The sequence below is a fragment of the Lygodium microphyllum genome, chromosome 5 (genome assembly GCF_053477565.2).
Source record: "Lygodium microphyllum isolate KBCC chromosome 5, Lygodium_microphyllum_v1.1.10, whole genome shotgun sequence".
Taxonomy (NCBI): Eukaryota; Viridiplantae; Streptophyta; class Polypodiopsida; order Schizaeales; family Lygodiaceae; genus Lygodium; species Lygodium microphyllum.
In genome coordinates, this window is record NC_141139.1 from 124,283,749 (window position 1) to 124,427,927 (window position 144,179).

Sequence of the window (144,179 nt, forward strand, 5' to 3'; positions counted from 1 at the left end):
GACAACATTCTTAGGCATACTGGCCTCTTGTAGCCCCTTCCTAATCCTAAGGGAAAATGGACACATATCACCATGGGCTTCATCATGGGCCTCCTTGTTACAAAATAAGGATGGAATAGTATATTAATGGTAGTTGATTGCCTCACCAAATTTGCCCACTTTATCCTTACTAGGACACAATACAATAACTTAGGTGGTCACTTAGTTTATGGATTATGTCTTCAAGTTGTATGACTTACCACCACAAGTCATAGCACACAATCGGGATGCTAAGTTTATGAGTAAATTTTGGCAGACAGTTTTCACATCTATGGGCACCAAGCTTACTCCATCTACTATATACTACCCCTAGATAGATGGCCAGATTGAAAGAGTAAATAAATGGCTTGAGACATACTTACGACACTTTTGCCATGATGTACAACATAATTGAGATACGTGGCTCCACTTGGTTGAGTTTGCCTATAAAAACTCCACCCACTCTAACATTAGAGTTTTTCCTTTTGAGGCATTATATGGGTATAAGATTTCCCTCCTACAGTCTTATTCAATGATAAGATCAATGAGGGTTGGTGGGTGGCCTCATGGCCATGATAATAACTACCCTTTCAGGATCAGTGGTGATGCCAGTTGCACTCACAACATGACCTACTAATCAACCATAGGGCACTCCTTGTTGTACAAATCTCATAATCAAACTCTTACAAAGATATTAACCACTTAGCTAGACAATTAGGGGGATTGAAGCTTGTTCAACAATAGGCATTGCCAAGCGTTTTTGTATAAATTGAAAACCTCTAGTGAAACATTAGACATGTAGTATTTTTGAGCTTAGTTGTTTTGCGATTGTTTGTTTTGTTGTTTTTTAGCTAGATTTTTTGTGTTTGATTAGACTAGGATTTGTCTTTTGTGATTTTTTAAAAAAATTGTGCATAAAAAATTGATTGCCATAGTCAAGATTAGTGTTTTTTGGACAAGTTAAAGTTGGATTTTGATTAAAGTTGTTGGACATCCTAAATTAGTTATATTTTCTTATTGAGATATTTGCACATCATTAAAAAAATGGGTTCACGAAACACTTCACATTGCACTTGTTGAATGCACTACACTCAAGGGTCGACATCTCCTTTTTGTTTTTCAATTACTTTTATTCCATGAGTTGGATTGATGCACTAATTGCACAATCATTGAGCACTAGCACGACATGATGCCTGCTAGAGCTATATGTAGTAAACCTTAGATGCACACATACTTGAGAGAATATATTTCATTATGCATGCACAATTCTTTGCATGCACGAGAGTTGGGATTTTCAGCACTATGGGTTGTTTATTTAGTCAACATTATGAAGACCATTTTTTTCATGAGTGATTGTGAGATTTGGGTGGGTGGAGCAGAGTGCAACGATTATTTTTCCACTAAGTGATGAGAGGCGAGTTTAAGGATTGTAATTTAACCAAGGATTTGTGTTTACATCTTATATGATATACGCCCTCATAGATCAGGATAGCCACAAATATTTTCAATGCATCCATATTTTAGTGTGTGGCATTGTTTGTATGATTGAATGGCATGGGTTTCAAAATTGGATTTCTCATCAATTCATGTGTGACTAGGCATAGAGTTTAATTTCAAAGCATGTCTTTAGCTATGACACATTTTATGGACTCAAGAAAATACATAAGGAAGAATCAATACTTTGATAGGACTCTAAAAGAGACCAGAAGATTCTTTGAAAAAGGTCTTGATAAACCAACAAAAATGTTTTTTTGTTTGGATGGTTATTGCCTACATGGATGGGACTTGGGTTTAGAAAATAAGAATTGTAGGGATTTATGGAATAATATCTTTAAGCTCAAACCCTCATGTGGAAAAAGATGGTGAAGGTTCTTACTCAACTTTGAGCCAATTATTTAGTCTTGTTTAAGGTATGGTTGGTACAATCAACATTTCTTTTTGGATTAGTATGAGAAATTTTAATATCATGAATTTGGATAAAGACCAAACTTGGACAAGTGGACTTGTAGCATGCTTCAAGATGAAAGGGTTGGTTCATGCATTGAAGTTGGTAGTGTTCTTTGCATGGAGAAGCAATAAATATGTTGGAGTAACATTAAAGAGGATTGAGCTCATGAACAAGAGCTCTGCTTAAAATAATTGCTTCTCATCATCTTCATAAACAAAAAAAAGGCACATTGTCATGGTGGATGTAGGCTATTATTAATACAAGGAATGGAATGGATGTAGAGAGAAGGGTATCATCAATTTGTAGCATGACAATCCAACACTAGATAATGTCATATAGAAGGGATTCATTGGTGGAAAGTGTAGAGGAGGGAAGCTACTTTCGAGAGTTGGCAAATCGTGGTGAGAGCAAGCATGAGGAGGAGAGAGAATATCAACAATGGCAGGAGTTGGAGGTATCAAAAAGTTGTGGGTATTGTAATGTGTCCACCTATTCACTCGCAAGACATGTATTAGCAGCCCATCGGGAAGAGAGTCCAGAAAGCGCCGCCCGGCACTCCCACGGAATGTCATGGGGTTTGTGATCTAGGTCTTCCCGAGTCTGCCACGAAGTGGAAGCATTCCGACCGTTCCCACTTAGGACCGACCTGAATCAGGGTTCTCCTAGTGGTCAAATTCCTAGAACGATAGCTAGCGTCAAACCCCATGCAAACTACTTTACGCAGAAACGTCATGGTCGAAGCGGATTCATGCTGCACTTGGTTCAAGGAGAATGGGAAATGAGAGGGATGCAAAGCTCGACCTCTCTTCTCATAAGGCATAGTCCCATTCAGTTCCCCTAAAATAGCATAAATCAGGATTCTAGTAACCTAAACTCTAGGTCAATGTTCCTTGATGTTCATTTCCTTCAAGAAAAGTTCCCTGCTATCCATTTCACTTGAGGAAAGTTCCCGGCCAACCGGGACCACCCATCCGTAGGACGGACCCATGGCCACATCCATCGCACTTTCCTCAGGGTTGCTTTAGTTGTCTAATTACCTACCACATTTAGTTGGACACGCATAAAACAACTTCCTTAATTAGCCAATTAGTCACTGGTTCCTTCACGTAATCTTAGCACTTGACATAGAAAAACAGTGTCAAACAAGTTCCTTTTCAACAGGTTATCTTATGATAACAGTCTTTGGAATACATCATAATAATCCAACCCCCCGTAGGCTAATCCATAATCCGCCCGAAGGCAATCTAGCAATCCAGAGGGATTACTAATCCAAGATTCCGCCCATAGACTAGTATGTGAACCTCGAGATCCAATGCCAGAGTCACATCGGCCTCTTGTGCAGGACCCAAAAGGAAAGGGATTTATGGCCAGAGCCCCCCTAGCACCCAAGCATCCTCCTGCTCCAAGTAGTGCCCAACGGAGAGACCTCTCGCGGCAGGTTTGGTCCACGTTCCCAGTGCGACTAACAACCCCCTTGGTTAGGGTCAAGTAGACACTTGGGGGTAACTAATGCTGCCTCTCCCTTCAGGCCTTCAACCTGAAGCATTAATTATCTTTCCATCCTTAGTTCATTGAGCAAGGCAATACAAACCATGCTCCTAACTTATACAAACACAAACAATCCAGTGGTCGTTTTTATTTGCCCAACTGCTAAGGTGTGAATCCTTCTTTCTGAACGCATCCAGCATTGAATCCAGGATCAATTGTGACTTGGCAAGATCCCCAAGGGTTGTTTGTTTACCCTCTTATCCTTGGGTTAGGGTCATACCCTGTCAAGCCAAATTAACCAACACCTTAGGCTTCTTAAGTTAAGACAGTAAATCCTGGCGACCATGTCGCTCTAACTTGATTGATACTTTGCTTACTAGGTAATACATAACTTCCCTTAACTTGGCAAATCAGCCCAAGAAAGGTGATGTAACATGATGTCTACTCATCCTCTTGCAAGTTAGACTTGTGCTAGGACCTGCCAACCTTATTCCAAGGAGTGGCAAATTTATCTTGTGGTTAAACCACAAAGCCATGCAACGTTGCAACTTATTACACAAGTGTCGCATCTAACTCATGGGATCATTTCACCCATCAACGGCGTTTCTTGTCAAGGAGTATGGTTAGTCAAGATGTAGGGTTTGGGGTGTCTTCTTACCCAACCCAAGACTAACCTTGCCATGCCAATAACGTTTGGGCCTAGGGTTTCTAGGCTCAATAGGATGTCGTTCGATCCTTAGGGTAAAAACCCTAGTTCATTACTACATGGGCGTTCACTTAACCCAACCATTTCGTGAATGTGGCTAGGATCCTTTAGGTTTGAGGGTCTCGACTTGGCGACCAAGTGTGATACTAGGTAGAATTTCTAACGTGCTAAACCCTAGTTAGCACTTGAGGTGTTCATCGTATCAACTAGTTATGCTTCTATGAATCCCTAGAGGGTTATAACATAACAAGTGATTTAGCTAAATTGGTCTACTTGTCTTGCGACAAGGAACGATGCTAAGCTTGTTCTAAAGTTGTAAATAATTGCAACATGTGATTCATTACTTTTAGGCAGCTAAAAGGTTTTGCAATAACTATTTCTTTTCTTGCTAAAGTCATGAGGAATGACAACTTGGGCATAAAACCTACAAAGGTTTACATCAAGGAACTATACCTACAAACATTCATTTAATGCAATTGAATTTCATGCTTTGATATGGCATGCAACCTTTTCTAAATGCAACTTCGATCAATGAAATTTAAGCATGACGAATATGTAACATGCAACCTTTTCTAGATACGACTTCGTTAATGAAGTTCATGCAAGACGAATATTATAGGACTAATGTTGACTTAATCCATTCCACAAGCATCTTCTCATGCAACTTGCAAGTCCATGGTTTCATTTCCATGCTGTGCAATTTTTCGGACAACATCTAACGGATGTTAATGATTTTTCCTTATGCGAATCACAACAAGGAAGTTATTGCCCAAATGCAATATACGCTTATTCTTTCCACGGCCAATCAAGGATGCACTCAACAATTTCCTCTTTTAACCCTAAGCAATATGCGTTTAGGCTTATCACTTTGGAAATGCACAAAAAGGGAAACATGAAACTAAGCTCGTAAGAGGGACAAGTAATTTATGTTCACAACTTTGGAAATGCAAGCAACCCAATTCCACGTCATGCACTAACTCTAGTAATTCGTTCGAGTAGACAATTTCCCAAATGCATTTTAACTAGGCTATGTGGATTAGGAACATGCGTAAATACTTTCTTCCATGAAATTTATCGTGCTTAATGCCTTTCTTTTACGTGGATTTAAACTCGTAGAACCTGGGCTTGTGGGATCGTGGGGATGTCCACGTGTATGCTCGGGGAAGAGACCTCCATAAGCTGTATTCCCTCTTGGATGGATTCAGCGGATATAACCAAGTCCAAATCGTAGAAAGATGACTAATCCAAAACAACCTTCACCCCACAGAACCGCGTGCACCTTGCGACTTTGGCTTTGGAGCCATCGTAGATGTAGAGGACTCCGGGGTTTGTCCTTGCCCTTTATGTGATCTCTAAATTCCATCCGAGCTTTGGCAACAACCTCAAAATCTGTTTACTTCTCCCTTACGCAGGAATACCCCTTTGCAGGGTGTGGGTTTTAAGACCCCGGGAAAGCTCGTGGAAACGGGGCTTATGGGAGCCCAACCTTTGAAGCTTCTAAGAGGCTTCTAAAAAGCTTTTGTTTCAATCAGAATCACATGGAGGGGGGGGTAATGATTGATGGAGATGATGGCGGGGAATATGGGCAGCAACCCGACGCTATAGGCGGACTGTGGCGCAGCAGGGCGGCGGAATCTGGCGACTGCAACACGACATCAGCACGGTGCTCCAAATCCTCTTCTCTCCCTTCGTTCGTCACAACACGGCAGCCTCTGGCTCCTCCTTCTTTCTCTGATCGTGCCTTCTTCCCCTCTACCCACACTTAAGGGTGGTTTTATAGTGCTAAGGGGGGGGAGAGACTCCACACACGTGGAACCCTCATGCCTTCACTCTTCTCCCCATGCCCTCCACCTCTATGCATTCTTCTCCCACTCCCTCTCCCCCTGCCATGCATCGGCTGAGGGGAGGGGTAATTAAATTTTTTTTCCTTAATTTTACCCATTTTCTATTTGCCCCTTTTTCCAAGAAGGGTGTTCTTGCGTGGCTTACGGTCTTCGTGCCCTGGCCTTATTTTGCATGACGCAGATGGGGATTATTATCGCACGCGCGGGGTAAACACTTAGCACCGTCGTTAATGGATGTGGGAGATGATTTTTCATGGTGGCTTTAGCGCGGGCGTGCGGTGATCAAAGGTCTTTAATATTTCAAGGGGAAATATTACAGGTATGAAGACAATGACTGATAGTGGCAACCAAGGAAAATCCCAGGCGCAACAACAGGAGGTGATGAGGAGGAGAGTGTGGCTGTATTATATTGCATGTAGGATAATAGTGTGGTCACAGGGGTGATTTTGAGGAGAAACAAGCCTCTACTACTGCAATCGGTGTGAGAATTGAATAGAGTCATGGACTAAGCATGAAGACATGGATCATGGAAAAATAGGCAACCTATGCTAAGGAAGTGATTGATGCTGTGTCGTAGTTGATGAAATTGTTGGTCTGAATCTAGCCTCATGCCTCAAGAATTGAAGAGGCATACACCCTTTCATATCATGCAATCAATTTTCCATTTATAGCACTTCTATGTACATCAATATCAATACAATATTAGCTTTACTTCTCTCTCTATTTTGCATCTAATATCTGATTCTCTCTATTCTCTCTTATGCTTCCTTTGCATGTCTCTAATAGTGGGAGGCCTCCTGGCCATCGCCTCCCACATGGTATCATTTGCCAAGTTCTGCCACCGTGGGACCTGTTGCCCACCATAGATCAAGAGGAAGAAGAAGAAAAGAAATTTGCACGAAGCTTTGCAATTGCACTCACACACTCTAGAAGGGCAACACCTTTGATGGCCACCCCTATGATGGCGGATTCCAACCATGATCTAATGGTTGAAGATGAATTGGGCCTCTTGTCTGATGTAGACAATGCTCGGTTTGCTCTCCAAGCACATGCAAAAAAAGAAGTTGATGAAGAAGACATTTGTGCTATTTGATGAAGACAATTTTATCATTAATACCTTCCTTGGATGTCTATATCGCATGCCCAACCTGTTGCAGCAACATATTTATTTGTTAGCGCAATAGCGCAAGTATAAGATGAAGAAGTTCTTGTTGCCCTGAAGCTTGACGCAGATAAATCCAATGATCCTATTGTTTATCCAAATAACAATACCTCTGCTCTAGGACATGAACCCATTCCTATAGAAGAATTTGTTCTTAATCATTTTGCACTTGGACAGGCTACCCATGATTTTATTGCTCCTCTTGATGTCTGCCCTACCATGATTGGCCATGGTGACTCTAATGTTGATCTCAAGGAAGATAATCCATATGATGCCGTTTGTGACGGGAATGCACCCAATTTTGATTTTGCACTTCATTCTCATTTTGATACCCATGTTAATCTCAAGGATCAGGTCCTCTATGATGCCAGCATGCCTCCAAAGACTGCAAATGAAGCTTTTCATGTAGCATACACATATTTCTCTGAGTTTCTACACCAATACGATGGCCTTTATGATTTCTGTCATTTTTTTTCTCAAATCTCAAAACCTACAGAAGCAAAAAATCCTACAATAATAATAAAGAGGTCACTCCTCTTATGTGGGAAAATGTAAAGGGTTCAATCCCCTTTCTAGAGGGTTCAATCCCCTCTATGAAGGCAATAACTTCCAAGGGTTCAATCCCCTCCTCCATGCCAACAAAGTTCGAGGGTTCAATCCCCTCTTCAAAGATAACAATGTCAAATGATTCAATCCCCTTAATTTGGATTTCCTAAGCAACTTTTGGATAGTCTAGTGGGCATGAATTTGAGCAACAACACATAGCTTCAGTTAATACCTATGAGTTCATGACTTCAAAATCAATTATTTTTTTGGATTCTTATGGTGCAATTCTTATAGCTTCTCCATGTTTGGCACCCAAGAAGCAACACTGGTATGATCATATTTCTAAAGTTCTTCAACTTATGGATGGAAAAATGCTTTTCATCATCAATATCATGCAAATTCTTCCCTTCAACTTGGGGGGAGATGCATTGGTTGTAGCTCAAATAGGGCAAGTTAAAGTGAAGATTTTTATTATTGGAGCATCTTGGAATGTTAACAGTGCAGGGATCTTGGAATGTTAACAATGCGCAGGGCATGAACCACAAGTGGAAGCTAAAGTAAATAAAAAACATTTTATTTGTATCTTCTTCATCAACCAATTTCAATTTGATCTAGGATAATTGATGTAATAGTCTGTAAGCTCAAACTATAAAGTTATAGATTGAAATCCTTTTCTATTTCAGCACTTCCATCACTTGATGGATAAAAAAAGAGAGCAAGTCTTATTCCATATATGCACAACCATGCACTTGTAATAAGCTCAATGTAATGAAATAAAATTCTCTCTCTACATTCAATTGGGGGGTGTTGGTCTAAATCCAGCCTCATGCCTCGAGAATTGAAGAGGCACACACCCCTTCGTATCCTGCAATCAATTTGCTATTTATAGCACTCCTATGTACATCAATATCAATCCAGTATTCACTTTACCTCTCTCTCTATGTTTTGCATCTAATCTCTAATCCTCTCTCTATCATGCTTTCTCTGCCTGTCTTTGATAGTGGGAGGCCTCTTGGCCATGGTCTCCCATAGAAACATCATGCAAGTTGACCGTGGTGCTAATTGAATGCCGATTGTTGTGTGCTTTGTTGGTCTCGTGTGCTCGCACCATATAGAGGGTGGTCATGGCTGTTTCAAAAAGATGGCCATGATCTTGTGAACATTTGGTTCAATTAGTAAAATCCAAGGAGGGAAATTTGTTGAATGATAATGGACCTTCTTCACTTAAACATGTAGTGTTATCACAAAGGGAATGATCAATCATAACTTGCTATGACAATCTTGAGAGTTGTTGGCTTACAACATGGACATGTCAAAAGTAATTAAAAATTTTTGAAGAATTTTGGAAGCCATAAATGTTCGAAAAGCTCAAAATATTTTAGATTTTAAGATTTGGGAAAAAAACCTATATAAAGGAGAAGAATAAAGAACTAGGGCCCTTCTCTTGTGATCAAAACTTTTTTTCCTTGTAAGAGAGGAGGGCACATTAAGACAAGTTGAAAAAAGAAGCTAAACACTTTTGACTAGCACTTGGTCCATTCAAAGTTCAAGCATTGAGGAAATAACAAGTTTTGTGGATTTGCAAATTTTTTTAAAAAAATTGAGGTATGATCTTTATTGCTTAGGTGTTTATTGCTGCTTTGTGTGTTTTGTATTCTATGGCTACATGAGGCATAAGTATTGGAAGTTTTCTCGTGCTTGAAAATTTTCTTGTTGAGTTTTGATCTTAAACAAAGTCTTTTTATTTACTACCACTCCTTTTTCTTTCTAGCTTTGGGTTGTTTATGAGGTTTGTCCTTCTCACTACTCATGAAACACCTTTTTTGGTGCCCCTTAAGGAGTGCCAATTTAACTTTCTTTGTGATTTGTGAATTATTTGCTTGAGACTGTTTTAATGGCCAGTTCCTTTCCTGAATTTCATGGTTCAAAAAGAGAGGATCCTTAGCAATTCCTTGAAAAACTAGAGCTCCGATGTGACTCGACCCTGAAACATCAAATTTTAAAAATTCAATTGTTGAATAAAGGTAGAACTTGGTTCAAGGATTATGAAAAAAGTTTAAGACTAAGAAATCCTTCAGTTCTTATAGAGTATGAAGCTACTAAATAGACATTCCTTGATCGATTTAAGAGACTCAAACTTCACAAGAACTTTGGTGAAAGATGAAACTTTGCAACCAAAAAAAGACTAGACTATATAAAATTTTTCCTTAGAATTCACTTGATTTTGGGTTCGTTGGGACACATCTCTAGCCATAGGAGAAAGAGCACCAAAAATGTTAAAAGTAAACCATTTTGTGAAAAATTACAGGGAGAGGTGAGAACTAAATTAGAAATTAAGGAGCCAAGCACATTTGAGGAAGTAATGATGATTGAAATTGCAAAATAAAGAAAAATTGAGAAAATAAAAAAGAGAGAACCATTTAGAATACTAAACATTGAGAATAGAGACCAAAGCTGGCAACAAGGGAATGGGAAAAATTTTATATATTAGCAAGACAAAATGCTCAATTAGCTCCAAAGGTTGAGAATCAATTGTCTGGGAAAATGCAAAACATGAGGTTAGGAGCATTGAGAGGAATGCCTTGGGGAAGAGATAGTGGAAGACTTATAGGACAAACTAGTCAAGAAAATTCAGGAGGAGAAAGAGCTGGACGAAATGAAATAGGATATTTCAAAAGTTCTCTAGTTTAGTATTCCCATGGGGAGATAGATCATATAAGCAAAAATTGTCCTTATCCATTGAGAGTAGGAGGGGATATGTATTATTTACCTCTAAATCTTTTGAATAGACAAAGTGGTTATAGAATTGAAATTAAAGACCAATATACTTCATCTGAAGCACCAACATCAACAAAATAAGAGAAAGGATAACCCAAAATATAATTGCATTCTTCTTGAAAATCAAGGTGAAGAAAACAAAAATAGTTGATGAGATGCTAGCTACTAAAAGGAGGAGAGATATAGAGAGAGGTGAGCTCGAGACTAGTAAGGCTAGGGAGGAAAGAAGAAGAAATGTAAAAAAAGGGAGAGAAGGAAGAGCAGAAAGAGGGAAATAAATCAAGAGCACCTAGGAAACATTATCATGCTTTTGACATTCCATTAGGGAAAGGGGAAAGTGACTATGACCTTAGAAGAGATATGATGGGTAGGAAATTTGATATATCTTTTGCATAGTTAATGGAGTTGTATCCTAGCATGAGAGGACAATGGAAAAAATCAGTGAATCCAAAATCCAAGGAAAGAAAGAGAGGAATAGTTAATGGAGTTGTGTCTTAGTATGAGAGGACAATGGAAAAAATTAGTGAATCTAAAATCCAAGGAGAGGAATAGTGAGAGTTTTGAGTGTAGAGGAGTTACTTGATATTTGTATTGTTGTGTTGATGCTTTTTTATAAGAATTAGAATATAGAAGAAGCATATATTGATAGAGGAGCACAAGCTAATGTGATTACTCAAACTTGTTTAGAGCAATTTGGACTTCGAATTATCAAGGAATCAAAGTTTCAAATCAGACTTGCTAATCATACTAAAGTGTGGTGCCTAGGCATAATTCAAAATTTGGAGGTCAAGGTTTATGGTGTAGCCATGAAAATAACTTGTCATGTTATGCCAATAGGGTTAGGGGATTTTTCACTTATCCTTGGTAGATGGTGGCTTAGGAAGGTAGGTGCAATCCAAGATTGGGGAAGAGGAACTAGAGTTGAGGAGGATTTTTTTAGATTTTTAGAAGAACATGATGGGGAGGGCTTGGAAATTGAAAGATCTAAGGATGAAGTTGAGGATTCAAAGTTGTTGCATGAAGAGATAAATGTGGTAGTGAGCTTCTAGTTGTAGCACTGATCCAGATAGTATAGATGTAATGGATTTTGACTCTTATGGTGATGTTATTGTTTTTGACTCTAGTGACTCTTGCTTGGTTTCTTGTGAGTTGTTTGATGATAGTGAGAGTAGCCTTGGAGAGGCTTCTATTTGTGATGAAGTTGATGTTTTTTTTAGTAGACCTAACCTCACACTTCTTGATGTTGATACGGTTGACTTATGATTGATTTGGGTAACAATGAAGAAGATAAAATTTTGTCTAATAGTATTGCAATCTCTTTAAGTTCTCCTAGAATTGTTGATGATGTTTGTGATGACCTTGAGTGGGGCAAGGATCCTAAGAGTGACACTGTAACATTCCGTTCTTTCCCCCCTCTACATGAGAATGACCTCCCCCCCCCCCCCCCCCCCTTTTTTAATAAAATGATTAAAAAAAAATTCCCCCCCTTGTTGGCGCCGCCAGTTGACAGAGGGAGGGGGAGCTATAGTGAGTCAGACAGCTAATGATAGTGCTTTGCTATTGTTATCTGCAAACGATAATGGAGATGCAATGATCGTCAAACACTAAGTAAGTGCGAGACAATGAAGAGCTCGAGGCGATAGAAGTGAGGGACGAGGATCATGAAAGACATCCATGAAGATGAGGATGACGACATTAATGCTGATAGGGGGAGGGGCACACATGTGCCCCCTCAACCTCCCCCTCCCCCCCAATTGCAATGTAGGAAAAAAGGAGGAGGCCTTAGGGAGAAGGCTTAGCGGCCTGAACATTGGGAGAAAGAGAGGGAGAGGAAGAGAGAGGGAGAGGAAGAGAGAGGGAGAGAGTGAGGAGAAGAGGAAGAGAAGAAGAAGAAGAAGGAGAGAAGAAGAAGAAGAAGAAGAGAGGGAGAGAGAGGAGAGAAGAAAAGAAGGAGAAGAAGAGGAGGAGAATAGGAGAAGAAGAAGAGAAGAAGAGAGGGAGAGAGAGAAGAGAAGAAGAGGAGGAGAAGAAGAGAAGGAGAAGAAGAAGAGGAAGAAGAAGTAGAAGAGGGAGAGAGGGAGAGAAGAAGGGAAGAAGAAGAGGAAGAAGAGGGAGAGAGAGAGAGAGAAGGAGAGAGATTCCTCCCTTTCCCCTCCTTAGAGGGTGACCACACGTGTTTTACCCCCTATCCACAAGCCTAACCCCCCATCGTGGTAGAAGGAGGTCACCCACACGCCATCTCTCCAACAAGGGAAGGGAAGAAAGAGATTTACAAGTTGAAGTATGGCCCCAAAATGGAGGATGGCATGCACCAATGGAAATCCCGCGTCCAGTAGTGGAGCCATCAGTCCAAGCAAATACCTTCAATTCGAATGCAATGTTGGGTATGGTTAAGCCATCTCCAAATACCCAAGTATTAATTGCCTTCTTCCCTATTCATGAGTCATAGGCTGTATCACTTCGGTATGCGCAAATGACTTGAACTTATTTCTAGCATTATAATTTGGCATTTTGATTGTTCCTTTTAACCCAACTTAGTTGCATGCAGCCTATTTGTTGATAGCGCAATCGCAAGGAGGAACTAGTCAAGGGTTATGAATTGTATAGTCGCTAAAGGAACAACACTAGAAGATTGTGCATACAAGTGTTAAGTTAAAGCATAGTCAAGGTTTACAACTAGCATAATTGACAAAAGAATATGACATTAACATTCAGGAAATAGAAGGTTCTAGTTTAAAGCTTGAGTACTTCGAAAGTACCTAGCCTAAGGGTCAAAATAACAAGGAATCCTAGATTCTAGTTCAATGCAAGGGCTATCAGAGTTCAGTTTACTTGAGATTATCTAACACTTATCTTATCAAGTATTTACACATTATGCCTATAACATGTTTGATATATGGGAATAATTTTCTATTGCTTCAGGGCTTGACTAGGGGCTACTACAAGAAATTAGCCATGAGGATTGGAACTGAGATGTTTTGAGATCCACTTGTTAACTACGACTCCCACCAACCCAATTCAGGGATTGGGTTATCGAACAATCCAAGTGACCTATAGAACTTATATATGCCTTAGCGAAAAGAAGGTTGTGCTAAGTAAATTTTATGTGAAACTACTCCTAATCCCAAAGGGGAGAGCAAATACATGATGAAAACGTTATCGTGACTATTCCTGCAATGCTTGGAAAAGGATACCATTGTTTTGTTGATTGATCAAATAATGTTCTATATGCTTTTGCATTAAACTGATTGTTGGAATGTGATTTGGATGATTATTCCAAGTGCTTGTGCTTGATGGTAAATGCATGGTAGGGGTCTGTGGACAGATGATTTTTGATGCCGAGAAGTGCTTAAAAATAGCCGAACCGAAAATTATGAATATCAGGGGAAAAATAGACTTCATCGAAGGCAGTGGTGGCAATCAATACGATTTTAAGTGGCAAGTCCCTAAAGCACTAATGCTAATTTTCATGGAAAATCAAACGGTGGCAGATGGCCGAGGTGGAGTTTTTCTAGATGCAAAATGACGTCAGGAATCCAATGCAATTCTCAGATCTCATTTCCGAGGTCGTTTGATCCCACATTTAATCCCCGCAAGGTTTGGGGTTGTGAAGCGGCTACTAGATCTGAAAGTCGAGAAGAGGGTAATGGGGCCTAGATTTGTAGATTTCGATGCCATGGAACCACCCGTCCAGACAGATCTCAAATCCGATATCGTTTGCCCCTCTAAAAGCGAAAAAACCACTTGCTAGACGTGTGAAAGCAAGAGTCACGAACTAGATACTTTGATTAAAAGCTTAAAAGCTCTTAACAAAGAGCTTAATAACCAAGAATGAAACGCCATTTGGGGGGGGGGGGGGGGGGGTCAGTTTTTCGATGCCTCCCAAATCCCCATTTTTTAAGGGATTTTTGACCGGTCTGAGGTAGGAGGAATCCTCTTGGCCCTGAGATGCTTCTATCCTTCGCTCTCCATCGCCATAAATGGATCAAGGAATGATGCACTAAGCAAAGAGATTAGAATCTAGTCTTTCTCTCTCCTCCATCTCTCTCCTCTAAGCTGTGGTTTGCATGCAAGAAATCAAGAAGAAGAGGGGATGAAGGATGCTTGTCCGACTGTGATCGAATTGCTTCAAGATGAAGAGGAGCCTAAGAAAAGAGGTTCAACACTGAAGAATGGTTGCTGGCTGGCCTGTGGGCCGCTCGGAATAATTATAAAAAAACTTGCAACATGCAAAACACGCGGTATGCTCCAATTTTACAAAGAAATTTGCTTGTTTTTTGTTGTTTCATGGTCCAAATGTTGTTCATATGAGATGAATGTTTGTTTGAATCTTGTTTACATCATATTCAACTACAAAAATGTAGAACCGGTAATGATTTAGAGCCGTTATTAATTTGTTAAAACCCGCAAAATGTCTTTTTTTAATAGAAATTAATAGTTTTTTTCGAATTTTGAGTTGGAAAAAAGGAGTGGAAATGGGATAAAATCAGAGAAAATGCTAAGTTTCAGTAAAAATAATAAGCAAACACAAATAAATAAAAAAATACCTATTTTTCATGAATCATAAATAGGAAAAAATAGCAAAAAAGAGAAAAATTGGGATTTTCGTGCTCAAAAAATATGAAAAAATAAGATTTATGTGCGTGAATGTTTGGCGAGGTTAAAGCATGAGGTGAAGCCTCAGTTTGGCCTTTTTCTTTGTGTTATAGTATGTGTTTATTATTTTTTACATACAAAAATGACACAAAACAACCATTTACATCTATGCAACACAGCAACACCTAAACAGTGAGGGGGGGAGGAAGTTTGTGCGACGATCTGATTGCTGAAAAGATACAAATTCTGATTTCCCTCTTTGTGCATAGCATTTAGGGATCGTTCCATAATTAAATATAGGCGACTAGTAGCATGGAAGTTCCGGTGCTAGTCCCTAAAGTAGCGCATCACGTAACGCTTAGTTAAAATTCATAAAAGGGATGTTTTTCGCACCTCACATGGCTGGTTTTTTTAAATCATAAAATGGTTGTGCACAATTGTCATACACCTTGCATCAAGCATGTCACGTGGTATCTCCTGGAATGCATTGCAATTGTTTGATAAACTTTGACCAACATAAGAGAATAGGAAACCTAAGTCGTCGGTTAGACGGGTGCTTCCGTGGGGGAAAGTTTTGTGAGGCAAATCAAAATCTCATGGAACGCTGAATTATGAAAGAGTGGAGTTTGTGCGTTATGTTTTATATGTTGGAGTGACCCATCGAGGGCTAATCCCCGAGGTGTAGGAGAGTCGCAGTGGAGCTGCAGCAATCAGTCAAGAGGTGCTTCCCTATGTGTGTATTACAAGGCATTATGCCTATATGTTATGGGATCTCCCTTTGAGGAGAAGGGAAGGTGAACGTTGGACTACATATTGGATACAAATGCAAAATTGTTATAAGCACTTAGTGCAAAGTGAGTTTTAGACGCTCCTAGCTTGCAAGGCCGTGTGGTGGGGTTGTTTGTCGTATGCATGAGGTCCGGCTAGTGCCATAGCCAGTGCTGGTCCATTTTAGGTCCCATTAGTGGTGCATTGAGAGCGGAGTTTTGTGCCCGGGATGTGCCTAAAATTTGCCAAAAAAATCAGAATTTAGGGAAAAAATATTTAACATCGAAGGCAACGACTGCATCTAGGACGATTTTAAGCACCAAGTGAAAGACGACTTTCAAAAGGCGCCCGAGCAACACTTGTGGATTTTTTATAAATTTTCAGACTGCCATGTGGGTTGTCAGGAGTTGCCAGTCAATGCGGGATGTCAAGCTAGACGCCCAAGATTTTTCAAAGCTCGAATCGGATGCTGGACGAGGAAGAAGCCAACAAACGGTCAAGATTCGAAGAGGTGGACTAGTTTTTGGCCAAATTGGGTAGTGCCTTTTGGAGTTGGGACCCCCCTAAAATTTTATGCACTTTGATGAAGAAAAACGTGATGAAGCGTGGGGAAGAAGACGTCTAAAAACGGCCGCATTTTGTGCCATGATCATGATGGATCAAGCATGTAGGCTGCAAACAACCTACAGAACAGATCTTGGGCCTTGATTTCCCCCTATGGGCTGAGCATATTGCCGCCCTTCACGCGAGCAATGGTGGACTGAATGAAGAAATCTGATTCTAGTATTTCTCTCTCCTCCCCCTCTCTCTCCCCTAAAGGGCTGTTCTTGCATGCAAGAGGAAATGAAGAACGGTGAAGGAAAGATTGTCCGGTTGGGACCGGATTGCTTCCGAGTCGATGTAGACATGAAGATTCCTAATTGTGAAGATGCTAGGCATTGAATGTGGGCTGACCCGCAGTCCCGCACCAAAATCGAGATCCCAAAACACGAAACCTAAGTGGTAATTCAAAATTTTATGAAGTAAAAATGAGTTTTTATGCTATTTGATTGATGAAACATTGTTCCCATGGGCTGAATATGCATTATGATGCTGTTTTCTATCAATTTCAATAGTTTATAATCAAAAAATCAGAAAATCGTAAGTGATATGGCTGAAATTAATGTTATAAAACCCGAAAAACACGCGTTTAAGGGATAAAAATGGGTTTTTGCAAAATAAATGGAAAATATGAGACATAATGCTTACAAAACCATGAAATTTTGCTGTCAAGGAACCTAAGGGCCACAGCCCACAATCAATCTTAATTTTTAGTCATTTTTATTGAAGAAAATAGAGGAAAAATATCAAAAAATGGTGAAAATGGGTTTTAAATGGGAAAAAATTAGGAAACGGTAAAAGAAAATTTCCAAAAAATTACATGTGTGTTTGTACAGCGTATAATGAAGGTAAAGCATGAGGTTGGCCTCAGTTTACCCTCGTTTCTATGTTTTTGTTCATGTTTATCGCTTTCTTTGTAAGGAAATACACATAAAATGACCCTTTCACCTATCAACAAATGCAAAACATTAAACGATAGGGTGAGAGGGGAGGTTGAGCGTCAAAATGTAAACTAAAATATGGTTTATGTGTTGCAGCATGCCTATAGGATGTTGTTTTAAAATAAAGGGAAAGGCAGCATGAGCGTAAGGCTCAATGTCTTTTCTCTTTTGATTACATAAATGCTAGCATGGAAATCATGAAAAGATTGGTTTTGCACGATGCACAATGCTGATTTTCTTCTGTTTGTGCACTAAACTGTTCACATTATGCACTATGCATAGTTCATGGTATCAACGGGAAAGCTCCTGGACTGGATAGCAATTGTTTTCTTAGGAATTTGACCCACGATTGAGAGCGTATAGGATAGAGGATCGGTTTCCTAAGGGACTGTTAAGTAAGGACACATGGTATATCTCCTGGATTACTTTTGAAAATGAAGAGTGGAGTTTGTTTGTTTGTTTTATATATTGAGCAGCACATCAAGGGGCCAATCCCTGCGATATAGGAGAGTTGCAGTGGGGCCGCGGTATACCGAGAGGTTGCCTCCATGTATGTGATTATCATGGCAGTGCCAATGTGTATGGGTTCTCCCTCTGTGGAGTTTATAGGAAGGAAAACGTTGGACTATAAACTATAAACACATTAGATAGACACTCTTGGTCTGTGAGGCCATGAGGGTGTGTTTGTCTATCATGAGCATGAGGTCCGGCTAGTGCCATAGCCAGTGCCGGCCCATTTCAGGTCCCATGAGTTGTGCATTTGCCAGGAGCTACCTATAAGTGGCGGCTTTCGAATCTAGAGTTTCAGGGGACCCTAAATTATCCATGAAATGGGGTTTGTTCAAGGATGGAAAAACTTGGCTTTCTCCATACAAAACTTGCTTATGGACTTAGTTAGTTATGTAGAGCATGAGTCCTTTGCAGAAGATAATTTATGTGATGAAAGGAGTAGCCAATTAGTGGTTACCCCATCCTCTAATACGATGGCTTGGGCCAAGGTTCACCTTGGTGTGGTCTCTACCCAAGAGAAATCATGTTTAACCATCCAGCGGCTTAGAGAGCATGGAACAAGCATGTTGGAAACTATGGTAGTCATGGCATCAACATGTCACCATGCTAAAGCCATAATGCCATGGGAGAGTGCTGATATACAATGGAATATGCTTGTGGTTGAAACATCCCGTGTAATGGGCCACCATGACGACATAGTAGGCATCACAAGGATGTTAGAAGCCCTAGCTGTCAAGGGAAAACCGTTGCTTAAAAGGCACGGTTCCCAAGTTTTAAGAAGTGGTAATGATAAATCTGCTTTAGATAAGGACCAAAAGCTCTTATATAAACCCGTTATGGACTTTCCTTTTAAAGGAAAAGGTATGGAAGATCCTCTAAGAGGGGATCAAAATGACATGTTGAAACTTATAGGACTCCCTAGACTACTCACTGAGTTGGCAGAAAGGGATGTCAATGAGGATATTAACCCCCCTACACCGAAAAGGGTGCGGATGGAAGAGGTTAAAGATCCTAAGAGGCTAGACCCAGATCATGATGAATATGAAGATTTTAATGACCTGGTGTTGATCCCAAAGGGGAGGACTAAATGTCCTCCTCTTTATAGCGATCTCCTAGTGTTTTATGGGTTGCCAAATGAGGATCCGACGATTCATTTAAGAGAATAAAGCCTAACTTGCATTGCAAGTGGGTTCGACGATATACATCGGATGCTCGTATTCCCAAGTACCCTAAAGGGAGGGGCAAGGAAATGGTACTGGAGCCTCCCAAGAGGGTCGATCAAATCATTTGAGGAGTCTTGTGATAGATTTCTAGATGAGTATGAAAAGAAGCTCCCTATGATTCAGGTCTTAGGGCAGCTTATGCAGTTTCGACAGGAGTCTTATCTTTCTGTCAAAGAGTATGCTAGAGCCTTTGATAGTACTCTTATGCTTTGGCCAAGAAGAGCGAGTGCACTACCAGATGATGTGCTATGTGAGCTCTTTCTGAATGACTTAGAGATTAATACGCAAATCCGAGTGGGACTACGGAATCCTAAGTTGTTAAGGGAAGCAAAAATGAATGCCATTGATTATGAGGGTCATATTCAGAGATGTTGGGAAAACTTTTGGAGTTTTCCCCACTCAGTACAAGTGCATCCTAGCTTCCAACCATTTCTGCAAGAAGACAGCTCACTTGTTGATACCAAGGCAACCTATGAGGGGAACCTTGGTGGCCAAAATCTCAAAGCAAAAAATGGCCATCCTATGAGTAGTAATGACATGCCTCTCAGTGAACAGGTTCCAAGCCATGTAAGTCCCATTAGGGCTTGCGACACTTCCAGGAGAGGTAGTTGTGATGGCAACATGGATAGAACCAATGGGCCTATGAGTGTTGATAAGCATTCTGTGTGTGGTTCTAATTTTGTTGCTAGTAAGGCTCTTGAGATACCTTTGGTGTCAGAATCATGCTTCCGGGTGGATGTTATTCCCTTTAGTGAAAGTGTGGTTCTTATGGGAAAAAATTTGTAGTATGGACGTAAACAAGTAAAGGCATCTTTTGTAAAGAGGATGCAAAATGCTAAAAGTCCACCTGTGCTTCATAAAGGCCATAAGGATGTGAGGCCATTTGGCCATGGGGATAAGTTTGCATTGAGTTCATTAGACCAGTGCAGCAAATTGAGGGAATGCAAGAATATTAAGGGAAATGTGAGATGGGTTTGGAGACCCAAAATCTCCAAGAGTATGGCAAGAGTGTCGGATGCAAGGCCAAGGATCCCATCTGGATATATTTTGTCCAACCCCCAAGAGGATAATACTAGACATACATTTGACAATATACACTGCCTTGGGATACACCCATGTGATGTGCCTAGGCTTGAAGCTCTACCTAGTTTGGGTCGCAGCACTGATTTATGTGAAAACCCAAATAGGGGAGGTTCGAATGAGTACAAAGCTATGATTATTTCTCCCAAAGGAGCCACTCAGCCGCTTGAATGACGAGTTTATTCGGATGACAATAAATGTGGGACATGCGAGCCCACTGAGGCCGTTCATTCAGCTCATAGTGCCCAAGAAGGGATCGGCTTTATTGATGAGTTATTGGTGAAAAGGCTTGGACTTGTAGCTCTACAAAAAAAACCTAAGATAAAAAAATACAAGATCAAGCTTTAGCTAACTTGCATGAGTAGCATGGGGCTAGTCGACCTCTGGTATGCTATCCTTGGCACTCTGGGTAGGCTGATAGGGTGTGATGTATATGCCAAGGACATCAGTATTACGTGGACTAAAATGACCTATCTAGTTTTAAGCTAGGAAGGCTAGTTGCTTTGGATATTACGTCTAGATTTCGTTAGCCTAAGAGGGCCGATCAGTTTTTGTAGAGAAATGCTTTATTTCATTAGGCCAAGAGGGCCACTTGTCTGTTGAGTGCAGGTGCGGTTAATGGTTTCTTGTTTTAGTTCTGTGCTAGACAGGTTTAAAGAAGAGCTTGGAAGGAGCCTTTTTGCACGAAAGCTTCTTGTGGCCCTATCCAGGTGATATCTCTCCTTTATGAGTACCGTGTTTTTATGCTATATGTGTCTGTGTGCTTGTAGGGGATTTTCTTTTCTTGTTGGGGACCGGAGTCCAAGGCATGAAGTCACAGGGTTAGGTTAGGTATGTCTGAGGGAGGTCTGAGTAGTCGTTGCCTCCTGTAAAGACATTGCCAGGCATTGAAAGACCTGTTTTTGGGGATTGTCCTAGTGACCCTGTTCTGCTAGCCTGCTAGGCAGCCGTTCTAGGAGTTCATGTAATACGACAAGATCCAAATGAGAAGGCATATTCCAAGAAACTAAAGTAAGTTCTTCGCAAACTTAACTCTTATATTCCCATTCCAGAAGCTGCACAGTTGCAATATTTCCTACATGAATTGGATTTTAATATCCAAGTGCAGCTGAGTAGTGTTGCTTTGGCCGATATTGACACTTCCATTACCCAAGTAGAAGGAGTAGAGTCGTGCTTGCAAGCGACTTATGCAGCAAGGATAAATTGAAATGGTAATAATTTGGCCTTGACCAATGGGAGTCAAGGGGACCCCATGTTAAATATGAGTGGCAGAGGGAGTATTATGTCAAATTTTCCTATGTTACTAGCTCCTCCTAGCATGACTATGCCTATGGCTAGTCAGGCGGTCTCACTAAATAGTGGTGGAAACCAAACAATGAATCCTAATCTTGTCCCAGTTGGTCAGCGACTAATTCCTCATCAAGTGGTTAGGCCCATGGGGCGATAGACTGACAATTGTGGCTATGAGTCGAGCGCTTCTAATGTCCTTGGTGAAGTTAAGGACATGATGAAGCACTACACCGATATGATCTCTGAACAATATTGACAAATAGCTATGGATATCAATTTTCTTAAGAAGCAACAGAATTTGATAGGGAGCCGACACCCTGAAGAGGGTGGCCCCTCAAGATTCACCTGTAAGTTGTGTGGGGGCCAACATTTCCCTAAGAGTTTGCCGAATGTCAAATGTGATATTTGTGGGAAGTCTGGCCACTTAGCTGCTACCTGTTGGAGTAAGATCAGTTCTCTCCAACAAGGGAGTAAACAACCAAGTCCAATTAACCATCGCGCACAAGGGAATAATCTCCAGTAAGACAATGGACCAAGGCAAATAATGCAAAGAGGAAAGGCTGTTGTAGAGGAGTTACATCATGGCAGTGGAGTCAGCCTTATTGAGGCTGTATGTATCAATGATACTAAAACTTCTAATCTACGAGTTGTAACAAGAGGTCAAAATATTAAAGAGGGTGACAAAGGAATTGTAAAACCTGTTGAGGGAAGTCCTAAGCAAGATGCTAGGGAAAAGCAAGTCCTAAATCCTGATAAGGAAGGTGGACCGTTAAGACCTGTTGGTCATAAAGCCGATCCCGAGGAGGATAAAGGATTTCCAAGAAAGAAGGTAAAGGCTAAAAAAAAGGTACCAAAGCTGATTGTAAGACCAAAGGAGAGAATGGTTTGGCGTGAGAAGAGAACTTTGGCTAATTACCACGACTTTGATCTAGGAAGTTCCCTTTGCAAAGTCAAACCAGACATGAATCTCTTGCAATTGATTAAACTTTCTCCAGGAGTACGCAAGGAATTCAAGAAAATCCTGCATATAGGGTATATAGTAGAACCTTTGGGCATAGCTAGAGTGAGGTAAGATTGGTTCTATCATGCTGAAAAGCATTGCCCTAGGGTTCCAGCATATGTGGATCGAATATTAGTGGAGAACGCTATCGTGGACACTAGATCCTCCGTCAATATCATAAGTTCAAACTTGATGGAGAGGTTAGGTCTAGAGATCCAAAAAGATGGCTCCACACTTCTTAGGACGGTTGATGATAGTCTAAGACAACCAAAAGGTTGCATTACTAAGGTCCACGTTACAGTTGCGAGCGTGGAATGCTATCTGGACTTTAGGATGATAAGGTTTGCAGGACGTCCTAGCTATTGGGTTTTGCTAGGCAGGCCATGGATTCTACGGACAGACTATCAAGTCGATATACCCGCTGGTCGAGTGATTCTAGGTCGAGGTGCCCATCGTGTAATAGTGGATCTTACCTTGAGTCTCCTTAGAGTGAGAGAGCTCCGCTATCCTCCACTAAACTAGAAATAGTAGATGATCCATCGGTAGTGAGACGTCATTGAGCGATGGATCTAAGGAAGGGTCCACTACAGAGGATATTTATCAGATAACCTTGAATGAGTCGATAGAGCCTCATGATCGAATAAGAGACATGGACGTTCTTGAGCTGGATCTTGGTACGCTAAATGATTCGCGACCAATTAAATTAGGGTTCATGCTCAGTTCGAAAGAAAGAGAGGATTATGTGTCCTTAATTCGAGAGTGCCGTGATATCTTTGCTTGGAGCTATGACGAGCTTCGAGGTATTCCTCCTAGTCTAGCTATGCATACTATTCCTATAAAGGAAGGTACCCACCCTGTATGTCAGAAAGTAAGGCATATGCCTTTTGAATTAAGGGACGAGTTGTACAAGGAACTACAGAAGTTGCGGAAAGTGGGTTTGATCTTCCATGTTCAGCATACTGAATGGTGCTCACCAGTTGTGATCAAGAAGAAGAAGAATAATCAAATACATCTTTGTGTAGATTTTAGAGAGTTGAATAAGTAGACTGTTAAATATTACTACCCGTTGCCATTTATTGACCAAATTTTGGATCAACTAGCAGGTAGGGAAATCTATTCGTTTATGGACTGCTTTGCAGGGTATAACCAAATGGCGATCTCTGAGCAAGACAAGCTAAAAATGAAGTTTATTATAGTCTTCAGTACCTTTGCATACCATGTGATGGCATTTGGGTTGTGTAATGCACCTGGTTCATGGCAAAGAATAGCTGATAAGACCTTTGGAGACATCTCCCTAGAGGAGCTAAAAGAATTCATTGATGATCTGGGGGTAGCCACCGTAAGGGATAGACAGTTGATCATTTTGCACAAGTGTTTTGAGCGTGCAGACAATTTTGCATAGCTCTTAACCCACGAAAGTACATCTTCAGAGTCCCTTATGGGCTCTTGTTAGGCCATGTATTCAGTTCCGTAGAGATTGTGACTGATCATGAAAAGATCAAGGCCATATTTGCCATGAGTCCGCCACGTACTCCAAAGGAAGTGCATATCTTTCTGTCATCAGTAGGGTATTATCGTAGGTTTATCAATGCCTTGGTAGAAAGAACGTTGCTGTTGACCAAGCTATTGTCCTTTAATTGTCAATTCTCATGGAGTGATGCTTGAAAAGTATCTTTTGAAGATGTGAAGTACGAGCTTGCCAAAGCACTTGTTTTAAAAGCACCAAAAAGGGGTGAAATGTTCTATATATTTTCAGCAGCAACCATGTATAGTATCAACTGCTGTTTGGCCCAAATTTGGAAGGAAAAGTGGTACCATCCGATAGCTTTTGCTAGTCGGAAGTTGGGCATATCGGAAATTAACTACATCTATATGGAGAAGTTGTGCCTTGCGATGGTATTTGTGACCAAAAAGTTTAGGCACTACATTCTTTATGAGAGGGTGGTTTTTTATACGAAGGCAGAAGGTATTCGATTGTTGTTGAATAAGTTACAGCCGCCTGACCGTTTAGCAAAGTGTTTAATCACTTTGCAGGAATTTGATTATGAGATTAAGAGCAAGCCATCGAAGCTTAGGGCATTGTAGAGTGCCTTGTGAATTTTGGAGAGCCAAAAGAGGTCTTGGTTGAAGGAACTGACATGGAGACTTTGTTCAAGATTGATACGTCATCTATTCCCTCCTGGTATGCTGCTATAACGCACTATCTTTCTACGGGAGAGATTGGAGCTACTGTATCAAAATCACAGAAGAGGAAGATTAAACAGCATGCATTAAAATTTTCCTTGATCGCAGGAATATTGTATCCGTGGGGTGTTGATGATATTTATCATCGATGTGTGATGCCTGACGAGGTTCCTTTCATCTTGGAAGAGTGCCATGACTCCGCTTGTGGAGGGCATTTTGCTGGGCGGTTAACCACACATAAAAATTTAAGAGCTGGATATTGGTGGCCGTCCATCTTCCAAGATTCCTTTGAGTACGTTAAGAGATGTGATACCTGTCAAAGGCATGACAACAAAGAGAATAGGAAACGCCCACTTATGCTTATCATGGCTATCCTTCCATTTGAGAAGTGGGGCATTGACTTTGTGGGTCCTATCACCCCGTCGTCTTCTACTCAGAAGAGGTACATTATAGTAGCAACTGGTTATTTTACAAAATGGTCAGAAGTATGGGTGATGAGGTAGGACAATGCAAAAGAGACTCCCAGTTTCCTACTTGAGCAAATCATCTGCTGATTTGGACTGCCAAAGGAAATAGTATTGGACCGTGGAAGCCATTTTTTAAATAAGGTAATTAGAAGCCCGATTGAAGCATGGAAAATCAAGCATAACAAGACAACCCCCTATAATCCACAAGCTAATGGACAAGTCGAAAGTACCAATAAGCAGCTTGTGGGTATTCTATCCAAGATAGTCTTTGAAAAGAAGCGGGACTGGGATACAAAATTACGTGTGGTGGTTTGGTCGTATAATACGACATTTAAATGAGCCACTGGCCATACCCCATTCAAATTAGTTTACGGGGAGGAGTGTGTCTTGCCCTTAGAAATTGAGTTTTCGACCAGTAGATTCACAATCAATCATTCTCTAGGTGATGAAGATTCCCTATTTGAGCGGTTTACGACTATAGCCCACTTGGATGAACTTAAACTGCAGAGTTTGTTGCACCAAGAGGTGGCTAAACGTCAGATGAAGTGGTTGCATGATCTAAAAGCGAAGAGGTATACCTTTAAGAAAGGGCAGCTAGTTCTATATTACAATACGCATAGGGAGCTATTTCCAGGAAAGTTGGAACCTCGATGGGATGGCCCTTACAAGATAGTTCGGATAGGTAAAAATAAATCCATAGTTCTATTAGCCGATCTACAAGGGGTGGAATTTAAGAATAAGATTAATCTTAATAAGATTAAACCTTATTATTTCTAAGTATGCTAACGCGGAAAAATGCATTGCAGGTCCATGCTGGGGTTGATAGGAGACCTGCAGGAGAGCTTAAATTGGTTGATGGGGCAGTGAATCCCTTATTTGGAGCACCCATATCTTGAGCAAAAATATCATCAGGGGAGGCTTATCTGGTGGAGCAAGGGATATAAAGTGATTGAGCAAGAAGACGGTACCTTTGTGTGGGAAATTAAAGTTTTCTGCCATCACGGCTTACAAATCTTGACAAGCATCCCTATTGAGTTTAATGAAGAAGGTGCGATGGAGCTGTCAGTTCATCCTCTAAATATATTGAACTTTGACTATCATAATTACAAATAGGGGAGTTCTTGATGGTTGACTGTGTAAACCCATTATGGATGTATACATTATACTTTGATGGAGTGTCCAGGGGCCCTAATAGAAAAGGAAGTGTTGGAGTAGTTATCCACGATCCCAGACGTAGAGTTACAATGAAATTAGCTGCTTATCTCGGGGTAGGATTCACTAACAACATGGCAGAGTATAAAGCCCTGATTATGGGATTGAATATTGCTAAAAAAGGTGGTATTAGGCAGTTTTTAATAAAAGGGGATTCCCAGCTGATCTTAAATCAACTCAATGGGACATATACAGTCCGGAATCCTCTCCTTTGTATGTATCATCGCACTGCTATAACCCTACTTGATGAATTTGAGAGCATATCTCTTCAGCTCATTCCACATTATTGGAATTAGTTTGCGGATTCCTTAGCTAATTTTGCTTATGAAGAGGACCTCTTTTTCAACTATGGTCCTAGTTCAGATGTTACTATTGATAATGAGACAGGACTTGGTCGATTGTGGGGAATGTTATCAGACCACGCGCTATATGGCAGGCGATGGTTGATATGGGTAATGAGAAGAGTAGCCGAGACCCATCTACCGTTGTTATCTTGGACCCATAGGTTGATCCGACAACATGTTATGCGTACTCCTCTTGTTATATATGCAGGAGGTATGGGCCATAACTTGATGCATTTAGTTTAGGGTTGAGAGCCCTATTTTTCCCCTTGGAATGGAGTGTATTTGCGTATATTTACCTTCTTTCAAGGAGGGATCTCTATGAGTTGGTTTGTTTGTTTTATTAGGCCAAGAGGGCCAATAGCTTTAAGTAGTTAATGTCTGATTTCTTTACGCCAGGAGGGCCAGTTGGGTTTTAATAATCTATCTCTTTAGGCCAAGTGGGCCAGTTAGTTTGCAGTGAAATGTGCTATTTCTTTAGGCCAAGAGGGCCCTATCTCTATTTGGTGCAGGTACGTTTAATGCTTTGTTGTTTTAGTGATTGCACCATATAGGTTGATGAAGATGCGAGAGGGAGGCTTTGCTATAAATGAGCTTCTTGTGGCCATTCCAGGTGGTTTTGTCCTCTTTTTGAGTTTTTCCCTTAAGCAATTAATGATACATGTGCGGGTGAGGGTTACTTTCTTTTGTTTGTTGGGGACCAGCACTTGAGGCATGAAGTCCCAAGTTTAGGTTCTGTATGTCTGGGGGAGGTCTGAGTAGTCATTGCCTCCTGCAAGGCATTGTTAGGCATTGAAAGACCTGTTTTAGATGGGAGTTCTAGTGACCTTATTCTGTGGACCTGCTAGGCGGCCGGTCTAGGAGTTCATGCTAGTTGTGAGGCAGTTAGAGAAGACAAAACCCTAAAGATATAAAAGACAATATATGAATATACGGAGGTGTGTAAAAAGGGGTTTTAACCCCTATAAAAATAGAAAATGAAAGAAAGAAAAATCCTTGAGCTGTTGTTTATCGCCTTGCAAAGGCCTGGTAGGTTCCTGGGGATGAGACAAGATTCAGGCCGATGCCTTGTCTTCCTAGGGGTGGCATCTAGCAGAAAAATAAAGAATATATGAAGGTTGGAGCAAAAATAAAAGTGAGTGTTAGAAAAGGATTCAGTGTCGCCTTGCGAGGGCTTGGGTAGGTTCTTGCGTACTGAGGCAAGACGTGAGGCCAATGCCCTGTTCTCCTTGGGTCACTACGCTCAGCTTCCTCCTTTTTACACTCCCAAGTATGGAAAATTAGAGGTTAAAAGAGTAATGTGCCAAAAGAAACTATTTCTTGATCAAGCTATAGGAGTCCTCTCCTAGTAGGAGCTCCTAGTTGAGTTGTCCTTAGTCAAGAAGGTAGGTCAGACCACCACTTAGGATGACCTGTTTGATCATTCTTTTTAGCTTGGCTGTGTTGGAGCAGTTGGTTAGCAATTGGCTTTGGACCTTCTATCAGATTATGCTAGGCCTACTCCTCGTGGATTTCATGCCTTGGTTTTGTCAGGGGGTAGGATATGAGCTGTGATGTGTTGTGTTGTGTATTTTTTGTATCAGCTTGGTGCTCCTTTTTATTGTTGATGTGCAGATTTGTTCATGGGATTCGACGAGTTGAGTCGCCCTATCCTATAGTCGCCAATGATAGATGATTTTTGATGCCGAGAAGTGCTTAAAAATAGCTAAAAATTACAAATATCAGGGAAAAAATAAACTTCATCGAAGGTGGTGGTGGCAAATAGTACGATTTTAAGCAGTAAGTCCCTAAAGCAATAATGTTAATTTTCATGGAAAATCAAACGGTGGCAGATGGCTAAGCTGGAGTTTTCCTAGATGCAAAATGACATTAGGAATCCAATGCAAGTCTCAGATCTCAATTCCAAGGTCGTTTGATCGCCCATTTAATCCCCGCAAGGTTTGGGGTTGTGAAGCAGCTACTAGATCCGAAAGCCAAGAAGAGGGTGACGGGGCCTAGCTTTGTAGATTTCGATGCCACGGAACCACCCGTCTAGATGGATCTCGAATCCGATATCGTTTGCCCCTCCAAAAGCGAAAAAAACACTTGTCGGAAGTGTGAAAGCAAGAGTCATGAACTAGATAATTTGATTAAAAGCTTAAAAGCTCTTAACAAAGAGCTTAATGACCAAGAATGAAATGCCATTGGGGGGGGGGGGGGGGGGGGCGTCAGTTTTTCGGCGCCTCCCAAATCCCTATTTTTTAAGGGATTTTTGATCGGTCTGAGGCAGAGGAATTCTCTTAGCCCTGCGATGCTTCTATCCTTCGCCCTCCATCGCCATAAACAGATCAAGGAATGATGCATTGAGCAAAGAGATCAAAATCTATTCTTTCTCTCTCCTCCATCTCTCTCCTCCATCTCTCTCCTTTAAGCGGTGGTTTGCATGCAAGAAATTAAGAAGAAGAGGGGCTGAAGGATGCTTGTTCGATCGGATTGCTTCAAGATGAAGAGGAGACTGAGAAAAGAGGTTTAGCACTGAAAAATGGTTGCTGGCCAGGTCTGTGGGCTACTCGGAATAATTATTAAAAAACCCATAACACGCAAAACATGCGGTATGCTCCAATTTTACAAAGAAATTTGCTTATTTTTCGTTGTTTCATGGTCTAAATGTTGTTTATATGAGATGAATGTTTTTTTGAATCTTGTTTACATCATGTTTGAGGGCTACAACTACAAAAATGCAGAACCGGTAATGATTTAGAGCTGTTATTAATTTGTTAAAACCTACAAAATGTCAAATTTTAAATGAAATTAATGGTTTTTCGGATTTTGAGTTGGAAAAAAGGAGTGGAAATGGGATAAAATCAGAGAAAATGTTAAGTTTCAGTCAAAATAATAAGCTAACACAAATAAATCAGAAAATACCTATTTTCATGAATAATAAATAGAAAAAAATAGTGAAAAAGAGAAAAAATTAGGGTTTTCGCACTCAAAAAATATGAAAATATAAGATTTATATGTGTGAATGTTTGGCGAGGTTAAAGCATGAGGTCAAGCCTCAGTTTGGCCTCACCCTTTGTATCATAGTATGTGTTTATTATTTTTTACATACAAAAATGACACAAAACAACCATTTACACCTATGCAACGCAGCAACACCTAAACAGTGAGGGGGGGAGGAAGTTTGTGCGATGATCTAATTGCTGAAAAGATACAAATTCTGATTTCCCTCTTTGTGCATAGCATTTAGGGATTGTTTGGAGCCCCGAAAGGAACGCCAAGGAAAAGGGAATTCTCTTGCAAGAAAATCTATCTTGTAACATCAACAAGCTTGTTTATCATGTTTCATATGATCACAATGAAGAAAGAAACACCAGGCACAACAAATCTTCATGCAGCATCATGTAAATCTCCCACGGTTTTTAATAGAATCAACCATATTCTTCAACATTTTCACAAAATCCATCAATATCACAAAGAAAACAAAGAAATACACCATCTTTGAATGGAAATACATCACATAGTATTCATCTTCAATATCTTCATAGTCTTCTCTCTCAATCTCTCATATACAATCACTCTGTTTCAATAGAATTGGCTATCTCTGACTCTCTCACACACACTCCATCAATAATACATCATATCCTCTCTACAATCTCTCTAAAATTACTCTCAATAATCACTCTTAGGTCGTGGATACCCCTCCCAAGAGGTATGTCTGATATGAAAGGTCACCAGAGCCACTACAGTGTCTCTTCATAGCTCACTACTGTCACTTCACTCTAGTCTTCTTTTGAGTCTTCAGCAGCTACTTCTTCCACTTCCTCCAGCTCTTTTGTACTTGTATTCACCTCTTTCCAAGGCTAGAAAACTTTCCCAAAATCACACATACATTCCACAGAACACTTACAGAACAGTCTACAGAACAGTACCAGAACAGTTACAGTACAGAAGCAGAACAGAAGCAGAACAGAAGCAGAACAGAAGACCTACAGAAGGTTACAGAAGGTCATCAAAACCACATAACTTATACTCAACCCATTCCAAACTCTCACAAACCATTCAATAAGCTTTCACAATATCTCATTCTTCATCAATCAATACTCCATCCCTCCTTACAGAAGACAATCAGAACAAAAACAGACCAAAACAGAACAAAACAGAAGGTATACAGAACCATTCAGAACCTATTAGAACATCACAGAACCATCACAAACATCATGATCTTCCAAAACACAATCAATATCATCCAAAACACTCTCAAACCACTTCCAAATCAATCAATCATCCCATAAAATCAATCATTCAGCTCTCAAAAACAACAAAAATCAGCCAAAAAACAAGTCATTTCAACACTCAACATATCCCCACACTTAATAAGGAAGCGTCCTCGCGACCCAGGAAAAAGGGAATACAAGTTCATTTCAAAGCTTCACTTGGATCTTCAATATCTTCTCACAAAGAATCCATCCACCACGACCCCAACTTATAACCTGTTTCTGATATAAAAATACAAAGAAAGGAAAACTCTTTTTACATATTAACACCTCTTATCAAACTAAAAATCACCACAAATTTGTAAAGGATATAAGAGTTTGCTTCTTCTTCTTCTGCATCAGCTTCAACTCTCCAACCACGACCCCATCTCGACAAATTTCCAAAATATAGCTCGTACACAAGATCCAATACGTGCGTTTGACATACATAAACTCACAACACTAATACACAACACAACCATCTGAATGACTTCTTCAAAAAGAAGAGTTTGGCATTAAAAAGCTTGCAGTATACATTGGAAAGGCATCAATGAAGATGATCCCTCTTAAAAGATTGATGTTGTCTGAATCGATCCATAGATAAGGATTCATCGACAAAGTTTTTAGGAGGATTTTGGAAAAATTGGAGACAACACATCCTTTCCAATAGGACCAAGTATCTGCTAGGCAAACAGAGGGCATGAAAATACAGTATCTCCAACTGTTGAGAATCAATGCTAACATTGACATTCATGCACAACTTTGGGATAGGCTTTGAATCAGTATGAGAGTGCCTATGCATATACGCCAGGTACCAAGCAAAGTGAGCAGTTAATCTCACTGAGGGATCTGCAGACTGTGAATATTGTTGGGCAAAATGAACATAGTTTTGATAAGCTTGACTTGAAACTGTCCATTCCCCTGGAATTACTGGCCAATTAATCTGCGGTCCTGTAAGGCAATCATCCGAACTCCATCCCCTTCTTCTGGAAATCTGAGTATCAAAACCGTCACAGTCACTAACCAACTGAGGTGGTTGAGATATGGAAGTGTTAGGAGAGGGTAATGGAATAAGAGAAAGTGGATGTAGGGAAGGATAAGAAAAATCATAAAAGGAAGAAAAGGTTAAAGAAGGAGTGGCAGAAATTTGTAAGGAATCACTAAGGAACGGTGTTAACTGATAAATAGGAAATGTGGAGGGTACATTTATGAGGGGTGAAGGACAGGGTGGAGAAGGGGAAAATACCCTATCCTCAATAAAGGAACAGTAAGTGAAAATAGGAATTTGAGGGAAATTGGAAGGTTGGAAAAGAAGTGGTAAAATTACTGTGGAATGAGTTTGACAAAGGGAAAAATATATAGCATAACGGTGAGCCAATTGTTGATAATAAAGGAGGGTAGGAACAGAAGGTCCTAAAAGAGATCGTCTCTGATAGGCATCAAAGAAAGTAGCATCAAATGGATTATGTTTGGAAAGATAAGTTAAAAGATCCATCCTCAGTTGGTTAGTACTCTGTACAAAGGTAGGAGCTGTGTTTTGTCTTTGATTGAGGACCACCGAATCAATCATAGGATGCCACGAATTATCCTGACAATCAGCTACTTTGGCGGAATAATTCTGAAACATATCAGCTATGCGCAACTCCAAATGTTTGACATATAGAACAGCCTGTAAGACCACATCCCCAACATACCATGCCATATCTACCTCATCTGGAATTAACAAATCTCCTCGGAGATACATGTATGACATCAGCATGGTGTCTGGCGTGACAGAATCTTCAAAGAGCATTCGGACTACCTCTGTCAACAACTCAGCAGACCAAGCCCCACTCCAGCCATCCTCTGGAAAAGGTAAATCCATCGTGGAAAGCTTCATATAGAAGACCAGCTTCTGTAAATGGTAGTGGACAAAGAAAGAATGGTCAGGTAAGACATATTCCTGAAACTGCTCAAAGGTAGACCATAACAAGTCCATTCGGGACTGCAATCTTTCCACTTTGTCTTGGAATAAAGGACACAAAGTAGCCTGTCTCTGTAATGCAGCCAAGTCCTGCTGTGAAAGATAAGGAATTATTGGAACAGGAGGGCTTGGAGGAACAGAGCGGGACTTCGCAAGCTGATCCTGCAACTGCTGGATTTGGGAGGCTTGGTTGGCCACTGTGTCATTAGCCATTTGTAAAGCTGAAAGCTTGTCATCTAATTGAACTTGGAATTCTTTCGCTTCACTGGACATCCTCTCCTTCTCTGCTGAAAGGCTAGTAACCTGTGACTGAGCCTCTAGTAACTGGGTCTTTAATGAAGAAATCTCATCACTTTGAGTGGCAACCAGTTGGGTTTGCTGTTCCATTTGCTTAAATAGATCTGCAAGGGTATCCTTAGCAGATGCTAACTCAGATGTTGCCTTATGCAACTGGTCTTTGGACTGCATGAGCTCCTCATAGAAAGATGCGTACAGCTGTTGAACACAGGCTGTCACTGACAACTCAATGGAACTTTGAATATCCTTGCAGAGGAAAGGAATGGCATCTCCTGAAACGAGACTGTTCAGGGAAGGAACGGAGATATCCAAGGATCCTTCTCTATGGGCCCTGAATAGGTTATTGCAAGTGAGAAACCCAGGGAGGTCACTGCCAGAAGTAGCAGGGATAGGCACTGAGGGAAGTACAGCAGGGGCTTTATCCGCTACCCTCTTCAAGCGTTTGCGCTGTATGACCAGGGGAGGCGGAGAATCATCATCCTCAATGTCAATAGGTGCTGACTCTTCTGAAGGTGGAGGAGGAGGTACGGGATCTGATGGAGGAGGCGGAGGTACAGTCTTCTGTAAACCTGAATAGGTCAAGAAGGCAGACAAATAGGATCCGTAGGTAACATTGGTAACAATACCCCTCGTAACTTTAACAAAATGCTGATCCATCTTAGTAAGGAGGTATGTGCTCCAATCAATGGCAACTCCTTTTAGCACCATCCTGGAAGCTGTGAAAAGCTCTTTGGACAAATAGTGTGACGGCGTTTTGGCAGGCATGAACCTGTCCTGAAGGAACTGGCACATCGTCTTCCAGACAGGATCAGTGATCATCGAAAACGAAACTCCTGAAGAGTTTATCACTTTCTTAACATCAAGGACTTCCCTTGTCTGCTTCTGCAACAGTTTGAGAATCTCTTCAGTAGAGAAGAGCTAACGAGTGGTCACAAAAGGTTCTCCTTTGAAGGGTAAAGACAGAGCCTTCCCTAAGCCTCGAGACGTCAATGTCATAGACATGCCTTGGACTACTCCTGTCTTCTTGCTGTAAGAGGCCAGGAACTCATCACATACGGACGGATCCTCTGGAAGTAATGGAAAAGGAGTGGCCACAAAAGCAGCAAGTCCTGCCTTCGTGAGGGGCTCAAAAGTAAGTAGGGACGAGTAATCCCTACTAACTAGTGGGACGTACTGGATAGGGGGAGGAGCATGAGAAGGCGCCATTCAGATGGTTACACACACACCACAAACACAGACAATCAAAGAGAATGCCTGCAAAGCAACAGACAAAAAACGAAGGATAAGAGAATTACCAATAAAACGTGACTTGACCGACTAACCCCAAGCAAACCACATCCTAGAAAAAAAATTTGACATGACCTCAAGACAAATGCGACCGAAAGCTTCATGCGATGCATCAAACAAACACCCTGAACCCCGTATCAGGCAATAAAAGAAAAAAACTACATACCGTACCCGTAACCGTAACCGTAACGAAAACAGGAAACCAAAACCATACCATATCCAACACATATCAATACGATATCTATGATAGAACCAAGACTGGACCATGGAAAACAGCACTAAGAACTGCGTATACCCATCCCACGAAACGCTTCATTAAAAAAGGGAATTAAGTGCAGTGAGGGGAGAATTATTTAATGAAGGGTTGATTTGAATCAATTATTAAAAATGGGTGAATTTTTATTAGGTGATAAACCTTAATAAGAAAACGGCGGTTCCTTATTACAAATTGATTTACCAATTATTAGGTTAAACCGGTGCAGTTATACGATTCCCGGACTTCGATTCCCGACTGGGTCTCTAAATGCAATTCATTAATTATAATTAAAGTGATGTGGAGCGCTTTCTTGCCAGCGCGTGCGCATGTGACGGCTGGTTGATTTTAATTTAAAATTTTAGAGTGCCTCTGTAGCGCACGTAGCGCGTGCAAAGTGAACGGCTGGTTTATTTTAATTTTTTAAAAAATATGTGTGTTTAGCGCGAATGCGCGTGCCATGGTGTGTGAATTAAAGAATTGATTTTAACAATTAATTGTGATTAAGGGGGAAAAATAAATAAATAAATAAATAACAGAAAATAAATACCTGGCAGGGTGTGTATGAAATGCAGGAATGCGCACGGAAGAGTCCCAGGAAAGGAAAAGCAAAAAGCACTGATGAAACAACAATGAACACCTTAGCAGATGTGTTAAGGTGAGTGATGTTGGGTTTTTATTTTTATTTTTTTGATTGTATTTTTAGTTGTAATTTTTTTATGTTTGAATAAATGGAAAATGAGTAAGGGAGGCGAGGGAAATTTTTTAGAAGGTTTTTAGAATTTGTTAGAATTTTTTACAATTTTTTAAATGATTTTTCCTATTTTTTTGGCAATTTAAGGGTAATTTTAGGAAAGATGGATTTTTCTAAAATTATAGGAAAGGCAATTCCTAGCAGACAAAGGTCCAAAAATTAACAAAAGACAGAAGGAATTTTTAGAAAATTTTTTTAAATTTTTTTATGAAAAAAAAAAGAATGTTGTGATTAAGGAAATCACATTGATCACATAAATCACATAAGTCACATTAGTCACAAGTTACCTTAATCACTTAAGTCACTTAAGTTACTTAAGTTAGGTTAGTCATGTTAGTCAGGGAAATCAACCTAGGTTAGTTCTGACTAACTAAGTTAGTTAATTAAGTTTTAACTAAGTTAGGTTAGTTAAGTGGTAACTAAGTTAGGTTAGTTACTAACTTAGGTTAGTGAGTTACTAACCTAGGTTAGTGGAAGGGTGGAGGTGGAGGGGCAGGAGAAGGGAGCGGTGGCGGTCGGGGCGGCGAGGTGGCGTGGCGCAGACGGCGGCGAATCTGCGGGCGGCGGCGATGACGGAGCTGGGCGACGGGGATGCTGCGGGCGGCGGCGACGACGGGGCCGGGCGTGGGCGGGAGAGGTGGCACGGGCGCTGCAGATGGAGCTGACGGCAGGGGGAGGCGCGGCGTCCAACGGCGGCCGAGGGTGACGAGCAACGAGGAGGTCGAGGCGGCGTTCGAAGGCGAGGAGGCGCGGCGGCGGAAGGAGGGGAAGAAGGGTAGGAGAGGTGGAGGAGATGGCGGACTGGGGGAAGGAGGGAGTGAGGGGAGGAGAAGGAGGAGGCGGCAGGAGAAACAGGGGGAGGAGGAAGTCGTGGAGGGAGGAGAGAAGGAGGGAGAGGGAGAGAGGAAGAGGATGGAGAGGGCGAAGAATGGGAGGAGAAGGAGGAGAGGGAAGGGAGATGGAGGAAGCGCAGAGACACACAGAGAGAGAGAGAGAGAGAGAGAGAGTGAAGCAAGAACAAGAGAGGGAAGAGAGAGAAAGAAAGAGAAAGAGAGGAGAGAAGAGGTGGTTGAGAGTCGGGGGGAAGGGAAGGGTGTCCGTTGGGTGGGTTTTTTTTTTAAATTAATTAATTAATTAATTATTAATTATTATTATTATTATTTTTTTAAAAATAAAAGGTGGGCAGGGGTAAGGGAGGATGGGCGGGGTCAAGAGGGGACGGATCCCTGTCCCGCGCACGTGCGCGGGGCGGGGTAAAAAAAATTTGCCGTGACGGGATTGAAATGACGTGGGGATGACAGTACGGGGTACGCGGACACGACCGGGGCGCGTGGAGACGCGTTAAGTCGAAAACGGGCGCGTTCACGCGCAAAACGGGCGCGAGAAAAAACGCAAAAATACAGAAAAATTAATAACTCCCAATCCGGATGTCAAAACGAAATGTCGTAAAAAGGAAAAGTGGGCAGGACGACAGGGAGGAAACAGGAAAAATACGGGACGGGGGTTCCGGGAGGGGTAAAGGGCGTTCACGTGCAAAAAACACAAAAAACGAACCAAAAACGCAATTTAAAAATTAATATCGAAAGATCAGTGCATCGGAATGAAGTGGAGCAAAAAGGAAAACGGTGCAGAAAGATGTGCCCAACAATCCGATCATGTCAAAACATAATTCCGACTGAGAGAAGACGCGTTCACATGGGAAAAACCCAAAAACAAAACCCGAAAATGGGATCGGAAATTAATATCGGACAAACCATTGACCGGAATGACATGCAGTAAGAAGGAAAAATGTCCGTAGGAAGGGGTGGCACAGGGTTATCATGTTAAAACGCAGTTCCGGCGGAAATAGGAGGAGTTCGCATGTGAAAAACTCCAAAAATACTCCCGAAAAGTCATTTAAAAATTAATAAGTAAAAATCCAAACGTCGAAAAAGGGTGGAGGAAAAAGGAAAAAGGTAGGGGAAGGCACGGGGACACGGATGTCAAATCAAATTGGAATTCCGATACAAATCGGGCAGGTTCACATGGAAAAATGTCGAAAATACGCACGAAAAAGTCTTAAAAAACCCGGAAAATTAATAACGGACAAACCATGTATCGGGATGATGTGGAATAAAACGAAAAAATGTCAGGGGAGAAGCGTTGGTCAGGGTTATGACGTCAAATCACGGTTTCGAAGCAAGAAAAGCGCATTCACATGGAAAACCGGCTAAATTGCGCAAAATGGTTCAAAAATTAATAACTCAAAAACCGTGCACCGAAACAGGGGTAGGTAAAAAGGAAAAATGGACCGTTCAATGGGAGGAACAGGGCTATAAGTTTGGATTTGGATTTAAGTAAACGTAGGGTGCATTCACATAGAAAAACCTCAAAATCAGGGAAGGAAGGAGAACTGCAAGGGAACAACCCCAAGGGTGGATGGAACATGACCGGGTGGGTGGGAAGGGACCCCATTAGGATAAAAGCAAGTCATGGTATACATGCATGAGCAAAATAAGGCATATGCAGATGAGTATGCAATGTAGACGCGCAGGGATGCGTCCCCACACTTAAGACCTTAACGGATAGGGTTAACCGAACATTAGGGACCTAGGACCATGCCACAGACCATCCACTAACTTCCCCACACTTAAAACATGAACATCACTAAGAAACAGAAGTTGTAGGGTTAGAAAAACTTGGCCCGTTTCGTCAAGAATCAAGGTTGAATATCGATGGCACGTCCAGTGTTGTTGTCGGCGCTGGAGGAACCAAGGCATCTTCTTGGCACACGTTCGTCATGGCAGGGACCACGCGGCAGCACCCAGGGAGGTAGCTGATGGAAAGAATCGCAAGAAATTTGTTGTCGATGAGGGATATTGCACTCAACTCATAGTCACTCAATTTGAAATGAAAGAACAGTCACTCGCCCCATGACTAATATCACTTGAGGAATAAGGATTAAGACCCATATCTCATACCCGGTTGAGGAATCAACAAGGGGGAATGGTGCAGAGAGGAGTATGCTAGGGTGCACAGTTGATGGTGCATTAGTGCGTCCAACCCGTCTGGCATAGGTGCAAGGAGGAAGGCAAGGGAGCCTTAGGGTGCAGTGTACAGAACAGGGTGATGTGTCTTGTGTTGACAGTAAAGACCCATCCCGTGGGTGCATAGGGAAACGGGAACATACCTGACTCCAAGTGTCGTAACGTCCCTCAATCTCACCTCTCAGTAATTGATTGAAGAAACTCCAGTCACACTCAGCCCACCCTCTGTCTCACTCTCTGTGGATAGATACAGGAGGGCAGCCTTTTCCTAAAATCCATTGATGTAATCCTCACAGTCACTTGTGCAAAAGTGTATGCCTTGTGCGCATTTGATGGTGCAACTGTGCATCCCGCCCTGTGCCGGCATACGGTGCGAGAAGGAAGGCCAGGGAGCCTTATGGTGCAGTGCACAGAAACAAATCGTGCTTTGTGCTTTGAGAGGCCCATCCCGTGCGTGCACACTTCATTCACACTTCTCACCTCTCATTTGATTGGAAGGGAAAAGACTGGTCTCTCGCCCCACCCTCTGTCTCACTCTCTGTTGATAGATACAGAGGGCAACCATACTCACGTCCCCATCCGGTTAGGATGAAAGCTCACATCACTCAATTGTTTGTCGATGAAGATAGCGTCACCAGTTGTTGAAGAGGCAAACCCAGGGAGGTAGCCATCAAATCGAACATTGTGTTGGATAGGAACATGTCGTCTGCTAGAGGACAGGTAGTCACTTTGCAGAAAGACCCAAGACACAGCGTACCAAGGGAGGCAGCTTCGGAATTGGATCCGAGGGATATCAATCAATGAATCCACTTTCTGGACTGCTGGGTGTTACCACCTTTTCCACAGCCAGCTTCTCGCCCAAGGGTGTTTATCACCTTTTCTTGGAACGAGGCCTGCTATGACAGGGAATTGCTTCCTTTTCTCTCATAACAGATTTGTTTTGTTTGTTTTTTTTTCTTCTTGGTTTTCTTTTTCTTTTTCTTCTTTTTCTTGTTTTCCCCTATTCTCGAGGGTGTTTCCACCTTTTCTCGAAGAATAGGTCGTCATGACAGGGACCTAAGTCCTTTTCTCCCATGACCGATATATTTTGTTTTGTTTTTTTTTTTGTTTTTTTTTTTGCTCTTTTTTTTTTTCAAATTGAACAAGGGAATGGTTGAAAGACCATGTGTCAGAACCCACCTCGCCACTGTCGCTGGTGGAAAATAGAGGATAAGAGATCAAGGCTGGAAGGGGGGTTTGAGGGGACAGAGGGTTGCATCCACTTCATCAGGAGTGATTGAAGAACGGCTATCAGAAGTAGCATTATAACAAGTACAGTGCCGCGCCAACGAGGGAAAAGATCAAGTGGCCGTAATTGTCAAGATCCCCAAGGAGAGAAGTACTTCTTCAGGCGATATCCATTGATAAGAAAGGGATCATCAGAGGCATCCAGGGTCTGTATTTGGACAGAGCCATTAGGGTTGACTGCAAGTACCTTATAGGGGCCCATCCATCGCTGTTGGAGCTTGCCAGGAAACTTGCCAAATCGTGAATCATAGGCTAGGACCAAATCACCTTCTTTGAACTCCTTGTGCTTGATGAAACTGTCATGGTAAGCCTTACGTCGAGCTTGCGTGGCTTCCATGCACTGTAGAGCCATCCTACGAATTTCGTCCAAACATTCCAAGTGCAGGAGACGGCATTGCAGTGAATCATCATCCCCCAAACGCTCTTTGATCGCTACTCGCAACGAGGGTAATTCTAGTTCAACAGGAAAAACTGCTTCTGTACCATACACCAACTGAAAAGGTGTCTGTCCTGTTGCTGCTTTATGAGAGGTTCTGTACGCCCAGAGGGCCTCTGTAAGTCGATCGTCCCAATCACGACGATGTGCGGCAATTGTCCTTGTCAGAATCGAGCAAAGGATGTGATTGGTGACTTCAACTTGGCCGTTGGCTCTGGGGTAATAGGGAGTGGACTTGCGATGGCGGATCTTATACAATTCTGTCAACTCTTCCATGACTTTGTTAAGGAAATGAGTGCCTCTGTCACTTACCAGCTCTAAGGGACTGCCAAAACGGGTGATGATATTCTCGTACATGAACAGGGCCACGCTGTTACCATCGTCCCGCTTGAGGGCTTTAGCTTCACACCACTTTGTGACATAATCCGTACATACGAGGATGTATCTGTTCTGTTTCCTTCTGGTAGGAGGGTCGATCGGACCTACAAAGTCAATGCCCCACTTCTCAAACGGCTTTAAAGGAAGGATAGGGTGCAGTGGCATGGCACTTGTCTTGGTGGGTTTCCCCATTCTTTGACAAGCATCACATCTTTTACAGTAATCATAGGAATCTTTGTGGATGGTACGCCACCAATATCCTGCTAGCAGAGCCTTCCTGGCTGTAGCTTCTCCTGCAAAGTGACCTCCACATGGCTCGTCGTGGCAAGCCTTCAAAACAATCCCAATCTCTTCTCCTGCAACACATCTTCTGAGTACTTCATCTTTGCCTTTCTTGTACAGTGCACCACCTAGCAGGGTGTATGGGGCTGATTCTAGCATGAGCTTCTTCCTTTCCCGACTAGAAATACCAGGAGGGTATTGTTGGGTTGCCAGCAGATTGGCAATGTCTGCATACCAGGGAGTTACAGTTTCTACCAAGAATAGGGAAGCATCAGGGAGATCTGGATCATCTCGTTCCTCGTCTGCAGTTTGTGGGATACGCGACAGATGATCAGCCAGAACATGGGAACGACCAGGCTTAGTAACCACCTCAAAGTCGAACTCCTGGAATAGAAGGAGCCATCTCATCATTCGTCCTTTCACATCTGCTTTGTTCATTAAGAAGGACAGGGCCTCATGATCCACATAAAATTTAAAGTGGGTAGATAGGAGGTAATGGCGAAACTTCTCCAGGGCAAACACCATTGCCAAGCACTCCAGCTCTGTCACTGTATAGTTTCGTTCCCTATCAGTGACTTTTCGGCTTGCATAATAGATCGGTTGATCCAACTTCGAGGAGCCCTTTTGGCAGAGGACAGCACCTAAGCCTTCAATTGATGCATCAGTGTGTACGTGGAACTCTTTCGTCCAATCAGGAGGTTGCAGGATGGGTGCCTCTATCAGACACTGCTTCAGAGTGTGGAAGGCTTTGTCACATTCTTCCGTCCAAGTAAACTCTGCATCTTTCCTCAAGAGCTTGTGCAAGGAAGTTGCCTTTGTCGCAAAATGGGCTATAAACCTTCTGTAGTAACCCACATGGCCTAGGAATCCCCTCAACTGTTTGAGGTTGGTGGGTGCTTGCAGAGCTGAGATTTTTTCTATCTTTGCAGGGTCTGTTGATATCCCTTATGCTGAGACAATGTGGCCCAACAGAACTCCAGAAGAGACCCCAAAGATGCATTTGTCGGGGTTGAGGGAAATCCCATACTCCCGGCATCGGTCAAAGCATTGTTCCAAATGTCCCCAATGTTCACTGATCAAACTATAGACACAGAAGTCATCCAAATATACCTCAATGAAGTCGTGCAGATGATTTTGAAATGCAGCCATCATGACTCGTTGGAAAGTAGCAGGGGCATTGCAGAGCCCAAATGGCATCACTCGGTAAGCGTAGGTCCCCCATTCTGTGGTGAAGGTTGTTTTGGATTGGTCTTCTTCTGCGATTTGGACTTGGTTGTATCCACTGAACCCATCCAAAAGAGAATAAAGTTCATGTCCTGCCACTGTGTCCAACAGTTGGTCTGTGAAAGGGATAGGAAAATGATCCTTCTTTGTCTTGAAATTAAGCTTTCGAAAATCCACACATATTCGCAATTTGCCATTCTTCTTGGGTACAACCACGATGGGTGAAACCCATTCACTATTTGCCACTGGATAAATGAACTCGGCCTCCAGAAGCTTCAGCAGCTCCGCTTTCACCAATGTGGAATAATTCGGGTTCATTCGCCTCTGTCGTTGCCGTACTGGCTTGGCATCAGGCTCCAAATCAATATGATGTTGACATATTGTGGGATCAATCCCCTTTAGGTCGTTGTAGGACCACGCAAACACATCCAAATTCTCTTTCAACAAGTTGTACAAAGTTGACAACTCCTCTTCTGGGAGACTGCTACCCACCTTCAAGTGGCGTTCAGTGCCTTCTGAATCCACAAAGGTTAACTGCCTTTCACCTTCTACTTCACGGATGAAGGTCCCGCGGACTGCTTCTGGATACAGATCCTACTCCTTCAAGGGAGTGGTATCCTCTTCTGATCTCCCACTAGAACCAACTTCTTCTTTCCGTGGAGACTTAGGTTGCTTCTTAAGACATTGAAATGGGATAAGCGCCGTTTCGGATTTGGTTTCAAGATTAATTACCTCGTGGCTTGAAGACTCATCTTCTGATGATACATCCAGGAACGTCACATAACAGGGACCCTCTAATTTTTGTTGGGTTTGTCGGACTGGTGCTTGTTGGCACGGTGCATCATCATCATCTTTCTTCGGCAAGGATGGGTTAGGACGGCATGAGCCACTGCTAAAAGACGGCTTGTTCTTCTTAATCCATTTCTTATAAAGGTTTTGCATAGAAGATCCATTTACCAGACCAAATGGTACCATTGCCATTCTGTCCCATAGCATGAGCTCATCGGCTTCTGATGCTGCTGGAACTTCTTCCTCAAATGTATCCTCTTCAGGTGGGATAGACTCTTCTGGCTCACTTTCATCATTCTCTTCGTCCATATCATATTCATCCTCTTCTGTCTCTGTCTCTGCTTCTGCGTCTGCTTCTGCTTCTGCTTCTGTTTCTGTTTCTGTAGGAGCTCTGTAACAGAAGAACAGATTCTCTGTTTCCTCTCCTGCCTCTGTCTCTGGTTTTGCTTCTGCTGTGACCATGTAACAGGGAGAGCAGTACATCCATGCTTCTATCTCACTGTCAGAAGTGATTTCAGAAGACATTCCTGGTTCAGGCAAGAAGTATTCACCCATTGATAATGGCTTTGCATCTTTTGGAAGTCGGCTTACAGTATCCACTGTTAAAGAATGTGCCATTGTTTTCTTAGGAAGGATCTGTTTGACAGCATCTTCGTCTGCTGACGTTCCATCTGTAGCCTCGTTAGGGGAATCAGAAGATAATTCCAAGGAGGTGGAGCCATGTCCTTTTTGAGAACCATACAGTTTCAGCACCACTTTGTTGGGTCCTCGACCCAAGGTCAAGGTTCCTTTGAACCAATCAGTCCTTGCTCGGGCTTCAAAAAGCCATGGTCTTCCTAGTAACAGAGGATAGGATGTACCATAAGAGTTTGGCTTCACCACCAAATAGGTCAGCCAATAATCTTTTCCAGCCACTGTAGTCTTCACATATGGAAGAATGCCCAAAGGCTTGATTCTACTCTGATCCGCCAATCTGATGAGCCATTGGGTTGGTTGCACACCTTGTAAGCCTAGATCCTTCATTGTCACATCTGTCATAATGTTTACTGATGAACCTCCATCAATCAGTGCATTTGCAATGAAGCAGCCTTCTATCCACACGCCAGTCTCTGGAGTACCCGGATCTAGAAGAGCATTAGCCACATCCACTTCTTTTACAGGCTCTGGAGCCTTGTTGGACTTTGTCACTGTGGAGGGAGCAATCCTTAAACCACGTCTTTTTGTCAGTATGCTTTTGAATCTTTTCCGGCAACTGGGAGACAACATCAATAATTGTCGGAATGTGAGGTTTGGTTTAAAGGTATCTAGATCTCTAACTAGATCGTATTCTTTAATAGGATCCACTAGCTTTTCTAATCGGTTAGGGAATGGGGCAACACCCATTTTCATTTTCCCTCTTCCTTCCATCAGAGGAATTACAGGAACTTCTTCTGCCACTTGTGGCACTTCCTCCTCTTCTGCCTTCTGGACCTCTGGTCCTGTCTCTGTAACTGTCTCTGTAACTCTCTGTGGCTCTGTAGGGCTCTGTACGGCACTGTTAGGCTCTATTCTGTTCTGTTCTTCTGGTGGAAGACTGAACTTCACTGTTCTGGCAGGAGGATTATTTTCTTTCTGGGTAGGTGGTTCCTTCTGCTTTGCACGCGTGATGGCAGCAACTTCCAATTCTACCAAATTGGAGGTAGGCTCTTGGGCCTTGGACGGACTATCAGTAGCACTGTTTTTCGCTGGGGCTGGGCTTGGACAGTCTTTTGCAGTGTGGCCTTCTCCTTTGCATCGACTGCATAAGGGCTTGTAATCCACTGACCTTCGAGGATTTGGACAATTTGGTGAGATATGGCCCTTTTCTCCACATCTGTAACACTCCACTTCTGATCTCTGACCACCGCCAGACTGTCTGCCTCTGTAACTTTGAGAAGGAAATCTTCTGGGTCCGAAATTAGGACCAAACTCTCTAGGCTTGGGTCCAATATCTTGTGTTGTCATTTTGGATTCCAGCAAGTTAAATCTTGCGTCTTCTTCCTTTCTTCTCCTATCATGCATCTCTTTCAGAGAGCAAATGTCCTCTGTATGGTTCTTCCGTAAACAGTAGGAACAGAAGGCTCCAGGGATTGTTGGTTTTTGTGTACATTCTGTGGCTAAATGACCTGCCTGATGACACTTACCACACCAAGTATTTGACCGCATCACATCTCTTCCTGCTCCTGCAACGTTGGATATGCTCGCTGTGTTTACTTTCAACGTCTGTAGTTGCTCTGTAATCACATCCATCAACTCCTTTTTGATGTTTGCAACTGAGTTGGATAAATAATCCTTCAAGCTTTCTCCTCCTGACGTACTGGCAGGAGGGTTTTGAGGAGTTTCTGTAATCACTGCATAAACTGGTTGGGCTGGTACAGAGGGGTCTCTGTTCTGGTTCTGATTCAGAGCTCCTGTTTGAACTGTTGGCTGTTGACCCCAGTTGGTAGGGTTCCACTGTTGCTGCTGATTTTGCATTGAGGAAATTGGTTGAGACCATGGTTGTTGTGGTTGAGCCATCATTTGAGGCATGGATTGTGGCCATTGTGGATTTGGTGCACTGTACTGTGATACCGGGGGCATCTGTTGGTAGGGATAGGGAATAGTCCCTGGAACTGCATTTGGTGGGTACATCATTCCTGGCACCAAAGGAGGTAGGACTCCTCTTCCTGTATTCATTGCTAATCTAGCTTCCACTTCATCATACAGTCTGGCACCTTCTGTTGCAGCTTGCAGGGTGGCTGGTCTTTGTAGCTCCACAAACTTACGAACTTCTGGTTGTAATCCTCTGAGAAACACTCCCTTCTGAATGCCATCATCTAGATTATGGTTAGTCCATCTCTTCAGGATGGATTCCATTCGTGAGACATAGGCTTCCACTCTTTCTCCAGAGGACTGACTTAGGTTCATAAATTCCTCTCTCATCCGCTCTTCAAAACCTTTACGCCTGAATTTAGTGAGGAAGGCCAACTTCAGGTCGTCCCATGTGCCAAAAGTTCCTGCTGCTTGTCTCTCATACCGCTGAAACGCCGCGCCCTTGAAAGTGGCGGGGAATATCGCTAACCAATGCTCAGGGGTTCTGGCATTGTTAGCCACACATGCTACCATAAACTCTGCTACATGAAGATCGGGGTCTTCATTGCACTCTCCCTTAAAAACTAGCAATGGGACTACATTCGCTGGTCTGTCATCAATATTTCCAGGACGGATCTGGCTTGGAAGTGGACCTCCAGCAGGAGGAGGAAGGGCTTGATGTGCCATTGGGACTTCTGTAAAGAGTTCCGCAAGGGCGTCCAAGGCAGCTTTTGCTGCGAGCTCGCTCTCAGCTTTGATTCTTGCTTTCTCTCTTCTTACGTACCTCTGGACTCGTTCTAACGCTTGCCTTTTTATTGCGTCATTCATCAGGGGGTTGACTCCACTATGTTGTTAGTGCTCCACAGAGGGTTAACAGAAGGCTTTAGTCTCTGGAGGACTCTCTTGCCAACATTTCTTCTACTTCTTTCCTCTCAACGTCCCTGAATTCTGCTTTCATGCCACTACACAGAGGAAGGTATTCGGTTCTGAAGGTGTCAAAATGCATACGTCTGAGCATTGTGGTGGTGCCATCATCATAGTAATGCCAGCTTCTGATGGTTTCAATAGTGTATGTTGTGAAAAACACTCTGTCTACCAACTTCCAGTGGGTTGCTAATTGAACAAACAGAAGATTATCAGTACACCAAGCATCCCATGTATCTTGCTGTTGAGCATCCACGAACAAATTCCAACTCTTTTCCTTCTTGTCTTTGTGAACCTCTACAGACCAAGACTCCTGAAGCTTCTTCACAATCTCCCACTTGATGTTGTCTGGAAACTTCTCAATGAATGCCAAATCTTCCATGGATGTTCATTCTCTCTGTTTCTGTTCTTCAGTTTGTTCCCAAACAGTTTGCCACCAAGATGCAAGTTTCTGCTGCTTTAATAGGAAGAGGAAACTGTCCACCACATAGAGCATGCATCAAGATGGTGATATGTTTCCGCCATTGTGGGATGAACTTCTTGTGAAAAGTGGCTTTGATTATGAGGAATTCCAACTCTTCAGTGGAAGAAGGAACTTTACAAACATCCATTGAATTCTTCTCTTCTTGGCAATGCCATTTCCTTCATTTTCAGCCTTTTTTGGTGCTTGTTGATGGCAAGTTTCCCCGGCTGCGCACCAAAAACATGGAGCCCCGAAAGGAACGCCAAGGAAAAGGGAATTCTCTTGCAAGAAAATCTATCTTGTAACATCAACAAGCTTGTTTATCATGTTTCATATGATCACAATGAAGAAAGAAACACCAGGCACAACAAATCTTCATGCAGCATCATGTAAATCTCCCACGGTTTTTAATAGAATCAACCATATTCTTCAACATCTTCACAAAATCCATCAATATCACAAAGAAAACAAAGAAATACACCATCTTTGAATGGAAATACATCACATAGTATTCATCTTCAATATCTTCATAGTCTTCTCTCTCAATCTCTCATATACAATCACTCTGTTTCAATAGAATTGGCTATCTCTGACTCTCTCACACACACTCCATCAATAATACATCATATCCTCTCTACAATCTCTCTAAAATTACTCTCAATAATCACTCTTAGGTCATGGATACCCCTCCCAAGAGGTATGTCTGATATGAAAGGTCACTAGAGCCACTACAGTGTCTCTTCATAGCTCACTACTGTCACTTCACTCTAGTCTTCTTTTGAGTCTTCAGCAGCTACTTCTTCCACTTCCTCCAGCTCTTTTGTACTTGTATTCACCTCTTTCCAAGGCTAGAAAACTTTCCCAAAATCACACATACATTCCACAGAACACTTACAGAACAGTCTACAGAACAGTACCAGAACAGTTACAGTACAGAAGCAGAACAGTTACAGTACAGAAGCAGAACTGTTACAGTACAGAAGCAGAACAGAAGACCTACAGAAGGTTACAGAAGGTCATCAAAACCACATAACTTATACTCAACCCATTCCAAACTCTCACAAACCATTCAATAAGCTTTCACAATATCTCATTCTTCATCAATCAATACTCCATCCCTCCTTACAGAAGACAATCAGAACAAAAACAGACCAAAACAGAACAAAACAGAAGGTATACAGAACCATTCAGAACCTATTAGAACATCACAGAACCATCACAAACATCATGATCTTCCAAAACACAATCAATATCATCCAAAACACTCTCAAACCACTTCCAAATCAATCAATCATCCCATAAAATCAATCATTCAGCTCTCAAAAACAACAAAAATCAGCCAAAAAACAAGTCATTTCAACACTCAACATTGTTCCATAATTAAATATAGGCGACTAGTAGCATGGAAGTTCCAGTGCTAGTCCCTAAAGCAGCACAACACGTAACGCTTAGTTAAAATTCATAAAAGGGCTGTTTTTCACACATGACATGGTTGGGTTTTTTAATCATAAAATGGTTGTGAACAATCGTCATACACCTTGCATCAAGCATGTCACGTGGTATCTCTCCTGGAATGCATTGCAATTGTTTGATAAACTTTGACCAACGTGAGAGGACAGGAAACCTAAGTCGTCGGTTAGACGGGTGCTTCCATGGGGGAATGTTTTGTGAGGCAAATCAAAATCTCCTGGAACGCTGAATTATGAAAGAGTGGAGTTTGTGCGTTATGTTTTATATGTTGCAGTGATGCATCGAGGGGCCAATCCCCGAGGTGTAGGAGAGTCGCAGTGGAGCCATGGCAATTAGTCGAGAGGTGCTTCCCTATGTGTGTATTACGAGGCATTATGCCTATATGTTATGGGATCTCCCTTTGAGGAGAAGGGAAGGTGAATATTGGACTACATATTGGATACAAACGCAAAATCGTCATAAGTATTTAGTGCAAAGTGAGTACGCTCGTGGCCCACGAGGCCGTGTGGTGGGGTTGTCTGTCATATGCATGAGGTCCGGCTAGTACCATAGCCAGTGTCGGCCCATTTTGGGTCCCATCAGTCTGTTATCACAAGTTGCCATGGGAATAAAGGAATGTTCTCTTGGAAGATGATATTAGGCTAAATGCCTTGATTGTGCTTGATTCTTAATTGGATTAATTAAGGAAGGATATTATGCACGGGTGGATCATCTCCAAGGTCATGTCCTGTTTCAAACCAGGAGGGCACTTCTCGATTCATGGGTCGAGTAGTGAAAAGGCCAACCACAAAAAGTGTCTCACTCCTAGGTTGCTTGGGGTTAGTGGAACTCTGGACACCCCTTGTCGAGTCCAGAACGAAGCTGCCAACATCTAGGGCATTGGAAGATCCTATTCTAGATAAAGGATAGAAATTATGGTGCCATGTGATTTGGACCAAGTACTTCTGTTGGACACTAAAGGGATACATAATTCTCCTGTATGGGCAGGAGATAAAGATTAACTTGAAGATAAGTTAAGGAACTTGTTTATAAAAAGGACTGCTTGTTTTGTTTTTGTGTCAGTGCTATAAATTACACGAACCAACCCTGTTTCCTAAAAGGCCTAATTAAGGAAGTTGATTTTGAATGTCACACGTAAATGTGATAGGACCTAATTAGAAAACTAAAGCTATCAAGGGAAGCAGGTGGGAAAAACCAGGGGAAAAACCCGGGCAGAACCCTAATGAGTCTGTCCTACCGTAGGGTGGTCCCAGAGAACTAGGAGGCTTCTCACAAGGTTTTACCGTCATTCAACCTTTAAGTATTGATAGGTTAGAACACGATTCATGCCTTTTTAGGGGACCGAAATGGGACTATGCCCTATGGGCAAAGAGGTTGAGCAGCATATCCCTCTCGTTTCCCATTCTGTTTGAACCAAGTGCGGTATAGATCTGCTTTGGATTGGGTATCTCTGTGTAAAGTAGGATGTCCAAAACCTGACGCTAGGATGTTGTTAGGAGATCTTGTCTACTAGGAATCCAAATTTCAGGTCGATCCTAGTGGGTTCGATCGTGGATATTCTGTTACGAGGTGGACGTTCCATTGCGAGGCGGACTCAAAAAACCCTAGGCGACAAAACCCGTAATATTCCATGGGAGTGCCGGGCGGCATCGCCTCCATTTCCCTCTAGATTGTATGCTGTGGTTAGAGCCAACTTGATTCCAAGTTGAGAGAAAAACTCCCTAGCTTCATCTGCATCCAATTCACCATGATCTGCAGTGATCTTACCAACACAGCCATACCTGCAGAAAATTTCTTCCAATAAGAACTTAGACACTGCACTAGTGGTCTTCGTTCTCAAAGGTCTGCCCTCAACATGATTGGTAAGATCCTCTCTAGCCAAAACAATACACCTCATCTACCATAGACCCATAGGCATAGTAACCAAGTCAACTACCCACTTATAATGAATGCATAGCAGATAGGTCAGATGAAGCTCATCTCGATGACGCACTACAAAATACATCTGACAATCTTTGCAAGTCTCTACAAAGTGAGAAACATCTCTGTACATGCCTTTCCACCAATATTTTTCCTTGATTTTCTCATAAGTAGACCAGCCCAAGGACTCTCATGAAACTCCCTCATCACCTGTAACTGGATCTCTTTATCGCAGACAACCCGGAAGGGTAATCCACCTCTCTTCTTCGGGTGCTTCCAAAGAAATTTGTCCTTGAGGAAATAACCATAGGATTTTCTTCTGATCTTCTTGAACTCTTCATTTTTCCATTCATCTCTTTTGCTTAGTGTACTAATATATTTTCCAATCTGCAACCAATCTCCAACATAGAGTTCTTCTATAAAAGCCACAATATCATAGACATGGCAAATATGATCAACCATAGTGGCTGAAATTTTTGCATCCTCCTCCTCTGCAAGTAGTGTATCCTCATCATCATATCTGGCTCTAGACAGCATATTTGCCACTGGATTATCCTTCCCTGCTATGTGTTTAAATTCTGGATTTAATGACTTGATGTATGCGATCCATCTCAACATAGCTATATTCGGAGTAGAGCAACTTGTAATCATACCTATCAATGGCAAGCAATCTGTCTCTACCACAACTGAGGCTCCAATAAAGTACTCCTTGTCACATTTGAGAGCCGTAACAATTCCAAGTAATTCCCTCTTGATTTGCGAATACCTCCTCAGTCTCTCGTTTAGGACTTTCGCCCCAAACCGAATAGCATACATGTTTTCATCTACATCATCTTGACCCACAGCCCAACCTATGCCAATTGGACTAGTGCCAACTGTCAATACAATAGGTCTTCCCCAATTATAATCTGATTTCCTGAGAGTAGGAGCAATCTGCAATAACTTCTTCAATTTCTGCATGGCTCTAGTGTGGCTCTCATCCCAATAAAATTTCTACCCCTTTCGAAGCAGGTGATATAAGCAATCTGCTATGTGTGCAAAATGGGGTATCCAAATAATGTAAAACACACAAGCTCCAATGAATCTCCGTACCTCTGAAGTGGTAGAACAATACTCCGTAATCTTGCCTATAGCATCTGCCTTCTCAGGTGAAGGTTTCCTACCATAATACCCATACATATGTCCAACAATGACAACCTCATTTACTCCAAAAATAGATTTTTTCCCTAATAGTGTCAAGTCCACTTCTTCTAACCTGGCCAAAATATTTTCACAAGCTGAAATATGATCAGCCACAAAGTATCTACATCCCTGCTCATTTAGACTCTCATTCTTCTCTTCTTCTGCACACCCCTTAATGGGCACATCATCCAAGAAAGGCATGGTGAGCTGAGGTATGTACTCAAGAAGGACCTTATGCATGGCATTCATCATATGCGCAACAAAATTAATGGCACCTTGAGGCAAGGTACACATCCTGACAAGACCAATAGGAGTTCTCATAGTGGTTATGTCTCTGCTTTTCAAAGGCAGCTGAAACTGATCATATCCCGAATACAAGTCACCTAAAGAATAGATGGCACGTCCAGCAAATGCTTTTACAAACTCATCCACAACTGGACCTATACCAACATTCCTGATAGTAACTCTGTTCACTGGCTACATGTCCTGTATTAATCAGAGAGTACCATTCTTCTTTGGAACCGTAGACCACCTATTTGAGTATGGTGCAGATGATGGCTCTAGGATTCCCATCGTGATTTTCTCATTCAACAAGTCAATTAACTTTGGCAGGTGTGCCTTAGGCACTAGAATAGGTCAGAGGTTCCATGGAATATGAGGAATAGTAAAGATCACCATAGGAGCAACAATATCTGGATTCACACATCCAATCTCATGCAAGAAAAAAGCAAACCCCCTTCCATGTCGCTCAAGCATATCCTGAAAGCATTTCTTCTCTGAGGGTAGCAAGAAATCACCATTTCCAATTTTTAATTCAGCAAGAGTCTCTGCTAAAAATTTATGGCCTATATGCTCTGGATTCCTCAAAATTGGCTGCTTGGCAGCCCTCTCTATTTACTGATCACTGTCAGGTGGAAGCGGTACAGCTATCGGCTTCACCTTATTATCCATAGTCTTGTATTTTGTGTCAACCCTGGCTTCATTATAATCCTCTGCATTACTCAAATCTTGCTGTAAATCAGCAATTCTGCACTCTGGTGGCGGCTGAATATCCTCAACCCTCTGCTCTATGGACTGCATAGGAACAGCCCTAAACATTGGATGCTGAAATATTTCAGCAGTAAACTCTGTTGACTGAAAGTTTTCAGCCCTCTGTGTCTCTGAAGGCTGATCATAATCAGCCGGAAACTCTATTTGCTGAATTTCTTCAACACTCAATACTTTTTGCTGAGTCACCTCAGCCTCTAACTCTATCTGTGACACAAAATCTGAAATTTCATGGAACATGTCCAGGGACTGCACTGATACATTACTGTGACAACTCTGCATATCAGTTTTCAGTATATTTTCCATCTTTGTCATCATATCTGCACAAACCATACTATCATACATCCCATCTATATGCTCATCATCCTCTAAAATACCTGCATTTTTCAAATTTTTCTCCTTCCTGCATATGTATTGCCTAGCAGCTCTAGGCAACTTAGAAATCTTCTGATAACTCATTGAACTGTTTGCTGAAATTCCAACAAAACTGGAGGAGAAAACACTGCTGCCAGGAGGCAAGAACTCCAATCTCCTCTGCTCTGTACCTGATGGGACCTAAAATGGGCCGGCACTGGCTCATGCACTAGTCGGACCTCTATCATACACTGAACAAGCCCCCCCAAAGGTCACTTACATTTGGCCACTCTAATGTCCACCTTTTCGTATCTTGCCCGGTTTCTTGGTTCCTTCCCCGTCCGGACTCCGAATTGAGATCTGAAAAATCCTGGGCATCCGGCTTGGCATCCCGCATTGGCCGGTAACTCTTGTCAACCTGCACGACATTCTGAAAAATTATGAAAAATCAACAAGTGTCGCTCGGGCGCCTTTTAAAGCACTTTGATGCTAAAAATCGTCCTAGATCGAGCCGCCACCTTCGATGTTGAATATTTTTCCCTTGATATTCGTAATTTTTAGCTATTTTTAAGCACTTCTCGGCATCAAAATTCCGCTCTCATTGGCGACCATAGGATAGGACAACTCAACCCGTCGAATCCCACAATAGATCTACACAAAACAACCAAAGGAAGCATCAAGCTGATACAAAATAGATACATACTAGACACATCACAATGCTCACCCTACCCCTTGACAAAACCAAGGCATGACATCCACAAGGAGTAGGCCTACCATAATCTGATAAAAGGTCCGAAGCTAGTCACTAACCAACTGCTCCAACACGGCCAAACTAAAAAGAACTATCAAAGAGGTTGCCCTAAGTGGTGGTCTGAACTACCTACCTAGCTAAAGACAACACGACTAGGAGCTCCTACTAGGCGAGGACTCCTATAGCTTGATTCAAAAAGTATTGTTGTGTAGCACATGTCTTCTTTTAGGGTTTTCATTTTCTATACTTGGGCATGTAAAAAGGAGGGAGCTGAGCGTAGTGACCCAAGGAGAACATGGCATCGGCCTCGGGACCTGTCTCGGTACCCAAGAACCTTCCAAGCCCTCGCAAGGCGACACTTAATCCTTTTTTTATGCTCACTTTTATTTTCTCTCCAACCTTCCTTAATTTCTTCTTTTCCAGCAAGATGCCACCCCTAAGAAGACAAGGCATCTGACTCGTCCCCAGGAACCTACCAGGCCTTCGCAAGGCAATGATCATCTGCTCATAGATTTTCATTTCTTTTCTTCTCTAGTTTTATAGGGGTTAGAACCCTTTTTACACACCTCCATATATATATTTATTGTCTTTAAGATATTCACGGTTTTTTTTTCTTTATCATCTTTATTTTTTTCTGGCAAGCTTCTCTAACTGCCTCACAACTAGCAAGAACTCCTAGAACGGCTGCCTAGCGGGCTAGCAGAACAGGGTCACTAGGACTTCTGTCTAAAACATGTCTTTCCATGCTTGACAATATCTTTATAGGAGGCAACGACTACTCACACCTTCCTCAAACACACTGAACCTAAACCTGGGACTTCATGCCTTGGACGCCGGTCCCTAATAAAACAAAATCCCCTACAAGTACACAAACACATATAGCATAAAAACCACAGTACTTATAAAGGAAAGATATCACCTGGATAGGGCCACAAGAAGCTCCCACGCAACAAAAGAATCCTTCCAAGCTCTGCTTCTGAACCTGTCTAGCACAAAAAATCATTAACTGCACCTGCACTAAACAGACAACTGGCCCTCTTGGCCTAATGAAATAAAGCACTTCACCACAAAAAAGAATCGGCCCTCTTGGCCTAACGAAATAACCCATTCAAAACCTCGCAAAACGGGCTCTCTTGGCCTAATGAGATCAAACAAAAATTGCACCTACACATCCTTCTCGGGAATAGCATAGATATACAATAATAGGCTCCCTCCCAAGGAGGAAAAACAGGCTCGTAACCCTAAACTAAATGCATAAGGTTATGACCCATCCCTCCTGCATAGCAAGAGGCGTACGCATAACATGTTGTCTAATTAACCTATGTGTCCAGGATAATAACGGTAGATTGGTCTCGGCTACTCTTTGCATCACCCGTATCAACCATCGTCTACCATATATCGCATGTTCTGATAACATACCCCACAAGCGACCGGGTCCTGTTTCATCATTGAAACTAGGACCACAATTAAAGAAGAGGTCTTCCTCATAAGCAAGATTTGCTAATGAATCCGCAAACTGATTCCAGTAACATGGAATCAGCTGAAGAGACACTCTCTCAAACTCCTTAAGTAGGGTCATCGCAATCCGATGATACTTACAAAGAATGGGATTCTGCACTGTGTATGTCCCATCTAGCTGATTCAGGATCAACTGGGAATCCCCTTTTACTAACAACCGACGAATACCACCTTGTTTGGCAATATGCAGCCCCATAATCAAGGCTTTATACTTTGCCATATTGTTAGTGAATCCTACCCCGAGGTAAGCAGCTAACTTCATCGTAACTCTACGTCGGGGATCTCGGATTACTACTCCAACACTCCCTTTTCTATTGGGGCCCCTGGACGCTCCATCAAAATATAATGTATACGTCCATAATGGGTTTACACAGCCTGCCATCACGAACTCCTCTATTCGTAGTTATGATAATCAAAGTTTAGCATGTTGAGAGGATGAACTAACGGCTCCATCCCACCTTCTTCATTGAACTCAACAGGGATACTCGTCAACAGTCGTAAGCAGTGATGGCAGAGGACTTTGATCTCCCACACAAAGGTTCCGTCTTCTTGCTCAATCACTTTGTATCCTTTACTCCACCAAATGAGTTTCCCCTGATGGTATCTCTGCTCCAGATATGGGTGCTCCAAATAAGGAATTAACCGCCCCATCAACCAGCTTTTAAGCTCTTTTGCAGGTCTCAAATTATTTCCAGCATGGACTTGCAATGCATTTCTCTATATTAGTATACTTAGCATACTTAGAAATAATAAGGTTTAATCTATATTAGCATTTCTCTATATTAGCATACTTAGAAATAATAAGGTTTAATCTTATTAAGATTAACATTATTCTTAAACTCTACTCCCTGTAGATCAGCTAATAGGGCCGTAGACCTATTTTTCCCTAGCCTGACAATCTTGTAGGGGCCATCCCATTTAGGTTCCAGCTTCCCTGGAAATAGCTCCCTACGCGCATCATAATAGAGGACTAACTGTCCTTTTTTAAAGGTATATTTCTTCGCTCTAAGGTCATGCAACTGCTTCATCCGATGCTTGGCTACCTCCTGGTGTAATAAGCTTTGCAACTTCACCTCATCGAGGTGGCCTAAGGTCGTGAAATGTTCAAAAAGGGAATCCTTGTCTCCCAAAGAATGGTTAATTGCAAACCGTATGGTCGGCAATTCGATTTCAAGGGGTAACACACACTCTTCCCCATAAACTGCCAGTAGCTCGCTTGAACATGGTATTGTACGCCCATACTGCCACATACAGCTTCTTGTCCCAGTCTCGTTTCTTCTCAAAGACTATCTTAGACAAGATACCCACAAATTGTTTATAAGTACTTTCAGCTTGCCCATTTGCTTGCGGATTATAAGGAGTTGTTTTGTTATGTTTGATTTGCCAAGAGCTTTTGATCACCTTATTTAGAAAATGGGTTCCACGATCCGACAATAATTCTCTCGGTGGACCAAAGCGGCAGATAATCTGCTCTAACAGGAAACTTGTAGTCTCTTTTGCATTGTCCTGCCTTGTCGCCCGTGCTTTTGACCATTTTGTGAAATAATCAGTGGCTACTATAATATACCTCTACTGAGTAGTAGACGACGGGGTAATAGGACCCACAAAATCAATGCCCCACTTCTCAAATGGAAGGATAGCCATGATAGGCGTAAGTGGGCATTTCCTATTTTCTCTACTGTCATGCCTCTGACAGGTATCACATTTCTTTACATACTCAAAAGATCTTGGCAAATGGATGGCCACCAATATCCAGATCTTAAAGCTTTCTGCACCGTCAACCATCCCGCGAAGTGCCCCCCACATGCAAAGTCATGGCACTCCTCCAAGATAAAAGGAACCTCGTCAAGCATCACACATCGGCAGTAGATATCATCAACACCCTGCCCTTATAGTGTCCCTGCGATCAAAGAAAACTTCAAAGCTTGCTGCTTAATTTTTCACTTTTTAGACTTTGACAAACCAACTCCCGTCTCTCCTATTGATAGATAATGCGTAATAGCAGCATACCAAGATGGGATAGAAGCTGTATCAATTTAAACATTTCCTCAATGTCACTTCCTTCAGCTAAGATCTCTTTCGGCTCCCCGAAATCCACAAGGCATTCCACAATACCCTGTAGCCTCGGTGGCTTACTCTTAATCTCATAATCGAACTCCTGCAAAGTGATTAACCGCTTTGCCAAACGATCAGGCGGCTGCAGCTTGTTCATAAGCAATGTAAGTCCTTCCACCTTCGTATAGAATACTACCTTTTCATAGAGGATGTAGTGCCTGAATTTCTTAGTCCCAAAGACCATCGCAAGACACAACTTCTCCATGTAGGTATAATTGATCTTTGAAATGCCCAATTTCCGACTAGCAAAAGCTATCGGGTGATACCACTCTTCCTCCCAGATTTGGGTTAAACAGTTGATACTATGCATGGTGGCTGCTGAAAATTAATGGAACACCTCTCCTCTTTTAGGTGCTTTTAAAACGGGTGCTTTAGTGAGCTCTTGCTTCACATCCTCAAATGATACTTTGCAAGCATCACTCCATGCAAATAGACAGTTATAGGATAATAAATTTGTTAGTGGCAAGGTTCTTTCTACCAAGGCATTTATAAATCTTTGATAGTACTACCCTATTGATGACAGAAAGCTATGAACCTCTTTTAGAGTGCGTGGTGGACTCATAGCAACTATGACCTTGATCTTTTCAGGGTCAGCTGCTATCCCTACTGAACTGACCACATGGCCCAGCAATAGCCCATAAGGCACTCCAAAGACACACTTCTGTGGGTTAAGAGCAATACAAAATTGTCTGCAATGCTCAAAGCACTTTCTTAAAATAATCAACATCCTTTCCCTCACAGTGGATGCCCCCAAGTCATCAATAAATACTTTTAACTCATCTGGGGATATGTCACCAAAGGTCTTGTCTGCTGTTCGTTGCCATGATCCAGGTGCATTGCATAAACCAAAGGCCATCACATGGTACGCAAAAGTACCAAAGACCGTGATAAAAGTTATTTTCAACTTGTCCTCTTCTGCAATTGCCATCTGGTTATATCCTAAAAAGCAATCCATAAACGAATATATCTCCCTACCCACTAACTGATCCAAAATCTGATCAATAAACGACAATGGGTAGTAATCCTTGACTGTTTGCTTATTCAGCTCTCTAAAATCTACACATAGTCGGATCTGGTTGTTTTTCTTCTTCCTGATAACAATGGGTGAACACCATTCTGTGTGTTGTATAGGGAAGATCAAACCAGCTTTCCTTAACTTTTGCAACTCTTAAAACAGCCCGTCCCTTAATTCAAAAGGCATACGCCTTACCTTCTGACGCACAGGACGACTGCCTTCTTTTACATGAATAGTATGAACAGCAAGGCTGGGAGGGATACCTCTCAACTCTTCATAACTCTAAGCAAAGATATCGCAGAATTCTTGGATCAAGGACACATAGTCCTCCCTTTCTGCTGAACTGAGCATAGAACCTAATTTAATTGGCCGCGAATCATTCAATGTGCCAAGGTCCAACTCAATTACATATGCATCTCTTATCCTATCTTGAGGCTCTATCGGCTCATTTAGAGCTATCTGATAGATATCCTTTGTAGTGGACCCCTCCTTAGATTCATCACTAGATGACGTCTCACTACCAGATGGATCGTCTGTTGTCTCTAATTCCCTAGAAGATAAAGGAGCTCTCTCACTTTGAGGAGACTCAGGATAAGCATCGACTATTACTCGATTAGCACCTCTACCTAGAACCACTCAACTGGCAGGTATATCGACTTGACAGTCTATTCGTAAGATCCAAGGCCTTCCTAGCAACACTCGATAGCTAGGGCGTCCTGCGAATCTTATCACCCTAAAGTCCAAGAAGCATTCTACACTTGCAACTGTAACATGGACCTTAGTAACGCAACCTTCTGGTTGTCTTAAACTATCATCAGCCATTCTCAAAAGGGTGGAGTTGTCTTTCTGAATGCCCAGACCCAAAACCTCCATCAATTCTGAACTCATGATATTGACAGAGGATCCAGTGTCTACAATGGCATGTTCTACTAATATTCCATCTACATAAGTTGGAACTCTAGGGCAGTTCTTTTCAGCATGGTCAAACAAATCTTCCCCTACTCGTGCTATGGCCAGAGGTTCCACAATATACCCAATACGCATGATCTTCTTAAATTCCTTCCGTACTCCTGGAGATAATTTGATCAATTGCAAGAGGTTCACATCTGGTTTAACTTTGCAAAGAGAACTCGCTAAATCGAAGTCGTGATAAGTAGCCAAAGCTCTCTTTTCTCGCCAAACCATCCTCTCTTTTGGTCTTTGGACCGGTTTTGGTGCTTCTTTCTTGGCATCTCCTCCTTCTGAGGGTCGCCTTTCTTGTCGATCGGCTTTAGCAGTCCCCCTTCTATGCTAGGACTCTGGACTTGCGTCCCCTTATCCCCTTGTTTAGGGTTTACCTCAATCGGCTTTTGTATTATCTTTGTCAACCTCTTTAGCCTTTTGGCCTCTTGTCACGGCTCTTAAGTTAGAGGTTTCAACATCATGGACTTGTACAGCCTCAATAAGGCTAATTCCATTGCCTTGTGGAAACTCTTCTATATTTGTTTTTCCCCTCTGTAATATTTGCCTAGGTGCATCATTCTACTGCAAGTTATTTCCTTGCGCTCTATGATTCACTGGGCCCGGTTGTTTACTCCCTTGTTGGAGAGAACTAATCTTACTCCAACAGCTAGCAGCTAGATGACCCAACTTCCCACAAATGTCACATTTCACATTTGGACAATTTCTAGGGAAGTGGTGTCCACAACACCATTTACAACTGAATCTAGAGGGTCCACCCTCTTCGAGCGTCGACTCCCTATCAAATTTTGTTGCTTCTTTAAGAAATTAACATCGACGGCTATTTGTCGATAGTGTTCGGAGATCATATCGGTATAATGCTTCATCATGTCCCTAACTTCGCCAAGGACATTATATGCACTCGACTCGTAGCCTCGATCGTCAACCCGTCGTTCCATTGGCCCAACAATCTGATTTGGCATTGGCTGTTGACCCACAGGAACAACATTAGAACTTGAAACTTGGCCTCCAACATTTGATGGAGCCAACTGACTTGCCATGGGCATAGTCACACTGGGAGGAGCCGGTAATAAAGGTACATTCGAAACCATACTCCCTCTCCCAACAAGGTTAGTCATAGGCATCCCTTGACTTCCATTCGTCAATGCTAGATTGCCACTAGGTACTAATCCCCCATTAACATTCATTCGAGAGGAGTAGGCCATTTGTAATCGTGCTTCTACTCCCTCTGCCCGTGTAATAGCGGTATCTATATTTGCCAAGGCCACACTGCTCAATTGTACTTGGATATTAAAGTCCAACCCATGCAAAAAGTATTGCAATTGGGCAGCTGGTGGAATGGGAATGTAAGTTTGCAACTTACGGAATACTTCAACTTCTTAGCATATGTTTTTACATTCTCGTGAGGATCTTAACGTGTCACATTCAAGACCCGCAACCAATATTGACCACCTCTTTCAAGGGCATATTCCGCTCGGAAAGCTGCATAGAATTGATCAATGGTGGTTATGGTTCCAAACTCTATGCTGTGATACCAAACCGCAACCCTTCCCTTTAACGTCATATTGAAGAACATCATGAGATGTCCCTCGTCCTGGATGCGATAATTGAACATCAATCTCTGAAATTCACAAATGTGAAATTATGCATCCTCTTCCGCTAACCCATTAAAAATGGGCAAGGGCACTCCTAAGGCTGGTAAATCCGGCTTCCCTGCAGGAATCACAATAGGCTGTGCCATGGTGACAATTGGATTAGCAATAGGAGCTTGAAATGATGGATTCACACCCCCACTTGAAGTGGGTAAACTTGGTGGAGAAGAGGGAGAACTTATGCTTCCTCGTGCCCCTAATGGAATAGGTGGAGTAGTCAAATGACTAAGACCACCGCTTTGTATACATACTGGACTACTCCGTTGAGGAGAATAACGGCTTATGATCTCTAACCGCCGTCTAGCCCTCTCAGCACGTTCGGCTTTTTGGATTTCGGCTTGATGGTCCTTGTCAGAGGACATAAACCAACTTCCTTTTGGTCCCTAGAAACCCTAGATCTGAAAACCACCACTTATAAGTGGCTCCCGACAGATGCACCACTGATGGGACCTAAAACGAACCGGCACTGGCTCATGCACTAGCCGGACCTCTATCATGAGCTCAACAACCCCCCCCAAAGGTCACTTACATTTGGCCACTCTAAGGTCCACCTTTTCGTATCTTGCCCGGTTTCTTGGCTCCTTCCCCGTCCGGACTCCGAATTGAGCTCTGAAAAATCCTGGGCATCCGGCTCGACGTCCCGCATTGACCGATAACTCTTGTCAACCCGCAAGATAGTCTGAAAAATTATGAAAAATCAACAAGTGTCGCTCGGACGCCTTTAAAGCATTTTGACACTTAAAATCATCCTAGATCGAGCTGCTGCCTTCGAAGTTGAATATTTTTCCCTTGATATTCATAAATTTTAGCTATTTTTAAGCACTTCTCGGCATCAAAATTCCATTCTCAGTACTACCGTCGTCTCGCGGGACAGCGGTACCTAATGAAACCCCGAATCCCTCATAGTGGGCAAAGGTGCATCTCAAAGAGTATCTCTATTTCTTGCATGGTTTACACACATAGTCATAAGCTAGACTGCTCTCACACCATCTTTACTACGAATCCGTGCATAAGCAGATCTATCATCCATTACTTTCGTTTCCATGCGCATCTCTGTTGATGAATGGCTCTCCAAGGATTATGGGGTAAGAGCATGAATCCTGCACAAAGAAATGGAAATCCTCCTCTACATCTCCAATAGAAATCCTAACACTGGGACATGCGGCATACAAATTACCTGTAGTATTGTTGGCGGCTCTCATATGCCACCCATGCTCTGCATCCATAGGCCATCTATTACTTTCATTAACTCCACGAACTATGAGATTAATCTCTGAACCATGATCCACCAAAGAAACATAAGGCACCTATTTCTCTTTAATTTTTACCATTGTTTCTGTAGTTGCCCTAGCCCAATGTCTCTGCGAAAAATGACTACGTGGTATCAAGATAGGCTCATCAGTTTCAGCATAATGCATAGGTTGAACCCTCTTCTCTCTCTACAGAAAAACAGAAGCATTTTCAACCATAACCTCATCCTCATCCTCATCCAACTCCCCAATCAAAAATCCCTGTGTATCAGTAGTAGGCAATGTATGTCTTTTGCTCTTTAGGAATTCTCAGAACTGATCTTGAAACTCTCTTTTAGAGATGCCCAAAACCTCAGAAATAGTAAAATTCACCTCACTGCCAAGTATCTTGTCATTAAAGATTTTCTTCATGTCCGTAGATGTCTCAATATCGACATCAATCTAAACCCTGGCTGCTTTCTCTCTCTAGGTTCTTGCCTCTTTTCTTTCTTCTGAGCATCTTCCATTTGTCGTTCTGGCCCTGGTCTCAAAGACGGCCCTGCAGTAGGTGGAGTAAAAAACTCACCCCCTCTAGTCTTTTTAACTGCATTTGGATTCTCTTCATCCCTCTTACGCTTCTCCTCAACAAGTACATTTGCTCCCTGAGACTTAGCCAAGTATGCATAAATAGTGTACCTGTCAACAGGTACACTATTCTGTCTCAGATCTAATGCTAGAACCTGCACTAGTCAAAATAGTCTACTGAATTTTTCCCTTGTTTGCCGTCTCCAAAGCATATGTCCATAATGCTGACTGATTCTCTAATCCTTTCTCAATTTGGACTCCATATGCAGAAGCATCTCCTCTAGCTACCACATAAGAAGTACACGCAGCCATATCATCAACTAATTTCTTCATTCCGCCTTTCCCAAAATTGGTAGCAAGCGGAGCTCTTGTTTCAGTCAACCAGATCTTGCCATCTTGTCCCCAAAATACCAAATTCTTCCTCCTTGCATCTTGAAAAGATTCACAATCCCTGCAATGCTGATGGTCCGTACTATCACACCAAATACATCTCCGATCTCTCTTAGGTGCACTAGGAGCACTAGAAGAAATAGTAGGCGTAGTCGAAGCAAACTGCTCTTTCAATTTTCCCACCAATTCTGCTTTAACTGACTCTAGTGTCAAATCCGTTATGCCTTTGACAATGTCATCAAGAGAGGAAGGAACCAACGGAGCGGATGGTTTTGGAGCAGGAGCCAGCATCGATCTTGGAACAGGAGGAACAGGAGGAGTAGAAACAGTAGGCACTGGCATAGGCCAAGAAATTGGCTGAGGAAGAGAAGAAATAATAGGGGTAGAAGTAGACATAGGAGCAGAAGACGGCATCGGTGTCATGGATCCATTCTGTAGGTGGGTCTTCCATATCCGCCTCTTGGTCAAAGTCGAGATCGCATCATGGGCATCTTGCCAATTTGTTTTAAGACCCATAGGCTTCGTGCGATCCTCGAGAAGCTCCCCTAATTCTTCCTGAAGAGTAGGATCTGCAGCTTGCAAGAAAAGCTCAATTTTCTCAACATCCAATGCTCTTTGTTCAATAGCATCAAGCTGACTATACCTCTCTTCAAATTCTCGTATCAAATTTGAAGCAGCTAGACCTTTGTTTGGCATGTAGACCCACTCTCGGAATGACCGCCGTGTAGCCATCCCAAAATACTCAAGAAAATACTCCTCTTTTAGGGCCTTCTTAAAATCCTATCAATGCGAATTTTGAAGGAAAAGATCGTCACTTTTTCCCTCAAGGTGGGTGTGACAACGCAAAGGAAATATTTACTCATAAGTCCTGTTGGTACTCCTAAAAATCCCATCTTGATTTCATATGTCTTCAAATAAGCCGAAACATTACGGCCATCAAATGGCTTCTTTTCATTCTCAACTGCTTCAATCGCCTTAGTCGCACTGATTACATTCTCTTGCTCTGAATATAGTTGCCTTTGCTGAGACAACTGTTGTTGATGCAACTGCTGCTGCTGCTGCATATACAATTGTGTTTGCTGATTTTCAAGCTGCATATACATAGACATATTCTACAAAATCTACTTTAAATCATTCGTAGAAGTACTTAAAGCAGCAATCAATGATGGAGTTGAAGTAGAGGACAAAGCAGGAATCGTAGAAGAGGCTGAAACTGATGCTGAAGTATCTCCCATCCTGAAATTTTTTTAATGCGATGCTTTCACATCGGGTTCACCAAAGATGTCGAAGGGTTTTTGAAAGCAAAGTCGCGACCACAGAGGACCTTGACTAATTTCAGGACAGAAGATCAATCAAGCAAGATCACGATTCAATTTGAAAGAAGGTCACCTCAATTTTGGATAATGGCATCAATAGCTTCAGCTTCATACTCATTGACAAAGTGAAATCATGGTCTCAAAGAGAATCAAGCAAGTTCAAACTGCATTGTGCCTACTGAACTTAAAAATCTCTGCAAAGACATCTGGCTATTGTCACCATAGCCCTTAAGAAAGTAGTAATTGTATCACATAGATATTTCAGAGTAGTTGTTCATGGCCTCTTTGGAAGCCCAGTAAAGCTCTAGCCTGGACCAAGTAGTAAAAGAGGGAACAAAATTTGATGAGGATAAATCTCTTCACCATCCAATTAGAGTACTAATGCAATCAATGCCATCAAACTTGGTGCTAACTTTGGTAGATTAAAAGAAGGCTTTGAAATTTTTAGAGCACCTTATGACCTGTCAGCACTGTCCCTTTGTTGACTGTTAGGGTGGGCCTATTCAGATGGCATCAAGTAGTCACAGAGGCGGAGAAGATGGATCTTGGAGCTTGAGAGAATGCCAAGAGCTCCTGAAGCCAGGTCTGCAAACCCTTCTACTCCGGGTTTGATACCTCGCAATAGTTGGAAAGTACTTTTAATTTTCTATTTCCTGGATCTCTTGACTGGCTTTCTGCAATGTCTCTATTTATTAGCAGTGTTGCTAGAGCTCACCTCATCTAGGGAGTCCAAATAAAATGGAAGTAGCTCCTTTTTGCCATAGCTTGATTCAAAGTTAAGTCAAAGCTCACTATCATATTGAAGAGGGGATGGACGATTTCAGGGTGCCGAAGTTGAATGGCTATCAGAGTTTCAATGGCAAACAGGATAACGATACAGCAGCAGAAGCACGAATGGACAAAGAAGATGAAGACCAGCAGAGGAAGAAGACGTCAAGATGTCACACAGAGCAACCTCGGTCAGGCAGCAGATAACGATGACTTTCCTCCGAATCATCTTCATCCACTCTTCTTCCCTTTCTATGGTCGCAGCATCTTCACCTTCTTCATTCTGCGTTGTCTCTTGCCGACTATCCTTCGTCTTCACAGCTTTCGCATTTGATCTGTGTTCCGTCCTTCTCCCCACAATAGCCATCAGAAAAGCGGCCTTTTTTCCCCAGGCCAGAGTGTCAGAGTGCCGGGCATTGCACTATCTCCATTGATTAAATCATTGTTAACTATGATTTGATCCTCTGTGATTGTAGATAGCTCTGGATAATGGCATGTGCAATCATATGTACAACTGGGGAAAGGTTGACAACAATGAGTGTAGCAAGTCGAGTCGGATAATTTTCTTGAACTCAAGCACAACATGACTTCAGCATGTTCACGGGAAAACCAAGTGCAGGTGTTCCTTCACAATCTATTACAACTGTTATCCTTGGATCATCTATTCGAACCAACTGCATAACTCCAAATTCAACCTTAATAGAGTAAATGAGCACATAATAACTTGATGTCAGGCCATAAATTCATGAGAGGGCATGACACAAGTGACCTGCACCGCATACGCCCTGCATGTTAAAATTTTCACATTCCGTGGCTGCTACAAGGAACCTTTCAAGCTCATCATCACTGATCCTCTCAGGTAGTGTAATTTCACCTTTCTCAAGATCTTGTTTCACCATTGGAAGATTATTATCTTCATTTTCAGACCCTTCAGCATCACTAGGTTCTCTTTCAATGCTCCCAAAACATATCAGCCCCCATTGACTGAAGCAGTCCAAATTCCAATAGTACATCCTTCATCTGGTCAAGCATTTGTTGGATAGCTTCTGGATATCGTAAACCAATAGATAATTGAATCAAAACATCAAGCATTGCAGCCTATTCCAACCCTTTTGAACCTTGCTCTAATTGGGCCATCAAGGCCTCATAATTTGCCTCTTCAAGAACCATAGCCTTCTCAATGTCTCCTCTCCATGAACTAGAATAATGTTAGGTAGTCTCAACTCATTCAGAATCGTACTCGTCTGATTAAAATCTGCATGTACAGAGAAACGTATCTGAAAGAAAACTGCACTTTTGTGCATCAGCATCTAGTAGGTTTCCATACTTGGCATACATGCCAACTAGAGCATTACAGATAAGTTTCTCTTGCTCCAAACCCCTCTTCACTATACTGCCCACGCAGAACAAAAATGCAAACACAACGACTAAGTATGTACAAAGTAACAAATGTCTCACACAACTTTTTGGTGGATTCCACACCTCGGATGCGCAGCAGTACGATAATACTCCACGCAAAAATGCCATCTGCGTGACCACGTTGCACTATATATTTTGTACTATACATTGAAGCACTCAAATTAGATGTCGCATATAAAATATAGATACGACAAATCCTAAACATCTCATTACCTTTGGACTACATCCCCTTGAGAATTCCCACTTCTCCATTGAGACCTTTGCCCCTTCGCGAGACGCTGCGGTCAAAGCTCCATGCAACCATCGTGTTGACATGAACCGCGGCATCTCCTCCATGCCCTCGGGATATTGAATCGGTTGATGATGCGTACTACGTCAGAATTCAGATCACGCTTTCTCTCGATCTTGCTTAGTGATCTGGTACTTGGCGATCCATGTCTCCATAGAGGCATGGTGCAACATACAAAAGTGATTCGTCTTCTCCTCCATTGTAGCATCCATTCTTTTTTCTAACCCATTTTCAACCACCACATCTCCAGTCAGTCTATCATCGTCCTTCAGCGACCATAGCATTTTGTTGTCTGGATCCACTGTTGGTAGCCATTGTGAAATATGCACTAGCACCTCAGACACCAACCAACCTTTAGCCATGCTATCTTCTGGCCGAGCTCATTGTCACACAAAGCCTTTCAGGGTTTTCATGAAGTGCTCCAAGAAGAACATCCATCGCGTATGGACAGGTCCAGCAATCTCCACTTCATCTACAAGATGCACAAGAAGTTGGATTTGTATCGTGAGCATGCTAGTAGGCAGGTATTTCTCAAAGAGACAGATCGTATCCACTACTCCCCGCCTCGCGGATTCAACAGAGGATTTCTTAATCTCATTCTGTGAGATCCATTGCACCAAAGTTGACAACCTATAAATGGCCCTGCGTATTTCTAGAGTAAGACATCCTGCGATCGCGATCGGTAGTACAAACTATCACAAATAAGAAAGCATTATGAACAATGGCTACACTCCAAATAGCAAAATGTGTACGCCAATTACAATCCATTTGTAGTACAAACCTGACATATCTTATGCTAGTCATGGGATTTTAGCCCTGATAATTGGTCATCTTTAAAAAATGCAGACCTAAGAGAACGCATCATACTCGTCAGAGTGCGGATAGACTTGACTACTTGCTTCACAATGCGCTCTTCTTTAGTGGACAAAACCCAAGGAGCGTGAGGTAGCTGCACGCGACCATCAGCACTCGATTGCGGCCAAAGCGCCTCCATCTTACCTACCTCCTTCAAATCCATTCGTGCCCCTATAGTGTCTCTCTTTCTTATGATGTGGTCCAATAGCAAGCTGCCCACATTCTTGAAAATATGCATGGGATCCAACAAGTGGTTGACCTGTAAGTGGGTCCAATATGGCAACTCGTAGAAAACTAAGAACCACTGCATTTCATTTGGATGTGACTCCGCATGGACCATTTTTAGCTCATACCATCTTGGGCATTCATACGTGTTGGAGGTCGTCCAAGAAAACCTTCCCTGATGATCCTCTGGCAAGAAAGTAGCGTGTCCTTGATATACCATCTTCTTCATGATTCATGACCTTTGGGAGTCTAACTATGGCCTGCACAATGGACATGCATGATAACTTGAGGTAACCAGACGTGTTCCAACACCACGACCTAGTGAATACAAGCTTGAACGAGATAAAATATAGATATTACCAACGAGAATGGAAGCCTATTTACTTGAGCACTCTCTGAATCCCGAAAACTCATGCATCGTCCACATGAGAATGGCTCGAATATTGGCAGACCGTCGGCCATCGCTGGGACTACCAAAACATATCAGAGTTTGGAGATTTTGGATAAAAGAGAGGAGATAATCACAAAGTGGACTCTACTATCTCCAAAAAGGAGGAGACAAAAATACCATATTCTTGCACATGTAGCAAACTCTCTTTGGCCATTTCTTTAATCCCCTAATTAGCAAAAGTGCATTTTTTGAAGCCTTTTTGGCCCTAATGCTGGAATATTTTTTTAAGCATGGCCATAGTGACATGTTCTCTTTCTTTGTTGTGGTTTTGAAGAAATTTCTCAAGCATTTTCATATTTCTCTTACTAGCTAGCATCTCCTTTGAGTTACGGATTTGCTTCTCACATTTTCTTGCTCATATCTTGCATGGTGACCCTCTCCTCGCACAAAATCTTAAGCTCATCGACTAATGGACAAAGATACACGTCCATATTTTTGACTTTGTAGCGGCCGGGGACGAGTAATGTTGAGATGACAAGCTCAACACATGCAGACATTAATGATGGATCACCTAGTTAGATGGGTCTACACGTCTACACTTAGCGCATCAATGGTCATTATGACTCTCACATGGCCACTGAATCATTACTTATTATATTCAGCTTGTTACACCTATTTACAGATGGCATAGTTATAGCGCCAGTCGACTAGTGTAGTCAGTTATGCATTGTTTGACTTAGTAGGCCACTTTCCTTTATGTTATATCTTATCTATACTTTGTGTACATTGTAAAGTGTGTGAAAGAAGAAGAAAAAACCAGCAAGAAGACGTTTTGGTCTCCATCTCTCTTCTTGTCTCTTGAGTGAGCTTCTCCTTGTGCATTCTGCGTGTGTTCAGCGCAGCATCTTGAGCAAGTCTCCCCACCACGCGATTCTTGACATGGTATCAAAGCTGCACCATTGATTGAGGCTGGTTTTGAAGGCTAAAGCAAAGGAGATGAGCCAAGGATTCAAGCAAGCAAGCAATGGGTAAGAAGCTCTTCCATTTTCTACTTCTTCTCTTGGACAGTGCCTATGAAGGCACCCGAAGTAGGGCAAACAAAAAATCTCAGATTGCAGTGAGATTTGGTGTGAAGAGCGTTGTGTATTATATAGATACGCCTTTTAGGGATTTCCTGCTGCTATTTTGGCCATCTGAGGTCATTTCAGGCCCCGTTTTAGACTCACAAGGTTGCAGACAGCAGTTCGAGATACCCTGCAATTTTAGCTGTGTCTACCGTATACAGATGCACAGGATATAGATTTCAGATCTATAAGTTCAAAGGTGTTTACCAGCGAATAAAGACAAGGTTTATCTGCAAACTCATTGTAGATTGCATGTATTGTTGAGCAAACAATGAAAAAGGCTGTCTGGTGTATTACTGTGCACTACAAGTCGAGGGTTTCAGAAGATTTGCTTGCTGTTTGGTATTAGTTTTGTGATAATGGCAGAGAACAGTGGAAACCCCATCATTGAGAATCTCGACAAGAACAACTACCCTTCATGGAAGTTCCATGTCACAAACTTCCTTATTGGAAAAGGCCTCTACGAGTTTGTTTCAGGTGAAGAAAAGGAGCCGGAGGTGAGTAATCCTCCAACTATAAAAGAGACAAAGGCACGGAAGGAATGGAATACAAAAGAAAAAAGGTCATGTATTGGCTATCTGTAGTAATTGACAATAATATGCTGGGACATATTAGAAATGCAGAGAATTTATATGCAGCTTGGACCATACTTGAAAGTATGTTTTCGGTAAATACAAAGGCACGAAAGATTCAACTCAAGCAAGATTTGAATACATTGAAGAAAGGGAAGATGCCTATCAATGAGTATGCACTAAAGGTAAGGAGCATTGCAGATGCCTTGGCAGCAATTGATGCAATGCCCGATGATGATGATTTGATGTTGTCTACCTTGGGTGGACTTAACAATGAAAAGGCTCGGAAGTCTTTTGTAACTTCTGTATATGTCAGAAAGCCTTTCCAGATTTCGATGAGTTGGTCTCCCTTATGATCACTAAAGAGATCAACATGGAGAGTGAGACATCTGAAAAAGTGGTGAACAGGTCCAAGCTTTCTACTCCAATTCAGGAAGGGGACATGGCAGGTTCTCTTCAAGAGGCCGTGGTAGTGACAACCAGCAAAACAGATTGAATCAACAATTTGGCGATATGCAGGTTTCAGGAGGTCGTGGTAACTTCAGAGGCAGGGGGAGCTTTAAAGGAAGAGGTGGATGGCAGAACAAAGGTTCTAACAACTCTGGTATTGTTGCCACTATTGTGGCAAAACAGGTCATATTGCAGTCCAATGTTATGCTAAGAAAGATGATATTTGCAGTGGTAAGTTGTAGCAAGGAAACTATGCATCGTCTTCATGACAGAATGAAGACAAAAATGAACGTCTATTTGTTATGCAGCATATGTTGAATGCTGTTACAGGAAAGGGAACACATGATGATGTTTGGTATCTTGATTCAGGTGCATCCAATCATATGACCAGCCATGCAGAATGGTTTGGAGAGATGCAGGATTTGCAAAATATAGGTTATGTGCAGATGGGTGATGATTCATGCCACCCAATTTCACACATTGGAAAAGTTCCCTTGTCCTTGCATGATGGTAAGACAAAGAGTCTTTCAAATGTATTACATGTGCCATCTATTACAAAGAACTTGGTGTCAGTCGGTCAAATGGTAGAGCAAGGGCTGCAAGTCAGATTTAATGCAAAGGGCTACTTTGTAGAAGACTTCAATGACAAGTGCAGGTTGGTTGCAAAGGGAAGTAGAGTTGGACTTATGTTTACTCTGGATGCTGGAATTCCTACTATGAATGCTGTTATGTATGCTAAAGGAAAAGGTGTTGTTGCAGATATTGAAATTTGGCACAAATGCATTGGACATGCAAATGTACAAAGGCTGAAATTAATACAGTCCAAAAGGTTGTCTACATTTAGAGTTGCAGAATTTCATAAGGTATGCGAAGCATGTCAGTTTGGTAAGCAGGAAAGACAACCCTTTTCACATGACAGAGATGTAAGCAGAAATATCCTTGATGTTGTGTATACAGATATTTGGGGGCCTACACAAAATGTATCTCTTGGAGGCAGTTCATACTTTGTCACATTCATTGATGATTGTTCTAGAAAGATAACGGGTATATTTTATGAAGGAAAAGAGTGAAGCGTTTGAGCACTTTAGAACTTTCAAGGCTACAGTTAAAAGAGAAACATGCTTGAAAGTAAAGTGCTTGAGGTCAGATGGAGGGGGAGAGTACCTCTCGAATGAGTTCAGTGATTTTCTAAGGTCTCATGGGATAAAGAGACAATTCACATGCAGGTATACCCCACAGCAAAATGGGGTTGTAGAAAGGAAAAACATGCATATTGCAGAAGCTGCACGCGCCTTGATGGCTGAAAAGAATATGCCTAAGCATTTTTTATCTGAGGCTGTTCATACTGCTGTTTATATTATGAATAGAACTCCCACAGCTGCAGTTCATGGTATGACTCCTGAAGAATGCTTTACTGGCAAGAAGCCTGATGTATCGCACTTGAAGGTATTTGATTGTGTTGCATACGTTCATGTGCCAGATGAACTACGGAAGAAACTTGATCCAAAGGTAGAAAAATGTGTTTTTATTGGATACTCTTTAGAGCAGAAAGAGTATCGTTGTTATAACCCTGTCACATGTAAGTTTAGAGTGAGCAGGGATGTCATCTTTGATGAAATGAGCAGTTGGTATGCATCTAGTGGTGATGCATTGGATGATGATGATGATCATGACACTCATGTGTAGACTGAAAAGAAAGAATCACGGACTCTTAGTGGACCAAAGACATCATCTAGTAGCCTTGGTCTGGGAGACTAAGGAGCAGCTCTACATCTTCAGGTGCATCTAATAGCACTACAGGTAAAGACAAAGGAAAGAATAAAGTGTCAGATGGCATTGATGCAATTCTTGATGGAGACTCCAGTGGCTCAGAGAGCTTGGATGTTGAGCTTGGTATTCCTTCTGTCAGGACACCAGGTGTACAGAGAGCTCATAGTAATGTAAAGGCTCCATTGAGTGATCCGGTGGTACGTAGATCTAGAAGGGTCAGATACCCTGTTAAAAGATTTGGTTTTGAAGGTTATGTAGCTTACCATTATACGTATATGGTGAAACTAGTTGAGGATGTTGAGCCCACTTGTTTTGAGGATGCTGCTGGTCATACTCATTGGGATGCAGCAATGGATGAGGAGATGGCTACATTAGAGTCCAATAAGACTTGTGATCTAGTGTCAGCAGGAAAGCTATTTGATATAAGTGGGTTTATAAGATTAATCACAATGCAGATGGTTCTATTAGTAGGTACAAAGCTAGGCTGGTTGCAAACGGCTATGGCTAGACATATGGCATAGATTATGAAGAAACCTTCAATCCAGTTCTTAGGATGGCAACTGCCAGATGTGTGATTGCTTTGGCAGCAGCCAAAGGTTGGAGGTTGCAGCAAATGGATGTGAAGAATGCCTTCTTGCATGGTGATTTGCAAGAAGAAGTGTATATGGATTATCCAGCAGGTTATGAAGATTTAGAGCATCCCACGTATGTGTGTAGATTGAAGAAGGCGCTCTATGGGCTCAAGCAAGCACCTAGAACATGGTCTGACAAGATCAAAGAGTATATTGTCAATAATGGCTTTTATGTTTCTGATGCTGATCACTCACTTTATGTGAGAAAGGGAGATGCAGCTTTGGTCATCATAGTCATCTATGTGGATGACTTGATTATTACAGGTGATGGTGATAGTGAGATTGCTGAAGTCAAGGACTTTTTGAAGAACAAGTTTGAGATGAAGGATTTAGGTGAGCTAAGGTACTTCCTTGGCATTGAGATGATCAGATGTGATGATGGTATATGGCTGTCCCAAAGACAGTATGACTTAGATATGTTGTCCAAGTATGGAATGATAGCACGCAAACCAAGTCCCGTTGGAGCATAATGTAAAGTTGAGTGCTGATATTGGGGATGAGATAGAAGACCCTACTATGTTCAGGAGGATAGTGGGGAGTTTGATCTACATGACCATTACAAGGCCAGACTTGAGCTACGTTGTTGGTCTTGTGAGTCAGTTTATTCAAGTACCTAGAAAGCCACATTTGGATGCAGTCAGACACATATTGAGATATGTGAAGTCCACATTACATTATGGACTTTTCTATGAGGCAGGTACAGATGTACAGGTGTTTGGATACACAGATACAGATTGGGCTAGTAGTATATCTGATAGAAGATCTACTAGCGGATACATGTTCTCTCTTGGTAGTGCAGCAGTTACTTGGAGCAGCAAAAAGCAATCTACAATTGCTTTGTTGAGTATAGAGGCTGAGTATAGAGGTGCTGCTGTTGCAGCATGTGAGGTAGTATGGCTGCAAAAGTTATTGGATTATTTAGATGTGCAGGTGGAAGGTCCAGTTGTCATTTATTGTGACAACATGATCAATATACAGTTGGCTAGGAACCCTGTGTTCCATGCCAGGACAAAACATATTGAGGTACCACTTTGTGAGAGAGAAGGTATTAGCATGTGAGATTGACTTGGTGTATGTCAGCACACAGGATCAAATAGCTGACATCTTCATGAAGGCATTGGGTACAGAGAAGCTTCAAAAGTTTCAAAGCTTACTTGGAGTTGCAGAGATGTAGTTGAGCTTGAGGGGGGAGTGTTGAGATGACAAGCTCAACACATGCGGACATTAACGATGGACCGCCTGGTTAGATGGGTCCACACATCTACACTTAGCATCTCGGTGGTCATTATGACTCTCACATGGCCACTGACTCATTACTTATCATATTCAGGTTGTTACACCTATTTACAGCTGGCATAGTTATAGCGCCAGTCAACTAGTGTAGTCGGTTATGCATTATTTGACTTAGTAGGCCACTTTCCTTTATGTTGTATCTTATCTATACTTTGTGTACATTGTAAAGTGTGTGGAAGAAGAAGAAGAAACCAGCAAGAAGACGTTTTGGCCTCCATCTCTCTTCTTGTCTCTTGAGTGAGCTTCTCCTTGTGCATTCTGTGTGTGTTCGGCGCAGCATCTTGAGAAGTCCCCCCACCACGCGATTCTTGACAAGTAAGCTAAGGATGAGATGTCATTTATTCATAGAAATCCATGGAGGGATATTGTAGTTGACAAGGACTATAGGCCACACAATGTAAGAAGTTGAGTATAGACAGAATGGGTTCACGCCATCCATTGCAAGACCGAGCTGAAGATTCCTTGGCTCTTGGGCAAAGCCTGGGAAGATAGAGTCAATGTGGCTCCATGCGCGTGAATCCGCTAATATTTGTTGAACTCCATTCATGGACCTGTTCTACGCATGCCAGGTTGTCAAGCTCACCATGGCAGACGTATGAAACATGTGATTTATACAGGGGATAAGTGGAAAACTGAGAACTTTTTGAGGGATGGTTTGCCCTTGCAAGTCCTGTCGATACCTGTGAGCACCACACTTTGGACATGTCTCCATAGTCTCGTATTCTCCTCGAAACTATATGCAATTGTTGATACATGCATGGATGTTGTTGTAGTCCATGCCAAGCTTTCGTTAAACATGTCGTGCTCATCACGAGACTCAGGCATGGTATTTGCAGGTGGTAATATATGATATTTCAATAACCTGAAAAAAATCATTAAAAACCTTGAAAAAGCACAAATATTTTTAATAATAGTGCCGAAAAAAAATCAACAAAGCATATGTACAAGATACCTGAATAACTCGGTCACACTCGTATCGCTCCACCCGTATTTTGCTTGCACACTTAAGAGTGCAAGCAGTGTCTTCAGGCGAGATACTCGGCACCCATCATATAATGGTATGGATACTTCCTCTCTAAGCGGATCAAAAGTATCGACATCCATGGGAATCAATGCATCGATCATTGCCTCCATCTCAGGCTCCAAGATTGTAGGTAGGTTTGGAAGGCTGCCTGTCTCCTCGGGCATTGACGGTATAGATTGGCCTTGCAAGTGGTGGATTGCTCATGCACTCCATCCATCGCATGCCCATGAACTCTTCTAATTGGCCACAAAGGGAGCACTCCTTCTTGGGACGAGACGTCACCTCCCTGGATAGAAAATTTTCCAGCCAGAACCAATCTTATCGTATATGGTATTCAATTAGCTTGCGATTACAATGCATGATTGATATTAACTTTTCTTACCATTTGATGAAAATCCTCAATCGCCTGATCAATGATCTCAGATTGAAACTCGCCAAATTGTCGTACGTGTTCTATAGACAATCGTCGTTTTCATCTAATTGCCAGCTTGCATTGAGAGCAAGGACATGGGACATGCTGATTAAGATACACCTCACGATCCTGAACAACAGGACCTTCATCATTTTCCATTTTGTCTATGTTACGACAAACAATTTATTTTTGTTATCATTCTTTTTTTCTTTCTTAAATTGTTCTCATATTCTTCCATCTCTCTCTTTTTTTTCTTTCTCAAATTGTTATCATCTCCTTCCATCTCTCTCTCTTTTTCTATGACCACAACCACGATCACAACCACAACCACGATGACCACGACTACAACTACGACCATGACTACGACTATGACTACAACTACGACCACGACCACGACCACGACTACGGCTATGACTACGACGACCACGACTATGACCATGAGTACAACTACGACTACGACCACGACCACGACCATGACTACGACTACAATAACTACGACCACGACCATGACCACGACCACGACCACGACCACCATGACCACGACCACCATGACTACGACTACCACCATGACTACGACTATGACCACAACCATGACTATGACTACAATGACCATGACCACGACCCACGACCACGACCAGGACTATGACCATGACCACCACCACCACCACCATAACTACGACTACGACTACGAATACAACTATGATTATGACCACGACCACGACCACGACCACGACCACGACCACGACCACGGCCACGACTACGACGACCACGACCACGACTACAACCATGACCACGACCACGACCACGACCAGTTATAATACTCGAGGTAGGATTTCAAAGTCTTACTGATTTCAATCGGTCATGGATGCCATACTATGGGTAGGTTGCACTTACTAAGAATAGAATTGGCGATTCACCTCATCTTCTCTCCATCATCAATAGAATTCTCCTTTACCATTTACAACTCACCCACCTTCTCTTCACACTATTGCACACTACAATCTCTATGAGGGCATGAGATTGGGATCTCCATAGATACCAAAGCATGATCTCTAGCTTGATGGTTGTATATATACTACCACTACTCATGGAATAAACCTTAAAATAGTTATTATCCTCAAATATATGCTTGTTAGAGCAGAAATTTGTTCCTAAGACTATTCTAAGAAAGAAAGAGGGTTAATGATAAAAGAGTGTCCTTCCTTGCAAGTGATTTTATATTATATTTATTAATTAAAATTGATAGTTTAGGATGAGTTTCCTAAGAGATCTTGTAGTGATGTTGCTTTAGTTTTGCAAAGCATATAAATGATGCTATTTTAGTTTTTTGTATTTGTCTTTTTAAGAAGAGATTGATTTTTATGGAATACCCAAAGTTATTTTTGGATTTACGTTATGAAAAATGAATGTTTTTCATACTGATAGGCTGATTGCCTTCATTGTATACTTGCGTGGTGGAGGCTAGGACAAGCCCCATGAATGAGATGTCTCTTTGCAGGAAGAACATCATGCTAGGAGGCACAAGTATGCTAGGGCTCTCTATCCATATATCCCTTAGGTTTTTTTAGGATCGGCCTAGCCCTTATGAGCCTAGGATGAGCTTATTGTAAGGTCTTATTTACTTTTCTCTCTTTCATTCCCTCTCTCATTTCCTCTCCCTCCCTCACCCTCACCCTCTCTTTCTCATTTTCCCTATTAGGTTTCATGATTGTTCTCTCTTTTTCTCTCTCCTCTCCCTCTCTCATTTTTTTTCTCTCTTTCTCTCTTTCTCTATTAGGTTTAATGATTTTTTCTTTTTTTCTCTCTCCTCTCTCTCTCTCTCATTTTTTCTCTCTCCTCTCCCTCTCTCATTTCCTTTTCTCTCTTTCTCTCCCTCTCTCATTTCCTCTCCCTCCCTCACCCTGACCCTCTCTTTCTCTCTTTCCCTATTAAGTTTAATGATCTTTCTCTCTTTTTCTCTCTCCTCTCTCTCTCATTTCTTTTTCTCTCTCCTCTCCCTCTTTCATTTCCTTTTCTCTCTTCCTCTCCCTCTCTCATTTCCTCTCCTGCCCTCACCCTCACCCTCACCCTCTCTTTCTCTCTTTCCCTATTATGTTTAACATCTTTTCTCTCTTTTTCTCTCTCCTCCCCCTCTCTCATTTCCTTTTGCTCTCTTCCTCTCCTTCTCTCATTTCTTCTCCCTCCCTCTCCCTCTCTCATTTTCCTATTATGTTTAATGTCTCCCTCCCTCTCCCTCTCCCTCTCCCTCTCGCTCTCTCATTTCCTCTCCCTCCCTCTCCCTGCCCCTCTCTTTCTCTCTCCCTCCCTCTCCCTCTCCCTCCCTCTTACCCATTTCCTCCCCCTCTCCCTCTCCCTCTCTTTATCTCTCTCTCTCTCCCTCCCTCTCTCTCTCCCATTTCCTCCCTCTCCCTCTCCCTCTCTCATTTCCTCTCCCTCCCTCTTCCTTTCCCATTTCCTCCCCCTCTCCCTCTCACTCTCTTTCTCTCTCTCTCCCTCCCTCTCCCTCTCTCATTTCCTCCCCCTCCCTCTCCCATTTCCTCCCTCTCCCTCTCCCTCTCCCTCTCCCTCTCTTTCTCTCTCATTTCCTCTCCCTCTCACAATATATACAATTTATACAAAAAAAAGTAAAAGAGAGAGAATGCACTCTCCCTCCCTCTCCCTCTCTCATTTCACCCCCTCTCTCTCCCATTTCCTCCCTCTTCCTCTCTTTTTTTCTCTCTCCCTCCCACTCCCTCTCTCATTTTTTTCCTCTCCCTCTCCCTCTCTTTCTTTCTCTCTCTCTCCCTCTCCCTCTCTCATTTCCTCCCCCTCCCTCTCCCTCTCCCTCTCCCTCTCTTTCTCTCTCATTTCCTCTCCCTCTCTCAATATACACAAATTATATTAAAAAAAGTAAAAGAGAGAGAGAATGCATTCTCCCTCCCTCTCCCTCTCTCATTTCCTCCCCCTCCCTCTCCCTCTCCCTCTCCCTCTCTTTCTCTCTCATTTCCTCTCCCTCTCTCAATATACACAAACTAAACCCTAAACAAGTAAAAGAGAGAGAGAATGGACTCACCGTAAAGATTCGAAGAAGGGTTTGGCACCTCCTCTTCGTGACGGCGGCTCCTCTTTGCCCTCTGTACACCTCCTCCTCTTCTTCGTGAATGACGGCGGCGGCGGCAGTGGCGGTGGCGATGGTGATAAGCCTTCTTTCTCTCCCTCTAAGCAAAACGGCTGCTCTCTCTCTCACTCTTAGTTTCTTAGTTTTCTTAGTTTTCTTACTAGCTATCCACCATGATGCAAATTGATCCAATACATGTTTAGATCAATACCAAGGAATACTTTGTAGTTGACATGATGCAATTGAAGTTATGGAAGATTATGATGTAGATGCAAATGTAGTTCTGTATTATTTTCTTTCATATATTTTCTTGGATTATCTTGCATATTTCTTTGGTGATGCAATTTTTGTTTGACATTTATGTTGTGTGGTACATTGCTACACATTGCTTAAGATGCAAATGCTAGAGCCTCATTGACATATTTCTTGATTAATGCAACTACTCTTTATTATTGGAGTAGTCATCTACTTATTCAATCATGGTTCTATATCTTTATAACTATGATATTCTATGGATGTCATTGTACTTGATGCACTCTGAGCCGTAGTATATTGCTCTAAAATAGTTGCACTATATTTCACTTGAGATGAAGGGATATGTGGGTTTAGGTCATGGCTACCCATGCATGCATCCATCGGGTTGTGCTAAGTGTTAAGGCTCAAATTATTAACTTAAGATGTTAGTCTTTATGTATATGTGTGGTTTGATGTAAAACAGCCTGTAGGCTTTAATAGAAAGACAATGTTCTTGATGTAACAATTCATGATTCATGCCTTTTGAATTCTTGGATCTTGAATATTTTCAAGAGAGTGATTGGTCTTGGTTGTTCTTTATGTGACCTAGAATCCTATACTAATTTTCTAAAAATTGGATGTTATTTTCTATCATTTTCTCATTCAGCACTCCCAGCCATGGTATATTGCTCTAAAATAGTTGAACTATATTTCACTTGAGATGAAGGGATATGTGGGTTTAGGTCATGGCTACCATGCAGGCATCCATTAGGATGTGCTAAGTGTTAAGCCTCAAATTATTAACTTAGGATGTTAGTCTTTATGCGTATGTGTGGTTTGATGTAAAAAAACATGTAGGCTTCAATAGAAAGATAGTCTTCTTGATGTAACAAGTCATGATTCATGTCGTTTGAATTCTTGGATGATGAATATTTTCAAGAGAGTGCCTGGTCTTGGTTGTTCTTTATGTGACCGAGAATCCTATACCAATTTTCTAAAAATTGGATGTTATTTTCTATCATTTTCACATTTTGAAAGAATGTAGACTACAATATTTTCAGGACATCAGTTTCCTTCAATTGTCTGATACAATGTGACTTGAATTTCTATATCATTTTCTTGAAGATAGTTTGCTATTTTAATCATGTTTTGAATCAGAAAACCTATTACTGAATTATGAGTACTTATAGTAGGTAGATTTTTGTATTGGCTATTATTCTTGTTTCATTGTGGTAGGATAGACCAATACAAGGTAGATCTAGTTTCTCCAACAAATCCATGATCATGATATTTATGGATGACCAATGCACTTTCAATCAAAATACCATCAACATAAGCTTGCACCTTAGGGCAATTCTTCTCCACATGTTCCCACCATTCATTGTCTGCTTACTAGATTGACACCTATAGGCTCTAGAACATACCCCATTCATAGAAATTTCTTGAATTCATTGTGACCATTAGGTGATAAACAAATTAGTTGTAGCAATTTAATATCTAGCTTAACTTTACATAGAGCATTTGCTAGGTCAAACTCATGGAAGTTCATTGCAACTTTCTTTTCCTTCTAAACCATTCTCTCTCTTGGTTTCTTAATAGCTTTAACAAACTTTCTTTGCTTTATTTTGATGTTTACTCTTAACCACATGCATCTCAAAGATACCATCAAGTTTAAGAGAACCAGCTTTAGTATTGGCATCTACAACTTTCTTGTCAACATTACCCTGTGTCCCCACTGGGTGGCATATCCTCAAGGGTTTCTTTACCCCTTTGCAAGGATCAAACATTATTAAGGAAAATCTAATATTTACCCCTTTTAGTCTAAATATCTCAAAGGCTAAATTGCTTTACCCCTTTAGTTTCCATCATTAGCTTGATGGTTCACAAGCCTAGGCCATTGACTACCCTATTGGAGTGAACTTATTCTATTCCAACATCTATTGGCCATATAACCCAACTTTTCACATATATCACATTTCACATGTGGAAAATTCAGTGGGAGGTTCTATGAGCACCACACCACTTAAATCTAAATCTTGATGGTCTTACATTATTAGGTTTCCTAATATCCACTAGATTCTACTTTGGCATGCAAGGAAATTGATATCTACTACAATTTGATGGTATTGCTTGCAATCATGTTTTACTTTCATAATATTAGATGCAAAATATTCATAACTAGTAGCCTCAAGTACCATTCCCACATTAGGTTTCACAATTTGTAGAGGGGCTAGTAACTAAATGCTTCCCTTATTTGCAACGGGAACCTATCCACTATTCATATACATCATAGGCCTTGACTAGAAAATGTTTGGCATTCTAGGAGAGATGGTAATTGTAGTTGGGCCCTTGACTCAAGTTCATAGCACTACTAGGTAATGTAGGTAAAGGGTTATAACTAGTTAGCATTGTATTTGGTACCATCCTAGGAACTCAGTAGGATTGTCTCCTTGCTACATAGACTGTTTAGATTTTAGACTCTACTCCCTCTATTGCAATTATGGCAGCATTAAAATCATTAATTTTAGTGTTCTTCAAGTAGATTCAGATTGTAAAGTCCAATTCTCTAAAGAAGAATTGCAATCTAGCAGTAGGAGGAAGTGGAATGTTTGTATCAAAGTGCTAAAAAACCTCATATATCTTTTGAGCATACACTTTCACACTCATTGAACTCCTTTCGAGTCTCATTAAGGACACATAGCTAATATTGTCCACCTTTTTTCAAAAGAGGGTGTAAAATCCTTGCATATTGGTGATTGAATTAGCCTCAAGGTAGTAACACCATTGGAATCCATTCCCCTTTAGGGTCATACTAAAGAACAATATGTGGTGAGCTTTCTCATTTACTTAGCAATTGAATATTAACTTTTGGAAATCCTTTATATATAACTCTATGTCCTCATTTAGATCTATTGAATATGGGCAATGGGTACTTTAAAGTGGGAACGACTGTTATACCTGTTGGAATCTAGATTGCTTGCATGGGTGTCAAGGAGAGGGGTCTAGAGAGAGAGTAAGAGGAGAGAGAAGCCTGCTATAATGAGAGAAGAAGAAGTGCAGAAGAGAGAGTGACAAGGAGAGAGAAAGACTAGAAAAGGAAAGAGAAAGACTGAAATAGAAAAGAAGCCATAAAAGTTGTGAACAAGGAGGTGAGGTATACATGTGTCAGTGTGACATGGTAATATTATTATTTCTACACTAAACATGTCTTCTTCCAAGCTTCTTACAATCCATCCCATCCCAAAGGTTTTTTCCCTCAAAAACAAACTTACAAAAGTTAGAAAGGATGGATGAGACAGAGTACTACTATGTTTTCAGCTATACAAGTAGGGAAATGAATGAAAGATTGAAGAAATATAGAATGAAATGAAGGAATGAAAGTAAGCCTCAGATATATACATAATCAAGAGTGGTTCAAAAGTGTTTGGAGCCTTAAAATCTTCAAGAAATAGACTCAAAATGAAGAAGACAGCTTGTTGTAAAAACAAACTTTTTCTGAACCAAATCTGCCATAACTTCTAGTAGAAGTGTCCAAATGAAGCATGACACATGTCAAAACATAGCTCTTGAAGAGTACTTTAACCCTGTGTAGGTGGCATAATTCTAAAAATTGGGTAGAATAAAAACTATTCTAAAATAATCTACTGTGAAGACCATGTCTGCACCGTAACTGGCTCCACAGTAATTATGCTTCAGCCCCACCAATGTGTCCCATAGGTAAGGAAACTCATCTAGTATAGAATCGGGCCTCCAATAAGCTTCTTCAAGTGGAAAAACTCTCCATTTAATTAGATATTCAATGATAGAGCGAGAGCAAAGCTTCTTCTCATGTAGACCTATGGGACAACCTCCTCAGGGATGTATTGAATAAGACCTTCTTCATCAATAGGTGGCAACTCATCAACTGTATCAATAGGAGAATTGTAGAAAGGCTTGAGTTGACTAACATGGAATACATTACGGATCTTAGTGGAAGAGAGTAGTTCCAATCTATATGCCAAGTCTCCAATGCACTTGAGAATCCTATAGGGTCCATAAAACCTGTGAGCAAGCTTGTTACTAGATCCATCCTTCAAGGTAGAATAATGAGACTTGGGCAACTTTTAGCAAAACTAATTCTCATTCTTGGAACTATAAGGGTCACCTCTTCTCATCTGCATACATCTTCATCTAATCTTGGGCTTTCCTAATATTCATCTTACACTACTGAAGAAGAGTCTACATTCTTTCCAATTCTTCTTTCCCATGAGGGTTGATTTTCTCATTGAAAAGGACTATGGATAAAGGCACCTTATAACCATACATAGTCTCAAAGGGTGAAACTCCAATGCTAGCATGAGTGTGTAGTGATGGGTTAGGCACAAAGATCGAGACAATAAGTATTTCTTAGTTGCGGAGAGACAGATAGAGTGAGAGAGCATAGCAAAGAGTGTGCACGTTTTTAGGTACAATCACAAGAGAGTACCTTTAGGTTTTTAGATAGATATATATGTGTAAGTACAAGTGTTAAGGGTGTGTTCACACCGAGAACATTTAAAAGCATGAGGGCCTTTATTCCCAATAACCTCCCACCTAAAGGCAATGTGCCTTAAGAGTAGAAAAGAATCAACTAAGTCTAGGTATGTACAAAGCTGAAATACATATATCTATCCAACTCCCATCAACTGTCAGCAATGAGCAAACCACTCTATTGGAAGACCCTTCGTGAGAAGGTCTGCAGGATTATTATCTGTATATGTACTTTGACAAGCTCAATGCTCTTGTTGTCAAGTACATCTCTAATGAAGTGGTACTTCACCTATATGTGCTTTGTCTTTGCATGAAAGACAGGATTCTGTGCTAGCATGGTCTGCATTTGTAAAGGCAACAACATATGCATTCTGCTTCCCAAAGCAAATGCATAACTCCTATGTGCCTTTGAGGTATCTCATAATACCTTTCACTACATCCCAATGCTTCTTGACAGGGGTTGCCATGTATCTTCTAACCACTCCCACTGCAAAGGCAATGTCGAAATGTGTAGCAACCATATCATACATCAAATTGCCAACAGATGAAGCATATAGTATCTTGGTGGTATCTTGGCCATTTCATCCTTTTCATCATCAGATGTAGGGCTATCCTCTGCAGCACTGAGCTTCACATATGGAGGCAATGGAACCCCAATTGTTTTTCTCCCCTCCATATTGAAACACTACAAAACCTTGGAGATATACTCCTAATGAGATAGATAGAGTAAGCTTGTCAACATATCTCTGAGTATTCGCATTCCAAGAATGTGATTTGCATCACCAAGATCCTTCATGTCAAAACTGCCATGAAGACTTTGCTTCAGTGAGTCCAAGGCATGAGTATCCCTGCCAGCAATCATCATGTCATCAACATACAAAACCAAGATAATGAGGCTGCCATCTGCTGCCTTCTTGGTGTACAAGTAGTGATTCACGTGACTTCTATGAAAGCCTTGACACTGCATGAATGTATCAAACTTATGATACCATTCTCTTGGTGCTTGTTTCAGCCCATACAAACTCCTTTTGAGTTTGCATACCATCTTTTCTTTCCCTTTTTCAAAAAACCCTTTAGGCTGTTGCATATATATGTCTTCATGCAGATCACCATGTAAAAATACAGTCTTTACATCCATCTGTATGAGTTCCATATCCTCAACTGCAACCAAGCCCAAAACGGTTCTTAATGTAGTCATCTTGACTACAGGATAGAAAATCTCATCAAAGTCAATTCCTTGCTCTTGCTTGTACCCCTTTGCAGTCTTGCTTTGTACTTTGGTGAGGAACCAAAAGTGGCCTTCATCTTGTAAACCCATTTGCATGTAAGAATTTTCTACCCTTTAGGCAACTGCACCAAGTCCCTGTCAAGATTGTGGGAGAGAAGAAAGGAGTCTCACTTGTAGCTTTCTTACTTGCACAATGGGGGAATACACACAAAGGTGGAGGCTGAAAACAGTTTTCCTCTTCTTAGTTGTGTAAGCCAAAAGAACTCAAGTACATAGAAATAGAAGAACCCTATATATGGGTCTCAAACCAAACTCAACTAACTAAGGTGGCATACTAACTGAGCCACAAACTAGAGTAGATAAGGATAGCTGTCATCTAGCTATTATTCATGGGCGGTGTACCAACCGCATCTGAAACTGACAAGTCGGTGACATAAATGTACAACGGTCACCCTGGCATATCACGAGTGGAGCTCGATATCTCAACACTCCCCCTCAAGCTCAATCCCAATTCCTGCACACCAAGCAGGTCTCTGAACCTGCGCAGCTTCTCTGCGCCCAATGCCTTCGTAAATATGTCAGCTACCTGATCCTCTGTGTTGACATAAACTAGATCAATAAGACCTAGTAAAACCCTCTCCCGCACATAGTGATAATGCACCTCAATGTGCTTTGTTCTAGCATGATAGACTGGGTTATTTGCCAAGTGTATACTACTCATGTTGTCACAATAAATGACAACTGCCCATCTGTAGGCTGATGCATATCATAAAGTAGCTTATGCAACCAAGCTACCTCACATGCAGCCATTGTTGCGCCCTTGTACTCAGCCTCTGTGCTCGACAAGGCAACTGTAGGTTGTTTCTTGCTGCTCCAAGTGACTGCAGCACTCCCAAAAGAGAACACATATCCACTAGTAGATCGTCTATCAGAAATACTACAAGCCCAATCAGCATCAGTGTATCCATACAATTGTATCTGAACCCCAGTCTCATAAAATAGTCCATACTGCAATGTGGACTTCACATACCTGAGTATGCGTCTAGCCGCATCCAAATGTGGTTTCCTTGGAGCCTGCATAAACTGACTTACCAATCCAACAACGTAGTTCAAATCTGGCCTGGTAATAGTCATATAAATCAAACTTCCTAGTATGCGTCTGTACATAGTAGGGTCTTCGAGAAGCTCACCTGCATCTACGCTCAACTTCACATTCTGCTCCAAAGGAACTAAAATAGGCTTACAGCCTGTCATCCCATATTTGGACACCATGTCCAATCCATACTGCCTCTACAAGAGTCATATCCCACTTAGTGATCTAATCACCTCAATGCCCAAGAAATAACGTAGCTCTCCCAAATCCTTCATCTCAAACTTCTGCTTCAATAGCATTTTCACATGAAGGATATCTTCATCACTGTCACCTGTCATAATCAAATCATCAACATAAATGACAAGTAGCATAATACCTTTCTCTGTTTTTCTCACATAAAGTGAGAAATCTGCCTTGGAAATCTGAAAGCCAATAGTGACAAGATACTGTCCTATCTTGTCAGACCATGCTCTAGGTGCTTGCTTCAAGCCATACAAGGCTTTCTTCAACCTGCAAACAAACTTAGGATGAACAGCATGCACATAACCTGGTGGCTGCTCCATATAGACCTCTTCTTGCAAATCACATGCAAGAAGGCATTCTTTACATCCATCAGATGTAAAGACAGTCCCTTTGATGCAACCATAGCAATGACTACTCTTACGGTTGCCATCCTTGCAACCTGACTGAATGTTTCTTCATAATCAATGCCATATATTTGTGCATACCCCTTGACTACTAATCTTGCCTTGTATCTATTCACAGAACCATCTGCATTGTTTTTCACCTTATAAACCCACTTACAACCAATTGCATTCTTATCTTTAGGCAAAGGTACCAATTCCCATGTAGCATTTTCTTCCAAGGCATCCATGGCTTTCTCCCATTTTTCTTTTCCCATGGCTTGCTCAAAAGAAGTGGGTTCTGGTTCCTGTATCACTTTGACCATATATGCATAGTGAATCGCTGTAAATCCATCATATTTCAGCCTATCCATAGGATACCTAGGTCTGGTAGACCTGCACAAAGTAGGTTCACTCCCAGGTGCTCTCAAAACATCCCTGGTCTTCCTTACTCCAGGTGTAACAATAGAAGGAATACCCAACTCATCATCAATGCTCTATTCTGAGCCACTGGATTCACCATCCACATAAGAGTGACCTGCATTCACATCAAACATGGGCTAATCTACCTTCTCTTTTCCTTTTCACGATACCTGCATACCACTATTCATTGCTTCAAGAAGATTCTCGTGATCTCAATCTGCTTGTCCATGGCGAAGAATGTGAACCACTGCTAGAGGACGCTCCTGGTCCACTAATATCTTGTGACTGCTGCTGTGAATTCTGTGCAGCATTACCATTTTGTGCATCTACATTACCAATCACATTTATTGGTTTATACCAGCTACTCATCTCATCAAAAACAACATCTTTGCTCACTGTAAACTTACGAGTAGAAGGGTTATAGCATCTATTTCCTTTTTGCTGTAGAGAGTAACCAATAAAGATGCACTTCTCAGCTTTTGGATCCAACTTGGATCTCAACTCATCTGGCACATGAACATAGGCAATGAAACCAAAAATTTTCAAATAAGAAATATTTGGTTTCCTACCAGCATATCTCTCCTCTAGAGTCATGCCATGTATTGATGCAGTGGGAGTTATGTTCATTATGTAGACTGCTGTAGCAACTGCCTCAGCCCAGTAAAAATTTGGCAGGTCTTTTTCATTGAGCATGGCACGAGATACCTCTCCAATATGCCTGTTTTTTCTTTCTGCAATTCCATTTTTTTGTGGGGTATGACTGCATGAATATTGCTGCTTTATGCCATGCTCCTACAAGAACCTTGCAAACTCATTTGAGAGGTACTCTCCCCCTCCATCTGACCTTAGGTATTTTATTTGCAGGCCTGTGTCTTTTTCAACCATAGCTTTAAGAGTTTTGAAATGCCCAAAAACTTCACTTTTCTTTTTCATAAAATACACCCAAACTTTTTTGCTATAGTCATCAATAAAAGTGACAAAATAATGACAGCCTCCAAGAGATGTAGCTTTAGTAGTCCACACATTAGAGTGGATTAATTCCAATGGCTTCTTACTCTCTTGAACACATCTAGGAAATGGTTTCCTTGCCTGTTTTCCAAATTGACAGGCTTACCTTATGCATTTCTGCAACCTTGAATTTAGGTAATCTTGCAACAATATTTTGGGCTTGTATTGATTTAAGTTGTTGTACATTAACATGACCAGTGCGTTTATGCCAGATATCAATATCTGCAACTACACCGGTCCCATGTGCAAACATTGCTGCACTCAATTCAGGCATGTCTGCATCCAACGTAAACATTCTGCTCTTCTTCTTTCCTTTTGCTTCAAGCGACCTTTATTTTTCATATCCTCAACAAAGCATCCATGAGAATTAAATCTGACCTGCAAGCCCTGCTCAACCATTTGACCAACAGAAACTAGGTTCTTGGTGATATTCGGGTCATGAAATACATCCGACATGTATTTCTTTTTTCCATCCTGCATAGACAAAGGAATTTTTCCAATTTTCACAATAGGATGTGAAGTATCATCACCAGTCTCCACAAATCCTGGTTTTTCCATTTTCATTGCATCCTGCATCCATTCTGCATGACCTGTCATGTGGTTTGATGCACCTGAGTCAACATACCACACATCGTTGCTTTCTTCTGCACTTGTCACAGAATTGGTCATGTGCTGCACCATAAACAAATGCTCATTTCTGTCATCACTCTGTCTACTAGAAGATGCATAATTCCCTTGTTGCAATTTTCCATTCATGATGTCATTCTACTTTTTATAGCAATCTTTAGCTATATGACCCATTTTACCACAGTAGTAGCATTCAACATTGATGTTTGCATTTTGGCCTCTTTGCCATCCACCATGACTTCTTTGGCTCCCCCTGCCTCTAGAGTTACCACGTCCTCCTCCAAAGGACTGGTTTTCTTGAGTTTGCTGCATATTCTGATTTCTACCACGGCCTCCAAATCGGCCTCCTCTACCTCTGCCTCTACCTCTTCCAACATTTGAGTAGAAGACAGCTTCTTTTGAAGTTCCTCCTGAAGAAGATGCACCACCATTTCTATGCTCCTCAGAAATTAGAAGAGCAATCAACTCCTCAAAATCAGGAAATCTTTCACGGATGGAAATGGATGTTCGGAACTGTGCATAATCCTTTCCTAGACCATTCAAGGTCACAGAAACTAAATCATCATCTTCCACTCGCGACCCAATGGAAGCAAGTGCATCTGCAATCTTCTTCACCTTCATGTGGTAGTCATTGATGCTCATACTTTCTCTTTGCACATTGTGCAACTCTTGCTTGAGCTGCATTTTCCTGGCTTGCGTATTTGTGCTATACATTTTTGACAAAGTATCCCATGCCTCCTTTGGCGTACTTGCATCTTGAATATGCACAATCATAGAGTCTGAAATGTTGATAGACAGTCAGTACATAACTTTCCTGGCTCTCTCATGCCATGCTTTAAATGCTTGCATTTGATGTTGATTGGGAACATCAGGAAGAACTGGTTCTTCTTCATTTCCTGCAACGAATTCCCAATATCCTTTTCCCATAAGCAAATTCATCATTCTGAACTTCCATGCTTGGAAGTTGTTCTTGTCAAGCTTTTCAGTGACAATCTGTGAAAGAGAATCAGACGCCATTACATAACACTGCAAAAAATTCTTTCACTGCAAAGAACACAGCTTCAGCCTCAGAAGGGAAAATCTGCAAAACTGACGAAAGTGGTATTTGACCACACAATCACTTCCTAGTGACGATTTTGCATCAACATGTAACAAAGGATGATTCTGTAACTCCCAATGTCTCTACGCACAGGCATACGATGCAATTTCTACAGTAACTTTTCACCGACCTGTAGAACAGTGGTCGCACAGCATAAAACAGGGCCTTTTCCTCAGTGCATGCAGAAAACTTTCGCCTCCAAAACAGGCCCCGAAATGGCCTCAAATCAAAAAAACAGAGCAACCAAGGGCTAACGCCCTTTCCCGCAACATATACTGCCCTCTTGCTACACCAGGAAGGGCCTCTCTGTCAAGATTGTGGGAGATAAGGAAGGAGTCTCACTTGTAGCTTTCTTGCTTGCACAATGGGGGAATACACACAAGGGTGTGTAAAATATTACACGGCGCAACGAACAGAATCTGAGAAAGAGATAGAGAGTACACAACAGATAAGAGGAGAATCAGTAAATTCTTTAACTTCAAACAACTGATACAAAGATGGCTCTGTCCACCCGTGCGCTTCCACTGTGTGAAGCTTAGATGGTGATCTAAACAGAAGATAGGTGAAGAGCTTAAGGCTAGCTGGAACAACAACTCTGACTGGGTGAAAGATGAGTGAGAGATGGCTGCGAAGGGGTTTAGCTTTTATAGCCTGCGAAGGTCGTTAGGTCGGCCTGCTGACGGGGACCTACCATATGAGCCTCCACTAGTCGACCAAGGAATATTCCAGGGAATATTCCCTTTACCATAGGGGCCCCTTTTAACTCCCTTACACCGCAACTCAATGCAATGTGTCTCGAGTTGCTACCAGCTTAACCACTCCGTCTAACCCAAAGATTAGACCCACAACAGTCACCTTTTTGCCATCCGGTCACATAGACCTCATCTAATATACAAGTCAGGACTCAACCAATGTCCGGGCTCACATTTGGCTTCTCCTCATAATGGGGGCCTTACAACTTTGAGCACCATGGATCATTGGTAGCACCTAATGAGGGTGGGGCATTGATCATATCTAACACCCCCCCTCAATCTCCACCCATAGGTGAACTATCTCCTCGGCCTCTGAAGATGAACTTGAAGCAGATCCTTTGTAAGTGCTTTGGTGAAGATATCTGCTCCATACTCCTATGTTGGAAAGTAAACCAGTTCCACTATCCCATCCTCTATCAAATCACACACATAGTGATACTGGATCTCTATGTGCTTGGTGCGTGCATGAAACACTGGATTTTTGGCAATGGCAATGCAATTTTGATTGTCACATCTCAGCACAATTGGTTCTTCATCCTGCACTCCCATATGCCATAGAATCCTTCTCAACCATACTACTTCACATGCAGCAAAACAAGCTGCCTTGTACTCTGCTTCGGTAGAAGACAATGCCACTATTGGTTGCTTCTTACTAATCCAAGAGAAAATTCCTGAACCTAAAGAGAAACAATAACCAGAAACTGACTTCCTGGAATCAATGTCTCGTGCCCAATCTGAGTCACAGTTCCCCACAAGAGAAGTTCCGAAACTGTATGTGATACCATAGTCAAGAGTTTTCTTCAAGTATCTGAGCACCTGCATCCCAGCCTTCCAATGACTCTCATGAGGTTTGTTTGAGAACCTATTCAAAACACCAACAGCAAAACTGATATATGGTCTGGTGTTACACAAGTAGATCAGCCAACCTCCTATACCTCCCAATGTCTGCTAGTGCTGATGTATCCTCGACGGATAACTTTGCATTCACCTCCATAGGTGTAGCTATCTCCTTGCACTCGGTCATGCCAAATGCCTTCAAGATCTCCCATGCATACTTCTTCTAAGAGATGAAGATCTTTCCTAGCTCTTGCCAGACTTCAATCCCTAAACAATAGTGCAGCAAGCCCAAGTCTGTCATTTCAAACTTAGAACTCAAAGCCTTTCAAGTTTGATTGATCATATCTTCATAGTCACCTGTAATAAGAAGGTCGTCCACATATAGGAAAATCACTACAGACTTTTTACCATACCTGTAAACATACAAGTTAGCATCTGAGGCACATCTATTGAAGTTTAGGTTTAAAAAGAACTCATCACCATTTTGGGGATTAGCAATGGATAAGTACTTGTAACCGGCGCTCCTCTTTCACCCTTGTAGCCTTCTCCAAACGTTTCTTCCTCTCTATCTCATCTAGACCAAGAGCCTCAAGCTTCGCAGTTTCTTTTGAGATGGACATGAAATTCATCCTATCATTCAAAAAAAAAAAACTAAATTAGAGATAGAAAAGCACATCTCATACAAGTGAGCCATAGATAGAAAATCACCTTCCATACAAATCACCTTCCATACAAGCTGAGATATTAAACCGCAAGGAGAGTTATACCATGGAGCAACACCATGATAATACCTTGCCTCTATACTCATCTCAACCTCAGCCCACTTCCTCATGGCTGGACTCAATCTATCTAGAATGGAGTCTTTGTTTACAGCACCAAACTTTTGAAACATATACACCTCTTGCGCAATATTTGGAGGAACATGAGCTCTGGAAATACTATTGAAAACAAATAGAAGCATAATATGAGAATGTAAGTGTAAGATATTACAAAGAGGAGCATAGTTAAAGGAAGAAGACTTACGCATTGGTGGTGTCTAGTGCGAGTAGTAGCTCTGCTTCCTTTGCCTTTGGCACCTCAATGAATTGGCACCGTACACTAGCGTGGTAGTGAGCATAGTCGGAGTACTCTGTAATTGAAAACCAACTAACATAAGAATGGGATACAAACATTCAATACTTGCATGTATAGTGGACAACTTACTTTCTTTGATGCATTTCCACCATGTTTTAAGCCTGTGGTTTCCATCCCAAACCAAGAACTTTTTACCCTTAAGGTCTTGCCACTCTCTTCCAAGAGCCCTCTCAAAGTCCTCATTTCTTTGACGCCATATTGGACCCCATTCATCTAGATTGCTCGATGTCACAGACATGGTCCCCCCTCTCAGACCTTCAACTGACACAAGGAAGTGTCCCATAGTCTCAAGATAACCAGTGGAATCAAAGGAAGGAATCAACCACTGGGCATCATCCGTAGCAAATCTGACTGCCTCATGAGCCACCAATCTGCAAAGAGGCACAAGAGGAGGCAACATCCTCTTTTTTATATAAAATTGACTCAGCACATCCTTCATCAGGCCTAGAGAGACTTGCTTGCCTAAGTTCCTTGAGTGCTTCTTTTCTTTTTCATCATCATTCTCCCCTTGATCACTATCACCACTCACCTCTTCTTTGTCATCTAGACTATCATGCTGCACATTAGTCTCTGTAGGAGCAGATATTAATAAGTAACAATAAAAAACAGTAGCATTAAACCAATCATATATAATGGGTAGACAATATATACATAGATAAAACAATACATAACAATGAACAAACAGACATATTTAAATGAAATGGACATATAAGTGACTACCTATGTGCTCCGCAACCCCATCAATTGTATTGGAGTCCCCATCCACTTGTGCTTCGTCATCAATGAAGACACATCTTTTTGGACCACGTCCTTTCTTTGTTGAAGGAGTGTCCACTGATCTCAAACGCGATGATGCTTCCTGCTCTAAGATCCACCCAGGAACACATCCTGAACGTAGCTTCATACAGACTTCACAGCTACTATGAGGTGGCACACATTTCTTTCTCTTTCTAAGCACTCTTTTGGGTTCCATAACTTTCTCTGCACTTGCAAATAGATACACAATCAACCTCTTTAAGCTTAATAACCCCGTTTTTTGTTATCTCATGATACACAATGAACTTCTTAAAGTTAGAAAATTCATGAATGGTGCTTGTGCAAGGTGCTAAATGCCTCTAACTATGAAAATGCTCATGAAAGTATTCGTACAATTAGCCTTTTCTCATTGTTTGGATTTAACTAAAGTATATAAGCTATGGAAAAACTGAATGTGACTGACCTTTGGACAAGAGTATTTCATGAAGATATTGTGTTTAATAGCACTTACTTTGTTAATTAAGGTGGTGAAGGATAGGGACTAACGGATGTCTTATGGATCCATGAATCACCACTATGTTGATAGACATGTTTATTATTTTTAAGACCTTTACTTTGAAGGACTTAATGCTATAGGAAACATGTGGAATGTTTTGACTATTGAACTTTAACATTTAGTATGGCTCATGTCTACATAACAAATTTCCCTAAGCTGAATGAAGGGATCATAAGATGTGATATCGCGTGAATGCAGCTTGAATGTCACTTGATAGGAACATTTTAAGTCAACAATCCATCCTTTTGAAATGACAAACAGTTCTTCCCAAATGTAGCAACACGGTGTTCCTTTTTCTTGGATGATCTAAGTTGTTAGAACATTTTCCATTCTAGATTTGTGGTTCTACCTACTCCACTTGGTAACCCAGTTTTTGGTGATTAGCATCAAACTGGTTTCATTTTCCTTTGGATGATTGACATATTAAAAGTTCACTCATGCTTGTTAAGAAAATATTACAGATGATCGTAGCGGAGGTAGACCTTTCATGGAGTTCCTTAAAGCAGCCAAATACAACAAGACTTTTAATTGAAGCCCACCCATTGTCCGCGTCCACGTGGACGATTGGGAGGCTCCCACCCTCGATGTTCTGTTGTCGACTTAGAAGACAATTTACAAGCATTTTAAGCCTAATGCAAGTGCTGCGTAAGCGAAATATGCTCATAAGGGTGAACATGTGCAAGAAAAAATTCGAAGGAAAGCACGCTTAATACACCAAAGCAAAATGCACCAAAAAGAAAATGAGTGCATAAGCCCACCCATCGTCCGCGTGGCCGCGGACGATTGGGGGGCTTCAATGTCAACGATTGGGACACGGACGACCCAGATGAGCTACACGACGCCACGCGGACGACACAGACGATGAACTAATGGGGCGAGAGCCGCGAGCATTTTGAATCAGAGAGGCGTACCTCAACAAGGGCGAGCTGATGGTGTGAGAGCTACGAGCTGATGGGGCGGGAGCTGATGGGGCAGGAGCTGCGGGGCATTCCTCAAGGGCGGAGCCGTGGTCTGAGGAGGGTCCAGGCTGCAGGTCTACGGAGGAGGGACGCGGGTCGAAAAACACGTGAGAGAGAGAGTGTGTGTGTGGGGGGGGAGAGTGTGTGTGCGTGTCGCGAGAGAGAGAGAGGGGGAGAGAAGAGAGAGAGAGAGTTAGTGTCTAAGTCTTTTTTCCTTAGTCTAGCTATAGAGAGAGAGAGAGAGAGAGAGAGAGAGAGAGAGAGAGAGAGACTAATAAGCTAGTTAGTCTCTCTCTCGTAAGTTAGCTAGTCTCTGATTGGTTAGTAGTCTATTAAAGTCTATTACTAAGTTTATTAGTATGTTGGCAGGCTCAGTATGTGTATTAGGAGATATATGTATTAGGAGGTTTGTAGGGATAAAAATAGTTAGATATAGTTAGACACGTAGTTAGCTGTTAAATAATTAGGTAATTAATACAACATAAATAAATCTTAAAAATATTAATTTAATCTAATTTACAACATTATTTTGAAAACTCTTAATTATGAGTGCATAGTTGGTTATTTAGTTAGATATATAGTCAGAAATGTAGTTGGACATTGAAAAACTCACAAATAAAAACCTCGCAAAGACAGAGAATGAGAGAATGATAGAGGGCAATAAAGGTGAAGGATGGTGGGTGATTGAGTCGTAAATTTTACTTTTAATTTCTGATGATTATGCTTATTTATTATTTCTCTTAAATGTCGATGAATGACTGTGGCTCTTAAATTTTGATGAGTGTGCATATTCATTATTTAGTCATCTCTGCTTGTAGTGACGGTTGCTATAGCTTTAAGGTTATTCTAACCCTCTTGTAACTTCCTCCATGCCTCCCTTTTTCCTCTACACAGTCATCCGACGGTGAACTGTTGCCTTCTCTTCATCAAATACACAGTGTGAGCTCTATTCAGAGTTTTCTTCTCTTCATCAAATACTAACCCACCAGAGGGCACAACATGTCGAGTTTTGCTATTTTGACATGGAGACTAGCAAGTGATTGCTTAGAGCATAGGGTTTCATTAAGAAATGGAGAGGTTCTTTTGAGTGAGTACTACCTACAGAATCTATTGCCTCCAACACAAAAATTCTAGGGGTTGCAAGCCATCATAGAGAATGATGGTGGAGCAAACAACGTCACCGTGTCTCCAAGATGGGATCATCAAGGGCATGTGCACTATCTGATTGATAGTACATTATCAGCCACCTACTCTATCATGCACTCAAATGACTATGTGTACATCTCTAATAGTATTGAGTCAATAGAATATGAGATTGACAACTACATTGATTGTACTCACTACAAGGATTTAAGCTAGTAGCGACGCCGATTAGCGACGGCGGATAGCGGCGTCGCTATTTGCGTCGCTAATAGCGTCGCCCGCAGGGAAAAAACGCAGTCGAAACTGAGCGCGGTTTTCATTTCGCGGTTGCTCCCTTGTGAGTTTTGAGAGCGAGAGTGAGGGAGAGAGTGACCGTCGTGAGAGAAGAAGAGGAAGAAGGCTTGCCGCCGCCGCCGTTGTTCGCAAAGGAGAGGAGGAGCCTTCATCTCAAAGAGGAGCTGCCCCACGCTCGCCATATCTCATCGGTGAGTCTTCCTCTCTCTTTCTTTTGCTTGTTCAAGGTTTAAATCACTCTCTTTTGCTTGTTTAGGAGAGGAAATGAAAGAGAAAGAGAGGGAGAGGGAGAGAGAGGGAGAGAAAGAGAAAGAGAGGGAGAGGGAGAGTGCATTCTCTCTCTCCCTCTCCCTTTTGCTTGTTTAATGTTTAAATCACTTTCTTTTTTGCTTGTTTAGAAGAGGAAACGAGAGAGTAAGAGAGAAAGAGAGGGAGAGGGAGAGGGAGAGGGAGAAAGAGAAAGAGAAAGAGAAAGAGAGGGAGAGGGAGAGGGAGAGGGAGAGGGAGAGGGAGAGGGAGGAAATGAGAGAGGGAGAGAAAGAGAAAGAGAGGGAGGGGGAGGGAGAGTGCATTCTCTCTCTCCCTCTCCCTTTTGCTTGTTTAATGTTTAAATCACTTGATTTTTTGCTTGTTTAGGAGAGGAAATGAGAGAGAAAGAGAGAGAGAGAAAGAGAGGGAGAGGGAGAGGGAGAGGGAGGGGAAGGAAATGAGAGAGGGAGAGAAAGAGAAAGAGAGGGAGAGTGCATTGTCTCTCTCTCCCTCTTCCTTTTGCTTGTTTAATGTTTAAATCACTTTATTTTATGCTTGTTTAGGAAATGAGAGAGAAAGAGAGATAGAGAGGGAGAGAAAGAGAGGGAGAGGGAGAGGGAGGGGAACGAAATGAGAGAGGGAGAGAAAGAGAAAGAGAGGGAGAGGGAAAGGGTGAGGGAGAGGGAGAGGGAGGGAGAGTGCATTCTCTCTCTCACTCTCCCTCTTGCTTGTTTAATGTTTGAATCACTTTCTTTTTTGCTTGTTTAGGAGAGGAAATGAGAGAGAAAGAGAGAAAGAGAGAAAGAGAGGGGGAGGGAGAGAAAGGGAGAGAAAGAGAGGGAGAGGGAGGGGAAGGAAATTTAAGATAATAGACTTATCGATAATGGTATGCAATGTGCTTTGCCATGGGCCACATACATTGGTGACTCTTCAAGATGGCTTAAAATTGGTCATGTCCTTCATAATTTCCAAGTAGGGGATCTAATTGTAATATGCATAATTCATTGTTTTTGTATTAACTTTATAGGCATAACAAATTAGAAATCATGCCAACTAGTCAACGGAAGGACTAAAAGAAAATGATGCCCTAGCTAATGGTCATTACGGTACCTCATCAAAATGAACCCAAAAGTATTGTTATAGAAGAACAATCCCTTAAATTGAGTAAAGGATATCACATCCAAATGGAATGAGACGGTTCTCAGTTTTCTACGAGTTGCCATATTGGACCCACTTACAGGTCAACCACTTGTTGGATCCCATGCATATTTTCAAGAATGTGGGTAGCTTGCTATGGGACCACATCACAGGAAAGAGAGACACTATAGGGTCACGAATGGATTTGAAGGAGGTAGGTAAGAATGAGGCACTTTGGCCGCAGTCGAGTGCTGAAGGGGGAGTGCAGCTTCATCGCGCTCCCTGGGTTTTGTCTACCAAAGAAGAGCACATTGTGAAGCAAGTAATCAAGTCTATCCGCACTCCGACGGGTATGATGCGTTCTCTCAGGTCCTCATTTTCTAAAGATGACCAATTGTCTGGGCTAAAATCCCATGATTGGCATAAGATATGTCAGGTTTGTGAATAGAATGGATTGTAATTAGCGTGGGCATTTTGCAATTTGAAAAGTGGCCATTATTCATAATGCTTTCTCAATTGTGGTAGTTTGTCCTACCGATCGCAATCGCAGGATACCTTACTCCAGAAATTCGCGGGGCCATTTACAAGTTGTCGACTTTGGTGCAATGGATCTCACAGAAAGAGATTAAGACGTCCTCTATTGAATCCGCAAGGCGGGGAGCAGTTGAGACGGTCTGTCTCTTTGAGAAATACCTGCCCACTAGCATGCTCACGATACAAGTTCACCTTCTTGTGCATCTTGTGGATGAAGTGGAGATTGCTGGACCTGTCTATACGTGATGGATGTTCTTCCTGGAGCGCTTCATGAAAACCCTGAAAGGCTTTGTGTGACAACGAGCTCATCCAGAAGGTAGCATGGCGGAAGGTTGGTTGGTGTCAGAGGCGTTAGTGCATATCTCACAATGGCTACCAACGGTGGAACCAGACAATGAAATGCTATGGATGCTGAAGGACAATGATAGACTGACTGGAGATGTGGTGGTTGGAAATGGGGTAGAAATAAAAATGGATGCCTCAATGGAAGAGAAGGTGAATTGCTTTTGTATGTTGCACCATGCCTCCATGGAGATGTGGCTCGCCAAGTACCAGATTGCAAGGCAAGATCAAGAGGAAGCGCGAGCTGAATTCCAATGTAATACGCATCACCGAATGATTCGATATCCCGAAGGCATGGAGGAGATGCCGCGGTTTATGTCAACACGATGGTTGCATGGAGCCTTGATCGCAGCATCCAGCGAAGGGACAGAGGTCTCAATGGAGGAGTGGGAGTTCTTGAGGGGATGTAGTCCAAAGGTGATGAGGGGTTTAGAATGTGTCGTATCTAAATTTGCTTGCTACATCTAATTTGAGTGTTTCAAATGTGCAGTACAAAATATATAGTGCAGCGTGGTCGCGCGGACGGCATTTTCGCATAGAGCGTATTGACAAAATGCGCTCCACAATGGACTGTGGTGTCATGGCAAGGTTTGAGCAAGAGAGCCAGCGACGAGCAATGGATCTGAGCACGGTTGTGGATGAGATTGAGTATTTTGGAAACTTGCAAAGTATTATTACAGTGGATTACCGTAGCTTCTCCATGATACTATTCGATGTGTAGTGGTTCAAAGTGGTACTTGGAGGAGCTGGAGCAACAGTTCGACAAGGTCCATCTGGATTTCTCAAAATAGATTCTGAAAAAAAATGGACGGATTTACGTGACACCTTTGTGTTGTTGGCCCATTGTGAACAGGTGCAAAGAGTCATTTGCTTGCTAATTGTAATACGACATGGTTTATGTCACAATGGTTTGAACTCGCTTTGTACGTGTTTGTGAACAGGTAATCTTCTATCCAAACCCCCGACAACCTCGATGGTGGTATGTTATACCTGCAACTCCTCGAAGTGCGAGAGTATATGATCAAAGCGATGTTCCAGGCATAGATGAAGAAAATATGCAAATAGAGGGGTCGATATTACAAGGGGTGGAGGCCACCGCAAGTTTGGAGCCCGCATCGGCTAACAATGATGGAAATACAGAAGTCCAAGAATTTTTTGAGAATGAGGCAGACTCATTCTTTTGTGGTGACATGTCTATCGACCTTCCAGTGTATGTAGAGTTGTGTCAGGAGATTAACATGGGACTATAGAATATTTCATTCTTGGAGAATTGTATTACTCAATTCATTGTTTAGATCTTCCATAAAGGTACATAAGATATGCATTATAAGAGGGATTTTTCAAAAATGATTTATATTACTGTGCTTTGTATAGTTTAAATTGATTATTCTAACACCATTTTTTATCTGTGCAAGTGACATTTTCAGGATGAGTCGAGGGATGAGCGATGAGGAGTTTCAGGACATGATGGCACGCATGTCTCTAGATCAACTCGCGAGATTCAGAGAGATGGCAGACCAGGAGCTGTCTCGTTCTTCGTCAGGGCGCTCTGCTAGATCTGCTTCAGCGTGATCAGATGCTTCAGCTTCGAGCAGACGATCTCGACGCTCACGACTTGGGACAGAGGGAGGGACTACATCGGGATCAGGGGGTGCTGCTGTGGAGACACGGATGTGATGTCTCCGTCTCGTCGTTCAGCTGGAGCTGTGTCACCTCTAGGATTTGTCACACTTGTGGGGACGTCTACTCTAGTTACTCCGGCTTTTGTGCAGCCGTCAGCAGGTGGCACCCCTTTTGGTAGCACCCCCTTTTGTGGCACCCCTTTGAGTGGCACTCCGAGAGAGGGTACCCCCGTCGGTACACCGGATGTACAGGGGTCTCCTGGATATGCCCAAGAGCGTGGACGGAGATGGGAGAGGACCCATCTTAGGCAGACTCCTAGGGGTTATGGATACCTAGTTGATAGTAGATCAGGAGCCATCATCATGAATGATGAGGGGAGGAGGGTGATGGCTCGCATGAGGGAGTTGTGCCAACAAGTTTTTCGGCACAACGTCCTAGATCATTGGAAGAACATACTGGAGGGGAGCAAGGACTACATAGTAGCATCCTTGCACGAGGAGTTTCCGGTGCCAGCCACAGTATATAGATTCTCTACGGGCTAGATGATGGATTGCATGCGTGCATACATGTCACATAGACAATCCGAAGCACGCAAGGCAATCAAGAGTGGGGCTGCAAAGCTGGAGTGGTTAGATGCAGACTGGCGCTCGACTGAGGGAGGAGGCTACAGATTCGCCAGGACGTTGGAGTCAGTAGCGGGAGGTGGCGAGGGCACAACTCGAGGCCGGAGTGGTGCATCATCTTGGGAGTGGCGGCCACAGAACATATTTGGAGGAGTTTGTAAGTTTCTCTTTTGTTTTTCTTATTTGTTTTTTTGAAATATTCTTTGTACTGACAATCATGTTTCTAACAGTTAGCATTTTGTTTTCTTTGCAGCACTCCATTACAAATCATGATCCGCAAGGCCTTGAGACTCGATATGCAGAGAGGCACGGTCTCAATGCATTGATCGACCGATTGTATAGAGGCGGCGGCCCTGTAAGTCACTTGTCTTTCTTGTCCGTAGTTACCATGAGATATTTGAATGCATTATTGTATGGTGGATTGATATGTTGTTTCTTTTTCTGCAGAATCCGTTCGATGCTCCTTTGCGGCGGGACAAGCTTTCGGGGGACGAGGATTTGTAGCTCGCCCTTGGATCCTTGGAGCTCACACACCTTTAGTTTTTAGTCGCCTGATCTATGTAGACATTTTCTATGTATTAGTGATATCCTTTCATGATTGTACCAATCGCATTTTATGCGATCATGTATTTATTTCATGTATCAGTTTTATGATTTCAGTATACATTCTTTTTGTTTGCAAGCGCTTTGTATGTAGTAGTGCAAAAACTATTTTGTATGTCTCTCATACAGCACACAGTGCTATATGTGGCAGGGCAGCTTGCAACCCTGCCAAAAATTTTTTTTTCCCTGTTACCGTCGCTATTTGCGTCGCAAATTTACTACTCGCATCGCTATTGGCCTTGCTATGAGTGTCGCAAATTTACTGGTTGCGTCGCTATTTGCATCGCTATCTACGTCGCATTTAGCAACGCATATTGCGACGTTTCTATGGCGTCATCAATAAGGACGCTTTTTGTGACGACGGGGGCAAATTTTGTTGTTTGTATTTTCGTCACTTTAAACGTCGGTATAAGGTCTATATCTTGTAGTGACTCCTAGTTGTAGCAAATCAACTCCAGTGTGTCTTGACATACCCTCAGATAACAAGAAGGATGTTGATGAAGTAACAATTTCAATAGGTGCATGCAATGATGGAGGGATCCATAAGGATCTATATGACACAAATGTCGAGGAGGAGCTATGTGTGGGCAGCCAAAGCGAGGACTTATCTTCCTATGATAACTCCATTGCAGCCTTCATTGAGGAGAAAGCTAGAACGGGTAGATTGAAAAAATTACTAGCACTCTGTGGACCTCCACGAAGGGTGGATGAGCTCCCAATCGAGTATAATGGTACAGTTGCTTTTGAGCTTCCGGCCACACATAGCAAGAAACGAATGATGGGTATGGAACAAAAATATGATCGTCACCTGTGGTCGCGGCCCTCACAAACAAATATGGCAATTGAGTGCACTGTGTGCTTGAGCTATTGTCTTGGAAGTCTTCAATGTCTCAAGATCACTTGTCCTTACTACATAACCGAGGGAAAATACAATGATGTTTTTTTCCATGGTCACTTGGATAGAACCATGAGCATGGGTTATCTTGCAAGTGAGGGAAACTCCAAGATAACATGCCACTATTGTCAAAATGTTGCTACTTGTGTAGCCATTTGCAAATGCATGATCTATTATGTGTTGCCACTGGATCCTACAATGACACATTTGGTGATCCATGTTGGGGAGCATACTCACAGTGTTCAACAAGGCACAAAGAGGGCAACCCTTGACAAGGTGCGGAGGCTTGTGAGCACGGTCCTAAAGATCGAAAAGGGAGGCCCACAAAAAATATAGATGCTAGTCGCTCGGCAGATGTTGTTTGAATCTTTAACAAAAGAAGACGAGTTGGAGGCGACTGAGGTGGACCTTAATCATTTTCTAGAAGAAATGATGCCACTTGTGCAGAATAAAGGGTAAGCTTGTGCATTATTATTTTCTACTTACAATGTATGTCCTGCATTTGAAATAACCATCTAATAAATACATAGGTTCAAAGGCATTGTTTCATAAGAGAGAGCCAAACAAGGTTAGGTGGTTGGTGATGGGTATGACAACATACTTCTTTTGCAAAAACGTTGTGTCTTCTCGTTTTTCCATGGAAGTAGATTTCCGGGACAAGGTGATGCCAAGGAGAAGTGTTACTTGTTTAAAATGTCCACCAAGGGACCAGCATTAGGGGTGGACTTAGTGAATCGTATGAGGCGAACAGGGACTGGAGATTTACGACGTGCATGGGTGCACTTTGATCATACCCATAGGATTGATGGGTGGGCAACTATGTCTTGTTCAATTTATGATCACGGCAGGTATGTGGCAACATAATTAAAGCTTGTATTGAAATTAAATTGTTGTTAATGAACACTATAATAATGTATCAATCATGAACTAGCATGAGAGCATTACAGGTAATTGCAATATGTGAATTTAAAGAGGAGGACGAAGAGTCTTGAATCCTGTTTTGGAGAAATTTGAATTATGTCATGGTTCAATGTGGCCATGATCCACCAGACTTTGTTGGATTTATGTCCGATGAGGCAAGTGCGAATTGGATGGCAATAAGGGCTGTGTACAATGGAGGACCTCATAACATAATGGAAGGGAGGGAGCGCTCTTGTCTTTTTCATTGGGAGCAAAGTTTGCAAAAGCATACCAAGAAATTAGTCACTGTGGATAAACAAATGCATCACATTGAATTGTGTGAAGCATGGAGGCTAGCAACAACAACTCAACTAGCCTCACTTCAGGCCTCTGCTATCCGAGATTGGTGGGCACGAAATGTAAACAAGAAACTCATCAAGGCTTTAGATAGGTGGTTGAAATGGCGGGAGCAAAGAATTGCCCACTAGGGAGGAATTGAATCTCATGTAAGTGTGTCATTTTTTCCAACTCATTAAGATTTTTTGCACAATGTAGCAATGGGGAGAGCTACTGATTCTATTTTTGGATTTGACTCCGCAGGCTAACAAAAGTCCTTGGGAACATGCTCAAATTCCAAGCATAAACTTGTCAGAAAGTGTCCATGCTAGTTGGTTAGCAGGTGAGGGTGGAAAACGAAAGATATCACTTTATGATGCATGTGTTAGTGATGTTTTGAATGCATATATTCAATGTGCAAAGAGGTTGGGCTATACCACAAGGAGGTTTATTGGATCTAGGCCTTTTATGGAGTCTTTGTTGGCTAGTGCCAGCAAAAGGGAATCCCCAAATCCCACCTATGTTGCACGTGCGTTGCAAGGTGTTGTAGCTGGAAGTCCTTTGTACGAGGAGCCTATAATGCAAGGTGATAGGGAGACTGTGCAAAGAAAAAAGAAGGGAGGTGGAGCAACTGTAAGTTCTCATAGACCGGGGTATGTGATGGAGTCAAGGCAAAGGAAAATTAGAGGCAGGCCGCAGAGTATACAGTTTGACGATGGAAAGATGGAAGAGATATGTATCCAGGAGGATGAGGAGATACCAATCAAGCCCTTTGCAAGTGGAGTAAGTGCACCAGATGTAGGAACATCAACCCACGTAGAAGAGGTAGAAGTGGCACAGGAGGAGTGGGCTTTACGAAGGACACCACCTAACTGTGTGAGAAAGTGTTTTGGTATGGAGGGTAGAAAGAATTGCAGCAGTAAATTACAGAGTCGGCAAGTGGGGTTAGTTGCGCCATGCTTTTGGTCTGAGAGAGCCTATAAGAACAAGGCCATTGCACAATGGATATGGTTCTGTAATCATGATGTCAAGCATACAAAGGCTGTGCAGAAACAAGTGATAGCATCACCAATTGTTCCATCTTTGTGGCCAGTTGATATAGGAACAAATATATCGAAGGAAGAGTGTAGTAGCCTAAGACATGCTGGTTTCAAGTTTGCCTGCTTTACAGCACCACCAAGGAAGGAGAAGAGCAAACCTCCTATTTCTACAGAATGTGGTTCAAGCAGGAGAAGATGCAAGTGGAGACATGGAATTTCCAAAGATGCACAAAAGAGAATAGAGGCAGCTGGTTGCATGGTTGTGACATTCTTGGAGGAGGTAGTGCAACTTGAGAGACAACATTCAGTATTTCGAGTCTTGACAGAGAGTTGTTATGATGTGCATATCAAAGAAGAGCCTAGGTGCACTTGTCCTGATTTTCAAAAAAGAGAATCTACCCAAAAGGCATTTCTTGCTTGCAAACATATGTATTATGTGTACATGCACATACTTGGCCTTCAACCCAAGGAGCACATGGTCATACATCAGCCTGCACTAAATCCCACTGACCTTGCCTTTGTGTTAGGGCAAACACGTAAGATATGCCGTGTTATGTAGGAAGCCCAAAGTAAGCATGGCTCATTCATTGTTCTGGCCAACTCATCATCATGCACTTCATTAGGGTGTGACATGTCCTTTTTGTTACATGAAGATCAAGGCGTAGCAATCTTGGAACCTTTCTAGATATTGTACTCCTTTTGGGTAATGCAAAACTTTGGAATGTTATTATTTGTTGTGATTATTCAGCACCATTGCTCCCTTTACTGTGAATGGTTTAGTATTCTCCTTGGGAGCTCCCAAATGATGATGCATGCATGATGCGCAATATATGTTTATGTTAAAGAAGAGCAGTGTTGCATGACATGTTGTTTGTAGAAAGCATCCAAGGTTGTTTCAAAAAGCTCTAAAAATCAATTTCAATTGCAAAAGCACGAAATCAAAAGCTCGCAAAAATAACACACCCTTGTTATGGCACGTAGGCTAGAAGCTTCAGTGCCATTAACATGCATAGCCTCGATGAGGCTCACCCCACTGCCGCCTGGTAGTTCTTTGATAGTAGCCTTACCCCTTTGGAATATTTGTTTCGGCCCATCATCCTGTTGAAAATTATTTCATTATGCACAATTATTAACAAGCCCTGGTTTTTGCTGACTGCTTTGCTGGAGGGAACTGATCTTGCTCCAACAAGTGGTTGCTAAATGGCTGGACTTCCCACAAATGTCGCACTTGACATTTGGGCAATTATGTGGATAATGTTGCCCACCACACCATTTTCAGGTGAATCTAGAGGGTGCACCCTCTTTGAGTCGTCGACTCCCCATCAGATTCTGTTGTTTCTTTAAGAAATTAACGTCAATGGCTATTTGCCGATATTGTTCAGAGATCATTTCCGTGTAGTGCTTCATCATTTCCTTGACTTTGCTAAGGACATTTAATGAACTCGACTCATAGTCATGATCATCTATCCATCGGTCCCTTGGCCGCACAATTTGATTAGGCATTGGTTGCATTGGTTGCTGACCCACATGAACGATGTTAGGGTTCGTTGCACGTAGGCTAGAAGCTTCAGTGCCATTAACCTGCATAGCCTCAATGAGGCTCACCCCACTGCCGCCTGGCAGTTCTTTGATAGTAGCCTTACCCCTTTGGAGTATTTGTTTCGGCCCATCATCTTGTTGAAAATTATTTCCTTGCGCACAATTATTAACAAGCCTTGGTTGCTGACTGCTTTGCTGGAGGGAACTGATCTTGCTCCAACAAGTGGTTGCTAAATGGCTAGACTTCCCACAAATGTCGCACTTGACATTTGGGCAATTATGTGGATAATGTTGCCCACCATACCATTTTCAGGTGAATCTAGAGGGTGCACCCTCTTCGAGCCGTCGACTCCCCAGCAGATTCTGTTGTTTCTTTAAGAAATTAACGTCAATGGCTATTTGCCGATATTGTTCAGAGATCATTTCCGTGTAGTGCTTCATCATGTCCTTGACTTTTCTAAGGACATTTAATGAACTCGACTCATAGTCATGATCATCTACCCATCGGTCCCTTGGCCGCACAATTTGATTAGGCATTGGTTGCATTGGCTGTTGACCCACATGAACGATGTTAGGGTTCATTGCACGTAGGCTAGAAGCTTCAGTGCCATTAACTTGCATAGCCTCGATGAGGCTCACCCCACTTCCGCCTGGCAGTTCTTTGATAGTAGCCTTACCCCTTTGGAGTATTTGTTTCGGCCCATCATCCTGTTGAAAATTATTTCGTTGCGCACAATTATTAACAAGCCCTGGTTGCTAACTGCTTTGCTGGAGGGAACTAATCTTGCTCCAACAAGTGGTTGCTAAATGGTTGGACTTCCCACAAATGTCGCACTTGACATTTGGGAAATTATGTGGATAATGTTGCCTACCACACCATTTTCAGGTGAATCTAGAGGGTGCACCCTCTTCGAGCTGTTGACTCCCCATCAGATTCTGTTGTTTCTTTAAGAAATTAACGTCAATGGCTATTTGCCGATATTGTTCAAAGATCATTTCCGTGTAGTGCTTCATCATGCCCTTGACTTTGCTAAGGACATTTAATGAACTCGACTCATAGTCATGATCATCTACCCGTCGGTCCTTTGGCCGCACAATTTGATTAGGAATTGGTTGCATTGGCTAACCCAGAGGAATGATGTTAGGGTTCGTTGCTTGGCCTCCCACATTTGGAGCATATAACTAGCAATAGGCATAGTCACACTAGGCGGAGTTGGCAATAAAGGCACATTCGGCACCACGTTCCCTCTTCTTCCACTGCCATTGATCAGTTGCGAATTATTTCCCAATGCTAGACACATGTTGGGATTGATTCGAGAAGCATAGGACACTTGCAAATGGGATTCTATTTCTTACACTCATCTAATGGCACTGTCTATATCCGCCAAGATGACACTACTCAGCTACACCTGGATGTTACAATTAAGACCATGCAAGAAGTATTGCAACTAGGCAGTAGGTGGGATAGGGATAGAGGCATTAAATTTACGAAAAACCTCTTTGATCTTCTTGCCATATACTCGTATATCTTCATGCGGTTCTTGGCGTGTCAAATTCAACACGCGCAACCAATATCGGCCACCTCTCTCAGGCATAAACGCCCTTCGAAAGGCTTCATAAAATAAATCCACAGTGGTTATGGTTCCGACCTCAAGGCCGTGATACCATATAGTTGCCTTTCCCTTCAGGGTCATATTGAAGAACATCATTAGATGCCCTTCCTCTTGGATGCGGCAGTTAAACACATCAGCTTTTGGAACTCCCTTATATAAAAGCTCCGCATCCTCTTCCACTAACCCATTAAAAATGGGTAGGGGGAAACCTAAGGCTAGTAAATCCGTTGTTCCTATAGGGATTGTGATAGGTTGCATCATGGCAATGATCGCGGATTTGCTAATGGAATCGAGACACGAAAAGTTGTCACACCACTTGAAGTGGGCAGATTAATTGGGAAGGGGGAAGCACTAGAACTTCCACCTCCTAATGGACTTTGATTCATGCTAAGGCTACTAAGACCCCGCACTTGAATAGGTTCAAGACTACTCCTTTTAGGAGAATAATGCCTATTGATTTTGGCCCTCCATCTAGCCCTCTCGGCTCTCTCCTGTTTTTGGAGTTTGGCTTGACGGATCTCTTCAAAGGACATCAACTAACAAGTAGGTCCCAAACGACCCTAGATTGGGAAACCACCACTTTGAGGTGGCTCTCGAAAGACGCACCACTGATGGGACCAAAAATGGGCCGGCACTCTAGCTATGGCACTAGCTAGACCTCATGCACACAACAGACACCTCCACCACCACACGGCCTCGCGGTCCAAGAGTGTCTGTAATAACTAGATGCTCACTAGATACCTCTAATATTGCTTTTGTAGATGGATAAGAGTCCAACGGCACCTTACCCAAAACCCCTCAAAGGGGGTATCCCACACATATCGGCAATAAGTGCCACATATCATAGACACAGGAGGCACCCCATTGATTGATTGTCGTGGCCCCACTATAGCTCTCCTACATCTTGGGGATTGGCCCCTAGATGTGTTGCTTTTACACATAAACACATTTGCACAAAAATCCTCTCTTTTCAACGAGATCTAGGAGATACCATATTTTCTCATCAATAAATTTTCCCAAGAAACGAACGACTAACCTACAACAAGGCGAATCTCACCCTCTCAATTGTGGATCAACTATAATTCAAACAATAGCTAAGCATTTCCAAGAGTTGATACCACATGTATGATCAATGCAATAGTGGATGCCTCATTGTGCACAAACAGTTATGTTTCGAAATCAGTCTATGTGCTAGTACGCAAACAGTCTTTCCATGAATTCCAACTAATACGTATATGCTTCGTTGCAAGAATCTAGCACCAAGACGAACCTTGTGCTACTAGATCCCTTATTTCCAAATAGGCCATTTCCTATATGATATGCATAGAAAAAATCAATCAAAATTTGTATTATTTCAGCCCTCAAACTATTGCACAAAATCCTACTCCCCCTCATTGTTTAAGTTTTGCTTCGTTGCATAGGTGTATAGAGGTTGTATTGTCATGGTTTAATATATAAAGATCAATAAATCACACAATGTGACAAAAACATAGGGCAAACTAAGGCCAAACCTCATGCTTTACCCTACCATACATCCACAACCACTTATTATATTTTTCCATATTTTTCTAAGTCATATTTCTATTTTTCCTCTTATTTTCCCCTACCACCCCACTATTTAATTTCAACCTCTATTCTTTTAAATACAACTCTAGAAGTGAAATTTCATCTCTATTTTCCTCTATTTTTCCAATTAAAATTTGATATATTTTCAGAGCTATGGCTCTTGATTATTAGAACAACAAGAATATAGATTTTGTTGGCATTTTATCCCATGTGTATTGGTTTATCTCACCCGAAAACACCAAAAACCCCATTTTTCTCATAAAAACCGTGTTTTGCAGGTTTCTAAAAATTATTTCCAACATTTTAACTTTATGTTTTCTAATTTTTTCAACATGCAAGCATAGAACAAATAGTAAACATCATGCCTACCAATTTTCACTCCATAAGAACAACACTGGCTCAATCAAATGTCAAAAACAAGCAATTTTCGTTTGTAAAATAGAATTACCGGTTTTTTCTTCTTTGCGGGTTTTAAAATTTGATGCAAGACTGTAGATCAACCCTCATTCAAGGCTCAGCCCACCTTTGAATAGCCAACTCTAGCCCTCCACCGATCTGGGAGTGATCCTGTACCATGCCCAAACAAGCATCCTTCAACCGATTCTCTTTTTGTGATTCTTCCCACATGAATTGCCTCTTGGAAGAGAGAGAGGGAGGAGAGAGAAAGGCTAATTTTGGATCTCCATCTTCAAGTAGCCATTGCATGGGTGGAGACAAGCGATAGGAAGTGTAGACAGGAGGGAGATCAAGCATCTAATATGTTGGGGGATTTGCCTTTAAGCTCTCCAACCCCCCCAAAAAAAATTGTCGTCCTCTCATCCATGGCGTGGCCTTCTGATGCAGCCATAGAACCCCCCCCCCCCCCCCCCGCCGCCACAAAAATCAAATATTAGGGGGCCCCTAAGGGAGCCCCCAAGGGTCACACCCCTTTGGACCTTCTAAAGACCATTTCCACTTGGCCACTTTGGCCCTTGGCCTCCCGATCTCCCATGTCCGACCTCGGATTTGGCCATTGAAATTTTTTGGGCATTCATCTCGAAGTCCCCCATTGCCGGGCATCTCTAGAAGTCCCATTGGACACGTCAATGAACTATGAAAATTCCCCAACCGTCGCTCGGTGGGTCTTTAAAGCACTTTTGGGACATTGCTGCTTAAAATCGTACTGATTGTAGCTGCCACCTTCGATGAAGTCTATTTTTCCCCTGTAATTCGGAATTTTTGGCTATTTTTAAGCACGTCTCTATGTCAAAAATCATCTATCAAAATTTGACTTGTATCTCACCAACAATAAGCTCATGCAAGATTAGCTCCAACATGCCTCAACTATCTTCTTCACTAACACACCCATATGAAGTTCAACAACAACCCCATCAATATCAAGGCATTGTCATTCAATCATATTGTCCCTCAGCTTCTTTTGTTCAAACTTATGATCACATAACCAATCTAGAGAGTCAAATCTCCTATTTTCAAATCAGTCCCTATATTTAAAATCTTATATAAGGCTAAAAGACTAATGTAAGGTGATTGTGTGGCACCATTATTAAAACAAAAAGAGAACAATAAATAAGTACCCAAAAGCACTACACAACACCTATGAGTTGGTGGCCTTGGTCTCTTGAATCTATCTCCAAACCCCTAGTCCCTTCTTCCAACTCCCTACACATATACTCAAGACACATCAAGGATAGGACATACCTAGGTAGTCTCAACTTGCCTATTGTTAGACCTATTAGCTTGAGTCACTTGTACTTCTTTCCTCTAGATCCCATTCACTCCAATGCCAAAAGATCAAACCTATTAAAAATTATGGCAATTGCAATTTGATTGGTGGTTAATCCAATGGAAACCATGCTCTTTAATAACTAACATACAGTTTTTTATCTAACTTAATATATCTCCTTATGGTTTTATACATGGAATCCTTTTCCTTAGCAAATGAAAATATTTCCTCTTCATAACCAATGGAACTCCATTGCTACATTGATTATCACCAACAAGATGAACCCCAATAAAGATCTTTTCTAACCAAGCACTACTCATATAAGTGTTTGCAATCCCATACTATGTACAATATAAGCTATACATAGATTAGGTCCGCAAGTGTGTTCAACCCATCTCTCAATGTGACAATGTAATGAAGTGAACCTAACAGGACCTAAGAGAGAGAAGAAAGAGTATAGAAGAGAGAGAAAGAGAGTGTCAAGAAGAGAGAAATACTAGAATAAGAGAGAGAAAGATAGAAAGAGAGAGAAAGAGAGAAAGAAGAGGAAGGAAGCCATGGGAGCTATGAAGGTGAAGGGAGAGTATCTTGATTAATTGATGATGATTGACCTAACACTTTTACACCTTAAAAACTATCGTTGTGACTAGTATTTTCCCTATAATTCCCATATGTCCCACTCATTACAAACCATCTTGACTTAGAAGGTTTTTGTCCCAAAAAAAAAAAGGAGAATGGGGGTGCAAGAGGCAGTAGAGTACTACTCTGTGCAGGAATACAAGGAAAATGAGCAGAGGAGGGGGACTGAGTACCATGTATAATGGGGCTAGAGAGGCATAGGGAGTATGGATATCATACAAGTGGGCCCATGCACAAGACATTCCACCATTTCATGAAAATCAAGACCATGGATGAAGTAGACAGCATGTTGTCCAAAACAAGACTGTTGTAGAAAAATGATCATAACTTTGGGTGGGGAGCTTCGAATAGAATGACTGAGGCGTCAACACAAAGATTGTGAAGTGTACTTTCAGCCCACATAGCCACGTTGGGCTAAAAAATTTTCAAGATCAAAATTGGTGCAAAACAGTTTATTGTCTAGAAGTAGTCTGTAGTCCAAAACAGGGCCAATTGTGGTTAACCAATTTTGGTTAAGTTGTGACCAAAATAGCATCTCTGAGTAGGAAAATTCCTCTAAAATGGATGCTGGTCTTCACAAGCTTCCTATAAAGGTAGGCTTTGCCATTTGATGAAGTACTCTTTGATCAATCGAGTGCAAAGCTACTTTTCTATCTGCCCAATTGACTGCTTTAAGAATGTATTGAATAAGATCCTCTTCATTCATGGGGGGAAACTCCTCCACATAGTCTTTTGGGATCCCAATGAATGGTTTTAGATGGGTCACATGAAAGATATCATGGATCTTAGTGGAGAGAGAGAGTTGGAGGTGATAGACCAAGTCACCCACTTTCTTAACTATCTTATATAGCCCATAATCACAGTGTGCCAACTTATTGTATGAGCCATCCTTGAGTGTGGCATATCAGGACTTGGGGACCTTGAAAAGTACCAACTCACCTTCTTGAGTCAAGAGAGTTTCTTATTTCATCAACATAGAGATTCATGTCGTCTTGGGCCTTTTTAAGGTTCACTGTGCACTATTGAAGTAAGGCCTGCATGTAGTCTAATTTCTATTTCCCATGTGGGTTGAGCTTTTCACTGAAGAAGACTATAGGGAGGGGCACCTGATAGCCAAATAAGGCCTCAATGTGGGACACTCCAATGTTGGAATGAGTAGAGTTGTTGTAAGCAAACTTAGCCAAGTGCAACCATGAATCCTATACATGCTGGACATCGTGACAAAAATGTCTCAAGTAGGTTGACCATCAATTTGGGGATGATAGGTTGTAGATGGAGTCAATTTTGTCCCCATGGAGCTGTAAACTGTCCATAAAAAATGACTCATGAATTGGATGTCCCAGACATGCACTATGTCATCTGGTAGCCCATGCAACTTGAATACATGCTCCATGAACTAACCAGCCACTTGAGATGTTGTAAATTGTGACTTGGTGGGGATAAAATGGGCTACTTTTGTGAGCATATCAACTACCACATAAATGTTGTTCCAATGAGATTGGTGATAAAATCCATCCTAATGTGGGTCCATTTTCCTTGGGACATGGGAAATGGATGCAACGACCCACCAAGCTTAAGGTTGCTAACCTTGTTCTGCTGACAAGGCACGCATCGAGACACAGAGTCCTTAACATATTTCCATAGCCTTTCTAATAAAAGCTCTTTGAGATGTGATCATAGGTTTTAAACACCCCTAGGTGACTAGCAATTGGCGAAAAATGCATCTCTTCTAGGATCCACTTGCTCTGTGTGATAGAAGAGGTATGGGGAATTGCAATCAGGCCATGTGCCCATATGAGACCATTTTTGAGCTAATATGGGGAGTGTTGATCCATAGTGCCTTGCTATAATTTCTAAAAGATAGGGCTGAATTTAGCATCAAGCAAGTAGGCCACTTGAAGTTCCTATATCCAATCGCTCTGAAGCTCTGTGATGGATGAGACTTTGCATACCCACATACTGGAGAGTGAATCAACCACCACATTGTCCTTCCCATGGGTATGAGTGATTTCAAAATCATAGTTTTACAAAGTTTCCACCCATCTCCTTTGCTTAGGAGTTCAATTAGGTTGCATCAAGAAGTATTTGAGCATTCGATGGTCACTTTTCACCTTAAATCTACTGCCATATGGATAATGGTGCCACTTTTTAATAGCATGAGTGACTGCCAACATATCCTAATCATAAACATGTAGTTGCCTCTCTTTTTCATCTAATTTGCGGCTCTCAAGGGCTATAACACCATGTTCTTGTAGCAAAGTAGCCCCAATACCCCTTCCACTAGCATCACACTATATAGTGAATTCTTTTGTAAAATCGGGACACATAAGAATGGGGGCTGAAGTAAGCAAATCTTTCAACTCTTAGAATATGTGATCAGCTAGAGCATTTAAAAAATACATTTTTTCTCAGTCTATCCATTAATGGTGCTGCAATGGTAGCATAATGGTGAGTAAATCTTTTATAAAAGGAGGAGAGACCAAGAAAACCATGTAAAGAAGTAGTATTAGAGGGTGTAGGCCAATCCCAAGCACACTGTACCTTCTTGGGTTAGTTGGATCCCATTTTCACTCACAATATGGCTTAAATATGCAACCTCAGCCTATGTAAAAATACATTTAATTTCCTTGGCAAACAATCTATGCTCTTGTAATGCATCAAATAGCTAGCATGCATGCTATAAGTGCTCTCTCAATGTCCTGTTGTAGATGATTATATCATAAAAAAGACAAGCACAAGCTAAAAAAAGGAAGGGATGCAAGATCTTATTCATAAGAGTTTGGAAAGTGGCGGGGGCATTTGTTAGCCCAAATGGCATGACAAAAAAGTGATACAACCCCCAATCAATCTTGAATGTTGTTTTAATTTCATCACCTATCCTCATGAGTACCTGATGATAGCCAAACCTCATGTCTATCTTAATGAAATAGCAAGCACCCTAGAGCTCATCTAGCAAGTCATCAATTCTAGGTATGGGGTACCTATTCTTGACTATAATCTTGTTGAGGTCATGCTAATTGATACACATCCTAACAAAGCCATCCTTCTTGACTAACAAGATACTAGGAGATGCATAAAGGGAAGAGCTAGGCTCAATAAACCCCATCTCAATGAGCTCTTTAACTTTCTTGGAAACTTCATCATGCTCACACTTAGAGAGCCTATAAGGTAACTTATTGACTAGTTTTGAGTGGGGTTCCAAGTCAATAGGATGACCCACTTGCCTTTTTGGTGGGAGGTTATAGGTGGCTGAAAAAGGTCCTTACATTCATCCAAAAGATCTCTCAAGGCTGCATTCTTGGTCAAATTAGTGGACTAATCCAAAATATCCTTGTTTAAATGCAAGACAAAGATTTGTTAGCATCTCTTAAACTCCCATTTTAGATGCTTTGTTGTAATCAGCTAAAATTTTTCATTATCCCTAATCCCCTCTATAAGTTGTCCATGCATCACAAATTCCATGCACAATTGAGAGAAATCCATGGCAATTTTGCTCAACTATTTCAGCAAATCACAACTCAAGACAACATCAATGGGTCCCATATCAAGTGTAATCAAATCCACAATTGTCTCATAATTTGCAGGAAAGTTGAGTGCACCTTAGAGCATATGTGAGTGCTAATTTCCATTAGCCACATGTACCTTAAGGGATTACTGTAATTCCATGGGAAAGCATTTCAAATAGTCAAGGGCTAATTTATTTACAAAGCTATGTGTGCTAACGCTATCAACAAGAATAAATACATGCTTCCCATTTATGTTTCCTTGTATACACAGTGTACTTGGGCTTCTTGAGTCTATCCATGCATCCATAGATATGGAGCGAATAGAAGTAGTGGCATGTGGTGGTGTCATATGATCAGTCCCACCATCTCATGAGGAAGAAAACCAACGGGATCAAAGGGGAATCCTTCTAGGGAGTCAAAGAATTGTTCATGGTCAAGGTCCTCCCCATAATCAATGTTTTCATCATGGGGCATAGGAGACATAGCATTTGGGTCCTCATCCTCATGTTCATAATCCTTCAAGACATAGATGTTATGAAACTTGATAGTGGTTGTCCTATAAAGGCATTGAGAAGCATGATCGGCCATATATTTGTCCCTACATCTGAAACATAAACCCTTGGCTTTTCTTTGTTAGAAATCAACCTCCACCCATATCTCATTATGTCTGTGTGACTTACTGACACCAACTGGATACCTCTGTACATGTGTATGTCATTGAATAAGTTGGTGTAGACTTTACCTAACTATAGTTACATGATGGTTAGTGTGAAACCTATTGTAGTCTCTCTTTTAAGTTGGTGACTACATGATGGAATAATGAGAAGAAGAAGATGAGCTGAAGCTCATGGTTCTGCTCCACTCTCTGTCTCTCCCTATCTTCCAATATGATATCAGAGCCATGCTAGGTGGGGTCTCTGGAGTATAAGGAAATGAAGAAGACCTGAAGAACTTGAAGGCCAAGGTATCTAAGAAGAGAAGCAACCTGCCATTTTTTCTTGAAAGGTATGCATTGAGACATTGAGTTTGCCATTGCTCAAGCAATTGTGCCTTGTTTTCTGGGAGTGCATCAAGGCTCCATTGAGCATGCATAAGTTGTCAATGAGCACCATGTGATGCTGGTCTACTACAAACATAGCCTGTCATGTTGTGTGAGCTGTGCCTACAGTAGGCTGAACGTCTTGATTGCCAACACATCACATAAAGTGGCTACTAAGTAGTTAAAATGCTGGCTCATACCCTTTGAAAGGTGCTTGAAGTCTATTGTATGCAAATGCTTTCAAGAGGGCTTAATTATGAGCTAAGACATGAATATACATATCTAAAATTAAGTTTGAACTACTGTATACTTGAATGGACAGCATGTACTTTGTCATGATTGACACACAAGAACTCTCTAACATGCCCATAAAGCATAATTGAAGCATAGGTATATGCAAGAAGGACATATGCACTTGTTCTTGTGCCTTGGAGTTGAAATTTGGAGGTCAAAACATTCAAATCTAGGAGCCTTTTTCAGGCTAAAAACTATCATGAATCTGTTAACAGCAAGCATTGTCTACACTTGAAGCATTACATGACATTGGTTGCTTCCTATGAACTATATGACTTGGGATATGTCTAGTAAATGTCTAGAGGACTAAGACAAGCATTGAATGCTACTAAAAACTAAAGTCTGGAGCTAAAAACAAATGCATTTAAAGTGTCTTGGCTAGTTACAAGCAGGGAATGCAATCCATGTCTTGGATTCTTGAAGATAGAGTGTCTATGATTGTATGTATGGTCATGTATTGACCCCGACACACTGAAGCAAATGTATGAAGTGATTTGAAGACATTTTGGAGTTGGATAAACTTTGTTTTCACAATATTTTCTGAATACAACTTGAAGGCAAGATATTTGACACTTGTACTTGATGAATATGTACTGATATGTGCCTGAATTATCATGTATGGAACCCTACATGTACTAGCAGATGTCTGTGAGATTTTGGGACATGTATGACATGCATACACCTCATTTTTTGTTATAAATTAGTTGCTGGTCACTGATAGTTTATAGATTTTAGACTACATGTTTCCTTGACTACAGTGAGGTTGCATGAGATAAAGTTAAAGCAACTACATGGTCTATGTATTGTGACTGATGTGCCTATGGATTATGCCACATGTTTGTGGATGGTTTTGAGATGTTGATGGGCTGAAACACCCTAGTTTTAATAATGAATTTGTTGTAGAAAAATGTCATAAAAATTCAAAGAGTGCAGTTGGTTAGTGAGACTTGTGGGCTTGCAAGAAGTCCCTGCATTGGTCAAATATTGTCTATTGCAACATGGCAAATGCACAAGGCACTGACAACATTATCCATATTGTTAGTGAGAAGTTGGATAACAAGAATTTTGTCTTGTGGAAATTTAGACTGAAGAACTTTTTGGTTAGTAGAGGATATTGGGATCTATGCATTAGTGATGAATCTGAACTTGAATTACCTGAACGACCGACACATGATCAGAGAAGAGCTCATAAACAGTGGATAGAGAGAGCATGCAAAGTGCTACATTGGTTTTCCTTATGTATATTTGATATTATGGCAATACAGATCATTGGATGTGATCGCTTGAAGGATGCTTGGGACATACTCATGAGAAGAACTATGGAAATGTAACACATGCACAAAATATTTAGCTGAAACAACAATTCAACAACATGTTTAGGAATGGCAGAAGCATCCAGGCTTATATGACAGATATAAATACCAAAGTGAACCAGGTTGCCACTATTGTATCATAGGTATCTAAGGATGATATGATTGCAGTCACTTTGAATGGACTTGGCAAGGAATATAAAGCATTTGATACATCTATTTCTATTATATCTGAACCCCTTGACTAGGATGAATTGCTTGCTTTGCTATTGCATGAGGAAGTAAAGCTTGGATTAAACAAAATTTCTAGTATGTCTCAAAGCAAAGACATTTTCCTCTATTGTAGCTAGTGTGGCAGAGGCGACAGAGGCCATTGCTCATTTTGAGGTTGTGGAGACACTCAAAACACCTATGGAGAGCATCACTAGAGTAATTGGCATGGCACAAATACACAAGGCCAGCATGGATCTAGCAGCTTTAGAGGCAGGGGGAGATCACCCCGTGGTAGAAGTGGTTGATCCTGCCAGTCGAATGATATGTCCAACATCAACAACAACTGTCATTATTGTGGCAGATATGGGCACATTGCAAAGTATTGTCATAAGAAGCAAGAAGTTATGATGGCTAAGGGTAGACAACATGGGAACTATGTGTCTTCTAGTGGTGCTCATGATGAGCAGGGTGACAGGTTTTTTGCCATGCAGCATGTGTCCAAGAATGCATCCAGGCGCAGTAGCAGAAGGAAGTGGTACTTAGATTGCCCAAATTCAAGTATAATGATCTTGGCCACGTATGTCCTACATGTTAGTTTGGAAAGTATGCATGATTTCCCTTTGTGAGACATGCGAAGAATAGCTCAAGACCCTTGTAGTTGATACACTCTGATGTTTGGGGTCTGTCTCATAATGCTTCATCTGGAGGTGCTCGTTACTATGGATCCTTCATTGATGATTTTAGCAGGTACAATTGGTTGTACATATTGAAACATAAAGATGAAGTGTTTGATGCATTCAGAGATTTCAAGACGCATGATGGCTACTATATCTCTTGTCTTAGGTCCCATGGAGACGAAGAATATGTCTCATGTCAGGAGTTATAGATATCTTGCAAAGTATGGGATCTGAAGATAGTTTACTTGCAGCTATACATCGCAACAAAATGGTGTAGCAGAGAGGAAAAATAGGGTATTGATGGAGTCAGCTAGAGCTATGCTCAACATAAAGTGTTTGCCTAATGCTTATTGGGCTGAAGTACTGGTGACTATTGTACATGTGCTGAATAGAACCCCTATATTAGGGATTCATGTTGTAACACCTTATAAGAGGTTGTATGGTCATAAGCCTGACATTAGGCACTTAAAGGTATTTGGCTGCATTTCATACGTGCATATTCCTAATGAAAAGAGGAAGAAATTGGATCCTAAGGCTTCAAGAGCATGTTTTTGGGTTATGCACAAGAAAGGAAAGCTTATAAATGCTATGTGATGTCTACTCATGAGACGTTGATAAGCACAAGTAATGCTATGTGATGTCTTTGACGAACTAGCTTCTTGGTATGGGAATCCAGTTACAGTGGCTACTGATGGATTAGCCAACGCAAATAATGCTGAAAATACCCCTGCAGTTAGTGACATCTATGAGTGGTATGATAGGTGATGTGTCATCTACAGTGAGTCCTTGGTCAGGACAGTTGCAGAATCGCACTCCTATGTCCACTAACACACATGTCAGTGAGGGGAAGATTGGATAAGAAAAAAGAAAATATGTTTGAGGATGTAATAGGTCCACTTACTACAGGTTATGGGTCGTCTAGCAGTGATAGCTTGGATAGTGAGTTGGGGATTCCTTTTGTTATGACATCTAGTGCAAGGTAGAATCAGCACCGCCTCATGAGAGGCAAGCTTAGAGTGAGCCACAGTTGAGGATATATGAAAGGGTTAGAAGACCAGTTGAGAGACTTACATACACTAGATATTCAGCCTATCATTATGCCTATATGACTAAGGTGATAGGTTTCAAAGAACCCACTAAGTTTGATAAGGCAGTTGCAAATGAGAACTGGTGTGCTGCCATGGACGAAGAGTATTCAACTTTGGTTGAAAATGGAACATGGGATTTGGTTCAATTGCCTAAAGGCAAAGTCTCCATTGACTGCAAATGGGTGTACAAGGTGAAATGCAAGTCAAATGGGTCATTTGAATGATATAAGTCCAGGCTAGTCACAAAAGGGTATGTGCAACAGTATGGCCTTGACTATGAGGAGGCTTTTAGCATTGTAGCTAAAATGGCAATAGTCAAAATAGTCATTGCATTGGAAGCAGCTAAAGGCTGGAAGTTATGGAAAATGGATGCAAAATTCATTAGGGCCAAAAACGCTTCAAAAATGGCACTTGTAAGAAAGTGATTAAGTTGCTAATTAGTTGAGGTTTAGGAAGAATAAAACCTCTAAATTTGGTTGTCCAGATGTGATTAATGAGAGAATATTTGGTTCATTGAAGAGGTCGGCCATTAATTGCCCTCATCTTTTAATCCAGGTCAGGGGTCACCTTTTCGGCCATTTATTGTCTTGGAACTCAAGAGATTTTGTATTTTCGAGATTTTCGTACGAACTTCGCATTTGTTTGCTCCCGCGTTTTCTTTCTATACACTATTCTCTTTTACCATTCCTTTTGCTGCACTTGCTTTCTATCACTGTGAGATTCTTGCTCGGTTCATTTGCTAGAATGTCTAGCAATACTACTTCAAATAACACAGGCGCAAGCACACGTAAATACAAGCTATCTATTCAGCTAGATCCGACTTACACATCTTGGAGAAGTATACATCATCGAGTATTGATAGATGAGATTGAAGCCAACAGGTTGCGAACACAAGGAATGAAGCATATAGATTTGTGGGTGGATGGAAATATCTATCCCAGGGATCCTTCTACAAGTAAACCACCTCCTTTTTTGAATGTTCCTGACTATATAAGATATGCTGGAGAAGGTTACAATGGAATGCTTGGCTACTGTATGAGGTTATACTCTGCATCTTACACATATATAGCTCAAGTGCACGAAATGAAAAAAGCACTAGAAACTACACAAACAAAAATTTTAGAGTTGACAAGTCAGATTGATATTTTGAAAAATGTTAACAATTCATTACAGAATAAGCTAATACGCTTGAGAGAAACTCCAGTAGGATTTAGAGAGAGGAAGAGACCATTAAAAAATATAACCAGCTTGTGTGAGAGAGCAAAGAAAAGGAGACTAAATCTTACAAAGAAATATGTCTCTAACATATTAGGCATAAATATCCGAGAGAATGAGGAAAGAATCAAACTTTTGAAGGAAACCATGAATAAGAAAGACATTTTGAGGATTCTTAAGTCACCAGAAAATGTGGATTTGAGAGGTCCAACTCTGAGAGAGTTAGTGAAGGATTTAAAAGGCACAGTGAAAGCAAATGAAATCGTAGAGACATGCGATACTGTGGGTATAAGTCGAAAAGGTTACGGTGCTATCTCTGGATTATGGTTTAAAAATCTTAAACGCAATAGGGTAACTATATTTGGATTGCCCCGAGCCCTTGCAGTTTCCACTGCAAGAATTTCCATGAATCGCAAGATTCCACATGTTTTTGGAGATTACTTTCACATCGAAAGGTCTATGTCCTATGAAAAACAAAAAAAACAGGCAATTTTTTATTACAATGAGTTTAACAATATATGGGTTGATCTAAAAAAGGTGCAAATTGCAATGGTTCACATGTATAAAATCACAATAGAAGAAAGTTATGGTGTTCTAAAGTTTGCCTTGAAGTTGGATGAAGCACAGATTCAAAAGGGACAGAAGATGGAAAGAATTAGCATTTGCCTCATGAACATGGCATTGGACCATGGCAATGGCGAGGGCAAAGCTCCATTGCATAAGATCCAATCCGAGATGGAGATTTGGTGGATTGGTGCAGCCCAGGTACCAATTGAAAATCATCAAACGTTGAAATGGTTGTTCAACCATACAGGTATTCCAAATATCATTAAGTCTCAAAGTGAAGGCGAAATGTTGGTAGTTGATGGGGTTGGTAAATTTAATGTGGAATGGCATATGAGTGCTGATTTGAAAACTATCAAATGTATGCTTGGAATATGTAATGGTGCAAATGCAAAATATCCTTGCATTTATTGCATGGAAAGTATTGGATCCAAAGATTGGAGTAGTTTGCGACCAGTAAGAAGAGCCCCAAATAGAGACTCTATAGATTTGAGTAAATTTAAAAACATAGAAGACATCTGGGATCCCATTCTTTCCATCTCTCTTAAGAATGTTCATATTTGTACTTTGCATGCAGAGATTAGAATAATCGATAAGCTTCTCAGGTTGCATCTTGACTACGCATATTCCATTAAGCCATTATCTTTATCAGATGAGTGTATTGATAAATGCGAGGCATTGCTATCGAAAATGGGATTTCATGGGGGCCAAGTTCACTTGAGAAAGGATCCAATACTTTCAGGAAAAACAAGAGATATCTTGGCCGATGTCTCTATGGGAGGCTCAAAAGCTAGACGATTCTTAGGAAATCATTCAGGAAAGCAGGTGAATGCGGCTTGGGAGTGTTGGAGAGAGCTATGTGAGATCACAACAAATGTTGCAAGCACGCCGAGGCTTGCGTTTCTTAGAATGGAGGTCTGGATACACCTTGATGTTTTTCTGAAACTCCTCAGGCAACATAAGACAACATATACATATGCGGAAGAGTTCAAAAGATCAATCACAAAGCTTGTTCAGGCGATAAAAGAGGCATGGGGAGAAAAAGATATCACTTTTTATCTGGTAAAGTAATAATTATTTAATATGGGCTTATTTTGATAGGTTTTTCAATTGGTATAAAATTTGTGTTACTTTGTATTGCAGCATATTCTTCATATTCATGGACCTTTCTTTGTGGAGGAGCATGGCCCCTTAGCAACTTATAGCAACCAAGGCATGGAAAAATCCCACTACCAAGCACGCACAAGTTATTTTCGAAGCACAAGGCATGGGGGAGGAGTTACAAAAAGCAATGCTTTGGAGGAGCTATTCAACTGGTTTTTTCGACGACAACTTCAAAGAATGCAAATAAAAGACGGCAATGACACATGATCAATCGCACTTTTATATATAAGAAAGAATATATACAAAGCTAGTTTTCCAAAACTCTCACATTCTCTTCCTCCTCAGGAATCTTTCCTCTATAACGTAGAAATTTTTTTCTCTTATAGCCAGCTATAGATTTTACATCAGTTCTGTCTGCAGCTAAGGCGTAGGATGAAAACGCCAAAAAGTATCCTGCTCTAGAAGCAGAGTAACCTAGACCGTAGCCAAAAATCCTAATTGCTGCAGTCTTTTCCAAAAACATTATTTTATGGGCGTTATATTGTAATCCTAAGAAACCTAGAAGCCTTGTAAGAGCTTTAATACAAAGTATCGGCCATGCTGCGTCCTCTGAGAAACTACTATGAAGTACAAAAAAGGATTCAGGGTCAATCCTAGCCAAGTAGTGGCCGAGTGCAATGTCTTTGGTGGTGCTACTAGCAGCTCTCGATCCTTTGCCACGCCCCAAGAAGTTATCTGTATCGGCAATCTCCAACTGCAAATAAAACCCATACTGAATGAGCATGAAATGTAAACCTACCAATGTGTAAAAGCAAATTCAAAATTATCTTACCACTTGATTTTCATCGTACTCCAATTTAAACGGATTCCATAAATTAATTGATGATGCTGTCTCATTGGTGTTAGTCAATTCTTTAACATATTCAGACTCCTCTCTTCCAAAATTGGAAATGCCGAGCTCACTTTGAATGCGATCGAAGTCCTCATCAGTGATCCTCAACTCTTTCTCAGCTTCTTTGGCCTTTTCAAAACAAAGAGAGAATGCCTCACCAGTATCAATAAACTTATCATCTAGAGTTTCTTTATCAAGTTTCAGAATCTCTTCTTTTGATTCATTTTCTGTGTCAATTATCCCATTTGCAGCATCAGAAGCCTCTGCAATAATTGCAAGACAATAATCTTCCCTGAGATTAAAAAGTTTTTGAATATCTGATAGTAAAATGTACTCATTGTCCTTGAAAGGTATACATGGCAGGGAAGGAACAATATGGTGAGAACTCTCATCAGGTTGAGGGTTTGTATCTCCTTGGCTCTCCTCAATGATAGTCTCAGCTTTGAAGTGAGCAACATCCAAATTCTCAGCAATGGAAGCCTCAAAATCTGTATCTACAACCTCCTCTGTTTCCCTTTCATCTGCTAGATCATGCAACATGCAAAAGCTGGCAGTCTTTGCTCCTTCCAACTGTTGCTCCTCAACTTTCACAGGGTATTTGACAAGGCTGAAAATAATAAAAGCAGCTGATTTTCTCATCATCTTGCAGTTTTTGGAATGAGTGCAGCAAAATATGTCTGTTGAATGAAACCTCTCCAGAGAGTGGGCCCTGCACTTTCTAGTAAATACTGCCTTTTCATTTCCTGTTGACCCAATGGGAATATGGACATATTCAATTGTGCCAACTTCAACAGAAGGACCTGCAAGAGTTTCAAACTCCAAAAAGTCCTCCATTATATATTTTTCACAAGATTTCAGAACTTTGTCAAGTTCCCAATCAGGATTAAAAATATTTTTCACAACTCCATAGAATGAGAGATCCATTCCATTCTGAAGCATAAAATCAAGTAGCCTCTCTGATGGAGTGATATCAATGAGCTCTGATACTCCTTGACCTCTCACTACTGACGTTCGCTTCCCTGGAGATGTACTTGGCTTTCTCACACTGGTGGCAGAGGATGGAGAGGAAAAAGAATACACAGGCTGATCAGATGTTGATGCACTTGAGCCTTTTGAAAGCCTTCTTCTTTTACCAGTTCCTGAAGAAACCTTGGATTCTATGGGTTCAGACATGTTTCCAACTTCTGACGATACAGCGCGATAAGAGAGAAACGATTCAGACGGAAAGGCCCCCTCGCGCCGTATCGGTGATCCCAGTAAGAAGTGCTAGAGCCACAAAAAGGTGGTCACACGAGCTTGAGGAATGCTGAAAGAAGACTAGATCTAGAGAACCTCCAAAACGAAGCAAAGAGAGGAGAGCGAAGAAAACCAACAGTCGCTCTCGCGTCGTATCAGCAATAGAAACAGAGGTCGGAAACCGAAAAAAGCCGTACAGATAAGAAACACACCGTTATGTAGGCACGGATTATGCCACCTGGCAATATCCGTTAGTCTCATACACGTGGCAGTAGCCGTTGGGCAACACGTGGCCGATAACCACGTGGCAAACAAGTGGACTGGTCATTACTTGACACGTAGCATACGGACCATAAATGCAGATACGTGGCACAATCAGTATCGGACACGTGTCTGACACGTGTCATGATTTACCTGGGTATATAAGTGGTCATTTTTCCAACGTGTACACTTTTCATTTCTCGAGCTCTTCCCGCATTGCTTGCCGATACGGTGCGATACAAGTCCTTCTTTCGCTAGCAAAAAGAGGTGTGCCGATACGGAGCGAGGGCGTCCAAACGGTGTGCTCGTTTCCTCCGTATCACGCCGTATCATCATCTGATCTCCAATACGGAGCGAGGGCATCCAAACGGTGTGCTCGTTTCCTCCGTATCGCGCCGTATCATCATCTGATCTCCAATACGGAGCGAGGGCATCCAAACGGTGTGCTCATTTCCTCCGTATCGCGCCGTATCAGCATCTGATCTCCAATATGGAGCGAAGGCACTGTTCCATTCTGCTCGTTTCCTCCCTATCGCGCCGTATCGGCATCTGATCTCTAATACGGAGCGAAGGCGCTGTTCCATTCTGCTCGCTTTGTTCATATCGCACCGTATCGGAATTGCTCATTTCATCTTTTTCCTCGCCAATTTGTCTTTCAGTTATTGTCCTTCTGGTTGTTATTTTTGCTTTTCTGGATGGCAAGGACAAAGCAAACTGCAAGAAGAGTGTATCTAGATGGGAAGGACAGTGGGGGTAGAAGAAAGTTAAAATTTGATGAATCTAAGGGGGTAGAAGAAGCTGGTCCATCACAAGCTCCAGAGCATTTTACAACAGAAATCCCCCCTACACCAGGTGTTGTCCTTACATCTGCTATAAATGTTTCTTCACCTGAAGTTGAGGAAGCAAAGGATGAGGCTTACCCTGTGAAAGATTCATTCCCTACAATGGTACCTGAGCCCACATCTGCTAAAGCCACTGAACACCCCAAGCCACAAAAGAGAAAGAGGAAGTCCAGGTTCTTCTATATGCAAAGATGTTTCAGTGAGATCAGGAAAGCCCAGAGAGCTACACAGCATGTCATTCCAAAAGCTGCTTTTATAAGGGTGGTTAAAGAGATCTCTGATAGATTGTCTCAAGTGGCAACTGTGTCTGGTCTAAATAAGAAGTGGCAACTCTCAGCCATTCTTGCCCTGCAAGAGGCCGCAGAAGATTTTGTTATTGATTTCATGAACGACGCTTACATTGCTGCCGCCCATGCTCATAGGATCACCCTTATGAATAAAGATTTCAGCATCATCAGCAAAGTGAGGTATAGGTTTGACAAAGTCTTGAGGCCCTTGCCTTCCAATGATCAAAAAGCCTTTGAAATCCTTAACGTTCCCCCAAAATTGTCCAGGAAAGAGAAAAAGCTAAATATTGAGGATGTTAGTTACCTTTACCCTACAAGGGGTGCCACCCAGCAGGAGGCTTTCTTGAGTGAAGAAAATCAGGAGGTGTTTGAAACTGAAGACGATGTTTACAAGAGGAAAGCCGCATCACTTGCTCCTGTCAACAGCGAGAGGATGGGCAAAGTGTATGGGCAGATTCTTGTGAATGTTGCTGGGGAACCTGAGGAGGAATATCTTAGTATATCTCTCGAGGACAAGCCCATGTTGGAAAAAAGGGATCTCCAACTATCTGACTCCGTGGTATTTTGTTGCATAAGGTAAGGTTTTTTGTTGCATAAGTTAAGTCTTATAGGTTCAGTTATATTTTGGATGAAATTGGTATTGAATAGCTTTTGCTATTATCTGCAAGGCATTGGTCTCCTCTCTCACTCTCGATATCCAAAGAACAATATACATTGTTGATCCACTTCTCTCTGTGGGACTTTTTGCAAAATCTGGTTCTAATATTTCACCATTTTTTCGTAGCTTCGATAGTGTGAGAAATTACCACATCTTTTTCCCTTATGTAGAAAGGTATTTTTCTTTTTCTGTAGAGGAAAATTTATGTTCATTTGCTTTCACCCTTCTACTCACCTCTTTTATGAATTTGCAGAGGGCATTGGAGTCTCATCTACATTAATTGTCTTTCAAGGGAAATTATCTTTATGAATTCTCTCAGCGGTGTTCACGGTCAAGCACGAATATATGTTGGAAGAAAATTACTTACTTTGATTTCTTTTATAAATAATATTTTGAACTTACAAAGCTTCCTTTTGCAGTGCTGCTAGACTCGTTTCTACATTTTTGGATACAACATACGAGGATCTTGCTGATCCTCAAAGGCAGTATACTTTTCTTCTACAAGAAGTTCCATTGCAAAGCGATGCGCATTCTTGTGGATGGAGAGTTATCTCAAACATTTGCAGAACAGTGGATTCAAAGCTGTTACAAATAGAAGGAGTGAATGTAAGTTTATTTCATTTGATGTTTGTGTAACCCTTATCATGATGTCTTTTCACTAACTTATAATATTTATTCTTACAGTGTAGAGACTATCCTGAATCATATGTTTGGTGGATAAGGGAGAGATACATCGAGCTAATTCTAGACAAAGCAATCACACCGTATGATCCTGACTCCCCTCTTCCTCCCAAAACTTCAATGGCCAAGGGCACAAGCAAGGGAAAGGTCAAGGGAAAGGGTAAGGACAATGGCAATGGTAAAGACAAGGGCAAGGGAAAAGGCAATGGGACCACTGCTGCAGAGTCTAAGAAAAAAGGAATGCCAGTGCTCTCTCCTCTTAAATTTGATCCATCCCCTCTTAAGCCCCAAGAAAAGAGACTACCTGTAAAGGTCAAATTTTTTCAACAATCAAAGAAAGGCCCTGTGAGAAAAAATATATTTGAAGAAATCGATAAAGAATGAAAATAGCAAACATAAGCATACACGAGCCTTTTTATTTTGGCTTTGTACATTTTTATGCAATTTTTGTACCTCATTGTGTAATGAAAATTTTCACTTGTAAATCGAATGTAATGTACATTTTATACACGAGCCTTATTATTTTGGCTTTGTACATTTTTATGCAATTTTTGTACCTCATTGTGTAATGAAAATTTTCACTTATAAATCGGATGCAATGTACATTTTATTTATACACATTCGAAAGGCGACTTGCTTCACGATAGCTTATGAAGTTCCCATTAAAAAATATCTTAAGGACAGTCTATTAAGATAAATAATGAAAATTTTCACTTATAAATCGGATGCAATGTACATTTTATTTATACACGTTCAAAAGGCGACTTGCTTCACGATAGCTTATGAAGTTCTCATTAAAGAATATATTAAGGACAGTCTATTAAGATAAATTCCTGCCAAGTTTTCATTCTCAAGGCCCCAAACTCACAATTGTGGGAGACAAACAACTCGTACAAAAGAAAGAGCGCTCGGCTCTTTTACCAATTGTTACACCATTCACTTTGAACTTATATCTAGGGGATGTATTGTCTAGCAATTCCAAGGTATCCCTCACATCTTTCAGACTCCAATTGGAAGTAACATTCACCTTCTTTACTTCATGCGAAAAAACGTGCACCACAAGTTTATATGGTGTGTTATCTGTATCAGAATCCAAGGGAACCCAAATACCCAATCTTAGTTTGTATCGCCTGTAATCAAAGCCCAAAGCAAGATTTTGGCGAGGGATACTGTAAGCCAAAGCCAAGGATTGAGGGCATGCACTGCACCTCAAGATATCACCTTTGTAATCGCACTCTCTAGATTTCCAATGCGTCCCTATAGTGTTGTCCAAATCCTCTTCCGAAAAGTTTCTACTTAACCAGGATACCTTCGTTCTTTGTAAATTTGTTGTTTTGAAGCAAGCCACGAAGATATGGAGGGGTACAAACCATGATAAACGTATTCTTCTTGAGATCCTTCCAGCTGTCATGGACTTTTTAATATCCTGAGATATTTTGAATTTGAAACTCTGCACTGTTACCTTGTCAGGAATCTCCCAATTTAGAGATGAAAGACTTGGCAATGGCAAATCTTCGATATTCCCATACCTATCCGCTTTAGAGGGAACCACATACTGTGCATAATATATAAAAACCTTGCATTCACTATAAAAAGACACAGTTTGATCGGCATAAATAATGTCTGCCAATACCTTATGAATGGCATGGAAAGTCCCACTTAGGCTTTCCACAGGTTGCTATTCAATACTTGTTGACGGAAAGATATCTACAATGACGAACCGTTTGTTAGAACTTGCATAAATGGAAAAGAATTATATACGTTATTCAACTTATAACTTACAATGTGTTTGTTGGGGAACACGTTCGTTTGGAGGCAAGTGCATATCCTTGGCCATGTAAACATGTTGCACCTTGACAAACCAGCCTTCGGGCATAATTTTGAAGGCAATGATACGCCCCTTCCAGTGATGTTTTATATCTTCTCGTTTTCTTATTTTCACCTTATGGGAGCCCTTGCAAGATGGCAGCATGGTAACCCAATCATTTACAGCAAAGGTTTTGGGCTCAAAATTTCCATCTACTCCCTGGCTATAGACTGTGCAAGAGTGTATTAAACGAGAAGGGCACCTGGAGGAAGTCATGAAAAGAATGAAAGCGCAGAGAAAGAAGCTCAAAGAGGGGTGAATGAACTAAAAAGTAGCGCCAAGAACCCAAATGAGTATGTATTGGGCGCCAAAAACAATATTGAAAGATCTCCCGACTTTCAAAAAACTCATTATTAATTTCATCACATCTCTGTCATGTATTTTGTTAGATTTGTAAGTAAATAACGTCTTTGGGACTCCAAAACATGTCAGACTTTAGGGGTTTTAGCTAAAAAAGAAGAGAGAATCACGAAATGGACTCCACTATCTCTAAAAAAGAGGAGACAAGAATACCATATTCTTGCACACGTGGCGAACTCTCTTTGGCCCTTTCCTTAATCCCGTTATTAACAAAAGTGCATTTTTTGAAGCGTTTTTGGCCCTAATGTTCATTTTTGAATGGTGACTTACAGAGGAAGAAGTTCATATGGAGCAGTTTGAAGGCTATGTGCATCCGTATTTTTCGACGCATATATGCAGCTGAAAAAGGCATTATATGGGCTGAAACAAGCACCCAGAGCTTGGAATGCTTGAATTAGTAGTTATTTATAGTAGCATGGATTTAGATTGGGTGATGTAGATCACAATTTATTTGTGAAGAAGACAGATCATGTCTATGTATTTTTGGTTGTCTATTTCGATGATTTAATCATTACTATAGATTATGAGAATGGGATTGTTGAAATTAAGTCATTTTTGCCAACTGAATTCAAAGTCAAAGATCTTGGTGAGTTGAAATGTTCTAGGAATTGAGGTAGTGTCTACGCCTCAAGACATATGGTTATTCTAGAAGCATTATGCTTATGACATGTTACAGAAGTATGGTATGGTTGAATGTAAGGCTATGGATATCAAGATTGTGGGAGAGAAGGAAGGAGACTCACTTGTAGCTTTCTTGCTTGCACAATGGGGGAATACACACACAGGTGGAGGCTGAAAACAGTTTTCCTCTTCTTAGTTGTGTAAGCCAAAAGAACTCTCATACAAAGAAATAGAAGAACCCTATATATGGGTCTCAAACCAAACTCAACTAACTAAGGTGGCATACTAACTGAACCACGAACTAGAGTAGATAAGGATAGCTGTCATCTAGCTATTATTCATAGGCGGTGTAACAACCATATCTGCAACTAACAAGTCGGTGACATAAATGCATAATGGTCACCCTGGCATATCACGAGTGGAGCTCGATATCTCAACACTCCCCCTCAAGCTCAATCCCAATTCCTGCACACCATGTAGATCTCTGAACTTGCGCAGCTTCTCTGTGCCCAATGCCTTCGTGAATATGTCAGCTACCTGATCCTCTGTGCTGACATAAACTAGATCAATAAGACCTAGTAAAACCCTCTCCCACACATAGTGATAATGCACCTCAATGTGCTTTGTTCTAGCATGATATACTAGGTTATTTGCCAAGTGTATACTACTCATGTTGTCAGAATAAATGACAACTAGCCCATCTGTAGGCTGATGCATATCATAAAGTAGCTTATGCAACCAAGCTACCTCACATGCAGCCATTGCTGCACCCCTGTACTCAGCCTTTGTGCTTGACAAGGCAACTGTAGGCTGTTTCTTGTTGCTCCAAGTGACTGCAACACTTCCAAAAGAGAACACATATCCACTGGTAGATCGTCTATCAGAAATACTACCAGCCCAATCAGCATCTGTGTATCCATGCAACTGTATCTGAATCCCAATCTCATAAAATAGTCCATACTGTAATGTGGACTTCACATACCTGAGTATGCGTCTAGCCACATCCAAATGCGGTTGGAAAAACTAGCAGCAAAAAATGCATCTGGAGCCATACATGCTACTGTCAAGATTGTGGGAGAGAAGGAAGGAGTCTCACTTGTAGCTTTCTTGCTTGCACAATGGGGGAATACACACACAGGTGGAGGCTGAAAACACTTTTCCTCTTCTTAGTTGTGTAAGCCAAAAGAACTCTCATACAAAGAAATAGAAGAACCCTATATATGGGTCTCAAACCAAACTCAACTAACTAAGGTGGTATACTAACTTAACCACGAACTAGAGTAGATAAGGATAGCTGTCATCTAGCTATTATTCATGGGTGATGTACCAACCGCAACTGCAACTAACAAGTCGATGACATAAATGCACAACGGTCACCCTGGCATATCACGAGTGGAGCTCGATATCTCAACACTCCCCCTCAAGCTCAATCCCAATTCCTACACACCAAGCAGGTCTCTGAACTTGCGCACCTTCTCTGCACCCAATGCCTTCGTGAATATGTCAGCTACATGATCCTCTGTGCTGACATAAACTAGATCAATAAGACCTAGTAAAAACCTCTCCCGCACATAGTGATAATGTACCTCAATGTGCTTTGTTCTAGCATGATATACTAGGTTATTTGCCAAGTGTATACTACTCATGTTGTCACAATAGATGACAACTGGCCCATCTATAGAAGGCTGATGCATATCATAAAGTAGCTTATGCAACCAAGCTACCTCACATGCAGCCATTGTTGCACCCCTGTACTCAGCCTTTCTGCTTGACAAGGCAACTATAGGCTGTTTCTTGCTGCTCCAAGTGACTACAGCACTCCCAAAAGAGAAAACATATCCACTAGTAGATCGTCTATCAGAAATACTACCAGGCCAATCAGCATCAGTGTATCCATGCAACTGTATCTGAACCCCAGTCTCATAAAGTAGTCCATACTGCAATGTGGACTTCACATACATGAGCATGTGTCTAGCCGCATCCAAATTGTGGTTTCCTTGGAGCCTGCATAAACTGACTTACCAATCCAACAACATAGCTTAATTCTAGCCTGATAATAGTCATATAAATCAAACTTCCTAGTATGCATCTGTACATAGTAGGGTCTTCGAGAAGCTCACCTGCATCTGCACTTAGCTTCACATTCTTCTCCAAAGGAACTGAAATAGACTTACAACCTGTCATCCCATATTTGGACAGCATGTCCAATCCATACTGCCTCTGCAAGAGCCGTATCCCACTTGGTGATCTAATCACCTCAATGCCCAAGAAATAACGCAACTCTCCCAAATCCTTCATCTCAAACTTCTGCTTCAATAGCATTTTCACATGAATGATATCTTCATCACTATCACCTATCATAATCAAATCATCAACATAAATGACAAGTAGCATAATACATTTCTCTGTTTTTCTCACATAAAGTGAGAAATCTGCCTTGGAAATCTGAAAGTCAATAGTGACAAGATACTGTCCTATCTTGTCAGACCATACTCTAGGTGCTTGCTTCAAGCCATACAAGGCTTTCTTCAACCTGCAAACAAACTCAGGATGAACAGCATGCACATAACCTAGTGGCTGCTCCATATATACCTCTTCTTGCAAATCACCATGCAAGTAGGCATTCTTTACATCCATCTGATGTAAAGACCATTCCTTTGATGCAGCCATAGCAATGACTGCTCTTACGGTTGCCATCCTTGCAACCGGACTGAATGTTTCTTCATAATCAATGCCATATGTTTGTGCATATCCCTTGACTACTAATCATGCCTTGTATCTGTTCACAGAACCATCTGCATTGTGCTTCACCTTATAAACCCACTTACAACCAATTGCATTCTTATCTTTAGGCAAAGGTACCAATTCCCATGTAGCATTTGCTTCCAAGGCATCCATTTCTTCATCCATGGCTTTCTCCCATTTTTCTTTTCCCATGGCTTGCTCAAAAGAAGTGGGTTTTGGTTCTTGTATCACTTTGACTATATAGGCATAGTGAATGGCTGTAAATCCATCATATTTCAGCCTATCCACAGGATACCTAGCTCTGGTAGACCTATGCAAAGTAGGTTCACTCCCAGGTGCTCTCAAAACATCCCTGGTCTTCCTTACTCTAGGTCTAACAATAGAAGGAATACCCAACTCATCATCAATGCTCTGTTCTGAGCCACTGGATTCACCATCCACATAAGAGTGACCTACATTCACATCAAACATGGGCTGATCTACCTTCTCTTTTCCTTTTCGTGAAACCTGCATACCACTATCTGCATTGTTTTGAGGAGATTCTCATGATCTCAATCTGCCTGTCCATGGCAAAGAATGTGAACCACTGCTAGAGGGCACTCCAGGTCCACTAATATTTTGTGACTGCTGCTGTGAATTCTGTGCAGCATTACCATTTTGTGCATCTACATCATCAATCAGATTTACTATTTTATACCAGCTACTCATCTCATCAAAAACAATATCTTTGCTCACTATAAACTTACGAGTAGAAGGGTTATAGCATCTATACCCTTTCAGAGTAACCAATAAAGATTCACTTCTCAGCTTTTGGATCTAGCTTGGATCTCAACTCATCTGGCACATGAACATAGGCAATGCAACCAAAAATCTTCAAATGAGAAATATCTAGTTTCCTATCAGTATACCTTTCCTCTGGAGTCATCCCATGTATTGCTGCAGTGGGAGTCCTGTTCATTATGTAGACTGTTGTAGCAACTGCTTCAGCCTAATAAAAATCTGGCAAGTCTTTTTCGTTGAGCATGGCACGAGATACCTCTCCAATATACCTATTTTTCATTTCTGCAATTCCATTTTGTTGTGGGGTATGACTGCATGAATATTGCTGCTTTATGCCATGCTACAGGAACCTTGCAAACTCATTTGAGAGGTACTCTCCCCCTCCATCTAACCTTAGGCATTTTATTTGCAGGCATGTTTCTTTTTCAACCATAGCTTTAAGAGTTTTGAAATTCTCAAAAACTTCACTTTTCTTTTTCATAAAATACACCCAAACTTTTCTGCTATAGTCATCAATAAAAGTGACAAAATAATGACAGCCTCCAAGAGATGCAGCTTTAGTAGTCCACACATCAGAGTGGATTAATTCCAATGGCTTCTTACTCTCTTGAACATGCCTAGGAAATGGTTTCCTTGCCTGTTTTCCAAACTGACAGGCTTTACATACCTTATGCATTTCTGCAACCTTGAATTTAGGCAATCGTGCAACAATATTTTGGGCTTGCATTGATTTAAGTCATTGTACATTAACATGACCAATTCGTTTATGCCAGATATCAATATCTGCAACTACACCAGTCCCATGTGCAAACATTGCTACACTCAATTCAGGCATGTCTGCATCCAGCGTAAACATTTTGCCATTCTTCTTTCCTTTTGCTATCAAGTGACCTTTATTTTTCATATCCTCAACAAAGCATCCATGAGAATTAAATCTGACCTGCAAGCCCTGCTCAACCATTTGACCGACAAAAACAAGGTTCTTGGTGATATTCGGGACATGAAATACATCCGATAGGTATTTCTTTTTCCCATCCTACATAGACAAAGGAAATTTTTCAATCTGCACAATAGGATGTGCAATATCATCACCAATCTCCACAAATCCTGGTTTTTCCATTTTCCTTGCATCCTGCATCCATTCTGCATGACCTGTCATGTGGTTTGATGCACCTGAGTCAACATACCACACATCGTTGCTTTCTTCTACACTTGTCATAGAATTTGTCATGTGCTGCACCATAAACAAATTCTCATTTCTGTCATCACCCTATCTACTAAAAGATGCATAATTCCCTTGTTGCAATTTTCCATTCATGATGTCATTCTGCTTTTTATAGCAGTCTTTAGCCATATCACCCATTTTACCACAGTACTAGCATTCAACATTGTTGTTTGCATTTTGGTCTCTTTGCCATCCACCATGATCTCTTTGGCTCCCCTTGCCTCTAGAGTTACCACGTCCTCCTCCATAGGACTGGTTTTCTTGAGTTTGCTGCATATTCTAATTTCTACCATGGCCTCCAGATCGGCCTCCTCTACCTCTGCCTCTACCTCTTCCAGCATTTGAGTAGAAGACAGTTTCTTTTGAAGTTCCTCCTGAAGAAGATGCATCACCATTTCTCTACTCCTCAGAAATTAGAAGAGCAATCAACTCCTCAAAATCAGGAAATCTTTCACGGACAGAAATGGATGTTCAAAACTGTGCATAATCCTTTCCTAGACCATTCAAGGTCACAGAAACTAAATCATCATCTTCCACTGGCGACCCAATGGAAGCAAGTGCATCTGCAATCTTCTTCACCTTCATGTGGTAGTCATTGATGCTCATACTTTCTCTTTGCACATTATGCAACTCTTGCTTGAGCTGTATTTTCCTGGCTTGCGTATTTGTGCTATACATTTTTGACAAAGTATCCCATGCCTCCTTTGGCATACTTGCATCTTGAATATGCACAATCATAGAGTCTGAAATACTGATAGACAGCCAGTACATAACTTTTCTGGCTCTCTCATGCCATCCTTTAAATGCGTGCATTTGCTGCTGATTGGGAACATCAGGAAGAACTAGTTCTTCTTCATTTCCTGCAACGAATTCCCAATATCATTTTCCCATAAGAAAATTTGTCATTCTAAACTTCCATGCTTTGAAGTTGTTCTTGTCAAGCTTTTCAGTGACAATCTGTGAAAGAGAATCAGACGCCATTACAGAACACTGCAAAAAATTCTATCACTGCAAAAAACACAGCTTTAGCCTCACAAGGGCAAATCTGCAAAAGACGAAAGTGGTATTTGACCACATAGTCACTTCCTAGTGACAATTTTGCATCAACAGGCAACAAGGATGATTCTAAAACTCCCAATGTCTCTATGCACAGGCATACGATGCAATTTCTACATTAACTTTTCACCGACCTATAGAACAGTGGTCACACAGCATAAAACAGGGCCTTTTCCTGAGTGCTTGCGGAAAACTTCCGCCTCCAAAACAGGCCCCGAAATGGCCTCGAATTTTTAAAAAAAGGGCAACCATGGGCTAAAGCCCTCTCCCGCAGCATATACTGCCCTTTTGCTATATCGCGAAGGGCGTCTCAATCTGAGACAATGCACTCTTGCACTTTCTGGTTGTGCTACCTGTAGAGGCTTGCTCCCAAACTCAAAAAATGAAAGCAACACTGGTCCTCTTACCAGAACACCACGAACTTGGTTTGCTTTCTTGAGCTCCTTACCACGAACCAGGCTCTGATACCATGTCAAGATTGTGGGAGAGAAGGAAGGAGTCTCACTTGTAGCTTTCTTGCTTGCACAATGGGGGAATACACACACAGGTGGAGGGCGCTGAAAACAGTTTTCCTCTTCTTAGTTGTGTAAGCCAAAAGAACTCTCATACAAAGAAATAGAAGAACCCTATATATGGGTCTCAAACCAAACTCAACTAACTAAGGTGGCATACTAACTGAACCATGAACTAGAGTAGATAAGGATAGCTGTCATCTAGCTATTATTCATGGGCGGTGTAACAACCGCATCTGCAACTAACAAGTCGGTGACATAAATGCACAACGGTCACCCTGGCATATCATGAGTGGAGCTCGATATCTCAACAATGGATACACCCCTAGACCAAAATATCAAGCTGCAGATTGATGTTGGGATAGAAATTGAGAATGTAACCATGTATAGAGAGATGATGGGTAGCTTGATCTACTTGACTATTACTCAATGTGACTTGAGTTATGCTGTGGGGCTAATCAGTCAATTCATGCAGAAGCCTCGTAAACTGCATTTGGATACAGTCATCAACATTCAAGAGAATTATGAGATATGTAAAGGGTGCTACAGATTATGGGTTGTTTTATAAATATGGAAAACCCCTTGACTTGACAGGGTATACAGATGGGCTGGTTGTGCCTATGACAGGAGGTCAACTAGTGGATATGCATTTGGATTGGGCAACATCATGATAAGTTGGCAAAGTAAAAAATAGCGCATAGTTGCATTGTCTAGTATAGAAGCTGATTACCGAGGTGCGGCATTAGCGGCCTGTGTTATTTGGTTGCTAAAGTTACTTAATGACTTGGGGATACACTTGGATAGCAAAGTGAAGCTGCATTGTGATCATCTTAGCAATGTGATGCTTGCAAGTAATCCTGTCTACCATGCAAGATCTAAACACATTGAAGTTTATTACCATTTCATCAAAGAAATGGTACTAGTAGAGCAGATTGACTTGATACATGTGAAGACTGAAGACTAGGTAGTGGATATATTTACCAAATAACTTGGTAAAGAAAAGTTCATCTATTTTAGGCTACTTGGAGTGTTGCAGATGGTTTGAGCTTGAGGGGGAGTGTTAGAAATCAAGCTCCACCCGTATCTCATTATGTCTGCGTGACTGACCGACACTGACACTAGTTGGATATAGTTGTAGATGTGTGTGTAATTGAATAAGTCGGTGTAGACTTTACCTAACCATAGTTACATGATGGTTAGTATGAAACCTATTGTACTCTCTCTTTTCAATTAGTGACTACATGATGGAATAATGAGAAGAAGAAGATGAGTTGAAGCTCATGGTTTTGCTCCACTCTCTGTCTCTCCCTCTCTTCCAAAATCAAGCTCCACCCATATCTCATTATGTCTATGTGACTGATCAACACCAGCTGGATATAGTTGTACATTTGTGTGTCATTGAATAAGTTGGTGTAGACTTGACCTAACCATAGTTACATGATGGTTAGTGTGAAACCTATTGTACTCTCTCTTTTCAGTTAGTGACTATGTGACGGAATAATGAGAAGAAGAAGATGAGCTGAAGCTCATGGTTGTGCTCCACACTCTATCTCTCCCTCTCTTCCAATATTATTTCCTTAACCACCTCCCATGAGATAATTTTCTAACCACTTGGGGCTAATGCATTGTGTGGTCTATTTTTAGCATACTTAATGTCTTCCTTTTATTGAGAGTCAATCTCATAGTCTTTGGTCAGTTGTCTACCTTAGTTGAATAGGTTTAAGTCATACTGACTTAACGATGGTTAGATCTAGTTTACTTGTTTTTGTAATGAATTTGTAGTACTACAGTTGACTTGACTGTGTGGAAGGAAATGGATTGAACAAGGAGCATGACTGCTACCCTTATGCATTGGCCTTTGTCCCCATCTCTCTCCTGGTTTGTTACATGGTATGAAAGTGATTATCAAATGTTTTTTATCAGCTTCATCAACCCCTATCTCCATCTCTCGTAGTTGCAAGGTAACGAGGAGGTTCAGTCAGAGCACTTCGCCATTCAGTGTGGAAGAAGATTGTGATGTTTTGCATCAGCGATAGTGTTGAGAAAAGCGATTGAGTGCAAGCTATCCAGCCTGCAGTCGAGATTGGTCTGATCATTCTTGCAATCAAGCTCATCATAAAGAGATCAAATGATGGTGATCGGGCGCTGAAGGAGTGTCAGGTGTTGAGAAGTGGCTACATTTGTAGCACAATTAACTGCAACCTATAGTCGCGTTCTCTTGCGATGAACTACACCCTTTGCATCATGAGGTCTAGTCAAGTCTGATGTCGAGATCAAATAGATGCCATTCCATGACTGCTGCTTGGTATCCCGTGGTAGCTACGATCGAGAAGAATCTGAGCCAGTGAAGGAAGCGGAGCCCATTACAACGACCAGAGCTGCAGCGGCCATGGCTGTCTAATTGGTCAGCCCCGTCACAGAAAGGAAGCTTCACAAAGACAAACGTGTTCTGATTTCTGCATAGGGAGCTTGTATTTTGCAGCAATGTCCTTCGATTCAAGCTATGCCGAAATAAAAACACAAAGGACATGGTGACTCCGAGCTATTCTATTTTGCTATGTAGATGGATTGATTTCTTGTCACAGTGTGACTGCTGAAGGATCACAAGCAGGAGAGAAATCGTTGTACTCACTTGATCTTTCACACAACTGTATTGGAAGAGATTACGTCCTGTGAATCCTTGTCAATTGGCTGATCTAATAATGACCTATCTGATGCTATTCCTGCTGGTATTGGAAATCTTATGTCCTTGGTCTACCTAAATCTATCTCATAACCAGCTGACAGGACAAAGTTCTGTCTCTGTTGCAGATTTGCCAAATATTCAGCTGTTCGATGTATTTGACAACCAATTGGTTGGGCTTGTTCCAGATATAGAAGCTTTCCAGCAATTAAGGGTTTCTTCATTTATAAGAAACAAATGGCTTTGTGGTTGGATCACAAACCAATTCCGATAGGCCTGCTTAGTGCCTTTGAACCAAAGAGATATCTTTGGCCATGTTTCTTTGCATATTGCAATTGCTGTGATTGTTGAAGTTTTCTTCTTATCAATGTTGAACTTGAAGAGTACTTGGATCAATCTTATCAATGATACAAAAACTCAATCAATTCATTTTGGCCCTAGAAAATGATTAATTGAGAATACCAATAGTTTGCATGTTGGACAAGTACAAGTGATTAGAACCTACTTACAGATATTGGACATGAGATTGAGAATGTCACTATGTATAGACAAATGGTGGATATCCTGATTTACCCTATCATTACTGGACCAGATCTTAGCTATTCAGTTGGACTGATTAGCCAATTCATGTAGAAGCCTATGAAGCCTCACTTGATGCAGTGAGGAGGATCTTGAGATATGTGAAGGCTACATAAGAATATGGTCTATTTTATGAGCATGGTAAGCCTTTGGAGCTTACAGGATATATAGATGCTGACTGGGCAAGAAGTGCCTATGATAGGAGATCTACTAGTGGGTATGCATTTTCCCTTGGTAGTAGTATGGTTAGCTAGAGCAATAAGAAGCAACCCACAGGTGCACTCTCTCGTATTGAGGTAGAGTATAGAGGTGTTGCACTGTAGCTGAATGTGAGGTAGCATGGCTCATGAAGCTTCTTGATGATTTGGGCATGCAAGAAGTCAGGCATGTCACACTTTATTGTGACAACATGAGTAGTGTGCTCCTAGTCAGTAATCTTGTCTATCATGATAGGACTAAGCACATTGAGGTACACTGTCACTTTATCAAAGAAAAAGTGATTGCAAGTGACATTGATTTGATCCATGTGAGGACAGAAGACCAAGTTGCAGATATCTTTACCAAGTCATTGGGTAAAGATAAGTTCGTACATTTCAGAGACCTACTTGGAGTGAAGTACCACACTTGATCTTGAGGGGGAGTGTTGAGAGTCAAGCTCATAGTCTTTGGTCAATTGTTTACCTTAGTTGAATAAGGTTAAGTCATACTGACTTAACCATGGTTAGATCTAGGTTACTTGTTTTTTGTATGAGTGTGTAGTACTATGTGGAAGGAAATGGATTGAACAGGGAATATGACTGCTACCCTTATGAATTTGCCTTTGTCTATCTCTCTCCCTGATTCATTACACCTTCGGGGTGGTTGATATCCTAAAACTACCCTATTTTCTATTAGCATTAAAAGTGGGATAAGTAGGTACTTTGGGGCTACCACTTGGCATGCTATTGCTGTGATAAATCCCACCATATTGACCCTACCCTATGGGGGTTCTTTCCTTTCCAAAACCACGCTGTAAATTGTCACTCTTGCAGTAAACTCTATGGACTCAAAAAGCTAGATGCTTTTGAGCCATTACATCAACTCAAAGACTTGGTTCTAGCCCATAAATATACTCATGAAACTTTACATAATCACTGATATCATCTACATACACGATCAAGTTTATGAACTAATTTGTATACCCACGTATGGTGAGATTATGTTGATCAAGTTCGTACCATCTACTTGTCAATTGTTCCTTTTCATCGAGGACACAAATGCATGCACCATATGCATCTTGAAGTCATTCCAATCACAGAATTGTTGATTTTACCATATGCATCTTGAAGTCATTCCAATCACAGAATTCCAATCACAGACAGAGCTGCAGCGCCATGGCTGTCTAATTGGTCAGCCCCGTCACAGAAAGGAAGCTTCACAAAGACAAACGTGTTCTGATTTCTGCATAGGGAGCTTGTATTTTGCAGCAATGTCCTTCGATTCAAGCTATGCCGAAATAAAAACACAAAGGACATGGTGACTCCGAGCTATTCTATTTTGCTATGTAGATGGATTGATTTCTTGTCACAGTGTGACTGCTGAAGGATCACAAGCAGGAGAGAAATCGTTGTACTCACTTGATCTTTCACACAACTGTATTGGAAGAGATTACGTCCTGTGAATCCTTCTCAATTGGCTGATCTAATAATGACCTATCTGATGCTATTCCTGCTGGTATTGGAAATCTTATGTCCTCGGTCTACCTAAATCTATCTCATAACCAGCTGACAGGACAAAGTTCTGTCTCTGTTGTAGATTTGCCAAATATTCAGCTGTTCGATGTATTTGACAACCAATTGGTTGGGCTTGTTCCAGATATAGAAGCTTTCCAGCAATTAAGGGTTTCTTCATTTATAAGAAACAAATGGCTTTGTGGTTGGATCACAAACCAATTCCGATAGGCCTGCTTAGTGCCTTTGAACCAAAGAGATATCTTTGGCCATGTTTCTTTGCATATTGCAATTGCTGTGATTGTTGAAGTTTTCTTCTTATCAATGTTGAACTTGAAGAGTACTTGGATCAATCTTATCAATGATACAAAAACTCAATCAATTCATTTTGGCCCTAGAAAATGATTAATTGAGAATACCAATAGTTTGCATGTTGGACAAGTACAAGTGATTAGAACCTACTTACAGATGTTGGACATGAGATTGAGAATGTCACTATGTATAGACAAATGGTGGGTATCCTGATTTACCCTATCATTACTGGACCAGATCTTAGCTATTCAGTTGGACTGATTAGCCAATTCATGTAGAAGCCTATGAAGCCTCACTTGATGCAGTGAGGAGGATCTTGAGATATGTGAAGGCTACATAAGAATATGGTCTATTTTATGAGCATGGTAAGCCTTTGGAGCTTACAGGATATATAGATGCTGACTGGGCAAGAAGTGCCTATGATAGGAGATCTACTAGTGGGTATGCATTTTCCCTTGGTAGTAGTATGGTTAGCTAGAGCAATAAGAAGCAACCCACAGGTGCACTCTCTCGTATTGAGGTAGAGTATAAAGGTGTTGCACTAAAGCTGAATGTGAGGTAGCATGGCTCATGAAGCTTCTTGATGATTTGGGCATGCAAGAAGTCAGGCATGTCACACTTTATTGTGACAACATGAGTAGTGTGCTCCTAGTCAGTAATCTTGTCTATCATGATAGGACTAAGCACATTGAGGTACACTGTCACTTTATCAAAGAAAAAGTGATTGCAAGTGACATTGATTTGATCCATGTGAGGACAGAAGACCAAGTTGCAGATATCTTTACCAAGTCATTGGGTAAAGATAAGTTCGTACATTTCAGAGACCTACTTGGAGTGAAGTACCACACTTGATCTTGAGGGGGAGTGTTGAGAGTCAAGCTCATAGTCTTTGGTCAATTGTTTACCTTAGTTGAATAAGGTTAAGTCATACTGACGTAACCATGGTTAGATCTAGGTTACTTGTTTTTTGTATGAGTGTGTAGTACTATGTGGAAGGAAATGGATTGAACAGGGAACATGACTGCTATCCTTATGAATTTGCCTTTGTCCATCTCTCTCCCTGATTCATTACACCTTCGGGGTGGTTGATGTCCTAAAACTACCCTATTTTCTATTAGCATTAAAAGTGGGATAAGTAGGTAATTTGGGGCTGCCACTAGGCATGCTATTGCTGTATAAATCCCACCATATTGACCCTACCCTATGGGGGTTCTTTCCTTTCCAAAACCACGCTGTAAATTGTCACTCTTGCAGTAAACTCTATGGCCTCAAAAAGCTAGATGCTTTTGAGCCATTACATCAACTCAAAGACTTGGTTCTAGCCCATAAATATACTTATGAAACTTTACATAATCACTGATATCATCTACATACACGATCAAGTTTATGAACTAATTTGTATACCCACGTATGGTGAGATTATGTTGATCAAGTTCGTACCATCTACTTGTCAATTGTTCCTTTTCATCGAGGACACAAATGCATGCACCATATGCATCTTGAAGTCATTCCAATCACAGAATTCCAATCACAGACAGAGCTGCAGCGGCCATGGCTGTCTAATTGGTCAGCCCCGTCACAGAAAGGAAGCTTCACAAAGACAAACGTGTTCTGATTTCTGCATAGGGAGCTTGTATTTTGCAGCAATGTCCTTCGATTCAAGCTATGCCGAAATAAAAACACAAAGGACATGGTGACTCCGAGCTATTCTATTTTGCTATGTAGATGGATTGATTTCTTGTCACAGTGTGACTGCTGAAGGATCACAAGCAGGAGAGAAATCGTTGTACTCACTTGATCTTTCACACAAGTGTATTGGAAGAGATTACGTCCTGTGAATCCTTGTCAATTGGCTGATCTAATAATGACCTATCTGATGCTATTCCTGCTAGTATTGGAAATCTTATGTCCTTGGTCTACCTAAATCTATCTCATAACCAGCTGACAGGACAAAGTTCTGTCTCTGTTGCAGATTTGCCAAATATTCAGCTGTTCGATGTATTTGACAACCAATTGGTTGGGCTTGTTCCAGATATAGAAGCTTTCCAGCAATTAAGGGTTTCTTCATTTATAAGAAACAAATGGCTTTGTGGTTGGATCACAAACCAATTCCGATAGGCCTGCTTAGTGCCTTTGAACCAAAGAGATATCTTTGGCCATGTTTCTTTGCATATTGCAATTGCTGTGATTGTTGAAGTTTTCTTCTTATCAATGTTGAACTTGAAGAGTACTTGGATCAATCTTATCAATGATACAAAAACTCAATCAATTCATTTTGGCCCTAGAAAATGATTAATTGAGAATACCAATAGTTTGCATGTTGGACAAGTACAAGTGATTAGAACCTACTTACAGATGTTGGACATGAGATTGAGAATGTCACTATGTATAGACAAATGGTGGGTATCCTGATTTACCCTATCATTACTGGACCAGATCTTAGCTATTCAGTTGGACTGATTAGCCAATTCATGTAGAAGCCTATGAAGCCTCACTTGATGCAGTGAGGAGGA